The sequence below is a fragment of the Phaethon aethereus genome (genome assembly GCF_964289735.1).
Source record: "Phaethon aethereus genome assembly, chromosome: 1".
Taxonomy (NCBI): Eukaryota; Metazoa; Chordata; class Aves; order Phaethontiformes; family Phaethontidae; genus Phaethon; species Phaethon aethereus.
In genome coordinates, this window is record NC_138575.1 from 140,956,617 (window position 1) to 141,077,437 (window position 120,821).

General features: G+C 38.0%; 1 protein-coding gene across 1 annotated transcript; it reads right to left on the reverse strand.

The window, feature by feature from the left end:
• Positions 1-14,629: 14,629 nt before the first annotated feature.
• Positions 14,630-108,754, reverse strand: STS (steroid sulfatase; the record flags this gene model as incomplete). The annotated part of the gene is made up of 9 exons (XM_082012040.1): positions 108,050-108,754; positions 106,198-106,319; positions 103,532-103,654; positions 97,261-97,684; positions 87,621-87,757; positions 59,713-59,850; positions 47,368-47,527; positions 44,056-44,177; positions 14,630-15,012 (listed from the first exon to the last, which is right to left on the reverse strand). The coding sequence occupies exons 1-9, from the start codon at positions 108,193-108,195 to the stop codon at positions 14,630-14,632; spliced, it is 1,755 nt and encodes a 584-aa protein (XP_081868166.1). The 5' UTR covers positions 108,196-108,754.
• Positions 108,755-120,821: the final 12,067 nt, after the last annotated feature.

The following is a 120,821-nucleotide window of genomic DNA, read 5'->3' on the forward strand; positions in this document are numbered from 1 at the left end:
AAGGGAAGGGAAGGGAAGGGGAAGGGAAGGGGAGGGGAGGGGAGGGGAGGGGAGGGGAGGGAGGGAGGGAGGGGAAGGGAAGGGAAGGGAAGGGAAGGGAAGGGAAGGAAGGGAGGGAAGGGAAGGGAAGGGAAGGGAAGGGAAGGGAAGGGAAGGGAAGGAAGGGAAGGGAAGGGAAGGAAGGGAAGGGAAGGGAAGGAAGGGAAGGGAAGGGAAGGGAAGGGAAGGGAAGGAAGGGAAGGGAAGGGAAGGGAAGGAAGGGAAGGGAAGGGAAGGGAAGGGAAGGGAAGGGAAGGAAGGGAAGGGAAGGGAAGGGAAGGGAAGGGAAGGGAAGGGAAGGGAAGGGGAGGGAGGGGAGGGGAGGGGAGGGAGGGAGGGGAGGGAGGGGAGGGGAGGGGAGGGGAGGGAGAGGGAAGGGGAGGGGAGGGGAGGGAGGGAAGGGAAGGGAAGGGAAGGGAAGGGAAGGGAAGGGAGGAAGGGAAGGGAAGGGAAGGGAGGGGAAGGGAAGGGAAGGGAAGGAAGGGAAGGGAAGGGAAGGGAAGGGAAGGGAAGGGAAGGGAGGGGAAGGGAGGAGGGCTATATAAAATTAAAATTGTTTAAGGGTATTTTATTAGAGATGTCCACCAGTTAAGGGAGCTTAGCTGCAGATTCACTTAATTGCATGGTTGTATCTTCAGAAGCAGTGATTAAACCTTACTCCTGAACTTCATTCCCCCACTTCCCTGAGTTTCCACCCTGAATATCTCCTGTTGATCCCTTAAATCTTAAAGCTGGCAACGGTGTTCATCTCTTCTTTAGAAAATACTGCTTCTCATTGGTGATGAAAATGAGCAAAATTGCAATGGCATAAAAAGGACAAAAACTTGATGGATGTTTTTTACGTGTAAAAACTTTCCTGTCACACCATTCTCACCCCATCCTACACCTTCATTTGAACACTGAGAGTCTTTTCACATACTGCACTTAGGAGTAATTTCTGGACAATCACAGTGACAATGACAAAAAAGCTCTTCAAGATACATGGAAGATATGAATTTGGAAACTGCTTCTGGATTAGTATTAGCCCTTAGTAGAACTTTAGGAATCTGGGGAAAAAAAGGAGAAGGGGAAAAGAGAAGAGGAAAAAAGAAAAAACAACACCAACATCAAAATCAAATAATTGATGAATTTGAACAATCACATTTGCAGAACTGACCAAATACATTGAAAACACCACTGCAATTGCCATGCTGGGACTGGATGTTTCTGCCAACTGCTCCACTAAATTTTAGAGTTCTGCTGACTGCACTGCAGGAGGAGGGAGATTGCTAAACAGAACCATAATCGCTGTCAATGCCATCCTTTGCATTGCCTGTGCCTGCTTCACCACTGGTATTCATCACAGAAATAGCTGGAAGTAGATACTGCATTATGGCCCCAAATTAAAATGAATGATTGGGGTTTTGGGACACTTAGCCAAAGTACTTTTTTTGTGTGAATTAGTAATTGAACAGAAAGAGAACTACTCAGAAATCTGATGGGATATGTGGTGTGTGGTGAATTGACAAAGTGCTTTCTGTAAGCATCATGCCTACCTTTCAAAGGACAGTATCTGCATGACACATAATGTACCTAGTATGGGTAATGGTATGTGTCCATGAATTGGTCAGCTATGAATCATTTACTTCTTAATAAGTATTGTGTTAATCACATAAGTATTATGTTAATCAATGAAGTTGAATAAAACCTCTGTTTGCTGTATTTTAGGCTTTCACAATCAGGGTTTATGAGCAGATGATGGTTGTCATATACTGTAAAATAAGACCACAAGACTAAAATAGAAGAAAAATATAGACAGAAATTTCTGTGAAACTGAAATTAATCTTTCTGCTGAAATAGGGTTACTGACTTCTTAACTATTTGACACACATTTATTCCAATTAATTTCAATTATGCAAAAACAAACGTAAATTAGTATTGAAACATGGATAAAGGAACCATACTCGTCTGTGATCACTAGGCATGATTTTCATCTAAGGTGATTAGTGGAACTTGTAGACAGTCCACTAAAAATTGCAAATTATCTCTCCTAAACAATTGGTTACATTGGGTAGGCTTCATGATATGACAGTCCTCAAATAGATTAATATGCTTTGAATTTTCTAATGAATGTTGACATGTACATGTTACTTTTGCTAAGACAATTAATAATGCATAAGAATGGAGAGTCTGCTGCTTCAATTCTGAACTCTTTCTTTTTCACTATCTTACGTTCCAGAAAGGAACACTAAAATCTTTAGAAATACCTACACCTCTTCTTGTTTTCTGGAGGATCCCTTGCTAAGTTCTGGATTGTGTTCTTCTGTGAATCAGGAATTGCTAGTGACAGAAAAAATCTGGATCACAGCCCATTTAGACAGTTATCTGTCCTTTCCATCAGAGGAAATCTGCATCATCCTCTGGATATATTGTTTCTTTGATATATTGTATCTTGTTACACTGTCTGGTTTCTATAGTGAAGACAGTGCCAATAGTTCATAAAAATGTGTGGGGAAATGTACGCTCATAGTATTCAAGCAAAAAGAAAAGAAAAGTGTGTGCTATAGGTCTGAGTCAGATGTTTTGCTAATGTCAAATTACTTCAGTTTCTGATATGACTGTAGTTCAGCTTTCAGTGTAGCTCATATAGGTAGAACGAGGTTTTTTTACTGAGCTTACTCAGCTGCTGGTTTGCAGTTTAACCTTGTCACCACGGAACTGAGCAAGGGTTAATTTATGCTGCTAAGTGATGTTATTTGCTATTCCTTTTGGAAGCTACTCTTTAAGAGGCTTTAGAATTTTATTAAGAAGTAGTAGTAGTACTAGTAATTATTAGTATTAGTACTTTATTTGGCATTATATTTGACATATTATTTGACCTTACTTAGGATCATGATGTTACACTGTAATGGAAGTAGGTAAAGAGCAGAGTTGAGGCGGGGGAGAGAACCGAGAATGCAGAATTACTGACTTAGTGTTTCATACCAAACCAAACTTAAATGTCCCTAAGCACAGGTGTGTTTTAAACAATATTAGAAACGCGTGTATATATTACACTTTCAGTCTAGGATCAGAGCATTTAGTCCAACAAATCTGTCGGTTCCTGTTAATGTCTTTCATTCAGAAAAGAGAGAGAAAATAAGAGACTTTTCCAAATATAAAATATTTTGAAAGTAGGTGAAGTGAAAAGTAATTTCTTCATCCCTACAGCCAGTTGTCATGTTTCTTAAATTAACATGTTTTATCTGCCCCAAAATTTATTTTGTCTAATTATCTGGCCTATTATAACTAAATATCAATTCCCCATTGACTAAAATGGTCTGGTGAATTCACAATTTTTTATTTCATTTTATTCAGGGAATAAGAAAAGACTTACCATAAATGTTGTTGATGATGCTGGAGGATATCCCCTGTACTAGATCTCCAACAACTTCAAAACCACTACTTCTGAATTGCTTCTTCATCTAAAATTACCCTTGAAAACTTCTGTTTCAGCACATCTGGAGGAGGAACCTATGTGTTTAATTTCGTTGCTTACAAGCAACACAAATATGACCTTCCTCTAGAACCCTTCAAAGGCATCTATGTTTCTGCATTAAATATATGTATGAAAAGTAGGCATTTAGAGGGACTTTCTCCACTGTACATGTAATAATAGTGCTTCACAGGTGTCTAAATTAAATAGATTTTTTTCCCATGCAAGATTATAGGATAAACCAGGCATCTGCCTTCCCCTACTCATTTCAGTGAGAAACTTTTCTCTCTATTGCACCATCTGTGGCAATAATTGTAAATGTGCTTTCTTATTCTGGTCTAGATTTTTTAATTTCATGTTTTCCTCTCTGTTCTGCTTATGAATGTCAGCAGAGCTGCTGTACATTTTTTTAAATATATATTTTTTCTCTGTTTACTTGTCTAATTCATATACTTTGCGCCTGCATCCAGTTTTTCTATCTTTCAGTTTATTTTCCTGTCCTGCCAACAGTGTTTTATTCCTAAGGAGCCATAAGCCAATGTGATCATAGTTAATGCTGGACTTAGCTTGTTTCTAACTCCGTGTGAAAAATGCTTCTTTCATCTGTCATTTAAATATTTGTTGTCCTCTGTTTTTAATAGTGGAATCTAACAGATTCAGTGTTGCTTCTTGTGACCCATGTAAAAAGGTACATTGTATAGCTGGATAGTAGTTGACCCTCAGTGCTTTTGGATTTATCACCTCTGAAAGCTTTTCATTGTTCTGTCAGTTTTTTACTATCTTTTTTAGCCAGCACATTCTACATCATGATCCTTATGGTAAACAGTATCCTAGTAACAGAAGTAATTGGCTGTTGAACTCAGAAAAAATATTAGCTTTTTGTATTACCAACAAAAAGCAAGGCTGGAGGTAAGCTTACAAATATCTGATGGACACAGCCTGAAATTATGGAATGGGAAAGGTTGGAAACACCTGGCATTTAGAACATACACAAGAGTTTTGTTTTAGAGTAAAGTAAAGATATTGACAGTAAGAATAAAATATTATACATAAATCAGTCTGTGTATCTGCTGACGGTGAAGGGTCTCACTCAGCAAAGTTCCTGAACGTCATGGGATGATGAAGACAGTTAAACTGCAAGCCCATGTTCATTAACTGGTGTCTTTCTCTTTGTGTTCTTACTAGATATGTACTTAGTCATGTGGTAAGACAGAATATTAAGAACTAAAATCCATTAAGGTGCTGCAACTAGTTTTATAACCAATATAATGTAGGGTGAACATTTTTAACTTAAGAAACAAGCTTTAAAAAATGCTTAGCAGATGGAGCCCTAAAGTAATTTTTAATGCATAATTCAGAGCAGTTTATCTGTTTGCTTGGCTAAGAAGTATTTCGGCTAAGAAGTATTTCTGAAGATACAAGAAGATGAAAAATGTATGATATGCATATAACAATGTAAACTGTTTAACACAGCAGGTAAGCATTCACTACAGTAGAGATTGACAGTAGTGTATTAAATGTCTTGACTTTTTTCCAGAAGTTGAGCAGTATTCTTTGAGTTCTTTCAACACAAACATAATTGATGTTAAGAGAAAATGTAAATTGGAAAAGATCTTAATTTACTGTTGGTAAAAGTCAATTTTAATTGAAATATCTCACACTTATAAAATAATTAAAAAGTTGGCATACAAAATTATTAATATGACCTTAAAAACAAATTGCTTGACCCTGTATAACGATGGCACTTCTTTTAAATACTCTCAATAGGATATTTCTTCACCGATTTGCAGAGCATGGTGGAGACAAAGAGAACTAAAGGTCAGAGCCAAAAAAAAAAGCAAACAAACAAGAAAACAAAGAACCTTAGCCTTTAAAAGAGTTCTTTAAGTGAATCTTAGGCATTCAGTTGCAAAATTCTGCAAATTTGAGTACTGATGAAAACACTTAAATTTCATACATGCTTCACTTTTTCAAAAAGATTTTAAAGATTCCAGGAGACAGCAGTGGGATTCAACTCCATAAACATAGATGTCTTGGGATTTATGCTGTTTACAGTGCTTATCCTATGCATTTTTTTAAATCTATGAAAAAGCAAAAAAAAATATTCTTAGGCATGACTGATATAATCTTTATGTAGCCATACAAGCTAGGCTAGACACATCATTTTTTTTTTCCCGTAGGTAGAAATGGGGGTGAGCACAGCTCTAGATATCTTCATTGTAGGTGTATGATCTTAAATAAGATAAATATCAGACCTACAACTACACTGCTACCTACAGAGATTCCTAAATCCTTCTGGAGCCAGGGAATACATCCTCCCTACCATGTCTACGGACTATGGTGCTACTTTCAAAGCACTCCTACTGATGCAAGAATGAGGTTCTTCCTGCACAAGCACAGTTTTCTTTCAGACCTTGGGATCAAAGAAGACAGATAATTCTTTTGAGACTTCCCTCCTCGACTTTTTTCTAGATGGGACATGCAGTTAAAAGAAAGCATCCCTAAGAAGCTGTCTGGGTGTGAGAAGAGGGTGTGCAAGAAGAAGCGCAACACACTTTCTGCCCTTCCTACACAAGCTTTGCTGCTCTGCAGGAAAGACTCCTAGACTCAGCAGGTCAGGGAGTGAGTAACAACAACAGAAAGTGACTTTGTAGCTATAAGGTCTGTCTCCTTCTGCTCCAGAGGCAATCTGTGTATTTCATTTGATTAAAAATAGTTAATCAGTCTTGAAGTTTTGTAGCAAAGCTGTCATCACAACCCAGGTGAGTGTCCTTACCGCTAGGGAATATTACCCTCTTCCTGATTCCCTGGATTTAAAATTGTTTGCTACTCAGTGGCACAGTTTCAACCAGAAGATGAAGAGTGATTTTTTTTTTATTCCCAGCCTGTACACTTTCCTAGATCTTGATTTCATCTTGGTCTATACAGTTTCCTTGATCTTGAATTCATCCCTCAGCCTCCTGATAACATTCTTGTTTCCTCTAAACTGTCTTGTAGATCCATGTTATGATGAACTTCACAGTCGTCTTTTTCTAAAATGAAGAAATAAACAAATAAATAGGTACCATACGGGGTTGTCCATGCCCATTTGGTCCATGGACTCTGTACCTTCTCCTCCAGCAGAGCAAGGCCAGACAGTAAGGAATGAGATTGTGGCTGGGGCCCATAGCTGGTGTCCGAAGATGGAAGGCATGCCTAAGGCCCCAGTTTCTAAACCTACTCTGCATCCCCTAAAAGGCATCCTTATTCTACCTTTTTCCTGACTACACAAGCTCCTTTTTGGGACCAGTATTATTTAACATATTTGTCAGGGACATGGACAGTGCACCTTCAGAAAGTTTGCGGATGACACCAACTCAGTGGTGTGGTTCATACTCTAGAGGGAAGGAATGCCATTCAGAGGAATTTTGACCAACCAGAGACGTTGGTCCATATGAATCTCATGAATTTCAATGGCCAAATGCAAGGGGTTGCATTTGGGTTGGGGTAATCCCAAACATAGATACAGGCTGGGCGATGACTGGATTGAGAGCAGCCCTGTGGAAAAGGGCCTGAGGATACTGGTAGACGGAAAACTGAGTATGAGCTGGCAGTGTGTGCTCACAGCCCAGAAGGCCAATCATATGCTGGGCTGCATCAAAAGAAGCATGGCCAGCAGGTGGAGGGAGGTGATGCTCCTCCTCTACTGCACTCTCATGAGATCCTACCTAGAGTACTGTGTTCAGCTCTGGGGATCCCAGCATAAGAAAGACATGGACCTGCTGAAGTGGGTCCAGAGGAGGGCCATGAAGATGACCAATGGGCTGGAGCAACTCCACTTTGAGGATAGGCTGAGAGAGTTGGGGTTGTTTAGCCTAGAGAAGAGTAGGCTCTGGGGACACCTTACAGTGGCCTACCAGTACTTAAAGGGGGCCTACAGGAAGGATGGGGAGGGATGCTTTATCAGTGAGTGTAGTGACAAGACGATGGGTTAATGGTTTTAAACTGAGAGTAGATTTATATTAGATATTAGGAAGAAATCTTTTACCGTGAGGGTGGTGAAGCACTGGAACAGGTTGCCCAGAGAAGTTGTGGATGCCCCCTCCCTGGAAGTATTCAAGGCCAGGTTGGATAAGGTTTTGAGCAACTTGATTTAGTGGAAGGTATCCATGCCCATGGCAGGAGGATTGGAACTAGATGATCTTTAAGGTCCCTTCCAACCAAACTCTTCTATGAATCTGTGAGGCTATGATTCTATGAAACCTGGAGGTTCAGTACCCTAAGAATCAATTGGATAAATGTTTAAGCCACAGTTTATGTTAGAGGGTTGGTGCTTTATGACTCTGTCTGTACTGATCAGCACAGATTTACTGGTAGCAAGATTTCAATGAATAGCAAAAATTCTGCTCCAGTTTGCATTACTTTCAAGACATAAGAGGAACTTTGCTTAATCAAACACAATTCCTCAGGAGGCTCCTACAGCATTGCCGCCTTTCTACAGTTTTACCTAAGGCAGTTTTATTGATGCAAACCCTTTCTTTGCATAAAAAGAAGTGGTTATACTGTTAGATCAAGGTGATAATCCATTAAGATCCAGACTTTGGCTTTAATCTGTGAAGGCCAGAGTCTGAATCTTAATGAACGATCACCTTGATCTTATGGTGTGACAACCTTTCATGCAAAGAAAGGATTTACGTTTATAAAACAGTCTAAGGTAAATCTGTCAAGCCAACCTTTTAATCCGAAAATGCTTTCCCCAACATGGGTCTGGAGAGCAAAAAAGGAGAAACACAGGAGATACCTTAACTGCACTTAGGTGTAAAATGTGAAGATGGAATTCCTCTACATAGTCTGGTACTGAGTACTTAAAAACCGATAGGCAAAACTAAGCGTCTGCAGCATTCATGTAGTGCACATTAATGCAGCTGCCTGAGCTCTAGCAAAACACTTTTATCATTGTCATTAATTTCCAGAAAGGGCAGAATGCCATCTAGCTGCTAGGGATGGCCTCTCGCGACTGAATCTTGGTGAAAGATAATCAAAGAGGGTTGTCATTCAGTAGCATAAAACAGTATCAGAGAGGATTTCCCTTTATTTTTAGTAAGTACCACAGGGGAGAAGGATGGGGCACAAAGCATCTCCTATTGCAGAATAATAAGTTTTTTAAAAGCTTGATGAGTGATGACATGTCACTGGATGACTGTGCTTTTCATGTGTATCAGACAGGCAGGTATTAGGATTTAAAATTCTTATTCTAACAGTCTTCCTGGAGCGTAAGCAGTTATCCGGACAGTGGCATTAATCAGTTACTTCCCAATACATTACATATGACAGTGTAAAGTTGACAATTACAAACCAATCAGCACATTTTCCTAAACATGAATATTTTGTCTGTTTCGCAGGAGGAGGTATAACATAACAGATAAAAATATGGAAAAAATGAAAAAGTTCTCACACAAGGTCCAAACTTCTAGTATTCTTTTTATCACTATCAGCACAGGCACAACATTTTTTAAAAACAGGGGCTTTTTTCTTCATAGCTTGTTTTTTCATTTGTGAGCAATGAAGACTATATTAAATCAAAGTTATTCTCTTGCAGCCCAACTTGAGTCCATAAGGGTTTTGAGATGCTTTGTGTCTAATCTTTTGTAATAAATATTGCTACCCAAAGCAATTTCATATCAAACTCTTAAAATAAGTGTCACAATGAAGATCTCTGCCTTACAATTTCAACTACTTCACAGTATTTTTTCACATAAATTAGATACAATGAAATATTATCTGCATAAAAAGGCTTTATTATTTGATAACTGTAGAATAAATAAAGTAAGAGGGTTTTCTGTAACTGAGCTGACCATATATGCTGAATCTGTTCTCTTCAAATATAGTTTTGTTTTTCAGGGAAAATACCTGTGGCACCATTCTTTTATAGACAAGACTAACAATCTGCATAGGGAATCTAGCACGATTTATATGAAAGGAATGTTTTTTAACTACGCAGGAGATGCTGTATAAGCATTGCAAAGCCTGTAATCCACATCCTGCAAGGTCTGCAATGTTTCATAACTTTGACAGTACAATCAGAGATGTGAGGATAATCAAGCCAGTTTTTATCTTACTGGCCAGCATAGTGTAAGCTTCAGTGGGAGTCTGGAATTCAGCATTTTTCCATATGTATAAGAACCCTTCAGCTGCTGAACCTTTTGTTGACACGAGCTCGCCGCTCTCAGTACTGGACTAGCAGGTTAAAGCTGTCGTGGGTCATCTCAAGAACAATTTACAACGTCCTTTGTTTGCTGTACAGGTGAAGTTTTAAGCAGATTCTTGTTGTTTTCAATGTAAATAAAAGCTACCAAGAACACCAAAATGTTTTGGAAAAGCCATATGGTCTATGAGGGTGTTTCCAGGACTCCCTAAGCTGTTTGCAGTTTTAGCAGCCTGTAAAACCGGGCGTCCCTAGAGCCCGGCTCAAGTCTTCTGGTCTTCCAGGGGACCAAATGCGTGACTCTTGCAGTCGTAGACCCAGAGCTTCAGATTCAGATCTGTCACCTCCGGAACGGTGACTCAGGAGCAGCCTCCTTGGCGTGTTTGCTCAGAGGCAAGGGGTCCTGCGTCCCGTCGGGCCCCCCGCACGCTTCCACCCGACAGTCTGACGCGGAAGGACGCTGCTGCAGAATACGCTGCAGTCCAGCCAGCTGCAGAGGTGTCCCCATTCCTCCTGGTCACCTGCAGTCCCTGACAGACCCAGAGGAACCAGCAATTTGTAGGCCTCTGTCTTCAGGCTGGAGATAACCCCCAGCAAGCATTTGGTCCCCGGGGGGTCCCAGCCTTCCCCCGGCCCGCACGGCCGGCCTCTCTGCTCGTAGTGCGCTCGGGACGGACGGGCTCCGGCCGAAGTGAGCTCCTCAGAGCGCATCTCAGACAGTGCCCAGGCAACACCAGAGGAAAGAGAAATGACAGAGAAGATGAAACGGTTTGTCTAATGTACGGAACTATCATGTCCTAATGTCAAGTTGAAACCCCTATGTTTTAATACATGTACTCTGTTAGAACATAGCATTTTTGTAGCTATGCTTGCCCTCCTTCTTTCTTTTTCCATTTGTTCCTATATCAGGTGACATCTTGTGTTTAATTTTCTACATTGTCCACACATCTGAGCACCCAGGTCTCACATTACTACAAGGTGAAACAAGCTATTGCTGGCACGTGATGATTCTTACTGAGCTGTGAAGGGTACGGACCATACTCACTTAGCTCTCTGCAAGCTTTCAGTGCGATTTCAGTAAGCTGACACCTATCTCCAAAGGTTCATATTTCCTTTTTTTTTTTTTTTTCTTTTTTTTCTTTTTTTTCAATTTTTAAGAGCCAGGAACCTGTGACATCCAGTCCCTGAGGGGGAAACACTATTTAAATAATTCCATGTAGTCTCCTATGTCAGCTAAAACAGAGAATAAATATAGTAAGAAAAATGTGACTAATAGCTTTCTTTGAATCCCTAGTATGCATCTTCTTTAGCCATCTGTTCTCTCTCCTCCAGGCCCTGATCCCACATGTACTAAACAGTAAGTACAGAACCTATCTGCAGACCTGAAGTTAAGGGTATCCTATACCTCCTAGTATAGGAGGATCTTATACATCCTAGTTTTCCAACTCTTAAACTGTACCTGCTGTAGAAAAGGTGCCTTATTGACTAGAAAGTGCACCTTTACCAGCTTACCACTTTCAGTGTTTTTGGTTCTTTCAGTATTCCCAACAGTTATAGAAATACTGTTATCCTTCTTTGGGCACAGAGGAGGAACTGAAAAAGAGAGTTAAATGACTTGCTCTGGGCCATACAGGGACTCTGCAACAAACTAGGATGTGATACTGTTAAATAACACTGTAGAGGAATACGCTTTCCTCTGAAGCTTAACCCCTGGTTTAAACTGACATATTGTACAAACAGACACCATATTATAATACCGATGCTTGTTAAATGACAGATTGAAAGTCAGTCTCAAAGTACCAGAGCAGGACATTCTCCTTGAGCCTTCCCTGTTAATAAATTTTGAATCACATGTATCTCATCAATAACCTGTTGTGAAGAACAAAACTTTTCCTTGTTAGATCGGGCAGTGCCAGTACAAAAATAGTATATTGCAGTTCTATGTTATTTTGCAGATAAACAAGACTACTTTAATTACCGTGATCTGACATGCCATCTCCAGAACAGAAGGTACAGTACTGAAAGGTATAACAGATTTGCAATACAGGGATGGTTTATTTCAGACATTAAATGAAATGGCATTAACATGGAGTATGAAAAATACTGCCCTATTCTTAATCGAATCTTTCTTGAAGGAACAATTGTAAAAATGGATTTCAGATTTTACTGCTTAAGTCAAAATATTAAATGTTGTACTAAATTATATTTTGGAAAATATGAAGCTTGTGCCACAAACAAGAAATAACTTTTATTATTCAGGGTGTCTTGGGTATGTTTTAATTACTTAGATTTCATAATGCAAAGTTAATCCTTGCTAGACCTTAGATAAGTAGGAGGTTAGCAGAGTCAAGGAGCCCTAAAAGTCATATCTTTTAACGAAGACCACTTTTCATTTTCTGATTAGGGCAAAATACTCATTGCGATCAATATGACAAGCAAATGGGAGGACTGAGTGGCAAAGAAATATGTGGAAAAATATTTGAGAGGTGCGGACATTTTAAGAAAAGACATTAGAGAGATGGCACCAGAAGCCAAGAAGGGTATAAAAGAAAGGTTATATTCAGGCAAGAAGAAATCAGAGCAGTAGAAAAATTATCATTTTTGATACCTCAGTCAGGCAGCACAGAGACAGCTGCTGTGCCTAACAGAACAAACAGTTGTTGCACCTGCAGAAAGAAAAGAAGTAATAGCAACATAGCATCTTCCTGATGAAAAGAAGTAGATGTGGATGTCCTTGAGAATATAAATAGAGAACCCTGTTAAGGCCACAGCCCAGCAATGGTGGGAACAAAACAGATCCACTGACACGAAATACCTTTTCTGAGTTACTGCTCTATACCTAACACACATTGTATTTTCTCCTGTATGCTTCAGCAGGCATATTTGCTCAAAAAGTTTTGTGTAAGCTGCAGCAGAGCTGCGGGAGCTGGAGAGAGCATCTCCCCACGCCACGGTGCTCAGCGCCGGGGAAGGAGGAACCCTGGCCGCAGCCCGGGCCGCCCACCCCAAGGGCTTCTTGGACCACGTGGTGAGGACCAAAAATTTGGGATGGGTCCTGCCATGATGTCAAGAGGCAGCCACTGATCATTGAGAAGAGTACTTGTATTCAAACTGCAGGCATCTTTTTTCCTAAGTTTGTGTAGTGCATTTAGTGATTAAATAAAGCAAGGAAGGAATTATGCCACATGAATGGCCATCTGACAGCTTTCCAGGTATGATGTAAACAGTTCTGAGTGGTTATCAGGGAAATACTTGAACAGACTAACTTTCTCAGCATACACAGGACTTTGCTACCCACAGTGAGCTTGCAGAGCACATACTTAAGATAGATACACAATCATGAACACAAGGTGAAACATCAAAAATAGGACTTCAAGGAAAGAATACAACATTTCCCAGGACAGGCGTCTGGATGTTGTTGAGAATGAAACTTTGAATTAAACTGCAGAAGAAAAATCAAATAAAGCCTAGGTTTTAAAGACAGAGAAATATACCATATATCACAATATATTTTTATAGGACAGGCTTCAACAGCTCCCAAGAACCAGGTCACAACTGTAAGTTTGGTTGACTGAAGGTATCATTACTATCATCACAGATCGCTTTTGCATTAGTGATTTGCTAATACCACCAAACAGATTTTAATACATTATAATACTGGAGTTAACTAGTGTTTTCTGATAGGAGCAAGTCACCTTCTCTTATCAGGCATCAAATCATTTTAGTATTTTGCTGGTATGTCCTCTGGTACAAACTGCCAAACAAAATATTTTTCCTGAGCGCAGAGTGGAAAGAAAATGTGACTGAATAAGATGCAGATAAAAATGGATATAGAAATCAGCCCTGAAGTACTGTAGATTTCCCAAGGCCTTGCTGAAAACTCAGTGACAGTTATATTTGGCTTTAAGTGCTCAAGCCTGAATTTTTTAATCAGAAAATGACAGATCCTATTTTGGGAGTTTATACAACGGGAATGATATCTAAAGGAAGACCACATTTTATTTATTTGTGATGCACACTACGTTCACCAGTGGAAGAATAGGTATGCTAGACAGATAGTGAAAGATATCTTTGCAGTATCATGTGAATTTGGAACTCAGATATTCAAAAGGATATGGACCAAATTTCTCATTTTAGCAACTGGGCTATGACCATAAGGGTGTGTCTATATAAAGGGATTGAAGGATTTGTGGAGTTTTGTAGGTTATGAATTTGGCTTGCATATATATATATGGAGACTTATGGTACACACTCAAGCACACAACTGGTGCACCTGAAGTGGTGTCCTTTTGAAACAAAGATTTCTGCCATGCAGCAGGCAGCTAGACAGCACCATTTTAATGTGAATGCAAGGTCTTCCACTACATAGCACTCTACATTTTTATGGCACATGCAATTTTAGATTGTTGGTAATCTATTTATTATTTCATATCCGTGATGCTTGTTGATAGAGATGCTGTTACAGTTCTGCTCTTCACCTATCTATCAGTTATGAAATTATAGTTACAGGTGGACCTCTCCACTATTATCTCTATTTTTAGATGCTTGGTGCTATGTCCTACTAATGGTGGACAACACTTAGCAAAAAGGACAGGGAAGTGTTCATTTAGTGGTGGTAGTTGGCAGAAACTATAGGTAAATTCCTTGTGTAAGAAAAAAGCTGAATTTGAAGATCTAGAAAATTACCTAATCTAGATAATGTCTACAGCCTACCCATTTGTACATGTGGATGGCAACACGTGCTTCATACCGATTCTTGTATTATAAAGACAGAAGAGGAGTGCCTTGCCCTCCTCTTGGCACATTTTCTTGACTGAAATTCTCTTCTACCTGTCCTATTTAAGGACAGGTCCTCCTACATAACAAAACCTTCTGAAGGCTAGTACTGCAGTGGTTCAATCCAGCTACCCACACTCTCTTGTTCCAGTTTCTGAAAGGGAATTGCAGCTCGTTTATCCCAAGTGCACCTCTGACAGGCTCCCTTCTGAGTCATAGTCACAGTAGCAAGACTGAAAGAGGGATGAGCAGCACGGCTGGAGCCACGGCTTCCAGAGAAGGTTGTCCCATGACAGCTGGTCAGGGACAGCATGCAGGGATCTGGTGTGATTGTCTACTGCTAGGTGTATGACCCGGAGGATTTCGTAGAAACGGCTCTCTGTTTCTGCAGTCAGTGGGACTTTCTCTTCAGGGTCTCTGGAAAGTTCGAAGAGCAGCGGGGGATTATGCTGTGTGATGAATCCTCCATGGCAGAAACAAACGTGAGAATCATAGCAACCATTGGAGTCTTCAGGACTGAAATTTGGAGTGAAGAAGAAGACTTTCCAGACAGATTCACCTGCAATTTTGCAGACACAAAACAGCTGGTTATAAAATGACAAACTAAAAGTCCCCTAGTCCTATGAAACTCTAATTTATACCACGGGAACAGTCTTTTGGTACAGCCTTGCTCTGTACAGGAACTGCAATATGCTGAAAGAATAAAACAAAATTGAGCAAAACAAAAACACAGTGATTTTCATGCTACACATATTTATGAAATAATTATGATCATTGCATTCCCTTGGAAGAATTCTGACTAACTAAATCATAAAAGACTTAAAAGAACTTTGCATTTTTACATAAACAGTGCTAAGAAGATTTGCATAAATATTTACTAAGCCATTGCATTGTCTTACTAAAATGTACCTTTGCCCCATGACCATATCCAGACACTGTTGGGCCATGTATGACTTCCCATTTTGCTAATAAAAATAATTTCATTTTTACCTTTTTCTCTCTTCCTCTTTGCTGTATTAACCCATTGACCTCTGTCATATGCTTTCATTGCAAACACCGGGAGAAGGAGTTTCTCATTTTATTAAATGTGATCACATGAAAGGGTATTATGGATGCTAAATTCCTGTCTTAGGCCTCTAGATGTTTTTTCAAAAAATAAAAAACCGTTATAGTAGTGCAATTTTTAGGTGACGTTCTGGTTTGTAAAATGGGAACCAAAGGTCTTCATTTATAGATTGGTCATTGTCTCTCAGCTTAACTTGCTATATACAGAAACGGAACTGTCTGCACTATCTTCAGTCAGTAATTTCACTGTTTAAAAATACTAATTATTTCCTGGATTAAGAATAAACAGATATCAGTTGGTTCCTTTAAGAAGCACTCTTGAACAGAAGGTACACTGGAGAATCTGAAAATACTTAACAATAAAGTAATAAATAAAAAATGGCTACTATTTTCCTCCAGTTTCGCAGAACAGACAATTGAAGGCAGGAACAGACAGGCACTTCCAGGGAAGCACACGGTCCTCCCACAAACAGGGAAGCACACAGTTCTCCAGAAACTGACCAGAGGATAATTAATTAGAGTCAAATTCTGTACTTCATTCTTAATAAAATTAGATAATAAACAGCTGAGGTCTATCATGTCAGGCTACCTACCCACTTGAGTGTATACAGACATCAGAAATACATATTCATCAGTCATTTACATTCCTCAGCACCCTATTGTGAAAAACATTTTTTGTATCACCTCATTTTTTTAAATAGGGGAGGAAAACCTCTTTTTGGTATTTTTCTAAGTTCACAGAAAGCTTGTTAGTCTAGTAACAGATTGTCACAGATTTATGTATGCTACAGTGGTTAATATTAATTAATCAATTAATCAATTAAATAGAACGGAAAGCACTAGAAAATGTGGGAAGAGCAGAACGAACTGGTACAAGCCATGCTGTAACTACATCACACTCAATTTTTAGAGATAAAAACAGGTTTAAAGAAAGAAATATTTCAGTGAACTAAAGAGTCACAGGCTGCAGTTCTAGTCTAGAGGATGGATTTAAAGGACAGTAGGTGACCTTAAGATTCTTTGCAGCTTCTTCTACCCCACAGCATTTTTCACATTATAAGAGATTTTACCTTTAGGAACCAATTCAACGACAGAGCCTGGAGACTTCCAGTTCACTTAGTCTGCACTTAAATCAGGGTCGGAGGGGTGCTGGTTATTATACACATAAGACTGGGAGAAACCTCTGAATGTTGCTTGGAAGTCAGCAAAGAGGAAGGAGCTTTAAAGGCTGAGAGTAACTTGCTGACACAGACAATAGGACATGGCAGGATTTAAAAGGCTCTGGCTGTGACAGCAGCAACGGAACAGTCTTTCTGGGGAAAAGGAAAGGGAAGGGAAGGCAAGGCAAGACAAGGCAAGGCAAGGCAGCATTCCTTCGTCTATCTTTCCAAAAATATTTTGAAATGTTAGTTTTACTCTTGAATTCTTTGCTATTTTCTCAGAATTAAAATAAACAAACAAAATCTAACATCCTCCCTTAAATTTCTTTGAACTTATGCATGGAATATTTTCAAGAGCAGAAATAAGCCTCTCATTTACCGAGATTTAGAATTTACATTCTGTGAAGCTATGTAATTCTATGCTAAGCATTTCTTTAGGCTCTTTAAAAGTTTTTACTTGGTAAGATGGACAATGGAGAACAGAAACAGACAAAGGACTTTATTAACCAGTGCACCATGTGCCTTTGTAAGCCATGCAACATTTGCCCCACCTCAGAATTTGATTCAGGGGACTATAACACCTTGATAGAAGAAGAGCAGAAAAAATTTATATAGCTATTAAATTGCCAACTAAAAGAAATTCTAGTAAGGCCATGCACATGAGAACTTGGTGGTCAGGCTGTCTAGCCACACATCTATCTTTGATGATACACTTGTGCTGAATGACATTGAAGATAAATTTTCAGCCAATTTTTTTTGGTGTTGGGCACTGTAGCACCAGGCCAGTTCAAGGGCTTACAGATAGCAATATAAAGTTGGGGATTCTGTATTAATGCAAGTCGGTACAAACAGCTCATACAGTTAAGTCACGGGGAAAAGAAAGAAATAAGGAAGTTGTACCATGATTTTTTTTCCCCCCACAGGGCAAAGAATTGTTCCGGTTTGCCTATATACAGAGCGTAGGGCATGTTGCAAAATCATGCGTGGGGTTGGGAACAGGGTGTGTGTGACATCACATCATGTCTGAATCACACTGCCAGTGTTTTGAAGAGCTGATGCTAGTTTATCAGCTACCTTGCTACAAAATGTCATGGTTAGACCGTGCAAAACACGGAGCTCCGGGAAAGCAGTGCAACGTTCATCTGTTGCGCTGCAGTGATGTTTCAGCGAGGATCGGGAACTTCATGTGATACTGGAGGAACAGCAGCCAGCGCAATATGCTAGGAGACACAAAGAGCTGTCAGACTTCTAATCTGTAAAGCTGATGAACTGTATAAGGTTCAATATTAAAAAGAGAGAACTCTATCCCAGTCTTTCTCAGCTGATATAAAATCTCATTTTGTCAGAGGGTTAACTACAAGGATCAATTTAATCTCTCAGTAATTAATGAGACCTTTTTTCCGGAAAGCATCTAGATAGTAAACTCTCTTTTTATATAAAGATAACTATATGCCTCTTGCTCCGTTAGTTAGTAGTAAAATTGTGAGGGCTCCCCCACAGTAAAGTCCCTTCTAAAACAGCAGGCAAGTCCTAGGACTGCAGCACCCTTCAAGATCTTTTCCTAATCCTTCACAGCCTACTTTATTTAGCGCCCATTTTCCTTGCAATTCTCCAGCTCTCTGAATTGTCCAACATTTTCACCTCTTTCAGCTCTCAGAATACCCCTTTCCTTTACACTTAAGAAAAACAAAAACTACAGATGTACATATAAATAGTCTCAAACTAAAATAGGTTGCAATTAGTTCAAGCAAATCTGCTGTTAACATAAGTGTTCAGAGTTCAATCTCCCTAACTGACTTCTCTTCTGTGTTATTATCCTTCACCCACCTATTTATCCTCTTATACAGAAAACCATAGGTCCAACAGACAGGTAGCAGTTGCAAGATTAAATGAAAGTCTCTCAGTAAGATATATTAATATATCCAAAATGAAGTGACACACTGGATATGGATGTCATTTCTGTTATAATAGCACTGTTCTTAATCACTGATGGCTAAATGGTGTTTTCTGATAAGCAGTTCTTGAAGTGAATAGAAGATATTGCTGTGTTATTGCCTGGACCTCATTTTTACTGCATTTAATCTATGACAGTAGCTTTATAGGTTTGCTGCTACTATCATCTCCTTTGTTCATATTATTTTGCTGCTTCTTCCTGTAGAAGAACAAGTTAAACAAGTCAGTTCTTCACTGTAAATTGCGAAGTTGGTCTCTCCTTGACTTCAGATGTCTTTGGGCATAATCCTTTGAGTGTAGCGTACCAATATAAATTGCCCACAAGCTTTTTCTGTATCTTCAGTGTGCTCTGCAGCCATTGTCAGCTCCCACGCTTTAACTCACACCCGTTCTTCAGCTTTTCTACAGACTAGCAGAAGAAAGCTGCAACTCACTTGAAAAACACATTCTTTAGATAACTGTTGTTATTGTTAGATTGAATCCTTACTTCCCGCTTCCTATGTCTTTAGAGTAATTTAGAATTGTTAGGTTGTCTGCTAATCTTATATGAAGTAGACATCACATATGTGTATGCATTCAGCTCTTCAGTAATTTCACAACTTAGAAAAGGTTTCAGCTGCTAAATTCTTGGAGAACTATATAGCACATAGAGAATATTCTTTGGTTACTATGAAGAAAATATACATATTATTTTTATGAGTATGTGCATTCCTAGAACAGTTAATAAAAATCTGATATTTGAGGTTAAAAATTTATAACTTTATTGTTTATTCAGTGAAAATTTCTATTTCTTAGATACTTGTTTTAAATATCTGGCTATGTTACAATGTTACATTGTTACACCACTCAAAAGACAGCACATTCCAATGTAGGTGTAGAATAACTGAGTGATACTCAAAAACATAATACTAGTTTATGAGAATCAGTTTTTGCTAGAACAGATTTGCATAAAGAACTGTGCAAAACATAAAGTATTTGAGGCAAAACCATGAAAAAACCCAGTAGTGTCAGTGATGTTAAAATCTTAAGGATAGAAACTGCAGTGTTATGTATCTTCTAAAACAGAAAGGATTGCAGATAGGTCGATACCTCATAATCATACTGAATCACTGCTGGAGGAAAAATACAAGACATAGTGAAACCATGCTCAGGCTGCTGAAGTCAAGACAGAAATCTCATGACTGTGCTTATTATCTAGAGTAAGTGCTGTGGTACAAGAAGCTTCCACTGAAGTCTCTTCAAAAGTCAAGATTATGTGCTGAACAGTAGCAGCTGGCAATTATTTTCCTGAATTCTTTCTCATCATCTTCAAAAAGAATTGATTGATCATCTACAGTGGTTATTTTTCTTGTTGAAAGAACTCCCAAATGGGAAGAATCTGTGGGTAGAGAAACCATGCTGCTAAAATAGGAAGTGCTATAATGCAATGTTATGCCTATTTGGAAGCCTTAGTTAACAGCAACATGGGAGAATACATGTTGCCCTGGAAAAAAAATCCACCCATAGTAATTTGATGCACATAATCCAGACACTTGCTAAAGATTTCTTTGAAGAATCTATTTACTTGCTGAACGGTCCATGTAATTTTGAGTTCATCCAAGCAGCAGCTGATGGTATGCTGAAGACAGAAGATAACGTTGGCACAAAAAAAAAACCCTGGTCATTTCTAACCTTTATTCAAAAGTCCATGAAAACAGAAAAGACTTATTTTATTGCTTGTGAAAGAAATAGTATTGATCTGCATGTACTAGTTTTCCACTGGAGTCAGTAAGAGATACGGTTAAGAACTGAGAGACCAACTCACTTAAGAACGTAACAAAGCATAGCCACTTTGCCAAAGATGACAAAAACCAAAGAGGAACCTATTCAGAGTGGTGTTTTGTCTTTTGTTCTTTCTGTTCCTTCAAAAAGGTTTATTAACAGGAAATAAATTGAGGAAAATCATTACTCTCCTACATAAAGTGGATGCAATAATTCTGAGTGAAATGAACAGATCTGCAAGATTCAGACAGCAATTTTCCTGATACTGAGCAGACATATGAGACAAAGATATGAAGGAAGTCCTAAGCAACTTCTGCAAGTATTTTCAGACAAGTTTGAAACAACAAAAACCAAAACCATCCCCAGGAATTTGTTTATAAATTATTTCTCCAGACATTTTCCAAAATTTGGATGTCAAAAAAACCTTTGAAACACAGATTGCTAATGAATTATTCCAAATCATTAATCTGTATATTGATAGTGTGTTTAACCTTTAAATATCAAAAAGAATATAAAAAAACAAAGGAATAATTATGCAAAGTTACTTTAAAAGTGAAAAGTAAAAATTTTGTAAATGCAGTACCCTGGAATTTTGTTCACTGCCAAAGAATACTGAATATTCATTTGTGCTATTGTAAAAAGTGGAGGACAAAGGTGAACTATGCTTCCTTAGAGCTGTCTGTCTCACATAGCTGAATTACTTTTTTTTTTTTTTACTTCTAAAAAGCTACTAGGATACTTATGAAATATTCTGAAGAAATATTTTATTTTTATTTTGAAAATTGAATCACTTAAGCATAACTGACAACATAGCAAAGGGGCTCCTTTTGTCAGAGTAAGAAAACTGAGTTAAAGAAAGCAACTATTTCTAAGTGATATGGTGCAAAAAACTCAGTATCAGTCAGTTCCAAATATTAAAAAGAAAAAATTCTGAATTACTGAATTTTGTTTTTATTATAAAGGCTATAGTATGTGTAAGTGACTAGCAGAACTCTCACAATCGCTAGCCCTTGTTCTTGTGGGGGACTTCAACTTACTGGATGTCTGCTGAAATGCAACACAGCAGAGAGGAAACAGTCAAGGATGTTCCCGGAGTGTGTGGAGGATAACTTCCTGGCACAGCTGGTAAGTGAGCCTACCAGGGGAGGTGCCTCACTTGACCTGTTTTTTATGAACAGAGAAGGACCGGTGGGAGATGTGATGGCTGGAGGCCGTCTTGGGCTTAACAACCATGAAATGATAGAATTCTCGATTCTTGGTGAAGTAAGGAGGGGGGTCAGCAAAACCACTACCAATGGACTTCTAGAGGTCAGGCTTTGGCCTGTTGAGGACACAGAGAGAGAGAGTTGTTGAGAGAGTCCCTTGGGAGACAGTCCTGAAGGGCAAAAGGGTCCAGGAAGGCTGGAGAGTCTTCAAGAAGGGAATCTTAAAGACGCAGGAGCAGGCGGTCCCCACGTACCGTAAGACGAGCTGGTGGGGAAGACGATCGGCCTGGCTGAACAGGGAGATTTTGATGGGACTCAGGGGAAAAAGGAGAGTTTATGCCCTTTGGAAGAAGGGGCAGGCAACTCAAGAAGAGCACAGGGATCTCGTTAGGTTATGCAGACATGAGGTTAGAAAGGCAAAAGCCCAGCTAGAACTCAATCTGGAAATGGTCATAAGGCACAACAAAAAATGTTTTTACAAATATAGTAACAATAAAAAGAGAGGCAAGGAGAATCTCCATCCCTTATTGGATGCGGGAGGGAACACTGTCACCGAGGATGAGGAAAAGGTTGAGGTTCTTAATGCCTTCTTTGCCTCAGTCTTTCATGAGGGTATCCGCAGGGTATTCAGCCCCCTGAGCTGCAAGATGGGGATGGAGAGCACAATAAACTCCCCATAATCCAGGAAGAAGCAGTTAAGGACCTGCTATGCCACCTGGACACCCACAAGTCTATGGGGCCTGATGGCATCCACCCAAGAGTGCTGAGAGAGCTGGTGGAGGAGCTTGCCAAGCCACTCTCTGTCATTTAACAGCAGTCCGGGTTCACAGGGGAGGTCCCAGACAACTGGAGGCTTGACAGTGTGATATCCATCTACAAGAAAGGCTGGAAGGAGGATCCTGGGAACTACAGGCCTGTCAGCCTGTCCTCTGTACTAGGAAAGATTATGGAAAGGTTCATCTGGAGGATGCTCACAGGGCATGTGAAGGACAACCAAGGGATCAGGCCCAGCCAGCACAGGTTCATGAAAGGCAAGTCCTGCTTGACCAACCTGATCTTCTTCTATGACCAGGTGACCTGCCTAGTGGATGAGGGAAAGGCTGTGGATGTTGTCTACCTGGACTTTAGTAAAGCCTTTGACAGCGTCTCCCACAGCATTCTCCTGCCGAAACTGGCGGCTCATGGCTTAGACAGGTGCACTCTTTGCTGGGTAAAGAACTGGCTGGACAGCCGAGCCCAGAGAGCTGTGGTGAACGGAGTTAAATCCAGTTGTCAGACAGTCACAAGCGGTGTTCCCCAGGGCTCAGTTTTGGGGACTGTCTTGTTCAATATCTTTATCGATGATCTGGATGACGGGATTGAGTGCTCCCTTGGTGACACCAAGTTGGGTGGGACTGTTGATCTGCTGGAGGGTAGGAGGGCTCTGCAGAGGGATCTGGACAGGCTGGATCGATGGGCAGAGGCCAACTGTATGAGGTTTAATAAGGCCAAGGGCTGGGTCCTGCACTTCGGCCACAACAACCCCATGCAACGCTACAGGCTTGGGGAGGAGTGGCTGGAGAGCTGCCCGGCAGAAAACGACCTGGGGGTGCTGGCTGACAGCCAGCTGAATATGAGCCAGCAGGATGCCCAGGTGGCCAAGAAGGCCAACCACATCCTGGCCTGTATCAGGAATAGTGTGGCCAGCAGGAGCAGGGAAGTGATTGTGCCCCTGTACTCGGCACTGGTGAGGCCGCACCTTGAATCCTGTGTTCAGTTTTGGGCCCCTCACTACAAGAAGGATGTTGAGGTGCTGGAGTATTTCCAGAGAAGGGCAACGAAGCTGGTGAGGAGTCCTGAGCACAAGTCTTGTGAGGAGCGTCTGAGGGAAGTGGGGTTGCTTAGTCTGGAGAAGAGGAGGCTGAGGGGAGACCTTACCACTCTTTACAATTACCTGAAAGGGGATTGTGGTGAGGTGGGTGTTGGTCTCTTCTCCCAAGTAACAAGTGATAGGACAAGAGGAAATGGCCTCAAGTTGCGCCAGGGGAGGTTTAGACTAGATATTAGGAAAAATGTCTGTGCTGAAAGAGTGGTCAAACATTGGAAGAGGCTGCCAGGGAGTGGAGTCACAATCACTGGAAGAGTTCAAAAAACATGCAGACGTGGCACTTCGGGACATGGTTTAGTGGGTGTTGGGTTAACGGCTGGACTTGATGATTTGGAAGGTCTTTTCCAACCTTAATGATTCTGTGATCCTGCATCTGAAATACATGACAGTAGGTTTTGTCCTACTTTCGGAAAATGCATGACTTTGCCGGAATCTGAAACTAGGAAAAGATTACAAATGCAGTTAAACTTTGGGGTGAATAGTTCAATGTAAATAGGAATTTCTGTCCTTTGTTTATATTAGAAAGAAAAGTTGGAAAAATTGTGCAGGTATTAAGACAATTAGAAGTACAAAAATGATATTACCTGGTAGCTTCAGGGTGTTCTAATTCGCAGTGTTTCAGTATTGAAAGTGTTGAGTAATAATACACAGTATTCCAGTATTGAGTCTTGAGGGGCATAGAGAAGTTTAAACCTATTTCATTTATGAATGGGATGCTGTCCAGAGGGACCTGGACAAGCTCAAGGAATGGGCCTGTGTGAATCTCACGAGGTTCAACAAGGCCAAGTGCAGGGTCCTGCCCCTGGGTCGGGGCAACCCCTAATATCAATACAGGCTAGGGGATGAAGGGATTGAGAGCAGCCCTGCTGAGAAGGACTTGGGGGTACTAGTTGATGAAAAGCTGGACATGAGCTGGCAATGTGTGCTCCCAGCTCAGAAGGCAAACCGTATCCTGGGCTTCATCCAAAGAATTGTGGACAGCAGGATGAGGGAGGCAATTCTGCCCCTCTGCTCCACCCTGGTGAGACCCCATCTGAAGTACTGCATCCAGTTCTAGAACCTTCAGCACAGGAAAGACATGGACCTGTTGGAGCAGGTCCAGAGGCAGGCCACCAAAATGATCAAAGGAATGGAACACCTCTCCTGTGAGGACAGGCTGAGAGAGTTGGGGTTGTTCAGCCTGGAAGGTTCCGGGGAGACCCTACTGCAGCCTTCCAGTACTTAAAGGCGGCATATAAGAAAGATGGGGACAGACTTTTTAGCAGGGCCTGTTGCAGCAGGACAAGGGGTAATGGCTTTAAACTGAAAGAGGGTAGATTTAGACTAGGTAGAAGGAAGAAAATTTTCACAATGAGGGTGGTTAAACAGTGGCACAGGTTGCCCAGAGAGTTGGTAGACGCCCCATCCCTGGCAGCATTCCAGGTCAGGTTGGATGGGGCTCTGAGCAACCTAGTCTAGTTGACGATGTCCCTGCTCATTATTGGGGGGTTGGACTAGATGGTCCAACTAGATGTTTGGACTTGAAGGTCCCTTCCGTTCCAAATTATTCTATGATTTTATGATTAAGGTTCTTATGAACCTATCATTTGGCACCAACACATTTGAAGAAATGGAAAGTAGAAGTTTACTGAGGATCTATGATGCAGAATAATGTGACATGTTCAAACATTGCAAAGATTGAACCTAAACACCAAAAGTACATATCACAGGATATTCTCTTAAACGTGATCTGCAGGCACTCTTACATAAATTTATTCCAAAGAAAATTTCCAGAAGTCTATTATTTGATTTCACATGGACCTCCTCAAGGTTAATGTATTTCAGAAAAATACAGCAGTTTGCCAGCATGGACATCTATGCAAAAACCAAACTTCATTTCACAATTCCTCCAGTCAGCACAAATGCTTGAGTTTGATGAGAAGAGTTTTAGGAAAGCAATGGCGATATTTTCTCATCTTGGTAGTATGCGAGATGGATGCAGAGATCTTTATCTATTCTGTGGATGACAGTAAGTGATGGAATAGGGAACAAATCTTGTCTCTGTCCTCCTAATTTCCAGCTTTAAGGAATGCATGTGTGCAGTATAGTGGAAAACATGCTTTACCCTTCTGAAGTGCTATAACCTGCTAAAATCTCCTTTCTACTAAAAATAAGAACAAAGAAGGGTCTCCTAGGGCTGCGGATGAGATGAATACATTTTAAATGTTCCTTATACAGGACTTAAATGGAGAGGTCAGAATTGTTTTGATGAAAGCTTGCTTCCGATCTGTCACTCAATTAATACAAAATCATTTTGGTTAGTAAACTCTGTTCAGTCAAGCATGTAGTAAAGAAAATAATCAAAGGGGGGTTTGGGTTTTGTTTCTTTGTTTTGTTTGGGGTTTTTTTAATAAGAAATGGTTTACTGGGTTGGTGTAGAGGAGGTTTGGCTTGTGTCTTCTGTGCTGCAGCCATTCCTGCCCCTTAGTTTGCAATCTAAACTGGGAGAAACGGAAGTGCAAATAAGGGGGGGGAGGGGGGAAGAAATAAAAAAATAGAAGATAAGGTCTCTATTTCATTTCAACTTAACCAACTGGATTAGGAAGTTGGGTTTTTGTTCTTACTATTATTAGGAATAGGGTAAATATTTTTTTAAAAAGGTCAGGATTTAATTCTTTATTTTCACTTTATTTGTCTCTGTCTCCCAGAGTAAGTAGGGGAAATCTGCCAGGGAGCGGAGCACTGCACGTCCCAGGGTGTAAATGTCTCTGCCTGAGCCTAACAATAACTCTGCTGCCACTGCCACAGAGCAGAGCAAAGGCGAGAAAATACTCTAACATATTTGTCATGCTTGTCATGTGAAATACTTTCCTACCTCAAATATTGTTAGCAGAAATGTGTATCAGTTGATCAGGTCAATTTTCTTGAGATTGGTATAAGCAATTTTGTGGTGTCTGTTCAAGCTAGAAATGCTCTTCCCTCTTTCGGCAGTTATGTTATTTCACATCTACCAAATAAGATGCCCATACTGTGTCACCCAAATTCAGCTGCAGCTGCTCTGATATGAGGATCAAGATAGCAAATTAAAATACTTAATGAGATAGTTTAGGTAAATGACACCTGAGGTATGTTCTGCTTCCTCCAGCTGTTGTGGTTGAAATACTGAACACAAACTAGGGATTTGGCAGACCATTTGGGATGCCTCCAGGAAATGGGCAAGATCAGGGAGAGAGAGAGGAAAAAAAAAAGGAGGCAAACAAAGGTGAAGATGATGCTTACAAAGCAAGTTAAGAAGCAGGGGAAATCAAGTAGATGAGAAGATCATAATGGCCTTCAACGAGAAACAGATGTTTGATACAGTGCAAAAAGGTATGTCTTCTTGATATTACCAAAGAAGAAAACGAGGAGCAAAGAAAGGAGCCAAAAAGAAATTAAAATATTAAAAAACAAAACAAAACAAAAAGCCACCTGTAAGGTAAGAAACTTCTTTAGAAAGAACAGTGGATGTGCAGGAATTTGTGAGACTAAAAAAAAAGGCAAATGACAGGAAAACCCTCATAAGGGTCAGAGTTTATTAGTGCTTCTGCAGTTGCAGAAGGGAAGGACTCACACAAGGATTTGATCAATTAAAAGGATCAAAAGGAGTGTCACTATCAGTGAGAACAGAAGCTCAGAAATGGGGAGGGAAAGGAGAATAAACAGATGGGAAAAGGATGAAAACAGGGTAAAAGGATATAGTTCAGAGGGGAGAAAGGGGATGCTCTTTGTCCAACAAAGATGTGATATCAGTAATCTGAAGATTCATGAGTTATTCTTGAAGGAAAAGTGAATTTTCTCCCACAACCTACATATTCTGAATTAGATACTTGATGCTCTTTAAGTCTTCTGTGGGATTGTGTAGCTGAACCAGTGGAGAACAGACATAAATCCACATCACACTGACGCTTCAGTGTTTTTCATGCATGGTGACCCTCAAAACCAGAAAAGTGGTCTGCAGCAGTTGCATTCTACCGTTGAGGAAATCTCAAGAAAAAACTTTGCTGTAGAATATAACGTGCAAATGTGTAAATATCAGTAAAAGATATGTCTATGTATCTATGGAAACTTGTTACTTAAGAGTTTCTGTACAATTTCTCTGATAGACTACATTGCCAACTGCATGTTGCTATTAAGACAAAGACTGGTGACAAGGAATGAGGTTTAATGAGACTTAGTGATTAGACAAAGTGATTTTGGGGAGGGACATCTACATCTCCACATTAAGAGCTGCCCCAATAATCAACAACACTTACCTGTAAGAAAGAATAAAAAGATTCTGAGAGATGTGACAGCTAACAGACAAGGTAAATGACTGTTTTGGTCTAGTCTTAAAAGGAAAATTGAATATGCAAAGCAAGTGGCACTTTCTTAATTACAATTTAAAGATCTTTATGCCAGCGTAACTCAAATCAGGATCTGTATCTCATCCATGTTTTTCTTTTCTGACCATTCTTGTCAGTTCTTTCATGACACTGATGCATGGATAAGATGCTGTTCTGTACTACAAAGTCAATTCACTCTTTGTATTTTACTACACAGTCTAACCTGGCTATCTTATTTATTGCGTATTTGTAGAAAGGCCTTTATTTGAACCTCTGCTGATTTAAAAGAGAAATGACACTAACTGAATGACATGATCCTAAAATTCCCAGTCAACTTCAAGAGACTCTCACAGTGTCATTCCTGACACTTCGCAAAATATTAATGTTTTTCACATTGTGAAAAAGGTGGCAAGGCATTTCTAATTTTAAATTCAAGGTACTGAGTAGGATTTATTGCTCATCACTATGCTGCTACTTAGTATGCAATTTGATAATCTGGTCACCTCACCTAATTTTGGATCACAGCAATGTGGAGGTCATTATGTAAGGTAGTGGACCCTGTTATCAGCACCCAGCTCTGCTTGCTCTGCTTGGGTGCTGGAAGATGTTGCTCTGTCAGTGAAGGCACTGACAGTACTAGGGTCAAACCTCTTGTCTCTCCAGCATTCACTAGTCCATCCTTAATTTTGCTTTCAAAGATCAAATATCTATCTGCAAGGTGCTGCTGCTTATGAAAGATCCCACAGAGTTCATAGATAGTGGGTTAAACATCTCCTCTCCAATATATGTAAAACCTACATATTTAACTGATGTGTCCAGAAAATGGAGAGGTTTGCCTTCCTTGTTCATGTACGTTACTTCTGTATACTTTCTAAAATGAGTCTTACTCATCTCCAATGATTATTCAATGACCTTTGAAATATACTCACTAGCTACAGTACATCTGCATTGACTCTGCTTATGGGATGTCTGTATCTTTCTCACATTAATGCATGCAGTTTCCTCTGTTCCAGTTGTAGAAAATAAGAACAAAAGCTCATTTCAGATATTTCAAATTAATTTTCTTTTTGTCATCTAATTCATCCCCCTGCCACTGCACAATTGTTCCCTACAATGTATTTTTTAAGAGCTCTCTTGATGGATGGTGTCTTCTATTGTAACTTTTGTGCTACTATCATTCATTTCCTTTATTGCCGAAGACAAAGACATTTTATTGGCACACTCCTTTCACTTAGTGTATTATCTACTAACTTTTTAAAATACAAATCCTTCATGAACTTTTTCTGGAGTTTAAATAAAGATTTTGGTGCAGATGATGGTCTCAGAGTTCATTTGGGTTGCCCCATCCCTCAATTATCTGTTGCATTGTCTATTCTAAATTCCAGTTCTACACCTTTTGCAGAGTTGTGGTGCACTGAAATGAATGTTAAAATACCTGTGAATTTATGATGATTCCGTCTTGTTTGCCTGCAGTTCAACAAGGTATTTCTACCTTAGCTTAGGAATACAAACAATAACCTCATGCTTAAACTTAGCAAAGTACAATGTAATCTCTGACTGAAGCTGCTGTGTGCTCAACTAATTGTTCAAGCAAGGATCTACATATGCTCCTCAACTCCCATAAAATCTCCTAATTCAAGCTATTTAAGAAAAAAACATTTGAGTAATTTTTTTTTGGCAATCTGTGGTGATGCTTAATGCAACAGTTAACAAAAACTGTTCTATTTATTTGCTACACTGATACTGATGGCTACACCGTGAGTGATTTATTTAACATTGTCTAAAGATCTATAGGAAGAAGAAACCTGAATCAAGTTTTACCAAGTCTAAGACAAGTGTCCTGTTCACTGGACAACTCTACCTTGCAGAAAAATCAGTGTTCAGCATTCAGATCTTGCCTCCCTGAAGATTAAACTCATGTCTGTTTAGCAACATCCTCTAATTCCAAACATAAATTCCTCAGCTACTCAAAATCCCATCAGTAAAATCTTGTTCCCTTTTCTTCTTCTGGCACATACATGGATATGCATACCTAGTATATCCAGGTGAGTCCAGGCATTTTTGAGCTATGTGGTGCATGAGTCTGGGTGCAGTATTTGAACAAAGCCCTTCCCACCTCTTGGGCCTGCTGGAGAGATTTGGCAGCATTGAATAGTCCTACACAATGTCCAGAGTGCTCAGTTGAGATGTAATCAGCCCTGGAGTGAGTTAATCTCAAACTAGAAGAACGAAGCAATGAAGCTGGGAAAGTCCAGTCATTGTCCTTCATTCTCTGCATTATACCTCCTTAGACTTTTATGTGTAAAAAAGACAAAATTGCTAGGACCTCAGGCAGTGTTTGATTTCTCTCCTAAAAATGACTATAATCCAGGTCCTAACTTAAATCTTCTAGCCAATCATTTTCATGGGCCATGAAGGGTGGGCTTTTGTGGTGTTTTGGTGTGGGTTTTTTTTTCCTATGATACATGAGTGGCAAAATGAATTCTGATTATTTTTTCCCTCCAACCTCTGAAGCACAGTTGAAGAAGGGTAGGTAGACCACAGCTGTAGAATGAGGTGGTAGAGACAATGTTTCTTCTCTTTGGCTTGATCTCCTATTTTTAACTAACTATATAATTCATTGTAATAACTCTAGCATGCCTCAAAATATCTGTGAAGAGGGCACTTATGTCACAAACTTAATCCAACATTTATTATTATTTATTGCAGCACTATGAGAGCCAGGCTCTGTAATGCAAGACAGTTACAAAGATGAGTTAAACAAAGACAATCGCATCCTTGAGCATTAAATCCTACATCTTTTTAACTGGTCTGAGAGTATGTTCCTGTAGGTTATAGTTTAGTTTAAGGGTTTTAACCTGGTATTTTAGGAAGCAATAGAAATAAGTAGAATATAAACCAGCTTGCAGTCTAAAGTCACTCAGTTACTCCTACTTAATCAAAACTACTGTAAGTGCTTTTGGCATTACATGACAAGATATAAATTTTATATGTGCCCTTCCTTCTCACTGCAGTTAGAAGTGATGACAGCACTCAAAGGATATTGTGAAATACAAACATCTGCATATTGGTAACTGGTTTTGGGTCTTGAAGTTTACGTTCAATTTTTAATTCGTAGTTCTGCAAATTCAGTCTTCATCTCTCCATTTTAGCTATTTTGTTTATGAAAATACTCTTTAAAGGTCACCATTGTGACAATACTAATGGTAACAGGAAACACCAGGAAATTTTTTCCTATAGTATTCATTACCATGGCTCCTTCTTCTATGCATTTTTATGCTATTCTCCACAAGGCAAGTAACCATACACATGTTCATCATCTGTTGCAACGGAAAAGAAAATGGATTACATAAATGAAGTTCAGTTATAAACCATATTTTTTTTTAGCATTCAGCAGTGCTTTGCAGTAATCTGTTCTGCTTCATGCTATAGTGTACCGCACACTGACAGACGTTTACCACAACCTCACATGGTTGCTTAACTTTCTCTTACACTTTCAAAGATGTCTCTGGCTGGCTGGCATTCATGCTGAACATGCCCAAGCTTAAACTCTCTTTCTTTACTAATACTGAATCAGTATTCCTAACAGGTCTTGGCACTTAGGCTGTGTAGACATAAAAAGGAACCTGAAATTCAGTTAGGATTAGAGATTAGGAACTCTCCCAATCAAACTGCATTCAAATTGAAGTCAGGCCAAGGCAGATGGACTTGGTAAACAATTTTCCTATCACCCAGATCCTCACCTTCACTTTAAAATGTTTTCCTGTCTTGCTGAATCTCACAGGTCTGTCTAGTTTTAACTTCAGAACTTTGAAACACTGCTTTCTTCTTGTCTATTTAACATAAAAAGACCAAAAACTTAAATGTAAAAAAGGTTGTCTGCTTCCACAACCGACTCCCCAAGAACAGACCAAAAGTTACCAAAGATCAATAATATGCCCCTATACAGACATATTACACAGCCATACAGATCCTCGGATGACCAAGAACTCAAACAGTTTAAGCCTTCCTAAAGGTGCTCCTCTCTCTTCCTGAGTCATCATGTGTTCTCGTATACGTTTCTGAATAGGTAGCAACAGAAGTACAAAATCTAACAATGAATAGTGGTAAGGATATATCTGAGGTCAATTTAGTTCACAAAGTGAACAAATCACTTTAAATTGGTTGGGAAAGACCAAGTATAATTGCCATGGGAACTTTTTCTAATGTATCTAGGCAGAAACTGCATTGACAGGCTCAGCCAAGCACTAAGGTTCACAGGTCAAAGAGGTACAAACCTGTTGCTGACTCTTTCATGCCATGGCAATAACACAGATGTATCAAGCTTGACAATATGAAGAAATACTTAGTGGGGAATACTCAGGCCATTGTGCATATAGACACTGCCCTTATTAGCTGCAATCATTTGCCAACACCTTAAGCTTGAGGAGTATCCACTAATGGAATAATCTTTTGCAGCATTCAAATAATTTATACTCAATTTTCTCACTTGATTACAAGGTAAGAATTTATAAACTTTTTCAAGTTTAAGCTAGGTTAAAGAAATACAGTAATATGTTGACTTTTGCATATTTTCCATCTTCAAAATACAAACGCTTCTCATAGTTACTTATAATTGGGTTAAATGCTTTGAAAGATATATACGCCAAATATTTCTGTGAAACATGAGTAATTATATATACTTTTCTTTAGTTCAACCTGCTAGTTGCTAAATATTCAAATATACTTCTCAGAACTTAGTTCTTTTTAATTTTTTTTTCCAAAAATCAGTATGTCATAACTATTTAAAAGCACTGACAGAAATTAAAACACTCCCTAACTGGAGATCTGAAACATTTTGGTGTATGAAAGAGGGAAAAACAGAGGTCTTTCATAATGCTTAGGAATTACAAGCATTGTATAATCTCTTTAGTATGAAGTTAAAAAATCCAGTTAAAGCATTTCTCAGCACCTTTTCTTGATCATTACAGCCTCATTGTGAACACCAGTGGGACAGCTTTTTGTTGCTCTTTGTTTGTCCTGGTGTTTGGAGCTACTTCGCATTCTTGAGATCACCAGAACTTCTAAATGACCTATTTATCAGCTCTGACTTCTAAATGACCTATTTATTGGAGCTATCAGCTCTGCTAGGGCAGAGCTGAACTAAATGAAGCAGGTGAATGAACAACCTGTATTCTTGTACAATTTTTTTCAATTCCCAGTTGCTTTTCTATCTGCTGACTGATTATGTTTCCATTGATCGTGAAACTAAACTGAGACATTTGTGTTCGATACTTATTCTTGTGCTACGAGAAGTCTATTAATGCACTTCACAAAGGTTTCAGAAGGATAAACCTGCTAACTGTCCAAGTATGATATTCAATACAATAAATTTAGTTGAAAAAAAACCTGTAAGTGTTGCTAATTTTGATAAACCCAAATGTCACAATTGTCCCAAGTGTCCAAATAAATGTCCAAATAAACCAAAATGTCCAAGTAATTCAAGTATCATAATCCATTATTCATAATGTTTCTACAACCAAAGATAAACTAAAGGTTACTAACCTTTTTCCCATACTAAAAAGATAAAAATAGAAAATGAAAATCAAAATAATGTATGAAGTCTCCGAGTTTTCTTTCAAAGTTTAAAAGTCACCATTGCAAACAGGACTCCAAATAGAATTCCGTGTGCTTTCTGTATTTGTTTAAAAAAAAAAATCAGCTATTCAAACGCGCAATTTCAGCATGACACAACAGCTAAATTTTCTTTCTCCCTCTTCACTTGATTCTAGCTTTGGTTTTCTTACGCTGACTGGCTCTGTTAGAATTAATTCTTCCCGATGATATTTAATTTTTTTAGCAAATTCCAAGCTTTTATGGCAAAATTTCCCCCTCAGAGCACAATTCAAACCATCTTCACTTCTGTGAAATGTATGTTTCTCCTCATACTTTCGCATAAGCTCATGCCTTCATGGCATACATACAAATATTCCTTACTGATGAAACTGATCTCTGGAAGAAAAGGTTTTGTTTCTCTTTGTCTTTCTTCTAAGTTGCTTTTTGAAAACTGACCTGAATACTCATGGGCTACAGTTGTTTCTGAATCATAAAGATATATGCTCTTAGAGTCTCTGGCTACAGATATAAATTGGCTTTAATAGCAATTGCATTGTTTTCAGAATCCGAAAATAATTGTCAAGTATAAATACTACAAGTGATTTACCACTCAGTATTACAGAACTGTCAGTATCATCCTCCACAGGTGTAACTCATAAATTTAAACTTTTATATAACTTTTATATAATACTTAAAAATCAAAGTTCAAATTAAGTTTGGGGGTTAGGCTTTGATAAATCAGGCAATAAAAACATGACATTGTATAGTGCACCTGATGCAGATAAAAAAATGGGAGGGACTTTCATGCAAAAAGCATTGTTTTACCTTCTAAGTTAGGTATGCTGCATAAAACAGAGAGGGAAACACTACAGCAAATTCCACTTTTATATAAATGCCTCAATATCCACGGTCTACATACTGTAGGCAGGAACTGCTTTTTCCCTTAATACAACATAATATCTAGAACAAAAAAGTAACAGCTGATTAAAAGCAAACAGCGACATAGTTGCAACAAATCCCCATTTGTTAGACTGAATGCTGGGATAATTTGAGACTTGAAGTAAAGAAAGGGCATGATGGTTCCTCCACGACCAGCTGTAGGAAAGAGTGGACCTAGACCTTAGATGGACTAAAGTATTTGCAGTTCTAAGACACCATGGCCATGAGGAACTAATGAGTCTTAATATTAATGTTTTCCACTATGTTCTAGAATTGGAGAAAAATATATTTTAAAAAACCTCCACAGATTGATGAGATACCATTTTTAGAGAATAAGTAATTCTTCACTGAGGTAGATTTATTTACTCACAGTGTCTTGTCTAGCATTTCTACCTCACACTTTTGTAGTGCTAGACTCAAAGTCTTCACGAGACCATTTATACTTTGCTATTCCTTCTCTCTTTGTGTATATATACTTTGTGTATATGAATCATGGTAGTTTTTTAGCAGCTCCACCAAATGACTAATTAACAGTGCTGGCTCTTGGAAAATATAAAGTATTTAAAGTTTGGAAACAGGGAGGGGGGTGCTGTGTGTGCTTTGTCTTTTCAGAAAAAAAAAGATGTGAATCAAGTCAAACCTTCCAAAATGACAATTCTATAAGGAAGGGCTAGAGTAGAGAATTACATTTGGTTTGCAGCTGCACAGTAGATCAAGATATTGTTGAGCCCAAACTATTAAGCTTTGCTGGCTAAGTAATTCTGCACTCAAGAATATGAACTGATGTTAAGGTAACTCTAATGCTTTTAGGAACTGAGATTCAATCTCCACTTGTCACTGAACAGGACCATATGGATGGATCGGAGCTAAGGACTGAAAACCTGCCTGTACATCTTCCTACGGCATTGAAGAGAGCCCAGATAATACAATTAAGTTAATCTTGAAGATTCTACTGAGTCCTGAAGACCCTGATCTTCCCACTGAGCAAGTGAGGTGAATGAGAATTTTGCTTCTGTGTTATAATACCATTTAAAAATTAATGTACAACAGACAAGTAACAGATTGTAAATGAAAAATTAGCACACACTTGGTAATGACAAAATTACCTTATAGATGACTAACATTTCCTGATACTAAAAGGGTCAGCCTTTATTACACTACTGCTAATTCTGAGTGATTCTAAGTATCATGATCTTTATGGGATTTTTATGGTCTTGTTGACTTTTAATGTTGTGACTGAACCATAATTGCTAACTTTCCGTTCCTACTATAAATGGTGGAAATGTATTTTGCTTAAAAATTACAGTGTTGAAGTGGAGTGAGTCAGTGAGTGAGTGAATCTCACAAATATTTGTATTAGAGTTCCACACCTAGGAGATCATGGAGTTAATAAAAATCAATGCATTATATTTATTACCCTGCTGAATATGACCAAACTGCAGCTAAAGAGTAATTTTCAATAAATTTTAGTGTAAAACTTTGAATAAATTTGAAAAATGTCACAATCTGTAGGAACTTGTTCTATACTACTTCATGGACTTTGTATTTCTAAGAGGTCATTGAAAGAACTATGACAAAAAACTACTAGTGAAATGCAGTGTCTTTCAGTTTCAGAAAGATTTTACACAAATCCATCTACAAAATTTCCCTACTAAGAACAACAAAACAAGAAACAAATTTAAAAAGCTGGATTTTTTCTTCCTTTTAGTTTTAGGAAACTCTGGATGTCTTAACAAAAGATACTTGAAAAATGTAATGCATTATGTGTCCTCCAATAGTTTGAGACCACATAAAAAGCCCTGAAATCAACAAAAAGGTCACTGTTTGTACTGGGATGTGAGCTTTTCTCAGGCTGAGGACATTTGCACTGATTATTGAATATTTCTCGTTGTGTTGCCTTTCCAAAGTACTGATCAGGACTTGCATTCAGAAGTAGCTACATAGTACAGAGTGCACATCATCCACAGATGCATACTGGCCTCCAGCATCATATTGCCCAAGTGCATCCACCCTCCCAGCACCCACTGTTTTCTTCTATAATTATTTTTCTGCCTTTCATGGCACGGTCTTTTATGGCACACTGAGAAGTCATCTTGCTCTTGACAGTCAGGTTTCCAGGGAATTTCTCTAATAAACAAGTACTTTGCCTTATTTTCTAGGAGTAATAGGATTTCAAAGGTTGTGTCACACAGAATACTCTATGTGGTCTGTGCATGCATTAACTACTTCCCTTGAAGAACATTGCCTAAGACAACATATGCCATTTGAATCTGATTTTAAAATTAGGGTGAATCAGTGCTATGTTCTGAATGTAACATGCAGAATGCTGCAGGCTCAAATCCAACACTGAACTAAAGATATTTTTGGAAGTGTAATGCTCCAGAAATTGCTAAAGACCCACTGTTTATGTTATTTTGTAAGCTGAAAATAATTTTTGAAAGTTGCAGTGCATTTTTATCTACTCTTTTATGTAGTTGTTGTTATTTCTATTTGTTTTGACTACTGCTAACTTTATAAATAGATAAAAAATGTTGAGACAGTTGTTCTCAGATATTTTTTTCTATTTAACTGTTAGCTGTGAACTATACAGAAAAAAAATCTGTAAGATTTTTCTTTTGTACTGTCAGAAGTGCATGACACAATATCTGACAGCAAGCCATTCAAGCTGAAGTTTAAATAATACTGAATTAGCTACTTTAAATGCCTTTGCCTTTATATGATCACTGAAACCTGTCAGCCTTTCCCTGTTCACTAAGAACATTACTAATTTAGGTCAGGATATCTTGGATTCAATAGACCAGTATGTTATGGTTGCTATTTTTATATGAAGAAAAAGCACTATGATATGATCACTGAAAGTCTGTGTGTATAATGTCAATGTCAAAGGACATTTACCATGGTCTTTCACTAGGGGAAGGGCTGTCAGAGACAAAAGTGTTCCTACATCAATTTTACTATGACTAAAGAAGTCTATTCTTTCTAGCTAGAAAGAAAAAAAAATTTTGACAACAGGAAAATCTTACTCCTTCGAATATTTATCCTTTCTTTTTTATCGTTTCCCATCTGTTCTTTTCTGAGAAAAGATATGATCTTGGTATGGTAAGATTTGATTAAAAAAAGATATTTGTAAGAAAAAAAAATGTTTCCTTGACAGTTGTTATAGTCACATGGTGTAGTATTATCCCTCTTTTTGAAGACGCTGGGCAAAAGAAGGTCCTGGATCAAACTTCTATTAAATTTACCTTCCTTTGTATTGTTAAGCAATGAAAGCAAGTAACTACAACGGCCAGCATTCTCAGGGTCAATGTGAATCCTTACTAATCTGTAACAGCATCCTTCAAATCCTTTGTTCACCACAGAGAAAGCAAATAACCCATAAATGGAAAAAGCTCCTCAGGGAAGCAAGCAAAAGAACAGGAAAACGCTAGGCAAGGGTATGCGTTCTGCCAGTGACTCTACTGGATATGACAAGCACATCCCACAGTTTACATACAAAGCTACCACAGCATTCGTTCACCGTGTGGCAAAGCAAGCAATTAAAAGAATTGTTCTCCTATTACACTATGAAAGTAATGAGAAGGAGGGTGGGAAACCCACTTACAAGGCTTCAGAGAGTGTATGAATTGAAATTTCTTGTTTATATTAGAGAAAGTAGAATAAATATTAAGAGATATCTCTCACATACCAAATATTTAGCAATATCTTTAATACTTTCTATTTTAGAGAAAAAAGAACTGTTAATTTACTCATCTGAATGACTAGGTTTCTTAAATGCTCTAAGAGGACTGAACAAGAAAGGGTTGGAATTTTCAAATAGAAGTACATTATCACCACTTGCACTCCAAAATATCTACTGACAACCACTAGCCTCACTTACCCTGACACTGAGAACTGCAGAAGAAAAAGAGTTTTAAGTTGTTTCTATAGAGCTTCATAGAGGTTTCCCAGTTTTTGCTACCTGGCTAGACTCTGTCTCCTGCACTCTCTCTTTCTCAGGACGATATTGTGTTCACAAGTTAGTGTTCTTTAAGCATATGAATACAGTTTACAGTTTTTAACTATTAAGACTCAATGTGATATTACCAAAAATGAAGCTAAGAATGGCAGTGTAAATAATGCAAGCCCTCTCAATCAATAAGATAACCCTTACTACCCCTTAAGTTATGCATATCATAATATTTCAAGCGATAAGAAAAAGTGCAAGGTGTTCCTCTTCTTATTTTAATTTCTTCATAAAGAGGTGCCATTTTAATTACGCTTCACAACAAAGGCTATACCTGTCCAAACCACAAGTTGTTATAAAATGGCCCTTCTAAGCAGATTTTTCCTGCTTTGTCCTCTCTTTATTACGACTCTAATGTCTTTAGTCAAACAGAACCTGAAGTAACCTCTAAAAAAATCCCCCAACCTTTTCAGTAAATTTATCCTACATAACCATCTGAAAGTTGCAAAACAGAAACTATTCCTCTAGGAAGATCCCCTAGACTAGGAAGATCCCCTCATCTCTAGACAAAGAACAAAACGTGTCACATGAAATACGGTATACACTTGGATGCTGGAGGACATTGCAACAGCCAGGAATCACAATAGCTATGAATTCTACAATAATATAGAAAAAATCCCTGGTTGGTGAATTTGAATGAATTATTGCTGTAGATCACAACAAACAAGAAACTCAGAATAAGTATTAATTGAAATGTATCCAATTTGTTTAGTGCGGCAAAGTAGAAAATCTCTATGTAAAGTTTTTCAGTGAACTTCTACTGTCTTTAAAAAAGTCATCATATTTGCATCATAAGCTCATTTGATTCTATTGTCTACTGTGCTACAATTTAACTTGCCATAGCAAGTCTCTTTTTGTTTTGTTTACTGAATGACAATTTTACACTGAATAATGAAATCCATTTTGACATAGAAGAGGTGAAGTGCTGCTAGTAAAGTCAGTCTAGCATTTATCAGAAACATTAATACATTTTTATTACTAGTACCAAAACACTGTGAAGATTATTACTTTGTTATAGTACAGACTGTATTGTATTACATTTTTCAATGTTTATTACACAGGATTACAATTTAGTTCCTCTATTTAGCTTTTTTTTAATCATTTGCACACAATCAGAGGATCCTGAATGATGCAGTAGTTCCATTCAACTGTAGATTTGCTCTGTATCTGACAAATTCTCTCCTTATAATTAAGTTGTCATAGCAATGCATTTTTAATAGTACTGATTAATATGCCAGTAATGTTCTGGAGACAGAGCTCTTTATAGATTTTAGCATTCAGTTATGCTAAACTATAACTTTAGCAAATACACAAGTACTGGTCTACTTGCACTAGCAGAAGAACATGTGACCAGAGTTAAATTAGACCAAAGCATAATCTGACATAGAGAAAGTTACGTAAAACTTTGTGTGGCTCAGCTCAAGAAAGGAAAGGCAAATCCTACACCTGTTCTGTTTTAAATTTAAATGTTTAATGATTAAAAAACCCTAAACGATTACACCTTATTAGGGAGAAAGAAAAGTCTGTTTTGTTTTGTTTTGTTTCCAAAGGTGTTGCTTTTGTATATTGGTACTTATATGGTACATCAGGCAGCCGTGGAGAATATGCATCGAAAATGAGAAATCACAGTACTTTGCTGACTCTGTTTTAGCATGTCTTCCTCTCTGTATTTTTAAGAGATCAATTAAATTATACATATTTATAAGGTTTCAAAACAACAGGAAATCATCCTCCAAGGACTAGGACTGTATGTCTTGGCTGCTTCCAAGGCACTGATAGCAAGTGTCAACATGCAAGAGTCTGTGAGAGTGAGACATGAATCATGAGCAAAGAAAATTGCCTGATATTTCATTCCTTTTTTAATTCAGTATGTGAAGAATAATATGCATTATTTTTTACTATCAGGAAAAATGTAAGTGGATCAAAGAGAGATGAAGAAGAAAATGGTGTCAGCTTTATTTTCTGTGGCTGGGAAAGCAAAGGAGGGCAGAGGAAAGAGAGATTCTTTTCCTCACACCTCTCTAGAAAAGATAAGCCTTAAATTTTGAAGTGTTGATTGAAAAGAGCGTTACATAGCACACACCCTCTAAATGCTCCTTCAAAGGGCTTATGAAGGGGAAAGTATATTGTGAATGCAGTAACTGACCTAACTAATATATCTTAATGAAGATGTGTATTGATTTGGTTATGAGGAATGCTTAGTCTCTAAATATATAAATGTAAAATGGAAATTGTTCACCCTGAAGTTTCTGACCTTCCCTGGATAATGTGAGAAACACACCTGTTTAAGTCAGACTTTGGAAGCTTGCAAGCAAGGGACAGGTGTGCAAGTACTACAAATTTCACATACATTAAATTTACCTGTTTCATATATATAGCCTAAAAGTTAAAAATTAAACCAAAAAAGCTTTTTTCCAGACTGAAGCATAATGAAAATCTAACAATGGCAAAGATAAAGTTACTAAGGTAACTGTGAAATGATGGAGGCAACAAGGTACCAGATGACTAAGCAGAATTTTTGCTTTCCTCTCACTTCCTGGCTTATGTATTTTTCCTTAGGATCAAAGTTAATCCTACACTTTAAGTATTTAGGAAAAAAAGTGGAATATGCAAGTTGAAGGTGGTATACAAACTAAGACTTCCCAGAAAATAAATATAGTAAAAAATATGAGAATAGATGCATTAATAAGTGCATATATGCAATATATGCATCTTTACTCTTTATTTAGAATGGATTATACTTTAGCTAATAAATAAATAAATAAACAAACAACATTTTCCTTAGCAGTTGTAAGCTTTCTCTTCTATGAATTTCTGGCTGTTACTGCTTTCTTCTTCAAGAACTGCATCTTTAAAATTAATAAAAATGACACATTTAATGAAGGGATCAGAAGTATATAATGTAGTCTCAGAAAGGTTGGACAATTGGGTCCTTTTTTAGGACCATCACCAGAACAGGGTAGCTGGGGTTATTAATAACCCCAACATAGGGGTTATTAATAACATAGCTGGGGTTATTAATTTCACACCGTCACGGTTTCTTCCACCAAGGCCCAGGACCAATGAGAGGCAGAGCCGGTCGGCATTTGGCCCGTATGTACAGGCATAACCTGCAGGTAGCTTGTTTTTACACCGTTCCCAAGTAGCTGTAGTCAATCTTGTTAACTACCTGGGGAACCCAGATCAAGAACAAGTCTTTCGTAGTCTAGATGATCATTTACAGTAGACAGAAAGAGACAACTGCTCCTGATGATGTTTCTTTCAAGAATTTCCTGATTTTTCTTAGATAAGGTTTAAGGTAGATAAGGTTCTTAGATAAGGATAAGATTTTCTTAATATCACCTCTCCAAGACTACCCTTAAGAATATTCTTAGAGACTGATTCTGGCGCTCGTCTGTGAACTGAGTGCTCTTTGCCTGACTACAGCCATTGGCAAGGTGCAACTAAAGGATGAGAGATCCTACAGCTGTTTCTGGATGCTGGAAAATGTGTGTGCTCGTGGAGGTATGTGGTACTTATTTAGGCCACAAAGTGCGTTAGACATGAAACACATGTAGACATAGGAACAGTGATCAGTCCATACCCAAACCCTGAAGACTTACAGCCTTGTAACTGATAAGAGTAGCATGCTGAGGTTAAGTGAAAGTTGCACAATTTTCCAGCTTTCTAGTCTGTCCTTCATGAACATGGCCTCATTCCCTTTCTTGGATGTATTCTATGTATAGGGAATGAACTGCTGCTACAGGATACTTCTAACTCAGTTCTTTGCTGCTAGGCAAAAGCTCTGCAACATTTTGAATTAAATGTTTGAAATGATTGCTTCTCCAGTTTTAAAAAAAAAAAAAAAGCATTGCATTATATTTCTGCTTCACTTGTGTTCATTCTCATATACTAAAATATCACTTACTAGTAGTGGAAATAGCGACTGTGGATGGACTCTGAGATTGGCTGTAAAGATCAAGCTGTGGCGGGAGGCTAGAAGACAATAATACTCTAACTAGTAATATAATGCACTTTGAAGTTATCAGTTGCTTCACAGAGAGCTGCTGAAATATCAGAAGGAAAACCAACCACACTCATTTTTCCACGAGTCCCCAGAGCAATGCTGATAGTATCAGGTGTGTACAGCTGTAATGCAAGTATCTTTGTCTCTATACAACAGTAACACATGGGAGACAGATAAACAGGAGCAAACATTTAGCTGACAGCAACAAATATCTTTACAAATATGATTGCATTGTCTACATGGAGAAGGCATTTTTGAAGGTCTGAGACTGGACAAGTAAGAAGCAATCAGACATTGAGCATTCCCAGGGGATGGGTACAAAAGAGAGGAGAGAGGAATATCTGGCTATTGCCTATTCTCACACTACTATGTAAGCTGACAAGGTAGTATTTCAAAAATGTTTCCATACAAAAATTAGCCCGGTGTTATGAAAATGCTATTTCCAGGTTCTGAGTGGGCTTTCTGTTTTGATTGCCTTGGAGGAAGGATAAAGAGAGAATCACAAGCTACATTAAAGCTCAAGTAAATACAATAGACTAGCCTCTCATAATTGCTCCCCTTCATTTCCCATTAAAGTGAATAACAAAGCTGGATCTTTCCTCAGACAAGGGGTACTTCATCTGCAAAGGTGTGTATTTGGGAAAAACAGCTCCTCTGACTTCCTGGAGCTCTGCCTACTTCTCTCCTCATCATGACGCAGAGTAATGTCATCCAACTTCAGATCCAAAATGGTACTAGATATCCACATCTTCCCATTGCTTGGTTCTTCCTTACGATTATTTATCAAACGCAATATAGACAGGCAAAGTAGTGGTAAATAAATGTTATATGTAATACGTTCCCCTTTCCTAGTTTAAAGCCCAAGACAGGTAGAGAGTGAGCCTGCAGGTGACCAAGATGACAAAGTTTCCAACTCGTTTTAAGTTTGCACATTAAGTATTAAGCAGGTCCTTTCCCAAGGTACTTAAACCAAAAAAAAGTTACATCAAAGCCTGTCTTGGATCACAGTTTTGAAGCTGTAACACAAGTCGTTACTTGGAGTGTCAATTGAGATGAGACAAATGTGTGTTTGACTTCACTCAGCACAGAGATTTTTATAGAAAGGGAAATATGTTTTTTTTAATGTGGAAGTTGCTACCAGAGACAGCGAGCTCTTAGTTTAAAAGGAGCAGACCAGTGGGAAATGCTTTTTCTTTGGCTTACAAAGTGGAATTATATCATTCATAAAAAGCATGAAAAGGGACCCTTTTAATACTGTACTCATTGATTGGATAATTATGACTTTGACTCAGTGATTCTTCTATACTTTGCTATCTCAATAATAAAAACGTCCAAGCTGACATCATAGTTGTGTTGTTATTCAGCAAACCATCCTATTACCTGTACATTTTTAGGAAGAGGTAACAGTTAACCTCAGCTGCTTCATTCTGTAACACAGACTATCTCTCAGGCAAGTTTAAAAACAATAGTTCCAGACACCATAGATCTCAGTATTATATTGATATGTAACATTAATGCACAGCAAAAAACTAATGCTAAACAGTAAAATGGTGAATAGGTGTGTTCCAGCAAAAATAAAAGTGACAAAGAAGGAAAAAGACTAGATATTTTAAACAATTTATTTGTTTAAAGGCTTTTTCCTGATTCTTTTCAGCTGCAATAAAAATTATATGAAACATTTAAAATGTGAACAGGCGAGTTTACTTACTGTTTCCTGGATGCCAGCGCACTGCATTTAAATATGCATTACAGTAATGGAAGAGAAATTCATGCTTGGATCGGGTAACTTTTCCTTGAAGTAAGGGCATCAGATCATGTCCATCAATAATTCTGAGTAAGAAAGCATTTCAAAATCAGAAGAATAACCCAAACCTCACTGTACTGAGAAGATATTATAACTCTGCATTTCCACTCCTTTAAAAAACAAATCGGCCTCTCATGATCTGAATGGCCACCTCTGGTTGGTCAATTCCGAGAAAAACCTTCAGGTGCTCTTCCCCTTTGATTTCTACATTATTTAAGGAAACATTAATTTTACATTTTGACATTAAGAATGTTTGCTTCCTCAACATATTTTTATCTTTTTTTTTTTCTGAGTAAGTGACCAGACATATATATATTCATATATTTATATGAATAAATTGCTACAGCACAGTCCTCCAGGTATACAAACACATATACTTGCTCAAGCTGTTTGGGAGTAGTCGGGCCAAAGTAACCCCAAACCAAGAAATATATGCTGTGCTGTGTTAGCATCCCTGGAAGTAACGGTAAGAACTTTGTCCAGCAAATTATGCATGCCAGAATTCAACTCACAACTAGTCATTTCAAAATTGAAAATGAACTATGTTTAAATGTGTGTTTATCAACAACACACACACACATATATATTAACAAATCTTTAAATGCTGCTGGAAAATTTTTCGTCATGATTGGAAGGAGTCAGTCAATTTACATCAAAATGGAGTTATAAAATAAGCAAGGCATTGTCGTGGTTTAGCCCCAGCCAGCAACTAAGCACCACACAGCCGCTTGCTCACTCCCCATGCCCAGCTGGGATGGGGGAGAGAATCAGAAATAAATACTCTTGGGTCAAGATAAAACAGTTGAGGAAATAATAACAATAACAATAACAATAATAATGATAATGATGATGAAGATGATGATGATGGAATATACAAACCCAAGTGACGCCCAGTGCAGCAATTGCTCACCACCCGGTGATCGATAGCCCGTCCCCGAGCAGCGGTTCCCGCCCGCCGGCCACCTCCAGCCGATGCGCTGGGCATGAGGTTACACGGTGGGGAATGTCCCTGTGGCCAGCCAGGGCCAGCTGTCCCGGCCGTGCCCCCTCCCAGCTCCCCGGGCACCTCCCCGCTGGCAGAGCCTGGGGAGCCGGAAGGTCCTTGGCCGAGTACAAGCACCACAACTACTCAGCAGCAACTTCAAACTTCAGCGTGTTATCGGCATCATTCTCGTACTAAATCCAGAACACAGCACCGCACCAGCTATCAGGAAGGAAATTATCTGTATCCCAGCTGAAACCAGGACAGACATATAAGTGTTTCCATAAATTAAGACTTTGAATTACTGGAATCAGCTGGTGGGAGAAAATCACAATATGCATTTTTGACCTGGTATGAATTACAAATTTTACAAGAACTTTTATAGGAAATTACTTTTTTCCTACATATAGATTAGCAGATAATTATTTTTTAAGCATTTTGAGCAGCAGCTCATAAAAACATTTTTGAAACTTTTAAACCCTTAAATGTCTATGTCAATTTTTATTACCATGTAAAATCCTTTTCACATGAATGTAACTATTACAAGACAGGTACTCTCTTCATTTTTGTAAGACCTGAGCTTACATATACTATGAAATTCTTGGCAGCAATTGGATGCAACATTCTGAGTAAGACTCTTCTCAAAGGATGGGCAGGAAAACACACTGCAATTCCTGAAGCAATGTTGTCCCATAACTCTGCTTTCTGGGTGCATCCCTGTCTGTGTGAGTTTGTTGAATTAGGGACTTTCCCACTCTCAAATTGTCCTGTTTTCTTGCCTGAGTAATGCACTCTTGTCTTGCCCCTGCAGGTTTGCCCACTACCAAGCTGAGAGCAGGACAGATACATGTCTATTGTACACTTTCTCTTCTACAGCCTGTTGATGGAGAAAAGGGTGTCTCCAGTAATACGCATCCAGTACTCTTGCATTCCCACATCTGCTGGGTTCAGAGGGGGTAGATAAGCCTTTTCTTTCTGATTACTTATTTTTCTTCTTTAATTAGGAGCATATCCTCCTTCCCTTTTTAACCTGCTCCCTCCTAGTGACTGAATCCTAACTGTAGTAATTTCTCTTACTTCTCAGAAAGTGGAGTGATAGGAATTCAGCTGCTGCATCAAAGATGCTTCAAGCCAGTCCACGGCATCCCACTCTGACCTACCATGAAGCAGTAATTATGGCACCTAGTCTACACAGAAGAATCAGAGTGGAGAAACTTGTGAGTTACATGAGTATATTGGGATTTCTATCAGAGAGATCAAATTAAAACGTCAGTGCTTAGTCTTCACTCAAGCAATATGAAAACAAAGTGCATAATATCGTCCCACATTAAGAACACTCTGAACTGCTCAGGTTCGACAGTTACTGCTTGTAGGGGATCTCTCAGGACCAGTCTGACCAATTTTTCATGTCTTACACATGTCCTGCCCTGCCACTTCCTTCAAGCACTCAATGAATCATCATTAGCAGAGTCTCTCCGCTCACCACTGGCTTTCCTCATGTGGATTGTGGATGCTTTGTGCTCAAAATCTGTTTGTGCATGGTAGATGTGCTCAAAGCATATGCATAGCAGCAGGTTTATCCACTTGACATTTGGATGTCAACAGAGTTTAGGTGGAGGCACCTTGCTGCTGACACTGGGTATCTCCTGAACAAGACAAAGCACAAGGATGTAGGAGTGTCAATAAAGCATCTTATGAATTTTAGAAGTCCAGTGGGTTTTCTTATCAGGCTGCAAAACTCTGTAAGGGATTAATTTTACTAACTTGGTAGAGAACAAAAAATCCTGTGAGAAAAGCCTAGCTGGCACTTTGTCATACTAAGCAGGCAAAGGTTGAGCTTGTAAACTTTAAAATAATTTACACTTGCAGTTCCTTTTTCTACCACGCTCACTTATGCAGAATAGAGCCTTTTTTGACACATTGATTTTTGCTTTTAGTAAATAATTCTAGGCTGTGATTTGACAGTATGTTGCTCTGTCGTGGTATTCTCTTACTCTCATGTTGCTTGGTGCTTGTTCTGCAAGTTAAGGTGTATTTACATACAGTGTTTCTGTAAAATATATCAGTATGTCAATACGAAAAGAGACAACATACTGCTGTAAGTAATTTCAAAAAAGTGCCTTTAAAATGTATTCTTTTTCTTTTCATTCTCACCTTTATCTTAATAGACATCAGCAGAATGTATAAAACACTCAGGAGACTTTCTCTAAAACAGAGATAACTACAGAGCATACCTGTCAGAGGGTAACTGTGCCTTGGCAAGTTTGACTATGGTAGGAAATATATCCATATTACTTGTTGGCTCATCAATATAGGCACCAGCCTGTATCACTCCAGGCCAACGGAGAAGCCCTGGCACACGAATACCTCCTTCCCAGTTCATTGACTTTCCACCTGAAAAACGAAAGGGTTTTTTTGTTAAAAACAATCAATTTCTTCTTAGGAAAATACCCCCCTGCAAGATTCAGTTTCCAATATTTAACATTCTGTCTAGCTATCATCTTTTCATTAAATTATTCTAATTTGCTAGTTTTAGATTTTTCACCTTTCTCACAGTAAATCTATTAATATGTATTAGGCAGAGCTTATAAAATGTATTCAGTTTACAAACAAAATTAAATAACAGCTGTAGGAGATAAAAAGGCACCTTGCAGGAATCTTCATATAGAATTTGGTCTAGACAGTGTGCCACATAGGTATGTGAAGATATAACCAAAAACCAGGAATCAAACATAAATTGCTATATGCCTATATGTCTGAGGTATGAACCCACAGAATATATATGATATTCTATTAAAAATGATGCTTAATGACTTCAGATAGATGAAAGTACTAATTTAACTATTTTACTGAATTCTCCAATCCAATGCATTAAGAAGAAATACATTACAGTGATGGTAGATCTCAGGATGCTGTGAGGAGCTTTTCAACTTCTAAACCAGCACAGCTGCATCACATACAGTATCATCTGTTTGCATTCAACATTACATTGCAGCCACTTCCTTTGTTTCTACAATATCCACCACTGCCCAGTCCTCCCAACATCACTGGAGAAGGGCAATGTGCTTATTCTATGACCTTTCTGCCGTTACTTAATATATGATCGATGAAACTCTGTACGGAGAGCTATCACAAATACTATTATTAATGTCTTATACAGTCATGTGACTAGGTACAGGACTTCAGGTTGATCTTTGAAATTAATATATCACTTGGAAAAAAATATTTCTGGTAAACTGATGGGTTTTGGATGTGGTCAAGCATGGTCTGGGCCAGGAATTCACAGCTAAATTGAAATTGTTTCATATAACAGAAATGTCTGAAAGAAGATGAATATGTGTGTTGAACCCCTGCCGCTAACTGAATCCAAGAGCAATTAATAGTTTAAATAAAAATACTATGAGCCTATTTTTCCTGTATCTCCCTTTTTCAAGTAAAACCAAAACCAAAACCAAAACAACACAAAAGAACAAAATATTACAACAAAGTACATAATAGTTCTGTCTCCTCAGCCTCTTAGACCTTTAAAGAACCACACAGATTCTAATACCTTTTTTGTCCAGACCAGACCTTACTATACATGCTGTTTATCTTACTGACTCCTGAATGATCTTTTCTATTTCAGCATTGGGACATTCACAATCCACCTGTTTTTCTATAGGTTTTTCACTCTTCATAAAGGTAAGTAGCAACTTCAAGAAAGAAAGCTATCTTTTGCTTAGATCTTTACCCATTTTATATATATATATATATAAAAAAATATATATATAGTCTCGTGGATGAAAAAAAATTTAGCTCATGATCCTTTGTTATACCTGATTTTTGCTTACTTATTTTCATGGGCTTTATCAGAATTCATGATATGGAATAGTCAGGGACACACGATTATCTGGTCTGGCATCAGAAAACTTAGACTTTCTAATATGCAACATTAAGTCAAGCCACAATCTTTACTTATGTTGTACCTGGAAACCAGTGACAAGTTCAGACCTCAACAAGACAATAAATCTTTTAGAGCAGTCTTAAAAATTTACTCATCACTGTGTCAAGTGTGATTCCATTCTCACCAAAACACATGTGGCTACCTACTCTAAAACTCAGGAATGAGATGGATGGATTATTTTTGTTCCCATTCCTGTAAAAAATATGAGTAAAAAAAAAAGTTAAAGAAAATGTAGATTTAAGTTTATAAAGGTGTTATTTGGTGAGGTTTAAAGCATCTGTCACCTAGCAGAAGGAAGTGTTCACCCAACAGTATGCTGATGGGTTATTAACACGGTTAGTTTGAGACCAGTGCAGATGTCAATAGACTGTGTGCATCTTCTGTATAAAAGGTGACTCTATCCATGTACAACGGTCACTCTGATTTTAAAAGTTTGGTGGGGATTATGTGTTGCCTAGCAGGAAGGTGTCAAGATTAATATCCTGAGTTATGGTTTACAGAAAATCCTGTTGAGTGGGAGTAGTTAAATCTGAATAAAAAACCAGGAAAAGTATAAGGACATAAAATTACAGATATCCTCAGATTAAGATATTTTTCAGTGAACGGTTATGCCAGGGAGATGATTTAGTTAATGAGCTGGATCCAAGTTCTGTGTAAACATCACAACGTCTAGTTGGCTGGACAGACAGCTGATCTATACCATAGGTAGCTTTAAGTGTAAGGTTCCTTTTATTTCTGTATACCTGTCTGAACCTAGTAACAGTCCTATCTAGATTGGATTGTTTAAATAAATTCTTGTTTTACTGTTGCCTCCTCTGTAATCTGAAGACAGCAATTTCAAGGTGAGTGGTGAATCCCATTCCCACACATGTTGCAATTTTTAAAACCTAGATATTGGATCACGTTCACAGCTCCTAGGTTCACAGTACAATTTTCTTGAATCGCTACAGAACAGGACAGAAAACTTGCACATTACCCAAGCATACTGGGAGCACTCAGCAAACTCTGTCTCCCTGCTGTGAGGTACAAAAAGCAAAATGGACTCCACAGCAGGGCTATCTCCTCGCTTATGTCTATAAAGAAGTGAGTGCTGTTTTCCTTTCAAAAGACTAATTGGAGCATAATTTTTTTATATCTCTGGAGGTTAGGAATAGCAGGGAACCAGGGCAGGAATTACAGGTCATTGCGGAAGACTGTCTTCTATTATCTATGCCTACATGGTGTTCATCTTTATTAGAACTGTGTTTAGTGACATCACTGGAATTGTTTAATGCCATTATATGATTACAAATCCCTTGATAAACATTGTCATTAAAACTCCAGCTGTTAAGCATTGTTCAAGTTATCTGCATTCTTTTTTCCTTAAAAATTAAATCAAAGGTTCACTACTGATGCTTGAAACATAAAGCTAACAACCAAATGGCTAAAATATTTGAAGGCAAGTAAAAAATCCACAAAAGGTCATTATTTAAAAATAGAATCTCTTGATATTTCAGGATCTGACTCATGAGTTTTGTATTTTGCTTGGAGTTGACAACACTCCAGAGAAAAAGACAGCAACCTAGCAGTCTATATGCCTGGCAAACCCTAGGCAGCCCAGCTATATATTATATTTGTTTTCTTAAATTCTTCTAAAAATGTTTTTAAAACAGCATAAAACACTCCAGGCTGTATTTTCATGCTTAGCTATCTATGCTTTTTGAGTAGTTGTACCCTTCAGTGTTACACTGAACAATAGCCTACATTCACCTCTCCTGAAAAATCTGCAGGAGTAGGCAAAGTACAGACATAACTCTCTGCAGTCATCCACAACATGATGTCAAATTTCCATTTTAACCTCATTTCAAACCTTAGCTAAAAGAGTATCTTTTCTTTTTCTCCCTCTGGTTTAAATTGACTGCTATTATCTAACTCTGGGAATAGAGCTTTTACAAAAGTTGATACATAAAGGAGAACTTTGTGGTATATCACTATTAATATTTTGAATTATGTATGATGGAAACCATTTAAAATAACTTTCCTAGATCATTTGGATTATAACCAAACTGCCCTTTCCATTTTCCTCATATTCTTCTAAAAACAAAGCTTCCAAACCCAATTTATTTCTCTGAATTAGAGAAAAATACAAGGAAATTAATTACTCTGTCCATCTGTAGTGGACATTATGCTACAAAACCCACAATCAAAACTGGTTATTATTGCTTACCTTATAAAACAATCAAACAATAATCTATTTTCAATGGCAAGTGCTGCCTTGATTTTACTGATTTTTAATCTGTTTCATGTACTGCTTTTGTTAATTTTCAAGCTGAGCTGGTTTTGTACAGGTGAATCTAATAGATATAACTCATTTGGACATCTTCTCATCTGATCTTTCTTCCAATCAAATGAAATTGTCTCTCAGGATAGTTTCTGTTTCAGTTAAAATTACAATATGGTTTGATTATTTAAAAATCTGGATCACTTCAGAGAAAATACAAAAATACAGTACCTTTGAAAAAAGTTCAGTTCCTGCTCTCATTAAAGTCAAAAGTGAAACTCCAACTAATATCACTAAATATGCAATAGCCTAGTTTCTGAGGCCAAAATAATGGTCAGTTTGATTTCTCTGTGGCTTAAAGATATGAAAAGGGTTACTAACAGCTTCAACAAACACTACTGAATGAACTTATCACTGCAGTAGATGAAATTGTATAAAAATAATAAATTTCAATAAAATATTAGATATTCAATTCCTCCAGTCCTTGATTAGTTCTCACGGATCTGCAGCAGATGTGATTTTAAAAATCAGTGTTTAATTCCTTAAGGAACATTCATTTCTCATTTTTCATGGATATTAACAAACAAACTATTAATATATCTATTTCTAAGGCACAGAGCACTTAAAACAAATGTTGTTTAAATGGTTTGCCATTAACAGCATTTGACTCCATTTCCACTAGCAGCATAACTCATGAACCACTCTGGCAGCGCGACGGTAGCCAAGCACATCGACGCATTGTGCTAAACGCTTCATAAATACAAAGACAGTGTTCTTAATGTGCCAGTCCAAGTTACAATCAACACATCTATAGCTACGTGTCCAAAAGAAGCTGACACTAAGAGTATTAAAAGATGCAAGGAGACTCCACAGAAAATCCCGTATGTAACAGAGTGGGATAGAGGGAGGACTTCCACTGTCTGCATATGTACCGGTGAAATAGCATAATGAGAAAAAGTACAGAGAAAAGTTTTTAATGCCTTCACTGTTTACTGCTATAAAGTCCGCAACAGGAGAGACATATTTTATAACACACAAACTAATTCAAGAAACTAGTCACTAAGCAACTAAGCAACTAAATAACAATTACCACAAAATAATTAGATTCAGTAACTCAGAATACCAAAGAAGAATATAATGGCATCCTTTAGAGCAGTCATCTTAAGCTTCTTGTTTATGCAGTCCAAGAATGCTGTATTCATCTATTTATTCTAGTCACTTTATTCTAAAGTAGAGATCTAAACATTTCAGAAAATCTAATTTCATTTCTGTTCCTGAAGGAAAGCTAAAGTGACTAGTTCAAATGGACACACTTGAAATGCAGATGTCATACTAATGAGAAAGATAGTGAAAAACACCTAAGAAGAAGTCAGTGCAAATATCCTGGATATCACATACAACAACAATACCTCAAAGTTCCATACCTTTTAACATAGAAATGTCACAGAACTGGAAAAAAAAAAAAAAAAAAAGCTGGAAAAATTACATATAAAGTTTTAAGAAGAGACTTCAGTTAAACACAATAGTTCCCATACTTCAATCTGAAAATAGTATGAACAAGATTAAAAGGACCAAACTTTATGTTATAAGGCATAACAACTTATATGTTACAAATAACTTAGAGGTTACAAATTTTACATCAGATACAACTTATATGCCAATATATGAAAAAGCATTCAGTGATCTGGTATGAACCATAAAGAGCTAAATAGGAAAATACATAGAAACAAACATTTTAAAACAAATACATCACAAACTGGAAGTTTCGAAAGGAACTAATAGGACCGAATGACTCAAAGGACTCACTGGCCCAATAGGTTCACAGGAACTTGTAGGTTTCTGAGAGAAACTGATAATTTCTCTGACCAGTTTCTGATCAAAGCACTGAGTAACCAGGAAAAATATATTATCATGCGTGCACCCAGGAGTCCTTCAGTAGTTCAAGTAAGAAGGTGTTGAGTTGTTGGGAAGAAATTCTTACTAAAATAGCCACTGTTTTTTGGTTTACAGGCTGTTATCTAGATTTAAACCTTTGAAAGATCTTTCACAAGGACCCTCAGGAAAAGTTTCTGGAACATTAATCATGGGTTAGGAGACAAAAGGTTGTCATGAATCAAAATCTGACTAACAGGCAGGAAACAAATAGACAAAACAAACAGCCTACAACACTTTGCAAACAAAGTCAGTAGTAAGCTACTTTGATGCTACTCTGTATTAAGTCCTTTATTATTTTAATATATTTACTTCAGTTTTTGAAGGGAAGTGAGCTGTGGAATTGAAAAATCCACATACGGCACTAAGTATCACAGGTTGATCAAATTCAGGAGAAAAGATAATGGACTCCACACCAAATTGGATAAACAGGAAACAAGATGCAAATTCAAATTCTGTAAAAATATTTGCAGTACAATGAACACTAGAGAAAAAAGAACTGAACTAGGGTCTATGGTCTTAGTTATTCATACCATAACCTTCACTGTATATTTAAGACAAAGGACCTATGCAAAGATTAATGCACATCTGTAATCAGTAAGATACAAAGATAACAGGAAGTCTAGGATGAAATGGATAATATTAAAAAGTAAACATATAAACAGGTAGTGATAGTTCCTGGCAAAACCTGAAAGGCAATACTTCTAAAGTAACTTAAAAATAATATCTTGCACAATTAGAAATAGTTCACAGAAGAAAATAACAAGAAATTAAGGACAAGGAAAAACTCATCAGTTAACATTAGTGAGAGAGACTGACAACACAAATCTTTTCTGAGTGAGGTATTAAATGGAAAGAGAAACAATGAAAGTATACAAAACAAAGGTAAACTAGGGAGGGTGTAGTAAGTTTTCCCTCCCTTATCCTATATCAATGAGGAAACAGTATTAAACTTCAAGATGTTCCATGAAATTTGCAACTGTCCCATTTCAAAATAGTCTATGAAAGGACCGTGTTCTCATTGCCAAAGGATTTAGGCTATGCTAAGAATTTAGAAAGATTCAAAGTGGAATTCCATCTTGTATGATGAACACTCATACAACTAATGCTAGAACTCTTTGTAGAATCTAAATTGTCAGGATTCACATCTTAAACCAAGGTCATGATATCTAGGATTAGGAGGAGGCCTTCTTAGGGATCTTCTTTATTCACCATATAGCTCCTGCATCTTCCTCCAAGGTCTCTGATCCTGACAACTGTCAGAAAAAGGCTACTGGAAGGACACGCCATGATTTTGATCCATCACTTTGATATTGCTATATAATGTCTTCTAAAACAGGATACTGAAGAAATAAACCACATTGTGTATGACAGCAACTAGTTAAACACTATGTTGGCTCTGGTTTCTAAATTCAAGGGCTATCCAATTCACAGTGACTGTTCCGCAGTCAGAATCCAGAGCAATAAAACCTTCAGATAGCAAGTTTCCCTTTTTGCATTCAGTCTTGCAATGCTAGCCTAACTCTCCGAACTCCTTAAATTTTATTATTGGCGCTCATTTGGCTGGATATCAAGACCAATATCTTGATATTGGTATCAAATTATCAAATTTGCTGGATATCAAATTAGTAAGTTTGAATTGTGGACATCTGTTGAGAGCTTTTGATTTTAGGACAGAACCAATTATTGCTGAGCATACGACTCCAGCTCTGACAAGAGGGTTAAATGGCTTGATTTGTATTTGCATTCATGCAGCGCTGATACACAAAAAGGTAAGTAGTGGAGATTGTCTAGCAAAGACAAGGAGAAAGGACGTGCATGTCTCCCCATTTTGTAAAGTACTCATCAGATGAAGCAAATTCCTAGTGGAGGCACACATGAGCACAAGCAGCATAAAGATCATCCTTTTGCTTTTTTAGGCACGTTGCTACATCAGTGCCTGAGACCTAGGGCTTCACAGGTGTGGTTTTCATTAAATCTGCCAGAAATGTACAGACCTCTAACATTTTTCGTTGTACATGACTGTTATCATGAATAAATTCTTATGTATGAAAACTCTTACTTAAGCAAATCATTGATCACTTCCACTTCAGCCCTTTTGAAAATGATGCATAATATCCCTTTTAAATTGAAGACTGATATGTAGTTGGAGAGAGTGGAAGATAAAGCAGAACTGACTGTATTTTAAAATGGTAAAAGTATATTCAACTGATTGCATGGGTCTTTAAATTTCTTTTCATTTCATTACGAATGCCTCTCATACAGTAATTATTTTATTTCTTATATAGTGATTATTTTCTATCCCATAGTATACTATGACACTTGCCAGCATAGCATAGGTGGTAACTGTAAACCACACAATTATTTTTAAAAGTAAGATGCCACATCACTCCCCAAGTAACCCTATCAATCAGTTTTTTATTAATTCAGGTAAGATATATTTCAAATTGTTCTCCATTCTGTAAGTATGCATACAAAATTTTGCAAGGTTTGATAGAAAAGACTCCATTCAACCAAAGTTCCTCAGGAAGGCATATTCCCCAGTGTATTTGTCTTTTTTTTTCCTTCTCATCATTTATCCTGTATCTTATGTCTGGCATTCTAGAAGGCAAATATTTTTTAGAGCTTCTAAAACACCTCAGGCTGTGCCTACAGCTACAGATATGTAACCATATGGTTCCTTAATTACTTAACCACTATGTAAGGCCTATGTGCTAATGTTCAAGACACATTTCACTCTGGTGTTATCACAGGGGACCCATTGATAGTTTGTAACCTCATGACTTTGGCATTGCTTGTTTTGCTTGTGTAGCATTTCCTTTGTAGCTCTCGCAAAATATTCTCAGACAGATACCTACTGACTAGAAACTGTGGAGTCTTCTCACTTGGAAACCTCACTGTATTGTTATTGCTTACTATGTATGTCTATTGTTCTTCCTTTTTGCAGTTTTGCAGATGACACAAAACTGGGAGGAGTGGCTGATCCACTGATGGTTGTGCTACCATCCAGAGGGACCTCGACAGGCTGGAGAAATGGGCCAAAAGGAACTTCATAAGGTTCAGCAAAGGGAAATACAAAGTCCTGCATCCGTAGAGGAATAACCTCTAGCACCAGCAAAGGCTGGGAGCTGACTGGCTGGAAAGCAGCTCTCCAGAGAAGGACCTGGGACTCTTGGTGGACGACTAGCTGAATGTGAGCCAGCAACGTGCCCTTGTGTCAAGGAAGGCCAACATCATCCTAGGATGCATTAGGAAGAACATTTCCAGCAAGTTGAGGGAGGTGATCCTTACCCGCTCCTCAGCACTGGTGAGGCACACCCGGAGTGCCGGGTCCAAGTGCAGAGCTCCCCAGTACAGGAGAGACATGGACATACTGGAGTGAGTTCAAAGGAGGGCCATGAAAATTATTAAGTGGTTGGAGCATTCAACATATGAGGAGAGGTTGAGAGACCTGGGACTGTTCAGCCTGGAGAAGAGAAAGACCGGTGGGATCTTACACATCTGTATGGATACATGGATCTACCTGAACACAGAGGACAGAGCCAGGCTCTTTTCAGTAGTGCCTGCCGAGAGGACAAGAGGCAATGGGCACAAACTGAAACACAGAAAATTCCATTTAAAGATATGAAAAAGGGTTTTTTTTTACAGTGAGTGTATTCAAACACTGGAGCAAGCTGCCCAGAGAGGTTATGGAGTCTCCATTATTGGAGATTTTCATAACCTGACTGGACACAGCCCTGAGCAACCTGCTCACCCTAGCTCTGCAGGGGCTAGGACTACAGACCTCAGGAGGTGCCTTCCAGACTAAACTACTATGTGATGTTGTAGTTCTGTAATACTGTTTTTTAAAAAAATCATACATAAAGGCAGTTTACTCCTTTCTACAACTGAAAGTTTCAAGTTTGGTAAAGGACTTTCCAAAACATGCTGGATTTCTTTGATCTTGTCCCCTGAAATATGAGAGAAAAACAAATTACACAGCCACTTCCTAGTGAAAGAATGAAAAGAACTTTATCTCTGGTAGAAGGACAAGAATATTCACTGCATTCCGTTAAAAATAATAAAATCAAGCATTCTCACCCTATTTCAATAAGATTGAAGATTATTAAAAACATTTTAACATTAATTTTCCTGATGCTCTGTGTCCACCACTTGCACTCTGGAAAACACTCTTTCCTGTAGTTTTTCAGAGGGAATCCTTTATTTCATATATGACAATGTTGTCTATGAGCAATCTGTGAATGAATAATCATAACCTTTGATTATGACCAATCTGTGATTGTTATAGCCATGCTATCACGCCGAATTCCTCCACCTCCACATCCTTCATTCTCTCATCCTGTTATCCTATTACCTCTTCTTGACCTGCCTTTCTCAAAAATACATTGCTGACAATAATTATGTTCATCCCCATATTGGAACCATGTCCTCAAAGGTACCCAGTGGTGTATTACATTCCTGCTGACTGAAGGGATCACCATGCCAAGGATATGGGAATGGACAAAATGAAGGCGGCTGTTTGCTAAGCTGGAATTTTCCTTTCTACAAGATCAGCACATTGCAACAAAAGCAGTACCTTTCAGTATTGTTGTGTGATAACACCGGGAGAAAGTGTATTACAATAAGGTAGACTTTAAACACGTTTTAAGCCTCTAGAGAATAAACAGATTCTGGAGTATTAATCTCCTCAAGACCTGCATTAAAAGAAACCAGCTAAACTCTGTCCTTTTAATAAAAGTCTATTTCCAAATCATTCTTCAATTCAGTGTGTTATGCATTATTTTCAAAACTCTCTTCTCCAACTCAGTCTTTTTGACTCGAAATACTGTTGTCTTCTTGCTCATGTTGTACTTGCCCATCACAAATTCAATTCAACTCCTCTTTTTTTTTTTTTTAACCTCACTTTCCTTTTCTATTTTTTCGGTAATGAATATACTGGACTCTATGGCTGGTTCTCCCATCTTCTTTATATCCTATCTTCATGTGATTGAACTCACTCCATGGTATTTAGCTCCTATTTATGACTCCTGATGGCTCACAAACCACCTTGTTTTCCTTTCTATTCTGCTATCCAGCCATTATAGTACAGTAGTATGAACTGACATCCTTCCAAAGCTGTATCTCTGCCCAGTTCAAGAGGCCAAGTGCAGTATCCTGGCCCTGGGTCAGGGCAACCCCCAGTATCAATACGGGCTGGGGGAATGAAGAGATTGAGAGCAGCCCTGCTGAGAACAACTTGGGGTGGATGAAAATCTGAACATGAGCCGGCAATGTGCACTCCCAACCCAAAAAGCCAACCATATCCTGGGCTGTATCAAAAGAACCATGGCCAGCAGGTCGAGGGAGGGGATTCTGCTTATCTATTCCACTCTGGTGAGCCCACATCTGCAGTACTGCATTCAGTTGCGGAGTCCTCAGCACAGTAAAGACATGGACCTGTTGGAGTGGGTCCAGAGGAGGGCCACCAAAATGATCAGAGGGATGGAACACCTCTCCTATGAGGACAGGCTGAGAGAGTTGGGCTTGTTCAGCGTGGAGAAGAGAAGGCTCCGGGGAGACCTTAAGGCAGCCTTCCAGTACTTCAAGGAGGCTTATAAGAAAGATGGAGACAGACTTTTCAGCAGGGCCTGTTGCGATAGGACAAGGGGTAATGGTTTTAAACTGAAAGAGGGTGAATTTAGACTAGATAGAAGGAAGATATTTTTCCCAATGAGGGTGGTGAAACACTGGCACGGGTTGCCCAGAGAGGTGGTAGATGCCCCATCCCTGGAAACACTCGAGGTCATGTTGGACGGGGCTCTGGGCAACCTCATTTAGTTGCAGATGTCCCTGCTCATTGCAGGGGCGTTGGACTAGATGGCCTTTGAAGGTCCCTTCCAACCCAAACTGTTCTATGATTCTATGATTCTACATTTGCTAGTCTTAAAACTCCAAAAATCCATGCTCTGGTTGAGCTGCTCTATTTTCACAGAATCACAGAATCACAGAATCACTAGGTTGGAAAGGACCTTTAAGATCATCAAGTCCAACCATTAATCCAGAACCACCATGTCCCCTAAACCATGTCCTGAAGCGCCACATCCACACGTTTTTTGAACACTTCCAGGGATGGCGACTCCACCACCTCCCTGGGCAGCCTGTTCCAATGCCTGACCACCCTCTCAGTGAAGAAATTTTTCCTAATATCCAATATAAACCTCCCCTGGCGCAACTTGAGGCCATTTCCTCTTGTCCTATCACTAGTTACTTGGGAGAAGAGACCAACACCCTCATTTTGCAAGTAAACACCTTATACTTACTGCCTATATTTGAATTTTGAATTCCTTATGATTAAGGAATTGAGTTTTGATCTTTTTGGCCACAGAGTGCATTACATTTTTGGCATAAAAACAAGGAGATGATAGTTTCTGACACAGTTTTTAAGAATCGTCAGAGAATGTTCACCTTTATATATGCCATTGTATCCTCCATGGACTTCTCCAGAACTGGAGATTTCTTCAACATGCGCCCCTTGGTCAGACGTAAAGTATACAAGAGTTTTATTAGTCAGATTATATTTCTCCAGCACATCCAGAATCTTCCCTAAAAAACAAAATCAGAAAAAAAAAACCCACAAAAAAGAACAGTTTTAATGTCTTCAGGTGGCTTTTTTCAGTAACCTTGGCACACACAAATATTTTTGTCCTTATGCCATTTCAAGATCACTTTCCATATAAACATTATTATACATAGCAGTTGGTACCATGCAGCACACAGTAGGACACACTTGCACAAGGTTTGTTGCAATCAGGACCATGGTTTGGTTGCTGCAGGGTTTCTTGAAGCATAAAATGAGCGGGTTGTGCGCATCAGAGAAAAGGACTGGATCCACAGAGAGCCTGTGACCTTTGGAAGCAGTTGCTCTCAATCATGGAAACCCCTCAGCAAGAAGATTCAAACTGCTGAGGATATCTGAAAGAGTCTCAGCATGCAGAATAGAGCTAACAGTTTGGGGGTAAAGCTTTGCTGCTTAGCAACCTATAGAGGCAGCACAGCAAAAATCTCGGTATGAGTGTTAGAACAAGACGTTGTAAGAAAAAAAATGAAGTTAATGTATGGAATGCCTCTGGAGACCACACAGTTTCATTATCAAACCTACTAAGTAGTCCCTAATTTCTTATCATATAAGAATAGATATCGACTAAACTTAAAATGTGCAAAGTAATAAACGCACACACGTGCATGTATTTAAAAGAAGAATCCACATGGATATGCTCTGAAATTCCAGGGCACTGTGGGCTCACATTTCATTTTCACAAAGGGCTCCTCACACTACCTTGGCAGTGTGGAGAGCCTTGCACTGCACATAAACAACATTTAAACCTTTTTAGACTGAGTTCTTTAAAGAGGGTTTCTGTATGAATGAGAATGAAGTTGCTCTTTGTAACTTGCTCCAGTGAATTTTATACTGACTAAGAATCTAAAATTATTGGTCCTGGAAACTGACCGAAGTATAATGACACACTTCTTCACATCAGCCTGCAAATGAGCTTTAACCTTGTCTGTTATGGATCCCAGAGATCCCTAATCTTAATTAAAGATAATTCTGTCTTCACAACCTTTTTATCTTTATTCTTTTTACTTAAACATCCAAGAATAGTCCAATTTGAATGTTAATTTTGATTTGCTCACCTGTCCACTAAGAATTAATTCATCAGCTTATGCCCAATTATTGTGTAAAAGAGGATGAGATAAGAAATTTGAAATACAGAGCCGCCTTTAAAGATCTTCAGATCATCATTTCTGTTCTCCTATGCTCTTTTTTCCGGATAAGGAGTAGTTACCTTACCTTATTGCTACTATTTCTACTTGTCTTTCAATGTTACAGCATTCTAAAATTTCCTTGTTAAAAAGGTTGGCTGTCTTCATTCCTTATCAGCTCAGATGACTGGGTCATGAATCAAGGTACATCAGTTAAATAAGCAGCAAATTAAATCAGCAGTCAAATAAGTGCTACCTGTTGGTCTTGTTTGTAAACTAGAAGCAAAGAAGAAATGTAAGAGTAGGAGAATTTATGTAAATTTTGAAACCTTGTGGGAGTTGAAATTCCCCAAGGGAGCTGAGGAAAATCTGTTACAAAGGCTTAACAATTTTAAAGTTGGTGGGTTGAGGCAAAATCACGCAGATCCATCCAACAAGCCATTCGCTTGCTGCAGCAGGTGGACTTCGTGCCAGGAAAGAAAGGAGCAATTTCCCATTGCCTTCTGAGGCTGTTTGGAGAATGTACCTGCTAAGTAACTATAATATCCCTTAGAAAGGTGGTAATGACAATAAAAAAGTGGAATATATAAATAAATTAGGACATTATGTGTGGGTATTCAGCCACATGACCTCCAGAGTTCCCTTTGAACCTGTATCAAGCTATGATTTTATGATTCTATGATAAAAATAACAAATAGGATTGTACAAATAAATATATGTGCAATTAAATACATAATTATATAAAAATTATAATGCATAATCATATAAAATGCATAATCATGTAAAAATGCATAATAAAAATGCATTTTTTTTACCAATACAGTTTTGCTTGATGAAGTTGGATTTTCAAATTTATCTTGTATATAAAGCAAAATGAAAAATAAACAAGAATCCCACTCAGTACATAACATTAAATGATCTCTGGTGATCAGAGACATCTGCTGTCATTCAGTAATGACCATTTTGATTTCCTAATTAATCTGAAATGAGAAGCAATGAAAAATGTCTTGCTATCACAATTAATTAAATAAAGCAGTCACCATTATGATGACTTTTTTTTTTTTTAAAACAAGTTTGAGTAGCTTGACTTGGCCTGAAAAAAAAATAAAATTCTGACACTCAAATGTTACCCACTTCAGAAAAATACACCCCAATAAAACGCATAGAAAGTTTCCATTTCCTTCATTTGGATTATTAAACACCAAGAGGTTTGGCTACATTAGAGTTAATTAACAAATGCTAAAATGACAATTTATTTTAGCAACAACAATTTTAAGTAGAGATAGACTAACAGTGGTAATTCAAATAGCACTATCGTCAGAGAATGGCAATCACAATGCCCTTGCAGAAATTAAGCGAAACTTCCATTTTTATTTTCATCTTGAACACTGACACCTTTTAGAATGAAAACTATAAATAAGCAATAAAGTGTGTGCTACCAGGAGATAAGCCCCATTAAAGTGCATTTGAATGATGTGGCTACTGTTAACACAAGCAATACATTCACTTATTAGCATTTCTAAATCATAAACAACACAGAAGAAAAATGCAAAGAATGTATTGTGGATCTCTATGAATAGATATCTTTCACTTGCAATATTATATCAATTTTGGAAGCAAATACTACAAAATAGGCAAAATCTTTTACTGTATTCTTATAACAATTTAATTTCTTTCTTACTCTAACTCCTCCACTCTTGTATCTGTAGAGTTCACAGAGATTTTAGTATTAAGTTAAAACCGATGTATAAACATTCCCAGGCAATGCCAGTTAATGGACAAGGAGAAGTTTCATCAAACTTTATTTATCTGCCTAATTTGCAAGAGGTGAATCACAACTGCAAAAAGGCCTTTTTCACCTGTTGACTGAAAAAGAGAAGACGGGCAACTAACTCAAAACTAAATGCCTTCATATTAGACATCAAGGACAGTAGGATGAATCCTACCCGAAGTGCTAGACATGCAACTACATGAGCAACACACTTAATGAGTGCGGTGAGCAGATAAATGACATATGAGTAAGAGAAGACAGTAAAACTGTATTCCTTCACCCGTATATATGAATGGAAGGGTATCATACATCATGTGCACTTGAATTACAGGAATGGGGCTTCAGCTGCCTTAGTATCCCCTTTGAGTTCCATTGCTGGTTGCAGAAAGCCATACAAATTTTAAAAGACTTTTTGGATTGTAAAGAGTTTATACAGAATACAAAACTGTAGGATAAATTAGCCAGAACACTGGGAAAATTGTAGCTCTGTTCAAGCAACAATAGCTTGCTATCCCCAGTGTAGGAAATTAATTACTAATAAAAATGGAAGGATTCCTGATTGAAAAGACTCACTTGCAAGCCATGTTCTAAGAAATTAACAGCTGCACTGATCTCTGTGGATGCTACCATATACATTTTTTCTAATTTGGATAGATTTGGAAGGACAACATTTCTGAACAACAAAATCAATCTAACACTGAAGGAGCTGCATAATTTCTGAAGCTATTTAGCAACTAGAATTTCAAATCAAGTTTCTCCTACTATTGCCATTCTAGAAATGTATACCCCAACGTAGGCGGCTAACATTGTAGCAGACAAAGGCATTCAATCATTGGACAGCCTTCTTTCATTTGTATTTTTTAAAATACAAAGGAGATTAAGGACAACATTAAGATGTTACTTGTTTTAACGTACATCAATGTCCCAAAATTTAAGTAAATCTTCCTCCAAAATATACTGAGGACTGCTCTCTACATCCTGCTCTCCACTCCTGCTTTAAGCTGTGTTACATTACAAAGAGTTGTTTCATTCTTAAAGTGAAAATGCTAATTTCAATGGAGTGATAGCTATGTGAAAGTGATAACAGCAATTGACTCTGCTCTTTAGAAAGAAAATGAGAGTGCCATGACACTATTCAGCTTCTCTAACACAGCATGAAAGGTAGCTGAACCAGCCTGTCTAATACTGAACGTAATGTCTGGAGTTTTGAACCACGTAAAACTCCTACTGCACTCATCTACATTAAGATACAGGGTTTGTAAAAAATGACTATTTATTTGAAGACAAGGTACAAACATTGAAAAACAACAACGTTTCCAAATGTGTTAGTGATTTGGAAAATTGTTCAAAGGTTTAGTCAAGCAAGCATATGAACAAATGCATTCGATTCATGAATCAGCTCACTGTCATTTGAAGTCAATAGGACAGAATGTTTTTTGTATTAATTTGAAATAGTTTAGAGTCTTGCTGAAATTATGAATAAAAAGCTCTAGAATACAGAATGCCTCTGTGTAATCTAGGCATTAGGACAAAAATATTCATGAGGAATGTTCATGAGGAAAGCTTTAAAGCAGTTTGACAGATTTGAAGAGAAAACAGGATTCAGAAGGATGGTAAGGGATCTGCCTCAGGACAAGACAGCTGATGATAAAAGGAATTCCTCTAAATATAACATTCTTTTCCCACTCCAGCAGACTTCCAAATACTTCTGTTGTATCCAGAAGTTTACAGGAAGCTTGAGACAATTATTGGACAAAGAGTGATCTGGGAAGATCAGCCATCACGTCTCTGGCTAGAAGAGGCAGGGGTTTTTTTGTTGTTGCTTTTTTAAATTTATTTGCTGTTTCAGAATTCCCTACTGATACTAATATTTGTTTTTGAATAGCATCTTTGACCAGAATCACAACTAACTTCTAGTCAGCTGAAGGGGTCCACTTCTGTGAGCGGCAAGCTAGAGGAGTGCTTTGAATTAATGCATAAACTCCTACAAATTAACTCTGCATGCATAAGTATCTGGAAGACCATACTTCTCCCAGAAAAGATACTGGTGCCATTCAACTATATAGCTACTACATAGTAAACCTGTTGGGACTCTCTTCCTGCTACAGGAATTAAAATAAGGTAATTCCACAGTTCATCGTCTCTTTGGGGCTCAAAGTCTAAGATTTTCACCTTAGAAAAACCAAAAACTTGATGTTGCAACTTCTGCACACCATCATTCAGAAGCTAACAATCATTTTAATCTCTAATGTTGATTTTGTGTGAAGAAAAAAGATGCTTCACTTTTTAATGCACTGATCTGATTACGAAATTCACTGAAACCTTTGTATAAAAACAAGCTTAGTAACTAAGAACAAGACAACCCTGTCTTAATTTTAGCTTTTGTACATTTCAGGTTATAAATATGCAAATGTTTCTGTGGTATGCTCAGAGCCATTCAGTTTCCCCTTGATAAATATGTAAATCAGTTTGTCTCTGCGGTGGGGAAGTAATTATCACTTCCAGACCTAGTCATTGAGCACAACACTTGAGGTAAAGATGGAAAATAATAAAACCATTGACAGCAACACAAGAAGTAGCTGCACATATGGCGAACAGTACATAAACTCTGCATTCAACTTGTTTAACATTCAGAGCTAGAACACAGCCACTGGAAAGTGGAAATTCTGGGATGAAGCAACAGATTTATGTTACGGCACATTATCTAGCCAGTCAACAGAACACATCCACCTAAGACAGGTGATTCTACATAGAAGAAGCATTAGCATATGAACCTCAAAGGTGATACTGAATACTAGTTAATAAAACTGTTTGACTAACAGAAAATAAATGTATGTCTAATTAAAAATTAATTAATAATTCCTGCAGGAAGAAAGTGGAGTGTAGGTGCAGTGCAAAGTCTTGAATCAGTTCTACTGTGCTACCATTATTTCTAAAGTTATGCTATGGAAACATCACATACAATGAAGACTTCTCCAAAGTACAAAGCTGGAGTCTCAGATGTGCTAAATTCCTACTACAATAGCTTAGTGTGATCTTTAATGTCAACAGGACATTCTGCCAAACAAGTAGCATTAGTTCTGAAAAAGCACATCTATATTAGTGTTTCAATTTGGATCAGGAGTGCACATTCACAGTAAACCCAGTCATGGCCACTTAATACATTTCTATTTGCATAGCAAAGCCCTCTTGGATTTTATGACCTGGATTCCTTTAAAATTAAACTACACTGAAGGATGGACTCTGGTAATGCACCTAAGGCACTCGTGCTGCTGATGGGCATTCAGTCTATGGGATCACAGTAGAGCTGGTCTGAAGTAGATTTCCCGTCTCTGCTGGTGTGCTGACAGTCCCTCTCCAGCTTGGAAGATAGTTCAGACATGACACTGTTGGCAGTTCAAAACATGGTAGGATTGATGAATCCTACACCGAAACTCTGGCACTAGCAGAGTCAAGCTTCACCCGGGCATATTCTGATGCACAGAGGGTGAGATTTACATACAGTATTCACATCTACATCCGATATAGTTACTATAAATATTTTTTAAAGTCAATGAAGCAAAAGAAGAATTTTCATAAGCAGCTCACCTATGTCAAGATGAATCAAGAATTCTGATTTTTTTTCACAATGAGGCAAGATGAGGTAATTGGCTCAGATTTAACTACCTACAATTATCATTCAAATCAGTAGTTGTTAGGCCCAGATAGACTGTAGAACATCAAACACTTTTCTGTTGGATTCCTCTAGACTCAGGGTGAGACATGTAAAATCAGTGTAAGGGCTAGGAGAAGGGCAGTATTTTTTTTTAAAAAAAAGCAACTTTGGTGTGGGGTCAGCTAAGCTATCACTATGAATTTGCTTTCTGTTTGGATCTGGATTGCCATGTAATTGTAAACTTGTAACTGGCTTGTGACTGTTTATACAGTCTTAGAAGTATAATGTGTCTTTCAGGCCCTTAGGATAAATTTCCAGCACAGTGCACAGCAGATTAGGCATGCACTGCTTAGCAGCTATGAATAAATCAACCAAATTTTGACTTACAGTTATGCATAAGTTTTTCCTAGAGATAAGTACCACATCTCTTATTTTTCTTATTCATATAGGGTCCAAATTATTTCGTAAATGTGAAAGCTGGAATGATACTTTACATGTATACAAATACATGTGTATAATAAAGCACAGAGTTAAGATGTGGTTATGAAAGTTGTGAAGACCTCTAAGTATCGCTGCAAAATAGACAATGCAGGATAGAAAGGTTTTCATATTTACATCAGTACTACAACACTAATGATCATTACAGGTCAAAAGTATAACTATTTGGTGGCTACCTCCTTATTAGTATTTAAATTAGCTAATAAATGCATTGCTTGAAATTCACTTTTAGACCTTACATCTGTTGAACATAAGGCTATGTATTTCTAATGTAAATTTTAATTTTTAGCCTGCTTAAAATGTAAAAATATGAGAGATGGTCATGCAATTTTAGGAAGGTCCATTGCATTTGCATTTTGCATGAGAGCTGTGATAACTTTTTTGGTAAATTTGCATCTTCATTCTGCACACATCTGAGAATAAGATGCCATTTCACACATACAACTAAGATCCATAACACAAAAGACACTGTCTAGTTCCCCACTTCAGGTCTCTCATTTTTTCTTTCAAATTTTGGTAGGGATTTCTTTGGTTGTAACGACAACCAAAGGATGTTATTCATTTTTGAATTACACTGTCAGGTGAAGTTAAGGCTTCAGCTATTTGATCATTCCAATATATGCTGATGGTGATTGATTCAGTAACTGGGGGGTGATAAAAGAAAATCTTCTCTATATCTTCAAAGGTTTAAACATTTATTAACATCAGAGTCAGTTTTAAACTGAATATGTATATGCTCTTAGATCAAAATGCATAATGCCAACATTTTGCCAGATTAAAGTATGAAGAATTATGAATAATTTAAAACAGGGCAAGTAATTTAACCCCGCATTTTAATCCTCTGCACTTTTCTCAAAATTTCCAAGTATTTTTCAGTGTGTCTGTTTCATTTTTATAACTATTATTAAATAAAATTGGAACTGTGATAAAATTGGTTGACATTAGAGCCTAAATATTTCTTGTCTTTCAACAGTGAAACTTTTAAACCTTTGCTGAATTTGGAGCAGGTTTTAAACATTTGCTATAAATCATCTACCATAAAGTTAAGAGGAGTTTTATCAAGATTAAATTAATATTCATCATAAAATCTTAATTCTTTTCATTTCCCAGCTTTCTGATTTTAACTGTGAAAATTTAGTCTTACATGAAAGTGGCTGTGCATTAACTCACCCTGAAAACAGAAGGTGCCTTTTCCCCCCCCGCAACATGAGCATCGCCATGCACACTTGCTAATTCACCTACTTCTCTGATTGCTTTTGGGCAACTCAGTGGCTTTTGTGCCTAAGTACTACTGGATACCTGAAGCCTGTGCAATCACCATCTCCAAACCATGCTAGCTGTGAATGAATGTCTGTACAGACACTGTTAATGCCCATAAGAAAGCAAGCCTGACTGTGAAAATCATCCTCAAGGGTATTTTCCACTAATGAATGTAAACTCCAGTCTGTCTTCTCTAGATGACATTCTGAATTTAGGAAAACACAACAAACAAACTGAAGGCAAAATTTTTATGATTCAGTTTTTTTTTTTAATTTATAATCCTTCTTTCTTCTTTTTTTTTCTGGTATGTGTGTGTGTTCAATATGACAGCATCTATGCTCACTTAAACTCCAGAGGAACCTTTCAGAAGGGAAGGCAAATAATTTTTCAGGTCATCTTCATTGATCATAGATGACTAGCACAGAAGATTGCTCATTAGCTTATGAAATGGGACTTTGATTCTGTAATTCATCTAAGTGCTCTTGAAAAAGTATTCCCAGCCTTTTTGGAAAGAGCTTTTGTTGACGTTTCATAGTAGTATTCAGTAGCACAGCAGATGTCTACAAGAAAAAGAAATAAATCTGCCTTTTTCTGTTCCAGGGCCTGGAAAGAGAAATAAGTCACTCTCGTCTTAAATTGGTTTGGAAATATTTGAGGTCTTTCCTTAGGCCAAGATGTATTTGATGGCCCCAAGAGATGGACTGGGGATGAGCATGTGATCATGGATGGCCCTGAGATCATCAGGCCCATTTCTTTGCCTTTTCTCTACCTAATTCTTACTCACAAATAAAGCAAGTATGTGACATGTGAAATTACTCATATAGTTATTAAACTGAGTTTACAAAGGTTCTGAATGCTATGTGTCATTTGGTTTGTAATGGGAAGTTACAAAAATGGACTTATGAGACTTTCCTGTGTGAAGGCAAGACAGACTTCTGGAAGGGATTTGCATACAAGGATCACAGCGAGATGTGGTTTTTAGGATAAATCTGAAGGCTAAATTTGAGATGAGGAAGGATCATTCACAGAGCAACACCACAGATCAGCTGAAATATTAACATAGATACAAGAAACAAATTAATCAAACTGTAAATAGATAATATTTGGGGAAGAGAGGAGTTATTGCCAAGGTAAACTCCCCAACGCACAGATGGCAAATAACCACTGGATGGCCACAACTGGCACGTTTCTTACTTACGGGACTAGCACTATTCCTATGGACAGAGAGGCAGGTACAGGGTTAGTCCTTCCCTATTAATGTATTTTTTTAAAGGACTAGTTCTTTCTGAACCTATAACATCAAATCTATGGAAGTTGTATATATATACACACATCCCTGAATAGGAAAGGTTTGAAATCTCCACATTTCACATGAATAGTTTCATAACAGACTGGTGTTTCAGTATCACATACAGAGAGAAGTAAGTACACAACAGCAAACATTTCTTCTCTCGAAGGCACTGGAAAAGCATGGCTAGCTATACTCAGCAACTGACTGTCTCATTATCAAGATTCAACAACGAAACATGACAACAGTAGGATAGAGTATTTGCATATGTTTCCTGGTAGTGTATTTATTATACCAGTGCATCCTATTTAAAACAATTATTTTCTACTCTCTTACTGTATATTTCTAAAGTTAATATAGAACAAAGGAAGCAATTAAATGTCACATCAGAAAATCAGTTTAGATGCTGAAAGAGAAATGTGATATTATTCTCTAGGTTTTTTTTGCCAAGAAAGTCCTCAAAGCTCTCTTTAATTCAGCCACCTACTTTTTATGAGCAGCACCTGGGGATTATTGCAACAACTGGTGGATGAACTACAGCAGAATTACACAAAAGTTATGATGTGAATGGACTGTGAAATCTGGGATATGGGACTGACTACCTCAGCTCTAAACTGGCATGAATATTTAGGATATGTCCCATATAAATGTTTTAGGGATTTTTTTAAGGACAACTGCCAATTTTGTGCCCTATTAATATAATACTGGTAAAAAAGCCATCATAGCAGCCCTTTGCCCATAACAGCATACTAAGATGTTCAAGCTTTGTCCTGTATGATGTGCTGTGGTGGACACAAAGGAACTTACATTGTGTTTCGATCTGTCCTGAATCACACATCTTTTTATGTTGTTGTAAACTTTGGCCCCAGTCAGGATTTCATGAGGCAAATGGGACATTTCAGCCCACTTTCAGCTGCACAGACATCATCCTTAACTTTGGCTTTGAATTTCTCTCTACTTTCCTGATAATTTGACACTGTTGCTCTCAGCCTGCCAGCTTCTGGCAGCTACCTCTGCTTTCTTCCTCTGCTTTGCCAGCTATTGTCAGCCACAGCACATTTAGCACTGTCTTGCACATATTAGAAAGGTGGACCATTTGTTTACTATCTTTCTGACATTATGGTTAAACTTTGAAACGAAGTATACCCTTCTTCTATTACATGTTTTTCACTTTTCCCCCCTCTTTTTATTAAAAATAAATCAACAGAAAATTCAGATTGTTTGGAAGGCCGTGATGCCATTTTTTAAAAAGAATTACAACCTTTTATACAGCATCCGTAGTTGCTGACTTCAAGTCAGCCCAGTTCCACTGACTTCAGTGGAATTACATCATTCTATGCAAACAGAAGATCTATCCCAGCATGGTTAAAAAGAGCAGATATTTATCTGAATATTTATCATCTTGCCTAGTTGAGTGTCCACATTCTTCTTCTCCAACTAAGTCCCCAGTAAACTCCTCATTTTAAAAAAGAAAAGTAGTTTGAGGGACCTGGGTATCTGCCAACTAGAAACACTTGCATATTGCTACATAGAGATCCTGGTCTTCTTAATTGTAATCTCATTCTCTTTGGATTTAGGAAGATACTCAATTCTTAGGGAGGAATAATACATGAGTTGCATGGAACTGAGAAATGTCTATATACAAAAGGAAAGTTTCAATTAAATAAAAAAGTTCTGTTACCTCATCTGAAAAGAGACACCTTCCAAAAGGAGGTGTAATATTAAACTATGTCATATTGGTATCACCTTTTTTATCTCAATTGTATGACACTTCTGTTCCTCCTTCTTAAAACCTAGTCTTTTCAGAACTGCTTAAATAATGATGTTCCAATAAGTTATTATCAATAGGGACTGATCATTGTAAGAGATGCCCAAGTAATGAAAAGCAGCCAAGTGGAGGGAAAAAATACAGTGTAATCTCCTGTGACAATCCATTGGGAACAACTAGAAAAAAATAACAGCAAAGGAAAAAAAAATTATCTGCTTTTGTGGCATTTGAGGAGCTGACAAGAAAAGAAGACAATATTCGACTCTTAGGTGAAAGTGCACCTCTCACATCAGGAAGGCAAAAATTTATTTAAAGGGAGATAAAATTACTATTGCAGATATGGAAATACATTGAAGTTATCCTAACTACTTAGTTTGATGGGAATGTTCATATCAATATGGGAGAGAGGAACCTGGTGCTAAGGCTCTGTTCTCTGACCACTGCATCATAACCATATTTCTGTATGTATGCTAATGGACGGGCCAAGATCTCCTTTGATATCAAGGGAAAGAGAAGAATCTATCAAAAGGGAAAGAAGTCTCATCTGCAGAGATGGTAAAAGACCCACCACAGACACTTTGTTAAACTACATTTCCTGGAGGCCACTGAAGTAGCTTAATTATATATGAAAAGAGTTTTATAAACAGAACAGGCCAATTTATCAAACCTTCTGATATCTTCAAGGTATTGTATTTTATTTGTTTATCCCTTGATTCTGTTTTAAAGAAAATGTTATTTACTATTAAACACCCATTGCAAATTGCTGAATAAATTCATTAAAGGTTTCTTATTGACCTAAGTTGTCAGCAAGAAATTGAATCACAGACTTTATTAGCTGACAAAATAAAATCTAACTTCAGATTTACAAACTTCAGAGCTAAAGGAGTCCCAGAATTTTACAAAATCATTATCTGAAAAACTGTAATGATAGTGACTCTTTTATGATTTTTGACATTACACATTATTAAATGTTTCTGAAAGTTTCAGTATGAAAGTTTCAGTATAAAAGTTTCAGCATTTCTTCAGAGGAATCATAGAATCATAGAACAGTTTAGGTTGGAAGGGACCTTTAAAGGCCATCTAGTCCAATCACCCTGCAGCAAGCAGGACATCTGCAACCAGATAGAGTTGCTCAGAGCCCCGTCCAACCTGACCTGGAATGTTGCCAGAGATGGGGCATCTACCACCTCTCTGGGCAACCTGTGCCAGTGTTTCACCATCCTCATTGGGAAAAATTTCTTCCTTGCATCTAGTCTAAATCTACTCTCTTTTAGTTTAAAACCATTACCCCTTGTCCTATTGCAACAGGCCCTGCTGAAAAGTCTGTCCCCATCTTGTAAGTCCCCTTGAAATACTGGAAGGCTGCAATAAAGTCTTCCCGAAGCTTTCTCTTCTCCAGGCTGAACAAGCCCAACTCTCTCAGCCTATCCTCATAGGAGAGGTGTTCCAGTCCTCTGATCAATTTTGTGGCCCTCCTCTGGACCCACTCCAACAGGTGCTAAGGTCTCCAGAACTGAACGCAGTACTGCAGGTGGGGTCTCACCAGAGGAGAGTAGAAGGGTAGAATCCCCTCTCTCAACCTGCTGGCCATGCTGCTTTGGATGTAGCCCAGGATACAGTTGGCCTTCTGAGCTGCGAGCGCACATTGTGAGCTCACATTTGTGAGCGAAGTAAGGAGAGGGGTCAGCAAAACTGCTGCCATGGACTTCCGGAGGGCAGAGTTGAGCCTGTTCAGGTCACTGGTTGAGAGAGTCCCTTGGGAGACAGTCCTGAAGGACAAAGGGGTTCAGGAAGGCTGGACAGTCTTCAAGAAGGAAATCTTAAAGGCGCAGGAGCAGGCGGTCCCCGTGTGCCGTAAGAAGAGCTGGCGGGGAAGGCAACCGGCCTGGCTGAACAGGGAGATTTTGCTGGGACTCAGGGAAAAGAGGAGAGTTTATCACCTCTGGAAGAAGGGGCAGGCAACTCACGAAGAGTACAAGGATCTCGTTAGGTCAAGCAGGGACAAAATTAGAAAGGCAAAAGCCCAGCTCGAACTCAATCTGACCACAGTGTAAAGGATAAAAAAAAAATGCTTCTACAAATATATTAACAACAAAAAGAGAGGCAAGGAGAATCTCCATCCCCTACTGGATATAGCAGGGAACATTGTCTCCAAGGACAAGGACAAGGCTGAGGTACTTAATGCCTTCTTTGCCTCAGTCTTTAATAGCCAGTCCAGGTATCCACAGGGTATTCAGCCCCCTGAGCTGGAAGATGGGGATGGAGAGCACCATATACTCCTCATAATCCAGGAGGAAGCAGTTAAGGACATGTTAAACCACCTGGACACCCACAAGTCTCCTTCTGGACAACCACAAGTTCTTCTCCCAAGTAACTAGTGATAGGACAAGAGGAAATGGCCTCAAGTTGCGCCAGGGGAGGTTTAGATTGGATATTAGGAAAAATTTCTTCACTGAGAGGGTGGTCAGGCATTGGAACAGGCTGCCCAGGGAGGTGGTGGAGTCGCCATCCCTGGAAGTGTTCAAAAAACGTGTGGATGTGGCGCTTCAGGACATGGTTTAGGGGACATGGTGGTTCTGGATTAATGGTTGGACTTGATGATCTTAAAGGTCCTTTCCAACCTAGTGATTCTGTGATTCTGTGATTCTGTGAAGTCTATGGGGCCTGATGAGATCCACCCAAGAGTACTGAGAGAGCTGGCGGAGGAGCTTGCCAAGCCACTCTCCATCATTTATCAGCAGTCCTGGTTAACAGGGCAGGTCCCAGAAGACTGGAGGCCTACCAATGTGACGCCCGTCTACAAGAAAGGCAGGAAGAAGGATCCTGGGAACTACTGGCCTGTCAGCTTGACCTCCATACCGGCGAAGATCATGGAGCGGTTGGTCTTGAGAGTGCTCACAGGGCACCTGCAGGACAACCAAGGGATCAGGCCCAGCCAGCATGGGTTCATGAAAGGCAGGTCCTGCTTGACCAACCTGATCTCCTTCTATGACCAGGTGACCCACCTAGTGGATGAGGGAAAGACTGTGGATGTTGTCTACCTGGACTTTAGTAAAGCCTTTGACAGCGTCTCCCACAGCATTCTCCTGGAGAAACTGGCGGCTCGTGGCTTAGACAGGTTTACTCTTCGCTGGGTGAGGAACTGGCTGGATGGCCGAGCCCAGAGAGTTGTGGTGAACGGCGTTAAATCCGGCTGGCGGCTGGTCACAAGTGGTGATCCCCAGGGCTCGGTTCTGGGGCCGGTCTTGTTCAATATCTTTATAGATGATCTGGATGAGGGGATCGAGTGCTCCCTCAGTAAGTTTGCAGATGACACCAAGTTGGGTGGGAGTGTTGATCTGCTGGAGGGTAGGAGGGCTCTGCAGAGGGATCTGGACAGGCTGGATCGATGGGCAGAGGTCAACTGTATGAGGTTTAATAAGGCCAAGTGCCGGGTCCTGCACTTGGGCCACAACAACCCCATCCAACGCTTCAGACTTGGGGAGGAGTGGCTGGAGAGCTGCCCGGCGGAAAGGGACCTGAAGGTGCTGGTTGACAGCCGGCTGAACATGAGCCAGCAGTGTGCCCAGGTGGCCAAGAAGGCCAACAGCGTCCTGGCCTGTATCAGAAATAGTGTGGCCAGCAGGAGTAGGGAAGTGATCGTGCCCCTGTACTCGGCACTGGTGAGGCCGCAGCTTGAATCCTGTGTTCAGTTTTGGGCCCCTCACTACAAGAAGGATGTTGAGGTGCTGGAGCGTGTCCAGAGAAGGGCAGCGAAGATGATGAGGGGTCTGGAGCACAGGTCTTATGAGGAGCGGCTGAGGGAACTGCTTTAGTCTGTAGAAAAGGAGGCTGAGGGGAGACCTTATCGCTCTCTACAACTCCCTGAAAGGGGGTTGTGGCGACGAGGGTGTTGGCCTCTTCTCCCAAGTAACTAGTGATAGGACAAGAGGAAATGGCCTCAAGTTGCACCAGGGGAGGTTCAGATTGGATATCAGGAAAAATTTCTTCACTGAGAGGGTGGTCAGGCATTGGAACAGGCTGCCCAGGGAGGTGGTGGAGTCACCATCTCTGGAAGTGTTCAAAAAATGTGTGGATGTGGCACTTCAGGACATGGTTTAGGGAACATGGTGGCGCTGGATCAATGGTTGGACTTGATGATCTTGAAGGTCCTTTCCAACCTAGTGATTCTGTGATTCTGTGATTGCTGGCTCATGCCCAGCTTTTCATCCACCAGTACCCCCATGTCCTTCTCGGCAGGGCCGCTCACAATCCCTTCATCCCCCAAACTATACTGATACTGGGGGTTGCCCTGACCCAGGGGCAGGACCCCACACTTGGCCTTGTTGAAGCTCATGAGGTTCACAGGGGCCCGTTCCTTGAGCTTGTCCAGCTCCCTCTGGATGGCATCCCTCCTTTAGGCATGTCAACCACAACCCTCAGCTTAGTGTCATCTGCAAACTTGCTGAGGGTGCACTCGATCCCATTGTCTAGGTCATTGATGCAGTCCCAGTCCCAGTACGGACCCCTGAGGGACACCACTCATCACTAATCTCCATCTGGATATTGAGCTGTTGACCACTAACCTCTGGATGTGAGCATCCAACCAATTCCTCATCCACCCAACAGTCCACCCATCAAATCCATATCTCTCCAACTGAGAGAGAAGGATGTTGTGGGGGACCATGTGAAAGGCCTTACAGAAGTCCAGACAGACGACATCGGTAGCTCTTTCCTTGTCCACTGATGTAGTCACTCCACTCTAGAAGGCCACTAAGTTAATCAGGTAGTACTTGCCCTTGGTGAAGCCATGCTGGCTGCCTTGAATCACCTCCCTGTCCTCCATGTCCCTTAGCATAGCTTCTAGGGTGATCTGTTTCATCAACTTCCCAGGCAGAGAAGTGGGGCTGACAGGTTGATAGTTCCCAGGGTTTTCCTTGCTACCCTTTTGAAAAATGGGTGCAATGTTTCCCAGTCACCTGACTGGCAGGACTTTTCAAATATTGTGGAGTGACTCAGCAACTACATCAGCCAATTCCCTCACTCTGGGATGCATCTCATCAGGTCCGATAGACTTATGTATGTTCAGGTTCCTCGGGTGGTCACAAACCTGATCTTCTCTTACAGTGGGAGGGACTTTGCTCCCCCAGTTACTGTCTTGCAGTTCAGCTGCATGGAAGAGAGGTGTTCCAGCCCTCTGACCATTTTTGTGGCCCTCCTCCTGACCCACTCAAGCAGGTCCATGTCTTTCTTGTACTGGGGGCCCCAGAGCTGGACGCAGAATTCCTGGTGGGGTCTCATGAGAGCGGAGTAGAGGATAAGGATCATCCTCCTTGACCTTGACTCCACACTTCTTTTGATGCAGCCCAGGGTGTTATTGTCTTTCTGGGCTGTAAGCACACATTGATGGCTCCTGTCCAATTTTTCATCCACCAAACTGAACAGATAAATTATATCTGTTTGAATTGTAAATAAAGAAAAAAAGTATTCATTTATTACTCTCTTAATGTGTGCTCTGCTGTTTTTTGGTGACAAAATCAACTGTACTCTGGATTAGAAGCACTTTGATGCCTTTCACACAGCCATACACTATACACACAGCTCTACTTTTCACACTGCCAAAAATAGTATCTTCATGACTTTGCCAGAAATGCTGAGATATCCTGAGCCACTCATTTTTTTCAAACATCTGGCATTAAGTTATCTTTGGGTTTGCAGGAAGACAAAATTCACATTGCTTTTCTGGTCCAGGCCATTCTTTTCTTTAAGATTAATGCACATTTACATTCATATTATTTCTTGTTTGCCTGCTCTGTTTTGAAATTATAGTCTGATTCAGAAATGAAAGTACGATCAATTCCTAACCCATAAATATCTCATCCACTGAAACACAAGAGACTAAAGAGCCTAAATCCTTTATCCTCATAACACAGAAAAGGCAGCAGTACTTTAAATCCATGTAAACTGAAGCACCCCAGGGTCAATTTCATCACACGTAATTTTAGGCAAACATGACATTATAGATGAGTCCATCTAGTAGTTTGCTAAAAGGGTGCTTGCTGAAAAAGGAGGATGCTTCTCCTTTTTCTCCTCCTTTCTGCTCTCCCTGAAAGCTGGTTAGGAAAAAGGAGGTAAGGGAGGTAAGGCTGCTCTGCCTCCTCTCTTGTGGTAGCAGCAAGCAGCAAGATCTACTGAAGCTGTGGAATATAACTTCATGCTGGTAGGGATCCGATTATCCTGGAGTCTCTCTTTCACCATCTCATGCAAGCACCTCAGCCCTTTAGGGTTCAGGTGCTCCTTCGGATATGGAGCTTACCACAGTAACATAAAATCTGTTGGGTGTTCTCCAAGTTACAACAATGTGTTCTTTGTGAAGAAATGTTATAAAGAAACTTCCACATGTGGATAGGGAGAGGGAATGTTTTAAAAAGCAAAATGTGTCTACAAAATACAAGAACTAAGCCAAAAGAAAGAAAAAACAAAAAGAAAGCATTAAAAATAGTGAAAAATACCCTGAGTACACTAAATGGAATATGCACCCCTCCAAAACAGCGACATTAAAAAATAAGAGGTAAAGAAAGCATAATAAAAATTCAGTACCAGTTTTTCTTAAACTGCACCCTAAATTGAAACATAAATGCCTTATTTTACAATCAAATAGTGAGGGAAAAAGCTGGAGAAAAGCAGTTATCACTTTACCAGCCTGCCTTTCACTAATCACAGCATCATTACTCTAGTGCTTTCCCTAACCTTAAAAATTTCATTATTGATCTCATTATTATATTTCATTTTTATACAGAAAGCAATTAAAAGCTTTCTGTAATGCAAAATACACAAATGGTTTCTAGAAGAATAATGATCTTTTGTAGTATTACCAGCCTGCCTATTACATAGCATTGTTGTTTCAACAGTCAGATGTACCATTGAAAAAAAACCAGCCATGGTCAATAAAAAGGCAGTTCTACCAATCTCATCAATAACACTTTATGACCACCTGCAATTTGAGCCTTGTGATTCAGCAGTTTGAAACTTCTGCATGGCAATTCACTAATAGGAACCAGCCTGCCGATGCACAACAGTTTACAACACAGAATTGACATTGTCATAAGCTTTATTGTATGATTATTGTTTTCACTAAGAACTAGTTCCCCTCCTTTTTAACCATATGGTCTCAAAATAATTAACATACATTTCAAAAGAAGCATGAAAATGGTTCATATCTCTCTCCAAGAAACAGCAGGGAAGATTTCAAAAGAACCTCTAGGATTCTCAGTATCATCACTGAAACAGAAATGTACATGGTCAGTTTTATTTTTTTTCTACAGTTAAACTGAGATGCAACCAGCTATGAGTAAATTGTAAAATGCTGGAATACATTTCCTGAATCATCACAGAAACTGTTCATACCATTATAGTTCATATGTTGGTGAAGGTATTTAATTATCCTTAAAAATACCACTTAATCCCCAAGACTAGAGGAAAACTTGAGTTCCTGAGTCCAGGTGCACATTCTAACCATTTCCCACCTCCAACATAGATCAAGACCTGGAAAGATAAATGGCTTGCTTCCCCTACTTCCCCATTCCCATGCCAGCTGAATTAAAGTCCTAATGCTTTACTACAGATCCAGAGCTGGATTAGTGAGTGACTGGCAGCAAAGCTATACCTCAGTAGGTAAATCTGAACATCACCTCTGTTCCTCAGTTTTTCTTCTGGGAAACAGATTAATGAGATCCCCCAACCTTACAAAGACTTTCTGAAAATGCTTATTTGCAAATCTGTTGTATACTCTAGCAAAGTAATGTCACAGAAAAGATGAGAGATGTCAAAAAAATTTGTCTTCAAAACAGAACTTCAATAGTGTGTGTTAAATAAAACATGAGAATTCATATTTAACAATGAGGAATACACTTACAGTTGAGTAGCTGCTCATTAAGAAGGTACTCTGTGATGAGGAGACAGGGTTCCAACAGGAAAAGAAATGGCATGTAAACATATGCTTAAGAACTGTACCATAAGACACAAGCATAGGGTGATTGAGTTTTCCTAACTTTGAGTACTTGACTTCATAACCTTACAATGTTCACTTGTGCCTTCTGTGTGTTTGTATTAACGAGTAATTACTCACAGACTGTATCAGTTATATTAAGGTAGCGGGTAATCCACTACAAAACTATCTGAAGGTACAAAGTAGGGGGGTGGGTGGGAAGTTTTAAATGCCCAGATTAAAAATTCTTAATATCTTTAGTTTCTCTGCTCCTTTGTTTCACATTTAGGCTTCTTTCATAGAGATGAAACTTCTACCAGCAACAGCCTTCACCTACTAGCTCAGTTGCATCTTTTATTAAAAGCATGAGCACAAGCTCTATAAATACCTAGACAGATATTGCTTTCAGTGTCCAAGTGTTGAAGAAAAAGGATGGCAAAATCATGTTCATAAGTCAGTGCTGAAGGTTTCAGGTTCACAACAGGGACATTTTTACCAAAGCGAGCAAAGGGAGCTGTAAATCATGTCTCTCTCTGTCATCCTGATCCCTTGCTCTAGGTGACTGACTTACTAAATTCCTGTAGAGTTTCTTTGGTACAGGGCAAATGCAATTCCTCTTAACAGCTTTGCAGTATCTGTGCTAAAAAGGTCGCTATGCAGAAGCACTCCACCAGCAAAATCTTTAGTAGCTTCCTTTAAACTGCTTTCTCAATCTGTATTTTGGAGATTATCTGCAATTTGGATGAAGTTAGCCCCATTCAGTTTCCTCGTTGCAACCTCCATCCAAGTATACAACAAAATCATTGTATTCCTGAAGGTCAATTTTGGCTTAAATCTTTATGGTGTTCTTCATCCCGCTCATAATGACTTTCCCCACCCACCTTAAGCAAGGAGCAAAATCCAACCATTCCATTTACACGTGAAATTAAACTTTAGGGGAAAAGGTTAGACAAAAGGTTGGTAGTATATTTCATTACAGAGTTTCTCTGCATCATTGCTTGGAAAATCGTTGGGATTCTCTTATCCCTAGCTTATCTAAAACGAGCATTGAACTCTCTCCTAATGGAAACTAGCTTGTCTCAAGAGCAATGCTAATTTTTTCACTTATTAGAGCATTTTGATCACAATGTTAGATGTCATTTCACTGGTTTTGTACCAGACCAAATTTTCAGAGGTTCATAACTAATAGAAAGGCTTTAATATTTTGAAGGTTATATGATTACATTTTTGTAAAGTGCACAATGCACTAACACATCTCGTGCTGACAATTTAACTCCTGCAATATCAGATGTAAATGAAAACTGTTCAGCAGCTGGCAGCAAATTTTGAACAACACAGCACTACTACCACAAGCTGCATTACACTGAAGTTTTCCACCATGCAGTGCACGTTACTAAGACATTATTTAAACCTGACTGATTAAAAAAAGCTATAGGAATGGCTGCTTAAGATGTGCTTTGTAATCTTGTAAATAATGTTCTGAGAAGGAGCTTTGCTGTGTACGAAGATGTAATATAGAAAAAGGAAACTGTACTTAAAGAGGATTAGGTAGCTCAGGAGGCTTATCATAGTGGAAATGGGAGTCTTTCATCACTTAGTCACCTCTTAAATTCAGTCCCGTTCAGTAGTGACTGAAAGTCATTGCTGCTTAGTGCCATATGAAATGAGTTTGGGTTTTAGCCCAGATCGTAACTGGAAAGCATCCACATCATAAAAGGCAGAATGACAAATGTCTTTAATCTGCACCCTTATTGACAATTTTCCCAGATCTGACCTAAAGAGTGAATGTGCTTCAAGAGCTTAACTACTGTCTTAGCTGAAGAAACAGTCTCTGAATGTTAGGGTAAGAGCAGGATGGCAGAACAGGGTGCGAAAATGCTGTTCTAGTCACAAAGTAACTGTGTTGGCTGAATACCTTCTTCCTCAGAGATGCTGGCTGAACATCTTTCTTGATAACAGAAGCAACTTAAAAATAAACCTTCTAGACTTGAGATGTATACAAGTATACATTCAGGAAAGCAAGGTCAAGGAATGCACTGTTTGCATCAGGCATCCCTCTCCAGATTTTAGTTCCATCTTTAAGTTTTCAGGATCAGCTAAGTTTATGTCACATTCATAATAGCTGGATAAAACAATCTGAACCTGATTATCTGCCACGTCTGATAATATGGCATCATTCTGCTTTGCTTATCCTTTAAATTGTCTTTGCACTGTTACAAATGACTACAACAGGTGAAAAGCAAGGCTAAATTAGGCTTATCTCTGTGTACAAGATTTTTTCTGAAAAAAAACCCAACAAAAAAACCTTAAGGATAGCTCATTCATTTTTTAGTCAAAGCAATAAGAATTTTTTTTTTCCTTTCATATTATTGCTTATTTTGATTTTTAGCATAATTCAGAATTCTCAGAAAATTTGTGGTACATTTTTAGATTGATCCTAATAGAGTAGGATTCTAAATAGAGGTTGAAAGCATACTAACACTCTAAAGTAAAATACAGATGTAAAAATTCACAATAACAGCCACTAACAACTCTATGTAAAAGAAGAGACACAAATTTCAGATAAAACTTATTAATACTATGCTGTTTCCCAGAAGGAGAATAGTTACTGCTCAATATAGGAAAGAACATTAAAAAAACCCAAAACATCCAGGAATACAATTTCAGGGTAGAATAACTTGAAATAAATATTAAAATTATATTTTCATTACTTTGAAAGTAAAAATAACTCAAGTTTAAAAGCTCATGGGCTCCTAAGTTTAAAATCATTATTTTAAAAAGAGAAAGAAAATGCTTTTACTAAGAAACTGAAGACAGACCACATGCTACTATGAAGGCATACAAAAACTGAGAAATAGGGGTAATGTAACATGCTTCAGAGCCTCAAGAATTCTTTGGCTGTAACACTTAGACCCTTCTTTTTGTTTTGTGAATGCTTTAGGCTATGATACCTTCATCAGAGCAAGAATTTTACTAAAAGTCTTGTGGGCATAGTTCAGTTTTCTGTCTCCTAAATATTTTACAGTTTTCCAAAAGGAGCTTTCATTTTGTTTCTGAAAACATTCTTTCTTAACTTCCTAAAGCAGTGGTACATCTACTACTAAAACTGAGAAAAAAAAGCCTCAGGGGTCAATAAAGATGGTTTATATTAAATTGGAATGGTTTCCACTTGATTCACATTACTCCAGAGTTGCACAGAAGTTAAAAGTAGAGGACATGATCAGTCCACACACATTGTGTATTATCTGTTTAAACATGTACACATTCCTCAGATAAAAGGCATATAAGCATTTAATCATCTCACATTTAGGCACTGTAGGAATTAAAAGCCACAGCATAATCCTGCACATATGCATTGTTATAATCTATTTTACAACACTGGGAAATCTAATTACAGAACAAGCAAATTAAATGTTTCCACAAAGGTCTGGAATTGACTTGGCAGAGCTTTTGCTCTTCCCTTCCTCTTTGAAAGTGAAGATACACGTTTATAGACAATTCTTAATCATGGTAACAGCTGAATCAAAGAAAAAGTGTGAGAAGTGGTCTTCTTTTCAGTTAGTCCTACTAGATTGTAACCTATCTGTCCTTTCTCAACAAACTATACTTTACTTCTGCTTTGCTATATTTCATTACAGGCCATATATCATCCCAGAGAGCTGTGTAGCAGAGTATCACATATGCTTTGACAAGTCATAAACGTTCCCTGGGTAAGGTTCCATTTATCCAGATATCCAAGGTTTTAATTACAAAAGTACTTTCAGTTAAAAAAAGTTAGGCACTGTATTTCCTTGTAAGAATAACCTCTTTAAGATATCATCAGCATCCTTGAAATTCGTCATCACTGTAGTAACACAGAATCACAGAACAGTTTGGGTTGGAAGGGACCTTCAAAGATTGCCCAACCTTCCTTATCTCTAGGAAACCTGCTCCAGTGTTTCACCACCCTCATCGTAAACAATTTCTTCCTAATATCTAGTCTAAATCTACCCTCTTTCAGTTTAAAACCATTGCCCCTTGTCCTGTGACTACACGTCCTGCTAACAAGTCTCTCTCCATCTTTGGTATAAGCCCATTTTATATATTTAAAGGCAGCAATAAGGTCTCCCTGGAGCCTTCTCTTCCCCAGGATAAACAACCCCAGCTCTCTCAGCCTTTCTTCAGACTAGAAGTGTTCCAGCCCTTTGACCGTTTTTGTTGCCTTCCTCTGGACCTGCTCTAACAGGTCCATGTCTTTCCTTGCTGGGGACTCCAGAACTCTATGCACTACTCCAGGTGGGGTCTCACGACAGAGTAGAGAAGATGACTATCATGATTAATTTGCTTCTGTTTGCTTCAGTGAAGAGCTCCTTGTTTCCTCTAGACAGACTTCTAAAGGTTATGTCTAATTTTGTGTCAAAATATGAACCGACTTCAGTGAATAGCTTTTTCATTTTGTTCAGCATCTCACAGGATCACAGAATGGTTGAGATTGGAAGGGACCTCTGGAGGTCATCTTGTCCAACTGTCCATGCTCAAGTAGGGATACTTGGAACCCAGGACCATGTCCAGATGGCTTTTGAATATCTCCAAGAAGCAAGACTCCACAACCTCTCTGGGCAACCTGTGCCAGTGCTTGGTCACCCTCAGAGTAAAAAAGTTTTTCCTGATGCTCAGAGACAACCTCCCGTGTTTCAGTTTGTGCCCACTGCTTCTTGTCATTAGGCATCAATGAGAAGAGCCTGGCACCATCTTCTTTGAACCCTTCCTTCAGGTATTTGTATATGATAATAAGATCCTCCCTCAGCCTTCTCCTCTCCAGGCTGAACAGAGCTCTAGTCCCAGCTTTCTCAGCCTTTCCTCACAGGAAAGATGCTCCAGTCCCTTAACCATCTTTGCAACCCTTTGCTGGACACTCTCCAGTAGCTCCATATCCCTCTTGTACTGAGGAGATATGGAGCTACTCTCTTCACATATAACTCTACAAAGCTTTTTAAGATACTTCAAACACAAGTTACATGTAAGATACACTGGGATTTATTTCCACTCTTTTTCTTCTAATTAACTAACATCAGATGATGGGTAATATTTTCTGGGAATAACTTGATCCTAAGCAGGTCAAAAGATCATTGCAGAGAGGCTCTTTTTTTTCAGCTTGTAGAGCATTCACATAATAAAGATACCCAGACAAGGCCCCCACTCTACAGTTACCTAGCTTGTGCCAGACTACAATTTCTGAGACTTTTTTACACTTAAGCCATGCAGTTGTGATTGTTCCACAAAGGATTAAGAACCGCTGTGTAGTCTTGCTACTGTTAACAGAACAATAAACAGCCATTTGCAAAAGTAGTGTTGAATTATTTTGTCTTCACACAGCTTGCATGGAAGTCTACAGGGGCCTCCAAAACTCTTTGCAGGGATCTGTTTTGGGTTAAATTAGTGTAATGCAATTTACAGCAAAAACAATTTCTGAACATATCCATCTCTCTTCCTATACTCAATCAGGAATGAAGCAAGGGAAGAAGGAAGGAAGGAAGAAAAGGATAATATTGCATTCATTCATCATTTCTTTTTCCATTTTTAGACTGTAAGATTATTTCATCTGCTCTCATATGAATTATAATTAATAGCCTTAATAAGGTGCTTAGTCTACATTGGAAGAAAATTAATGTTATTAGCCAGAGAATACCTCTCTAACTCATGTCACATGCAGTGACATTGTAACTGTGAATGCTTTAAACATTGAATTTTGTTATACACACATCACTTGCAAAAGCAGTAGATGTACATGGTCCCAAAGCTTATCCAGAGACTCTGTATTTCCTATTTTTGACGTGGATTGTAATCATACTCTTCAGTATTGGTTTAAGAAGTCACAAACATGAAATATTCAAAGGTTTATTCATGTGTCTTATAGGTTTTTCTCCTCCTAGAATGGAGATTGCCTTGCAATTCAATTATTGTCCAACCAGGTAACTGATTCTCAATAAATAAACAAATGAAAATGGAGAATTGTCTTCTATTCAGAATTCTCAGTCTGAGTGGACTTCTCTGTCTTACTAGACAGGTTGTTGCTTTTTCTCTTGCAAATGGCAGATATAGTCTTCTTTCTGATTCCAGCTGATCTTTCAAATCAGGAACAATATTCCATTTGCATTTCATTGTCCAATCTTGATATAACTTTTTCATCACTGGCACCTGGCAGTTGGAACTTCTACTTCTAAATTCACTTCTGCTCTTTTTTTTTTTTTAATTTAGTCATCCACAAGGGTTTTCCACAATATTTCTCACTCAGTAGATAACACATTGTAAGTTTCTTTTAGAGCTGAGTTGAAGTTAGTGTTTCTTTTCCTACCAAATGCCAAATATTTCTGATGTTGTACTATGATGCAGTTTTCCATACACTCATTTTTCTTTCTATGCTTGTGTTGTCTTTAATTAGAAAGTTTTCCAGCATATTGTTATATCTGGGCTATTTTGTTCTTAGAGCTTTCGCAAGTTACATTCATCTATGCATAAATACTAATTTCTGTCTAGTGAATGATAAAACCTCCCTTTGTAGAAAGCTTATAGTTTCCACTTTTTCAGCTTTTCCAGACAATTTTGTTTGACTTTTCTACTGTAACATCTTCAGAGGCATTCCAAGAAAATACTGGTTACTGACATCAGCAGTACTGCGAATAAATCTACTTTGTCTGACATAGTTGACGCACTAAGACTGGAATTTTCAGTGGAGGTTAATGGAAAGAAGTACTCCCTTCAATTGGAAAAAAAAAAAAGCTATATTTTTCCTTCAAATTCCTTCGGAAATGTCAGCCATACCTTTTTTTATCATTCTAATAATGGAGGAGAAAGTAACAGAGGAACTAAACAGATTTTCTACTTCCTGGGACAGAGGCATCTTACAAGCCATAAGTGAAACGAAGTAACCAGACCCCCAACTGAAACAAAATCTGATGCTTCCATACTCATTTATGACAGATGGGGAAATGTTTCCTGATTGATTAAGCTAGCTCTGCTGCCCCTGAGCCACCCCAGAGCCACGCTCCTGAAGGAGGCAGCAAAACGTAATGACAGCAGCAAATGACCAGCTCGGCTGTGATAAGCTAAATACCATAGAACAGAAAAAGAAATAGTAAAATCAAATCAATCACAGGTGTTAAGACCAGCTAACGCTCTGTAGCTTACTACAGTGCGGATGCAAACAGAAATGACAACACATGCATACTTTCATCTAATGCAAGCACTTTGTTGACCAAATGCTGGTGGCCACTGACAGAAGTGATGAAGATTCAGGGTGTAATAAAACTGGAATGAAAACCACTCTCTCTCTACAAAACCTGATTTACAAAAGAGTTTTTTTCTGGTATCTTCCACATCGGAAAACTTTCCTACTGAGTGTATCACAGCTCCCTACAAGGGTTTTCCCCATTTTTGCAAATACTGCACTAAATACATTACAAATCACTAAATGTACTGTGCTGCTGTTTGTCTCCTACCTTCTGCCACTAGACCTCTTGAGGCAAAATATGCAAAGAAATATACATGTTGTTTAACTGCACATGCTTGCATAGCGTAAAAATATACATGCACCAAAGCTGAATATCTGTCTATAGCACCTTAATAAGGAAACAACGTTTTCTTGAAGAAAGCAACTTTGCACTGGGCTGTACTGACAACAGAATCAACTTGGGGTATGTAATGTGAGCTAGTCTTTAGCTCCTAATACTGCCAGTCTCCAGTATGATTATTTTAAAATATGAACTGTCAGTTTTCACGGACAATTACATCTGGAATCAGAGAGTCATTCCAATACATCTAGAGGTATGGAAAGCCTGCTGAAAGATGCTGCTCTCCAGCCTCAGAGAGAATGGAAGGCTCTGAAAAGCAAATTATTTGGTTTTAACTATCCTTCGTGAACAGAAGTGGACCTCACTTGTGTGACTTTACTAATTCAGAACTAACTAAAATAATTAGCAAATTACTTTTGCTAAGAGTGTGTATTGTAGTCACTCTATTAGAAAATATTTTAATATAAATATCATGGGGTCACTTTTCAAGTTAGTATATTTCTTTATGAGGGCAACCTGCAGAGGCCAGACGGCAACCAGAAGCTCATGGGGTGGATTCAGCTACTCTGCTTCAAGAGTCCACAGTTAAGATGTCCATATCTCTGCTAAGTACATACTGTACAGACTACCTTCATAGTCAAAGAAGAGAGCAGGCTTTTATAGGACATAATAAATTTGGTCATAAAGTAAATATTACAAGAGGTCAGATTATTGTGCCTTTCTTTCCCATATTATAAAGGATAAGCATGTCATATATACTGTAGACATCCAAATTGCAGAAGTCTGCATTTGGTGGACATGAACACAAGTCTTCCATGAATGCCCTCCACTGATGTTAGAAGCACATGTAACATACCTACACTCCAGTCCATTTCTTCCACTGCATCCCCATATAAACCATGCTTGCTCTTTCCTCTGAAATTTTTTGAAGCATATAGAGCAGTATGGACATGAAGATAAGACAGGACAAGAAGAAATGGTGCATCAGTGTTCCTGGAAAACAAACCAAAACAAAGCAAACTCAAAAAACCTTAGTATATTTTATTACAAAATTTCTACAAAGAAATCTTTCTACAGTAGAGCTAAAAAAATTAAAAAAAAAAGGAAAAGAAATACTGTAACTGATTATAAGGTAATCCTGGACACACATGTACAGAGTAAAAAATGCCATTCCTAACTGTATACTGAATTGAAAACAAAAATAAATAAAAAAATCTAACTAATTACTGTTTGCTGTATATATTGAAAGAGGACTTGTTTAAAGCCAGGAACCTAGAAATGTCTGTCTACAAGCATCTCTCTTCACTTTGCAAGTACATATTTAAAAGCCCAAATAAAAGTGCTGTTCAAAAACATACCTTCAGAAATAGATATATATGTGAAACACAATTACCATCCTCACAAGGTCATATGGAAGTTGATCAGCTAGACTATTATGCGGACCAGGGTCAAACGTACAATAATATCATTGACTATGTCAAATCAAGTATACTAGTACTTTTCCTCCTTCTTTATCCTGGACTAAGGTATATGACCACATCTTCTCTTGTCATTCAACACTCTGTGAGTGTATGCATGTCATCTGTACATAACACTACAACTAGGTTGTACCAAAGAATACGTAATCTCAAAGTTCATACTAATATAAAGAAATATTTTTCCTCTCACAGTCGTGAACAGTCTCCACTATCTTCAGTCTATTTCCTGAACTGATACAAAAGAAAGAGTGCAATAAATAGACACTCTGTTAATTTTGCTCTTCACGTGATCTGTCAACACAGTATTTATGATCAGTGCCAGCAGGCTATGAAAGCAGAGCTCAAGCAAGAACTTTTTCTTATGCATTAGTTATAGAACTTTATTTAAAACTGTGCAGTACTAGCCAAATTTACTGCTATATGCTCTAACAGCATCTGTATTACATTACACATATTGTAAATATCATTTCAATCACAAAAGCACTACCCAGAAAACTTGTCTGGATCTCACCTTGAGACACACAGATAATTACAGAGCATTTTTGGCTTTATTTACCATAATTTCCCTTGCCCATCTGTGGTGGATAATAACTGTGATTCACCTCAACATCAAGGGGAGACTCTGTATTTCCTCATGCAGCTGGTTCACCCATCCTTTAAGGGTGGAGGGTGGGGGGGTGGAACAATACAGACATGCACATACAACTGTTTCTTTAAAATGAAAAAAAAAAAATTCTAACCTTTAGAACATGAAAACAAAGTCTTTTAATAAAAAGGTGCTTTATGATATCAATACTTCACTCAAGGAAAAATAACTAGGTTTAATCTAGTATATTTATGATCCATTTTTCCTCTCTGCTTGTACAAGTTGCATGGTTAAACCTTTCTTTTTTACTGGCATAGGCAGAAGTACATAAACACAAAATGGGAAAATTTTAGTAAGTGTGGTTCTGCCTGGGACTTTTTCTGCATAAAAACTTTCTCCTTTTTTAAAAAAATGACAGAATACATAGAACATTTTTCATGTGGAAAATGGAAACAAAATTATTTGAATTTCCTTCAAATATTTGGGCATGTATCCTATATTATCTTAGTATTATAAAGTACTGATTCAAAAAAATAAAGAAAAAACAGTATCTTTCATAAACGATACACTTTCCATGAAGTTGTGTTTGTTGCTGTTTGAGAGGTCATATATAACCTTTCATTACAGTAGCAACACATAACACATGAGACTTCTGAGTCAATTAAAAAGACTGAAAATGTCAGCAAAAAAAGTTGCATACTTTTAAGTTTAATGTTGCAAATGTATATTAATATACCACTGACCTTTCATTAAAGAACATTTCTGCAAGGCAGCTGATTTTTGTTTCACAACCTGCATTTTTTACTGCATGGGATTATCTTTGATTTTTTCCTTAAACATAATTCACTGAATTGACCATAATATACAAATTCTAGTGTAAAACACCACAAAAATCTGCTTTATAGTTGGTGCAGGCACAATTTACTTTTCATGCAGACTGCCTTGTTCTAATGTCACAGAGATACTGCATACTTCCAAATGTGCATCTTGCTAAGAGTGAGTATAAAATCCTCCATTTTAAATGTTATTTTCAAGAGATAACAACTCAGTTCTGGTTGTTTTTTTTTTTATTGAACTGACACAAAGATCTAACTTGCATGAAGAGTCATCGAATCAATGATTGATATGGGAGGGCACTACATCATTCTCTGCTTTGCAACTCAAATTGACAGGTTCTGATTGACAGCTCACTGTCAGGTGGAGCAGTGTCTCACCTATTAATATCCTATAAAAGATCACAGGCAGCTATCTATCTCCTGCCAAAACTCTTTGAGGAGAATCATAACTGACTACCTTCACCGTGACCTTGAAAATGGAATGACAGTATCAGCTAGTAGGCAGGAGAGAAATTTGACAATAACAGCTTAACTCCTGAACCACTTCAGTAAACAGCTCCTTCAAAAATGTATTGTCACTATCTTTTACACAGTTCAAACACAGGGAACTTCTGTTTCAAAATATCTGAGACTCGCTTGCTCAAATACAGGAAAAAAACCTTATCCTAAAATGAATCACACAGTCTTTTCAATTTACTGACTAGCCAGAGAGATTACACACATCTGATTTAAGACACTCTTTAATGTGTACTTAACTGATCTTGAACTGGTGACTCCTCTGCATTGCATAGTACTAGGTTCTTCTTATTTAGTGTGAGGAGTCTTTACACTACTCAAGGATTTAGTTCAGGCTTGAGCTGTAAAACAGCTTTAAAGTGGGTAACAGAGCAAGTTACAACTAATCTGGCTTTGTCCTTCACACACAGGTCTTTTAACACTTTTCCTGCAATTTTGCTCTAAATATTTGCTGCATTGAAAACTCTTTGGGTACTTTTGTTTGCTTTCCTATGCATTGATGTTAAGGTAAGACCACTGCAGCAGAGCAACTGGTGGTCTTGAAGGTACCCAAGGAACGAAGCTGAGGGTATCATTTAGTCTCTGTGAGCAGTTAACAAGATGCAACCTTGAGGGAAGGAACAAGATAATCACAAAAGGAACACAGCTACTGAGCCTTGCGTGAACCATTCTAATTAACATCTAATTAACATACCACAGGCATAACAGAAACCTGCCCCTGGGTGGGGAAAGCCCCCTCCTCACTGAGCATGCCTGGGAAAACAGAAGGACGCTGTGACTGTAAGCGGAGACCAGGCTGGTGAGAGCCGATGGGAACAAGGGTGATGGAGCCAACCTGTAAAAAATACTGGAAACTGTTGCTCGAAGTGTATAAATATTTTCTGTGTGTTAACTGAGGTGTGCCAGCTTTGTGGGGCTACCACCTAGCACCCAGCTCTGCGCAGATTTGGAATAAAAGCAAGTATCTCGGCTCTGTGCGTTTTTCAGCTCTCTGCATGCCGGGTGGAAGAACCTGTATTTGGGACAACAGTTTGGCTCTAAATTTGTTAGCCTGCAGCTGTCAAATCAAACTGAGATTTCAAGTATGATTCTGTATGGGGAACAAGATGGGAACATGACGTTACTGGGCTCCATTTTACTTTTTCACAACAAGTTCTAAATTAACCTTTAATATGATGGATACATATGATCTTTCTGAACTGCAGTTTTTTTGCTATATGTGAAATTATCCTCATGTTCTGCCATAAAGCACGTATTTTTAACTACTACACTCTCTATACCAGTGAAGGTGCTATGATTTACAGCAGATGACTGTGAGAGCAGATACACTTGGTTTTGCCTGAGCTGGGCAACACTGTGCTGTATTAAAATTGGGTTAAGAATTGTTTCTGTAGTCCCCAAAATTTTATAAATTCCAGCTAATTCATCCATAAGACTGAAGTAGCCTGCAAAGAACTATTTGAAACAGATAGAGGGGTAAAATACATTACTTCTTATAAGGAAGGGTAAGTACATATGACTTAATAAGAGTTATTGAATGAGAATACACAATTTTCACATAGAGTGCACCAAAGTCACAGCTAAAACGAAAGAAAACAAAAATGTTGAAGTATATAATCTGAAGATGTATTTTCAGCACAAATATGTAACAGTGTCAATACAGGCAGATGCAAACCTAACTTTTCCTCTCCTGTAGCTCTTCTTTTACTAAAAACATTCTTCTTATGCAATATCCCCCCCAGTGGATAAATTCATTCAAAGCTTATTTCCCATGGCTCCCTCCTCTGCTTCCAGATTAGATCACCAATTAGGCAGTGGTCTTTGTGACTGGACTGGCTGAATGCATTTCATTAATCCTGCAGAAGGAAAAGGTAAGCCTTGGCTTAGTTTTATCAAAGAAGGACTTTGTCCTACAAGCTGTATTTTCTTTTGTCCTGACTGCTAACAGTGCTAAAATCCTTGTTAGCATGAATGAATCCATGAATGAATATTTCTGTCTTACTCTTTTAAAAGACACACTTTAAACCACAAATCTCCTATTTCAAATTTTTTTCAAAATCAGAAAGAGAACTCCAGAGTACTTGGGGGTAACTTATCAAAACCAGAAAAGGTGCTGAAAATGGAATGAGAAAAGGAAAAAAAATGTAAAAATATGGAAAACCTGAATCTTTCTAGAAGATATTAAAGGTGGGAAGTGTTTCTACTATATCTACATTTGTGAAATACTTCTTCCATACAATTAGCCATAATACTTTTGACATTTCTAATTTCATGCTTATTTCATCCTTTAAATGGTTAAGGTATCTGCTTTTATTTCTTTTGTAGATAACCTTTTTTCTCTCCTTCAAAAAGTAAATTCGTGTAAGTATGGGTGGAAAAAAAAAAGAAATTTCTCACCTACTACAGATTATACTAATGACTAAATCCCTCTCCCATGCAAAACTTTGGAGTCCAGTTTACAGATCTACTGCTTTTTAGAAGTGTTCCATTCACAGTCATTTTGCGGTCTGTCATTTTATCACAGAACGAGTTAGGTCCTTAATCATTCTTGAATGACTTAAATGACTAAAATCTTTCATTTTCAGATGACCCTAAAGTATATGAGTAACTACGTTAGCTCTTCTGTTATGAGAAAAAAGGATACAACCTCTAGGGTTGTTATGGCTTGTAAGTTAGTACCCTTTTTTATTATATGTGCACTTATGCATCATGTGTATACAAAGATATATAAACTCTTCTCTGTAATTTGTATTTTGCTCTAAACTAAAAAGAATCTTCTTGTAGGACTCATAAAAAAGCTTGATTTCAAAAGTCTAACTCCAATACAACATGCCAACTGCCTGATCTTAAGACATAGTGATATCTTGAAAAACTCTAAATCACAGTCTGCTAGATTAGATGAAAAAGAGTGTTTCAAGGACTGAAATAGAATAGATAGAAAGGAAAAAAAAATTAGTAACTGTCATCACAAAATTTTGAATATTACGGCTATGCAATCTATGACTGAAAAAAACCAAATCTGCATGAGAATTTTTCAACACCATCTTCACCATAGCTTTTGAATATAAACATGTTTGTATGCAAATACTGTTTTCCAGAAGTTAGATTTCATTAGGACTTTTTTTTTTTAATTATTATTATTAATTGTGATCAGCTATCCAAAATTGTCCGAGAGGTATCCTGCATCATAGAGGAGTACTTTTGCATTGTTAATTTCCGATACATTACAAACAGGTCTCTGGCATTTTCCAAATTTGTATTGTCTTTGCAGCTGGTCATTAAAGGACATGCTGAAGACACAAGTGACAACCACATTGAACTTAACATGAAAAATTAACATCTATTTGACTTTCAAATGTACTGTGATGTCTAGAGAGTGTTCTGATAGGTTTGCAATATTACACACTAGGAACAAATGAAAACAGCAATACACGTACCCCAGACTAAGGAAGAACAAATGCAATATCACCTCTCAAAAAGACAGACCAAAGCAAGTATAACGGCAAAGAGCTAAATGCCATGAAGAAATTATAAGATGACTTGAAAAATACAAAATCTAATTATTATATACCTGGTAAGAAGTCATAAAGCTGGCAATATGACTGAAAAATAGCTAGAAAAGAGAATAATGTCAGGAAGTCCATTGCCTGAACTTTGAATAACTTATAAAGGTAATATAGGTAATACACATAACTACACAGAATCATTAAGGTTGGAAAAGACCTTTAAGATCATCAAGTCCAACCATCAACCCAACAGCACAACGCCCACTAAACCATGCAACGAAGCGCCACGTCCACATGTTTTTTGAACACTTCCAGTGATGGTGACTCCATCACCTCCCTGGGCAGCCTATGCCAATGCTTGACCACTCTCTCAGTAAAGATATTTTTCCTAATATCCAATCTAAACCTCCCCTGGTGCAACTTGAGGCCATTTCCTCTCGTCCTATCGCTAGTGACTTGGGAGAAGAGACCAGTGCCCTCGTCACCACAACCCCCTTTCAGGTAGTTGTAGAGAACGATAAGGTCTCCTCTCAGCCTCCTCTTCTCCAGACTAAACAACCCCAGTTCCCTCAGCTGCTCCTCGTAAGACTTGTGCTCCACACCTTTCACCAGCTTTGTTGTCCTTCTTTGGACATGCTCGAGCAACTCAACATCTTTCTTGTAGTGAGGGGCCCAAAACTGAACATAGGATTTGAGGTGCGTCCTCACCAGTGCCGAGTACAGGGGCACAATCACTTCCCTACTCCTGCTGGCCACACTATTCCTGATACAGGCCAGGATGCTGTTGGCCTTCTTGGCCACCTGGACACACTGCTGGCTAATGTCAACCAGCACCCTGATAATAAACTTATACAGACAAAACATTTATGTTTTAATTCTGACATATATATAACTATATGTATATTCATATATATTATATATAAATTTAGCATAAAAGGGCTATATAGGAAGTAGCAGTGCTGTTGAAGATTGGAGCTTCATCATATATTTATTGTATAGATAATTAACCAAATAAAATTTGCATGATAGCTGATGATTCTTAGTCTGATGATAAAATGTATTAAGAAACAGTTAAGGCAAATCATCCTGACTTCTTCAAATTCAGGACTGTTTGAAGTCTTGGCATATTTGTGCACAGGGTTTACTGGTGTACAGGGCTGAGCTTGCTACTTATTCTATTATCTAAACGAAAGAAGCCTGTATGACAAATCAAGTGTTGAGTCAAATGTGTGGCTAAAGGAGGGTTGAGGGAGACTGCTCATTGAAAGAAGTGGAATGACAAGAATGCTTTGAAGCAATCATGGCTTCAGAAAACCTGGTGGCCCTTCACTTATGGGTGCCAGATGTCCAACACTGCTGCAACTTTGCTGCCTCTTGATGGCCATTCCCCTACAAATGGCCAGTCAGTAATCATAAAAGCAATGGTCTACTGGTGCCTGGAGTCGACAGGTATGAACTATATAATGTCAGAACCAGTGTGTCAAAGCAAACATTGATTTTGTTGCTCTACGCTTACATATGGGACAGATCAGTTCAGTGAATATTAATCTAATTACTCTTGTCCCCAGGAGCAAGTTTTATGGTCATATGCTTTGCATGTGAATTCACTACAGGGCACAGTTAAGATTGCTTGAATGCCCTAAATGCTTCTCAATACCTTAATGTGCTTAGATATTCTTTAATTTAACATTGACTCTGAATTGCCTGGGTTATAATTCTCACTATAATCGCAGCATTCCTGTAACAAAGTTTCTTGTAAATTACAAATATGTGCTATTAACCTTGACTTCAATTTAACATCATTTTTTCTGGAAACTACACTGGGAACTGGGGCCAAGTGCCCAGCTGATGTAAAGCCACTTACCTCCAGCCAAGTCAACAAAGCTATGCTTACTTAGATGATACATTGTTTTGCCAGCTCTGAACACTAAGCTATAGGATAACACTGTGCACACTGTGAATATTAAAAAAGTTAAAAAGCTTACTAGTTTTCTAGCATCTATTTCCAGCCCTGAACTCACCTGTTTTGGGGCTACCATTTTATTGTCATTGCACTGAAATCAATGAAACACTGAGAGATATACAAAATATTATGAATCACTACAGGCACATTACATACTTCCATAAATGATGAAAGGATCTGCCAACATATAGTCACTATAACCAAGAATCTTTTAAAATCACCAAATGCTTGGTCACTAAGAAAATAATCCCTCAACAATTTTCAAAAGGGGAATATGTGTGTGCATGTGTTTGTAGCAAACAAAGTATTTCACTGTTAAATTAGTTAGAATGTAGATCAGAAGGCATCTTTGTATCTGTCACTGTTGCCACAAAGAAATAAAGATGTTTTAGTTTCTTTATAAATACTCATGAGAATGTTGATTGTTGGGAAGACTTACTCACTTAAACAAATTTGATATAAAAACCATTTTATTTTGGTACAATGAGTAGAGATGGCCACATCAAATATTTATAATGATAGAACTTACAGAAAAATTGTAGTATGAGATTGAGATTTTAGATAAACATTTTTTCTTGCTAAGAGTCTTGATGACTAGTGCATGCAGTCTAGAAAATTTAGCCTCCGATTCTTTTGTATAAGTTTTCATTCAGCAGACACCATGCGATGTGATTCACATCAAGTGAATGCATTCACAGTAACTACCTGGTACATAATTTTCAGAATAGTAATTAAGGGACTTCTCATATCTTAGAACGTGTTTTTACTTTTGATTAACTATTTTTAGAAATGGTGCAAGCTGTTTCAAAACTGACAGAGAAAAACACTTTGGCATATTTTTCAAGAAGTTAAATGGATGAAATACTTTTGCTCCAAATATATTGATTTCTATTTCAGAATATACAAACATATACTTTTATGATTTGATCCCATTACAATCCCTGTGGTGACAATTACGTCAAAGTAGCTAACTTAGCAAAAAATGAGGAATGACTTCGGATGATGTTGTACATTCAATGTTTAGGTGACCCAATGTGATAGCTATTAAAAAATCACTGCTTTCAGAAAACCATTTATTTCCTAATTTCTGTAAATCAAATCTTTTCAAAATTAATCTGGCATAAAAGTGTAGGCATCTAAAATGACAGTATTTTAAAAAATTGGCCTTCTGAATACCATTTAATGGATGCATGAAATCAATGATGAAGAACAGCTTCCTATTCCAGAAAAGTCACGGATTATGATTCTTCATTGTGCTTTCACATAATTAAGTCAGACCACAAAGGGTTTTTCGTATTTTAAGTTACATGAAATTCTTAGGAATGGAGGTCCTAAAGAAGTTAGATGGTTTTTGATTTTTTTTTTTCTGAAGCACGTAAACATAAATAGTTTTTAATTTTTATAAAGAAAATAATGATATAACTGATAGAAAAAACCCAGTCACTTCCACTAAAAAGATTAACTTCAGTTATCTTTTAAAGGAAAAAGATGATGATAATACATAATGACATATTCCTCATGCCCACCAGTTCACATTTTTTTTCCTACTTTTTTGGAAGCATCGTCATTGTGAAATGCCAGCATTAACTTATAACACAATTAGAAACCCACCTTCCTATAAACTGCATGGCTTCTTTTGTCAGTCTCTGAGTAAGGTTCTCATAAGATAGTGGTTGCTGGATAATCTGATGGTCCCTCATTAAGAAGCAGTTCAAGTGTCGAAAATGATAAAAGAAAAAAATCAAGCTCGCAACTGAAACAGTGGTTATTAACAAGCAATAACCCAATGCCTGGAAAGGTACTTTGAGGAGGCCAATGTACTGCACTATTGCCAAAGACACCAGGGTGATTCCAGTGATTTGTACTGGGATGACAAGGGATTTCTGAACCCCTTTTAAAAATACGCTGCCGTGGCCAGGTTTGCAATCTCTAAAATTGGTCACAGTAAGCCCATAAAAATAATCAAATCCATGACTGAGAGGGTGGTGACAGAAGTCATTACTGCTTTCACAGTTCATCCCAAGATGCCACTTTCCTACAAAGAGAGAAGGACAGGGAGTATTTTTGTAGTTAAATCATCAAACTTATAATGTGCACTATTCCAAACATGAAACTGTCACTGTATGACTGATATTTTCCCGCCCCCAGCATTTATTGTGTGGATCTTTATTTTCCATGTAATCTTTCTTTATGCCTTCATCAAAGACTTTGTTTCATGTCTGCCTCTTCGTTTTAGTTAGAAATAGGCTGGCACAGCTCCTGATGGAGACCATTAAATTCTGAGTGGGCTAGCAGGTCACTGAAGAGCAACTGAGCCCTAACATATAGTTAACTTTGAAAATGAAGCCTTTGCGCATGTGTAGTTAAATAGCCATAAGAAAATACTGTTTTGTAGCAGCTACTGTTTTATTAGAAGAGCCAATATGGAGTTACGAAATATTTGTTCTGAAATTTTTCTGGCAAATCACTCACATTTGACTAGTTTAAAAAAAAAAAGGAAAACAGTAACAAACAGGAAATAAATAAAGAACAGTGAAATTACCAAGGCATTTATTATTTAAATGATTGCAAAATCTCTGAAATTGCCAACCTCTCTCACTATATACATACATAAATAGAGATTATTTTTTATTTTTATATCTATAAAAAAATAAAAAAGCAACAGTAACAAGTAAATTACTGCCAAATACTATCTCTCACAGCATTTTGTCTCACTAGGAAATCATTCTAATTCTGCACTAATGTTGGACACTGACACAAGAAAACAGTGAGTCTGATTTGCGTTGTGATAGCATAATCTATGTTCATGCTAATTACAGTAAGTATCTAGATAATTCATTCTATGACTCAGGTACAACCCCTTACCACATGCTTATGCATCACTTAGTGCAACAGACCTAACTGTTTGGTAGCTGTTATTTAAATTCAATTGCATACTTAAAAAAAAAATCAAATTCAGTTAAGCCTACTGACAAGAATTATGGCTAGAGCTATGTTCTTTGGTCTCAGCAAGGAAATGTGTTGAATAGTTGACAAAACATGTCACCCTTGGCAAAACAGATGGTGATATAAAATGCTGGGCCAAATTTTATTTATTTTTTTCTGAATCAAATACCTGAACATGACCAGCATAATTCAAGGGTTGTGATCTTAAAAGAAGTAAACAAAAAAACCTGCAAATCCAGTAAGTCCTCAACCATATAACCTAGCCCAAAGAAATGTGAAACATTTTGTTCTGGACTTCAGGATATACATGGTAGAAAGTACGTGAATGGAAAAAAGCATATATAGAATTTTCCCGTTTCCCAAACAATCCCAGCTTTCACACATCTGTAAGAAAGAGTCCTGATGAAGGCAGTCCTGAGCATCTCCTGGGTCTAGAGAGCAGCATCCTGCACTTCTGCCTTTGGCAATGACGGATGTGGGTACTGCGGTACCAAAGAGGGTGAAGATGGGGGTCAGTTCTGATTTTTTAAATAGTACCTAGCAAATGGGCTTGATGTCATTATTTCTCTTTCACAAATGACAGAACTAAGGTATGGGATGGGAATGTTGTGTGCCTAAGTTCACCCATCAGCAAAGGCAGAGAAAAATACCATAGAAATCTTGAGCCTAACTGAATGTTCAGTTGAGTCCATGTTCTCCAGTACATCTTTTGATGGTCTTAGGTTAGAAATACCTTCTGTATATCATAGAATCGGGTATAAAAGCATTTTCAGTTCTGCTTATGTGTCAGTGAAATGGAGGCCTCTACAGGTTTCTCATCCCATCAGAAGTTTTCCCACTTACTGTCAGATGGCCCCTCACCTGAGGAGGTATTCTGCTTTCTGCGGGCAGAATGGTCTTGTCACTACTTTTGACATGGTCCAGTGAACATTACTGTGGTCGATTACAAAAACAGCAATGCAGACCACTGTACTGAATTTTTAGATGTTATAACGGTGCCATAAAGGGCTAGCTAAGACTGCAACTCTGAATTTCATTCCCAGCAAGCAAAGACACAGATTTCGGAAAATAAATGCTTCAGTGTTTTCTCTTAGGTTTACATGACTGTCTTTACAGAATAATCGTAAAGCCAGATGTGTAGCAAGGTGATCATGAAACAACTCTTATAGAGGCCTATAATCACAAATATAAATTATCTTAAAGCTTTAATTTTAATTTCTTTTTGTGTTATTTGTTAATCCCAAAGCACCTATAAATCACTAAAAAAATATGAAAAAGAAACACAAATAAATGAAGTATACTTTCAAGGTCATTTATTATGATATAAAAAAGTTTGTTTAAACTGGATCTCAATAAAATTAGACATTGCAAGCCAGGACAGAAGAATCTTGCAACAACAAATTAGGACGGGGAAAATATAGGACCTATTTTTATCGAAAGATTTTTAGCAAGCACAACAAATTGTTCAATGTCAAGATGAACTTGGGCGTCAGAAAAAGATCTGTTCAGAAGCAACTTAAGCCAAACAAAGCAGACAGGAGGTTAGCCGTGAAAAGCAACAGAAGCACTGGTTCAAATTATATCGGCAGCTGTGACGGAAAGCCACAATTGCCATTCTCAGAGGGCTGACGAGGTAGAGGGTTTTGATAGATCCTGCACTACTCTGAAAAAGCAAGTGATGACTGGGTGCACAGTACACGTTTTGGTTTATTCCTTGTGACAATAACCCCTGCCTTGAGCTAGTGTTTCAATGGATTATTGTAATGTGCTTTACACTCTGGGGCCCTTCTGGATCTGAAAGCAGTGCAAAATGCTCCCCATCTCTTTGCGAAGTGAAGCTTCGTAGTATGGACAGTTCACACAAGCATCATATACATTTCATCAGATTCTACCAAGCTTTTGAGTGAAATTTATGCTATTAACTGTAAATTATGAGTACCTTAATAGTTTGAGACCTAGGCTTTTTTCCCCTCTCCTTTGGCCGCAATTAAGATTTCTGCAGAGCAAAAGCAATGCAATGAAAGGCAAGTGGAAATGAGAGGCAAGTCCTATTCAGCCAAGAAACTTCTTTTGGAACTGAGTTTTTCAGAACCCAGAATGCTGGAGAGGCTGCAAAAATCCAAAAAAAGTTTCCCCTCTACTTTTCTCTCAGACAGTTGAAAAGGGAGCAATGTGAAGACTGAGTTGTATATAATGATGTATTTCCTTTGGTGTGATTTTGTGATCTGCAGATAAATGTTAAGATGCAAGACGTAGAGCAAGATGTAAACAGAAATATTTTATGTGCTCAAAGAAGTATATTTATAGGAAGTACATTGCAATAATTATATAAAGTATATATGCATATATTATTAATATGGTCAGATTTTAAGCTGCATTATTAATAACTGTTTTATTAATCCTACTCCGTAGACTCAGCCAATCTTGTACTGGACACATCATAGACGTGATACACAGACACACCACCTCATTCTGGAGAAAAGATAAAAGTCCCAGTTTATCCATTAGTGTTTTAAACTCTGGAGATAAGCTACATAAGTACATTTTAAACTCCTCTGGGTGCTAGACACAGTGGATAACAGTAGCGAGAAAAAGTTGACTCAACTGTAATTGAGTATAGCAGTGGTTAAAATAATACCCATCTACTTTCAGTGGAATTTTTGCATTTTGAATAGCTATTTCCTATAAAACATCAGCATGCTACTCTCCAGGATCCTGAAGTTGTGAAATATTACATATTCAATGCCTCTCCCTTTTTGAGAAAACTTATTTTTTTTGCAGATCTTCTGACTGTGTCTCTTCCTGCCAGATCTATTGGATGTCACCTTCTTTGTGTCACAGGGGAAAAACAATGAGGTAAAAAAGTGTATACATAAAGTAGATTTATAGCTAAAATATATTTAGGGACGTTATCAAGAAAGAGGAAGCATATATTCAGAGGAGGAAAAAAAAATTAAAAAGAAAGGAAAATGCATTTAGGGAAGAAGAAATTGTCCTTAGACAGTAAAGGGGAGAGAAACTTGGCCAAAAAAACCAGAAGTGACAGTACAGGCTTGAGGAACTGAAAGGCTCCAAATTACCCTTATGCCAATCCATCACTGGTGCAGGATTTGACAATTAATTGTTTGGGAACTGCTGAGTTAGATTGAACCAAGCAAAGACTCCCTGACCTAGACCAATATGATGTGATAAGAATACCAGCAGAGGCAGAAAATGGGCTGGCTGGGAATCAGAGTCTGCCTATCTAGTCTTCAAGTCTACATAATTTTTCTTTTTGTCATTTACATATGCTTTATCCTTAATTTTAATGCACTACTTGATTTTTGGAAGCCTTCATTATACTCTAAGGATATGGTAATATTACATCTGATAGTTTCATAGCTATCATTCAGGCCACTTGGAAGAATTGTTCATTAAGCATCATGGAGATAAGTTCTGGAGATCTAAGTGGCAAGCTGTCATGTTGCAGTGAAAGTAGTTAAAAAAAGAACATTAACTAGGTCAGCCCCAGAAAATGAGTTGTAATACAGTGCTTGTTACAAACAGAAAAAAATATTATTTTGCAGTCTTTAATTGAATATGGAGCAATAGGAATTAACTCCACATTGAACATGACAAATTATGAATGGCTTTTTTGCACTATGGTTCAAATACACCTGTACTAAATATATTTCTGCTAAGATTTTCTGGTTTTCTGTTTTGAATCTGTCAGGACATCGAAGTATTTTATACTTTCTAAGAGTGGGGTATAGCTAAGTAGGATTTTTAGTTAGGAACACTGACATTGGTTATCTATACAATACAGATACTTTTTGAACAGAGTTGTGAATTGTTAGCCTTACTAAACAGCCTGATTTTTTAAGCAAAAATTACTCCCCAAATTGCAAGAATTTGTTACAATTAAAAATCAACTTGGCTGTATCCATCATCGAAATTAATGTGGTAACAGTCCAGTATGATGTTCTCTAAACAACTATTTCCTGGCAACTCCAGCACAAAAATACATTATGTAGTACAAGTTGTGTTATACTAAAATCTTCTAAAATGTAAGCAGTGTGGAATGAGTCAGTGGCCAAATTAGGAAAAACAAAAATCACATTATTTGTACTTTAAACCTTTATGATGATCATTCCAATTCTGTTTAATATTCATCTAGTGGGATTTCTTTTACCCATCAGTGGATATTTATGCTGCAGTTAGTTGTCTGAACTATCTTTATAATGAGAAAGAAACACATTTTTATATTAAACATCTACCACAGGATGAGACAAATTTCCTAGAAATGCCCATTTCTGTCTGATGACTGAGAAGAGAATGCAGACAGTTAGCCCAGGTACTACATTATCTGCTTTATGGATATTTCAAAACCAGTGAAATGAATCCCAACACTGTGCTGAGTTGCACCCTGCGATCGATCCCTCATTGTCCGTCAGTTGTAATCAAACTCCTATTTTCACAGAAAACCTTTTAAGAACTTGACTAATTTTCAATTTGTTCATTATGCTTCTTCAGTACCTTGCACGAGACTACAACTACACAAGTGAATTAGACATAATTACCTTCTTCACTGTGAGGGTGATGAGGCACTGGAACAGGTTTCCTAGACAATTTGGGGATGCCCCATCCCTGGAAGTGTTCAAGGCCAGGCTGGATGGGGCTTTGAGCAAGCTGGTCTATTGGAAGGTGATCTTGCCCGTGGCAGGGGGGTTAAACTAGACGATCTTTAAGGTCCCTTCCAACCCAAACCATTCTCTGATTCTATGATTAGTGTTTCACATAAGCATGGGAATGTGCTCAGCTTTGTGCCAGAAAAATGAACTCATTATGCTGTGGGGCAAAAAAGCTTAATGCAGATCCTTAATAGCCTATATGGAAAGCTAATGTTCTTTTGACTGAAATGAATGAAAAATAACGCTGTGTATGTATGTGATGTTACCTATTAGAGCTGTTGCATAACCTCTCTGCTTCAGGAGTTTGGAGAAAGTTATTTCTTCAGAAGGAAGTCCCCCAGAAGAGGCAGAAAATAAGAAGACACCAACTCGTGAGAAGGCAGCCATTCCTAAATACAATGAAAATGAATGAGACTTGGATAATATAGTGAAAAGGATTCCATCCATTCTTTCTGCATACACTTTTTTGCTTTAGGTGGTATCAGTTAAATGACATATTACCAGCAGACGCTAAATGTTGCAAGTGGCAGATACAATCATCCATTGAGATGAGAGAGATTTTTGCTGTATTGACACCAGAAATTGAGAAGTGGAGAAAAAATTCCCTGCTTATAACTGTGGGGCCAGCCAGCACATAAACAGCTGCAGTCCCTTCTGTAGTTGTTCTAAGGTGTAACATATCTGAAAGAAGTTGAGATTGCATGATTTACTTTTCTTGTACAGAGGGAAGGAATGGAGCCAAGGACTAAGCAAGATCACTCCCAAGTTCTGTCAGAGCTTCCCTCGTATGTGGTTTTCTGCAAGCCTCTAAGGTTATTTGAGAGTAGGCAGTTGAAATAGGGCAGTCTTACAGCTGGGCGTGTAAATATCATGAGGTCAGAACAGAACAAGAGAGAATCTGACTCTGGAAATAGAGTGGCTACGGCACTCAGCGTTGATGGGGGAAGACGAGTGCTCCGAGGGCATTAAGACACATGATTCAATGCATAAAGAGTGCATTAAAGCAGCATCAGGTATCAGCTAACAAGACAACATCTAAATAAGGCACAGTAATTTCTACATACTGAGAGCCTGAGGAACACAAACTTGAGCCTGTAAACTACTCTCAGGCTGAGGAACTTGAGAGCTCAGGTTCATGAAAATTAGATTACTAGGATTCCTGATGAGAGCTGGCTCCAAGTATAGACCGACAGAACACAGAATATCTATGCAAATCCATGCAGATATATCTCCAGGAAGTCTGAATTATGCAACTGGATGACTGCAGTGCCAAAGTTACATGACTGATGTAGACAACCAGAATCTTCCCTCAGGTATCCCTTGTGGTTAGATGAGAAAAAGACTCGTTAGACTGGTTTATTAAAGAGAGCTCAACCTACCCGTCAAATGTTGACTTTAGTTTTTAACCCCAGCTAGCTTTATTGATCAACAATTTAGGTAGTTTTAATTATCTATACATATCTATACTTCATTTATTATATATTTATTTTTATGTACTTCAATCTCTTGTAAACTGTAATTCCCTTAAGTTACCAGAATGAAACATCTTTACCTTTCTCTGAGTTTGTGCCTCATCAAATACTCCATTTTGGAGTATTTTTCTTCAGCTCTATTAGCAGGAGTTTTAAATTTCTAACTTTTTTTACACATCATTATTCTAGTATCTTCTAGAATAATCCTTTACTAGTTCCTCACTGATGTTTGGAAGCAGTCCATATTTAGCAATTCTGTAATTTCATTAAGACAAAAGTTCAATTTTTGCACCTACCTGGAAATGATTAGGTATGACTGAGAGCAGATCAGTTAAGAAAAAAATCAGTTCAAATGTTAATTTTTCAGAAATAAGAAGGAGGATCATAATGGAAAGTGACCTGTGGCTTTACCTATAGTAAATATTAATAGCAATATAGTTGTAACAGGTATATAAAATGTTCCTTTGCAGCTGAATGTAATGGAAAATTTAGCAAGCTATATTAGCTGGCACTTTTGCAGAAGCTTGTTACTTGATTTGAATGAGCACGAACGTATCAAGTAGGCTCCAGAGTTTTGCTTTGCTTTCATTCCCAGAAGCAAGGACAGGATGTTTTATCACTAATGAACAAGTGATCTGATTAATGTATAATGATCCTTGCTGAAAATGATGTTAAGGGAGTGTTAAAGTTGCATGGCTAAGCACTGAGGGGCTCAGTCCCAGCACACTAAAATAAACAGACTGGATCTTCACTGACTCAAAAGGGCTTTGGATCAGGTACTTTAAAAGTAAGACAAGTTATTAAATGCATGTATTCATAGGATACTTAACACTGTGTATGGGTAGATATGCAGCAAAAACACTTAGAAAGAAGGGAGATTTTTTGCTTTCTTCCCAGTTTTAAGGGCTGCTGGAATACCTTACTGAACTGTGCCTCCTGCCTCTCCCCCCAATAACAATTTGTCTAAACTAAAAGGTTTTGTAAAAACAGAAATCTTTCAGCAGAAGGATTTACACTGGCTTCTTCCACTGTGTCCTTCTAGTTGCATGTCTGTGATGATCAACACTCAGGTTGCCCACCAACATCCTGGGAGCAGCTTGAATGCAACTGGGGAGGCAGGCAAAGAGCCCAGGGTCATTTGGACAGTGGAGGAAGTCGATGGAATTTGTCTGCTCCTCACATTAAATAACCACTAACTGATTTTTATCTCAGTATTTAAAAAAATATTTTTCTCAATAAAAAACTTAATTTTTGTGTTAACTCTTCTGAAATGTCAAAATTTCCCATATATATGGAAGATTTCAAATGTTGACCAACTCTGCTGAGCTTGATTAGTCACTGAAGTGAGTACCTAACCCGGTAATGATAAAGGTATCAAGAAAGGCCAGAGAAAAAAATGCATACATTTTACTGCAAACAAAATATGATAAATATATACAAATAAAGGAATGGGTTTTTACCTGATCTGATAGGATATCGCCCTGTCAGAAAAGCTGCCCTGCTTGGAGTACAAAGTGGGGATGCTGCGATATGCTGAGTAAGTGTCACTCCTTCCTCTGCTAGCCTGTCAATATGAGGCGTTCTAGACAAACAAAAGCAGGAAAAAAAGAATACACAAAGATGATTATTTGGAAATGGGCATGGTGAAATCGAGGCAACTGAGGCAAAAACCCTATCAGGAAAATCAAGTTAAGACTGACTGTATGCAAATTATCAAAACCATGGTGGTGTTGCAATTCTAAATACTGTTGTGTCAAATACTTTTACGTTTGCTGTCAACACTGAACTGAGACACTGTGGCATTGTGCCAAAAATCTTTTTCCTCCACTTTGATCTACTCTTCATGGCCAGTACTAAACTGTGACACCTGGACGTACTGAATTGCAAACTTTTTTCAACCATTCCTTGACCCAGAGCTGTAACTTTGCTACTTACATGGCCTCTGCCTCAGCAATGGGGACAGGAGAGACTGGAGAAATGTTGTGCTTCCTTACTCCCTACTTTCCCCAGGGAAAGTTTTTTGGGGTAGGGGTAATGTGCGTTGGTATCATTTATTAGGGGAGATTCAAACTGTTATGACTCTGTGTGAGGCTCTATATTAACGAGTTCACGTCTGACATGACTATGTCTGCAATATTGGACTCGGAGCACACCCAAGTTTCCATATCTGCATGGGAAACTTGCCTGTGACCTGGCTCACCATACAGATCAAAACTGGTTCCTGCAGGAAGAGCCAACAGAATGTGAACCAAAGAACCAATTTCTGTAGAGCCTGTGCCCTTGGTTCTACAGAAAAAAAATAGGAAGGCAGACTGGCCAGGAGCTGCAGCATGCTCTAATAGGTCCCTGACCTGGGATATTAATGACCATGACCTCAAGGCACACTAGTGCTCCCATCATCTGAGTCTGAGTAGTTAGACATTAATTTACCAACAGACTTCTTTCCTATCTATAATGTTACTTACTGATAACGAGCAGTATGATGAAATTTGTTCATACTCCAGAGATCTAATTCTTAATTCTCACATCAGAGAACATAGATCTTGGAGCAGTTCTGGTACTTGTCAGGGGACTGATCCAAGCATCAGTGTTGGGTATACTTTTTTCCTGTTTAAAACTAGAAGCTGTAACTTGAGTTCTTTTCTTTTTTATGTTTGAGTTACGATGAGTTTTTACTTCTAACTAGCTTCAGCAGGAACAAGAGTATTTAATATTTGACAGGATGGTGCTTTTAGTGTGAATGTTTTTTTTTAACTTGATCAAAGACTTTACACCACTGAAACACAATGACTAGGTACAACTTGTGCTGTTTATACAACCATCATACCTAAGCTGCTAGTAAGGATCATACTGGGGAACACTGCTGCATTACTTAGGTATATGAACATTTGTTTTAATTAATTTATTGACAACAGTATGAAGATAAATGAAGGAAAAAATCAGCACTTTATTTCCAGCTTGTCTCAAATCACAAGTGCTTCCAAATATTCTTAATTCATAGTATTTGCACCATGTACATTTTCAAAGAAAATTGTTGATTATACTTTGCTTCTCTAGACCTACCCTTATTTGGTTGGTTGCTCAATTCTCTGTTTATGATGCAACTTTTCAGTGGGATAAATACATCAGATAAGTCTTCTTATTAAGAAAAGAAAACAAAGATGAAATATTCTTTTCTCTAGCTAAGGCTATTACTTTTGTTTACTTACAAAGAACCTAATCAAACCTCTGAATGTTTTGGTGTTTTTAACTTTACAAATATGTAGAAAAACTAAATATAAAGCTAGGACTTCTGCAAATGTATCGTCATACCTTAAGGTTCTGTTCCCGTAACATCCCAGGTCTCCAATACCAAGATCATCAGCCATCAGTAATATGACATTGGGATTTGAAGCATTGTGTGTTTTGACACTGTTTATGGCACACTGGCAAACTATTAGAAATAAAAGGAGTTTCATCTTCTTCCTGGTGTGTAAGAACAGGTGAAAAACATAATAGATAGACTTTTTTTTTAATTTGACTGTTAATCTAAGTTACTCCTATAATTGCCCTGGATTGTATAGTAGAAGAGAAAATCTGATTGTTGATTAAAGCCAAATATTGATTATTTGGGTTTTTTTTCCTCAAGAGTTTTTTTTAACATAATTTTGTCTCTCATATTTCTTAAAAATAAAAATACTTTTTTTTCTTCCATCCCTTTACACAGATGAAACCTTTAAATAAAGAGGAACAAAAAACTATTTACACCCTCAGTGACAATACTTTTGCATACACAGATGCATTACAGAGCAATAAATCATGAGAAAAAATTAGGCTTTTTTTTAAGGTATAAACATGATTTGAGGAACACAGAAACTGAAATAATTTAGGACCAAAATTTCCAAGTTTCATTGCAGAAAAAAGTGAATCAGTTCTACTACTGAAGTAAATGACTGAATTTCTCTTCAACAAGTGAAAAAAAAAATCTAGCTTGATTTTCTTGACAGGGATAAATGTTATGGAAAAGGCAGTGAAGAGGTGCATTATCAAATTATTGAAAGGAATGTTTAAGAAAAAGCTCTTCAAAAACGTTTTAAATATCAGGGCCCATACCAAATTTATGTAAAAATATTTGATATTGTATCACAATGCTCTATAAACAATGCTCATGCTACATAAGACAGGGAGAACAATGTATTGTACATGATACTACATACCATTATATGCTTTTATGGTATTTGCAGATCGGCATGCTGTGAATGCAATTTTACCTAAACACGGACTTGTCATATTTCTCTTTTAAACTGCATTGACTATGCCCTGGCTGCAACTGAGTGCCTCCAGGCTGTGATGGACTGTGACAGGTATACACATCAAAAAAAGAACAGAGACTCTTTCTCTTTTGCCCCTAGTAATACATCCATCTTTTCTGGATTTGAAAAAGGCAGCCTTTTGCAAATGCAGATGAGGCAGGAGTCACACCTGCACTCTGGATTGTGCTGGGACAAGAAGGAAAGCAGAGGAAACCAAGACTCAGGTAGAAATTTGAAAATGAAAGTGTAGGAAAAGGAAGCAGAAACAAGAATTTCCAGAGAGAATGGGGACAGCAAGTCAAGAAAGAAAAAAAACTTGTGAATCAGTGAGTTATGGTAGATAAAAGTAACTAGAGAGAAGATAAAGAAGTCAGAACTGGAAGAGCTGGTACAAAGAGACTAGACATCAAGGGAGACAGATTCATAAATCAGTGAGGTGTGGTGAGTAAAAGTATCTGTAGAGAAGATAAAGTAGTCAGAACCAGAAGAGCTTGCACTGACTTGAATAAAGAGCAAGAAAGGAAGCATGAGACCCAGCTGGAAGGAGAACTGCAGGTTGAAATGAGGAGAAATAGTAGCGGGTTTAAGAAACTGGAAGGGATACTATGACAGTGGATAGGAAAACAAAGTGAGGAACAGAGGTGAGAGAACTGGGAGTGTCTGGATGAAATAGCTGTGGAGTTATGATTAAGGCAGATGAAGGGAACTAACTGAAAAGAGCCTGGGCAGATAAGACTTGGGACTGACAGAAGTGAGAAAAGATCAAAATTGTGGGGATCAAACAACACAGACTGAGACTTCCAATTCCCAATCTTCATTATTGCCATTCTGTCAGAAAGTATAGGTGCAAAGAGGATTTTAACTCTTTTAGTGCTTGTTCACATACAGATAAAACACTAGTAAGTATATTAGCTGATTTTTACTACTTAACGAATGCTGTAGGCTTCATGTTGTCTGAATAAAACCTAGAAATGTATACTCCTGCCACTGATAAAACTATCATTTAAAGGCATGAAGCTAGCTGTTTTTCAGGTTTTACAAACAGTAATTCCAAGGTTTAATTCAAATGGTCCAAGCAAAACATCCCGTGTTTTAATTAGAAGGTATGGAGCAATGTAGTCTAAAGTAGTCTTTTTGAATAGGTGTGGGGTCTTTAGCCACTAATGAACAGAGCAAATTAATTTTCCTTTTACTGAGCAAAGTTACTGTTGGAAACCAGAGTAGTAACTGTATTTTATTTCCCAGAATGAAGGAAATGTAAAAAATGAGTGAAATATCTTAGAAATTAATTGACTACAACTTATCTGAATTCTAAAGCAATTTCAAGTCTGTGTAGAGACAACATTGGCAGGAAAACGACCTAGTCACTAAAATTAAAATTAATTACCTTGGTCAAATTTTAAAATCTTCTGCTGTATATGTTACATAGGCTCTTCACATAATATTTTAAAATAAATCTACACAGCAAAGTTAACAACAGTTGTGCCCAGAATCAACTGGATCATCGTCTTTTGCAAAGTGGCTGAAAATCTCTGTCTGCATCTATTCCTGGAGATATTAGCCTCATTTAGTACCTCCGATTCTCATTTTGAAAATCAACAAAAAAAAATGTTATTCAAAGATGTCTCTAATACAATATTGTTGGATATTCCTGCAGTCTGAAGGAGTATCTGTAGACACGCTCATGCATTGGACCGTTTGCCTCCACCTGGTATCATACCTGTGAAGTGAAATCAACAAGGAAACAGGAAAAAAAAATTAATCTCAACAACTCTGATTTCTCTGGTGTACTCTCTATGCAACAGACTTTCATGCATCTTGAAGGGATGTGCTTGGAAAGCAAGAAAAATTAGATGGATGAAATTGAGTGGAATGGACAACAGAAAAGAAATTCAGAATGAAAAGGGAAGGACAAGAGAAGAATGAAGCTCAAGAAGGCTGAGGCCTGTCTGTGTCACTCCAGGGTTTTTAATGGTGAAGAGATAGGCATGTGCAGACTAGCATGAAAATGATTGCACCAAATCAGATGAAGCTTTCACTTAACCTAGTATTTTGTCTCCAACAGCAGCCAATACAAATGCTTAAGGAAAGAATGTAAGAAACTTCGCAAGCATATTCTTTTACTAGTGTGCCCTTCTAGCTTTTGGCAGTCAGTATTTAGGGTATTCTGGACAGAAAAGCACTGCATTCAATAGGTCCCTATGGATCTTTTTACAGTCATGAATTTGTTTTAGTCCACTTTTGAACCAATTCACTTTTTTTTTTTTTTTTGCATTGAATCAATTTGCTTTTTACTTCCACAACATCCTTTAGACGTTCGTGCAATAGCCTTCAACTTTGAAGACTTAGTTCTAGATTGAGGTGGCAACATTTTTCCTTAATTGCGTGTATGTGGTGGTGCTTTCCTGCCCTGCCCCTTCACCTTGTACCTGGGCCGCTCTAAGTTGCCTGACAAGCCTTGGCCTCCGAACAAAGGGTTTGGTAGTTGAGAACCCCTCAACCATACCAAGCTCTCTTGGGTAGCCAAGGAAGAGAATGGCACTGAGGATATCAGGGACCCGATTGCGTAAACACGGTACAGAACAAGAACAGAACTAATCAATTATCTCCAGACAATCCTGGCAGCGGTAGCGTTAAAACTTGAGAAATCACCTGCCTGGGTTGTGGAAACTCACTGATGCCTAAAGTCAATCATCTCCCAGTTCTATAAATACTGGTCCCAAGTGAGACCCTTTGAGCTCGCCTGGACCGCAGGTGGCTGCGACCAGCACCTCCCTCTGAGTGGGATGCCGCTCAGAGTCGTGAACCCTCAAGTTCGCAATAAACTTAGAGGCTCGACTGATCACCCTTTGAGCAATGCGAAGCATCCGATGCGAGTATTTGACCGAATTTGAGGGGGATATTTAACAGGTACCTTTATTCGTATCTATCCCTTTTCTCTACATCTCTTTATGTGTCTCTATCTCTACACCTATATGTGTCTGTGATTAAGGAATCATAGTAAGTTTAGGTTGATTATGCTGCTAAGTTTTATATGATTTGATACTGTGACTTATCTCAATATCATTAGTGAATTTAATTGCTGTTATTTTGTATTAGATTGTTGCTAACCTAAAGTTACACCAAGCATTTGGTAAATCCATACAAAATATTAACAAATAGTGAATTATGTATAATATTTGTTTTCATCTATTTGTTCTTACAGAATTACATTTAATTTGTTGTAATACAAATACAAATATGTATTAGAATCCTAATAATGTAATTTAAAGATATGTAGAAGATATACCACTACACCAGAATCCCCGATGCCCCGATGCCCTATCCCTTCAGTCATTAACTGTTGACCAAGACTGGGACTAGGAGAGGATTCAGCCGCACCTAGCCTCCTCTCAGAGAAGGAGTTTAGAAAACAAGGGGGTCTACTCTGAACCTTGTGACTCAACGGGAGGGTGTCCCTCATTTTCCTTCCCTCTTCCCAATCCTCAGCCATAAACCATTGACCAAGTCTGGGACCAGGGGTGGATTTCGGTCCAATATGAACCTCATGACTCAATGGGAGGGTCTCCCCTACTTTCTCTCCTCAGTATACACATTAACTCGATTTGATACACAAGTGAATCATTCCAATTGCAATTGGGTTTCTCCCTGTATAACTTTTCCATGTTAAGTAAGAATTCTGCTGTCACGCTTTTTATAAATTTATATTAAAATCATTCACTTTCTGATATCTTTGGTGGTGATTCTTTAAGCGGCCTCAATTACTCATTCGTGACATAAGTGAAATTTTTAATCCCTACTTCACTTTCCCTGTGATATAATAGGACTAATAGTACCTCCTTCCTTCCCAATAATGCTGCTAAGTTGAGCAGATTTAAGAAACTGCTTAATTTGCTACAAGGAGCCATATAAAAATTCTAATTTCATACATGCTATTTCAAACTGCTACATTTTAATCACTGTATATGAACATATACGCATGGATACATACATAGATGTGTTGATACCCACATCTGCACATGGATGTGGGTGTGTATACACACATATCCTACTTTTTCTACATATCTTTAAATTACATTATTAGGATTCTAATACATATTTGTATTTGTATTACAACAAATTAAATGTAATTCTGTAAGAACAAATAGATGAAAACAAATATTATACATAATTCACTATTTGTTAATATTTTGTATGGATTTACCAAACATTTAAGTTTACGTTTTCTATGTTAAAGAATGCTGGCAAATCATATGGAAGCCTCTTCCCAACTGAACCAACCCAGCATTTTTATTCAGTTTGATTAAGCAATTTATCTCTAAACTACTCTTTTAATATAACAGAACCCTTTGAGAAAACGTTTAATATACTTTACCCTTGAAGGTACAGTATTTTCTGATGAAATAAGCAACATTTAAAGATATTCACCTCATTAAAAAATGTTGTGCTATCCTTAAGCGATATGCAAAAAAGAAAAAAAAAAAAAGATTTTACCTTGCTTAACTGAATGTCAGAACTCGAAACATTTCCCTAAGAGTAATAAAAATCATACTGTAAATCAACAAACAGAAGAAGAAAACCCTGCCCTCCATAAGATTCTGTAAAGAGAAAATTCTTCAGCTTCATGAGAAACAAAAAAGTCAGTTTTTGAACTATAACAAATAGTAAAATAACTATTAATAATTAATAATTAATAATTTTCTGATACCAGCTTTACATTCATTCAAATCTCTCCATTAATTCCTCTCTTGTAAGTTGGTCATATCTGTTGCATGTTTTATGTCATGTAACTGTGAAAAGAGAAATACAACCACACGCTTTTGGCCTGCTCCTAATACCAATTCATTTAGACAAACACACATTACTTTGCATTTGCAACAAACTAAGACCATGCAAGAAGTCAGATACAACATCCTAATTGATCACTGGTGTCTCAGCCTCAGTAATACGATGGCTTCTAGTATTTTTTTTTTTTTTTAATAGTGTAAACTCACTATTTCTTAATGCTGATTTTTCAATATTTTGCCATTTCTCCTCCTCCCTGGTGAGATACCTTCTCAGAATCCTCTCCAGCCCTGAGAGCCAGATGTGCTCCTCCCGCTTCTCAGGTTCAGCAACATTTGACATGCTTATTAGTTGTTGAGGTTTTTTTTCTGGGAAAGCCTAAGTGACACGGGAATCTTGCATCCTACCTATTGGTTAGGCCCTTCAGATTCAGCGCCAGATTAGGACGACTACTGGTTTTCCAGGTTGGAAGGGATTTGCATTCAGCCCTCTCAGGGTGTGGGCAGAGGGCTGGGTCTGTCTCTATCTGCAAACTGGTATCTGTGCCTGTAAATAGCTGGAATGCTTTTCTGAAAAGTGCCATTAGATTTCAATATGCATCTTCAGGTAACTATGTACCTAAATAAAAATACATATTTTTTATTAAAGGTTGTCTCATTCTAGGGCAAAAATTTCACTTAACATGAGCTGGTAAAAGCACCAAAACAAATAACCATGTTTCTTGTTCAAGCATGATTAATAACTGGGTCTGAATCAAATAGAGATAAAGCCACACAACCTTCATCAGCTATAAGTTCAATTTAAGTATCTTTTTAAAATGGTCTCTCAAGAATTTGCTAGTTTCATCTCAACTAAATTACAGAACTTAATGGCAGTATGAATAAATAATAAACATTATTTCTGCTAGAAAATTATAACGTGTATGGAAGATAATCTTATCTTTTGTGATATAATGCTGTTATTTTATTTGTAATAAAAAACCTGTATAATTACACACACATATTAAGAGTATGTACTCTTTTCCATGACTACTGTTTCACAATATTCCTTCTGTTAGCCAAATGCTCACTAGAAATTGAATTTTGAACATGGGCTCCGGTCAGCAATATAATAAAGGAGAATCACAAGATAACACATCCTATTTGACAGTTATACACCATACTGAAAAAGAAAAAACTTTTCAGTTAAAAAAATGGGTGAGAGGAAATGGTCTTAAGTTGCGCCAGGGGACGTTTAGATTTGGTATTAGGAAAAGTTTCTTCACTGAAAGGCTTACCAAACCTTGGAACAGGCTGCCCAGTGAAGTGGTTGAGTCACCATCTCTGGAAGTATTTCAAAGAGGTGTAAATGTGGTGCTTAGGGACATGGTTTAGTAACTCCTAGTGACTGTGTCATGTCAATTCCTTGAAACCAGAGGCAAGTGTTCTAAACAATTAAAAGCAATCTTTCAGATGCAATAATTGCACATTAATAAAAGGTGTAAGCATATAGGAAGGATGCAAGTGTGCTCTGTCTATACAGTTCACCACTTCACAAGGATTTTAGGTCTGTATCTCTCCAAATACATTTTGTGTTTAGTGTAAATATATAATAAATTACCATTAGATGTTGATAGAACAGAGAGAGATGAGAAAGCTTCGTTTCTGAAATCCATATCAGCTTCAGTAAATATTACATGATGCTGACTGACAATATGTGTAAAGCTGTTGACATATGCTATTATTAAGTATCTGTTTTAATGTGTATGCCTATTAGAATAAGAACTTTATAACGCTGTATTAACCAACGTAATATGACACTTGCTTACATACTTCGAGGGCTTAGCTAAAACCATCCATGATATCTAGCTTAATTAATAGTTTTGAAAGCTGTCGAGTCAGGTTTCTTTTTTTAATATACCAGAGATATATGATGTGTGAAATGACTATTTTTGACACTGCCTTTTTCAAGAGTGTCAAATGGACATGAGGAAGAAGAACTCGTGTGATTAAAACTTTGTACTTCTGTTTCTATGATAAGCAAGCAGATAAAGACTGTACAGCTCTGCAGGAATGTGAGTCTTACACATGGAACTAACAGAAGAGTTTAGTTATGTCCTTTTGAATTGGACCAACATATAAACCATAGCTTCATCTCATTGACTGGTTACAGTTTCTTCACCTTCACCCAGCTATAGCCAAACTGGTGTCTTCCAAGTTTCCATTCATATTCAAAGTAATAGTCCATCAAATGTTTAAAAAGGAAAAAAAGAAGTCTAATTACACGTAGCATTGGACTAAGACACTAAACTCCATCAATACACTGCCGTCACAGGGATAGTACACAGGTCTAAAGGCTGGTATGTAAGTCCTGCTGTAAGTCTTTGGAGCAACAGCAAGACAAATCTTAAGACTAGATTTTAATTTCATTCAGTTTGAAAGCAAATTCTAAGCCTTTTTCACTGAAATGGTAGTTTTTAAGTGTCTATCAGAGAAAAATACGAAAACTAACAGGAGAAAAAAAAACACAACTCAAAACCCCCCAAAAAACATGTCTCTCCCCTGAGTTACTCACTAGCATCCTCTGGACTCTGTCAAGATCAAAGCTCTGGATTTTATAGCATAATACTAGTGCATTTTCTAGTCAAAATGGTTTACCAGAGAAATCGCAGTGAAATGGATAGTTAATTTTTCTTTGCTACATAAAGCTAGCAAGTAGCAGCACATCAATAAAATGATCCAGTATGTTATACTATTTCCAAAAGGATGTTTCGTTTAAAGAAAAAAGAAGTTGCATTTGCAGTAATTTGTTCTCAAAGTATGGGATTATTATTTATAAAACAGCCCTATTGTTATTTATACTTGCATTATGATAACACTCAAGGGCTCTCAATCAATACAGCTGATTGTACCACATACAAAAATTGAGAAAAGGCTGCATTCAGCCAGTATTTTCACCCATGTAGAAGTTAAATGTCTAGATGGCCCATATCAAGTAGGCACTCATGCTGCAAACCAATCCATCTGAAATTATTCATCTTAAAGTCATGCATTTAGTCTGAGCTAATTATCTAGGCTTCCTCTCTAATTAATAGGAAGAGACAGGCACCTTAAGAAGATGATTCATCTCTTCTTAAGATTGGTATAATGAAATGTTGGAAGTGATGCTCATGATCTTTTTCCACAGACGAGAAAGAGAGCCTAAACACCTAGCTTAGACTAGATATATACAAAAGGAGTAAACTTACATTAAATAAATCCCACCTTGATGGTGGGTTGCCTGTGTGCACTATGCATAAAATATGAAAAAACAACTTCGTGTAGTAAACACCACTTACATTTTTCAATTAGTATAACATGCTCTACCAACCTTACTGGCATAACAGTTTCTTACTCTGTAAGTCCACTGAAATCTGAGACTAGGGACAACTCTTCATGAGTTTTAGTGGCAAAATTTTGGTCCAAGGGATGCATATAAGTATTTTTCCTTTCCAGACTGTACGGCAATCTGATGAATATTCCATCTTAAATATTTTATTCTTTCATTACTCTCAAACAAAAGATATTTGATATAAGAATGATGACATCCAACAGCAAGGATTATTTTATAGGAATATTGGTAATTCTCTGATTGAAGTCAGCTCTAGCCAACCCTGTATTTAGGTTACAATCACAAGTCTGATCAAATAAATAAACATTACCTCCGAGAGAGTTCTGACAGAATAGAAATCACATTCCTCACTATTACACAAGCAGATGGTATTTCAAGGGAGGTGTTGTCAGAAGTGACCAACCAACAGACTATGAGCTCAGCCTGACTGTGGTTCACAGCCTACTCCCTACTGGCCTCTTGCCTAAGGGCTACACACACACAAGGCAACGAAAACAGCCTGTGGCTGGCTGGTCCTTGTCTAGATCCTATTCTTTCATGAGGTCCTTGTCACAGAAGAAAAAACACTTTAGCTCCTGACATATGACAAGAACAACTCTGTTGAAGTGTATGGGCACTATCCAGCAATTCACACAGATAGTGTACATTTTGGTCGTGTCACTGGAATGCACCTACTCACATGCTCAAATATCAAGTTCCCCTGACCCCCATCACACCATGGGAGACACTTTCATTCTCATGACAGGACAGTGATGCACATATTTGTCTTGTCACATAAGGGGTAGGAGAAGAGAGAGTAATGGTGTACTTATCATACAATATAGATAGATCATTTGATGGAGAAAGCGGTACTGCGAGCAGCCCTCTCATTCGTCCACAAGGAGCTGTTCAATCTGTCCCATCCCCTGAGAGGAAAGTTGTGTCTGGAATATTACCTACATCCAACCTCTGCGTTCTTTCCCAGAAACACTGTTGTAAAGAACATGTACTAGAAAAAGCATTACAGTATAAGAAAAAACCACACCTCCCATGTTTATCAAAACAAAATATCACTTCTATCTGCATTCGGATTATCTCAGTTTACCAAACTTACAGAAACCAATACCACTTTTTCACTGTAATGTATTGGATGCAGGTGTCACCGCGGTGGCAGCGGGGGGTTGCAAAGGGGCCCTCTGTAAGAAGAGACGAGGGGCTGCCCTGTGCCGAACACAGTCCATCCCAGCCAGCTCTGCAATGGACCCGTTGCAGGACACAGACCACCAAGCTGGAGGCACCCTGGGGAAATAGATTTAAAAAGGGCAAAAAACACTGCAGGGTGAGGGCAGTGGGAGGCAGACGGAGAGGAGGAGGGAAGAACAAGGCTCTAGTAGTAGGAGGTGCTCCACACTGGAGCAGGTACATGCCCAAAGGGACTGTGGCCTGCGGAGGACCCACACCAGAGGATAGGAAAAAAGCGAGAAACAAGTAGAGGCAGAGGGAAACAGCTAAGCACTGACTTCATCCTCCTGTGCCACTCGGTGCTTCACTGAAGGGACTGAGCACAACCTGCAGCAGTAACACAGCAGGAGGAGATGTCTGGAGTGAAGGTGTGAGGTGGAGGCTAAGAAGGTGGAGGAGAGTAATCTGAAGTTGAGCTGGGGAAAGTGGGAGGAACATTGTTTTTCCTGCATGTTTAAATGCTAGTCTTTTGTTGCTGTTTCCCAATACCCCAATCAGTAATTAAATATTCATGCTACCTGGCAATAAATTAAAATCCTCAAGTCGTTTTACCCATGACAGTACTCGGTAAGAGATTTCCCTGTCTTTATTTCAATCCATGAATCTTCTCACTCCTGTTCCTCCTATTTTCTTTCTCCCCTACCTCACTGGGGAGAGGAGGGAAGGAAGTGAAAGAGCAGCTGTGCGGGTCCTTGGCTGTTCACCAGGGCCACCCCACTGCACTTAAAACGAAAAGGGATGAATGAATCCAATGGCAAATTACTTTCATTGATTACCATTAGCTAAAAGTTTCTTTGCTGTGATCCAATCCATCCAGATCCTAAATGTGAGCCTTCTACTGGGATAGAAATGGAAAAGCTTTTTAAGTAAAAACTGATTCAGTTTGAGATCAGATGACTTATGGTGTTGCTGGTGGTTCACAAAACATAAAAGAATAGCTTCTCCTTCCTCTTCATTTGCACAACTAAGAGACATTTAACATAAATACGTGTAGCTGCTTAGTGAAGACCAAATTCCTCCTCTGCAGTTTCTAAAACAAAGGAAAACGTTTTTTGTTACTTCAGTCATACAACTAATATTCAGGGAATGGTATGTCCTCACTCTGCAAACAGTCATGAGCATGTCTCATGAAAAATTATTTGGAATTTTTTGACAAAATTATTCTGGTGGGAAAAAAAAGGCAAAAAAAGTTTTTTAAAATGTCACAACTTAAAAATGAAATTGTTCTCCTTTATTTTTTACACTTAGAAAAATAGCCTGTTTAGCATTTACAAGGTGAAACCAAACCACTTCCACTTTTGTTCTTCTTTTGGGCAAGAAGATATTTTTATTATGTTATTTTGAACAGGGTTAAACGATTACCCCCCAAATGCCCCGTTTTTAAGACTTAATGCAAAATTAGAGAAAAGAGATTACAATTATCCATTCATAATTTTTATTTTGCCCCAGTCAACATGATGGGGAAAAAAGCGTCATAAATAAATAAATAAATAAATAAATGGTAAGTAATTTTCTAACCCGCTCTAATGCAGAGATACTCCACTAGCATTATTCACTGTAAACACTAAAAGCACAAAATTGCTTTAAAATAAAATACAATTATTGGAAAACAGATTTGGAAACAAATGACATGGATCATGAATTGGGAGGTCTTACAAATCAGCCTGGAAAGAACACTTACTGTACAATTAGTAAAAGAAGGATTATGAGGTGCATAGTGGTTATATAGCTGCCTGATTTCAAACTGCACAGGTCAGAATCTTAAAAAAACCAAAATGTGCAAACCACAGGGCAAAGACATTTACAAAATAAGACATATACATTAGCCAATTCAAAACATTTAATAATTTCCTAATTTCAGTAAGTATACAAAGGAAGAGCTGACTTACTACCCCATCAAGAAAAAAAAGTTAATATAATTAACTTGGTGAAATATTTGAGAGACAGGATTTAAACAGAATCACAGGAATAGGCAACAAGTAGAATGAAAGTCTTAAAATGAAGGCTATCCGAAACAGTAAATTCTAAGACTAAAAATACCTGTCTACAATACGAGAAGAGGCTAAGTGAGTCCTTAGAGTCTGACCAAAAAAAAAAAAAAAAGTATCTCAGTGTAGAAATTAATATACTGTATTGCAGCAATACAGGAAAACCAGCAATTTAAGCCACAAGGTATCCAGGTTCCTTCTGCCCTGTGTGAGTAGAAAACTCTTGCTCCTTTCCTTCCACCCCTTCCCACTTCCCCCCCTTTCTTTTTCTTTTCTCTAGTTTGTTCTTTCTCTCTTTAATAGGAACTCTAGGAAACTTGTAATTCTTGCAGTTATATCAGAACACCATCCCTTTGCACATAGGAGATAAGAGGCAAAATCCCAACATGACAAAATGAAGGAAAATTATCATTAGCTCAAGACTATATT